Here is a 126,299-nt window from a genome sequence, read left to right on the forward strand (position 1 = left end):
ATCTCTCTTTGTTTTCCCAAATAAGTTACGTTTTACGAAGATTCACATAAATATCTATATAAATATGAAAAATCATTCAAATATGTTAACTTCTGAAATTTGACTTGGAGGTAGGCGGCAGAACAATACTATCGTTCGCAGTTCTTATATGCAAAGTTTTGTAACACAGACAATAGTGCATGTATGTAGCGTGGATTTTTTTTTTTTTTTACAAGATCGTGCTTTTTATAAATGATGGGGAATTAATCCAACATGTGTACCGTCTATTTTGTAGTAACATTGGGAAATCCACGAATTGTGAGAAATCAAACATTTTTTAAGTATAATGTATTTGTAGTTCCAACTTCAACAATGGACATTTTTATTTACCTTGTATTAATTTTGACCAGTGATAAAGACGCATCTCTGACAATTCTTAAAATCTCTTTCTTAGCTATTACATACAAAGTAAAGCAGTTATAACCTGAAGGGATCACAATCATTCATATACTAGTAGTCTTTTGGATTTTTTTCTCTTCCTGGACACACACAGTATCTCTCTGTAAGAATCCTTGTACATGTATCTACAGCCGTCATATTTAGTTTCTTCCTAAGTCATTGATTTACTTGTCTTAAAGTTACGACATAACTTAGGAATATCCTAAGATAAGACGAGGTTAGTGAAACGGATAAGTAATGAACTTAGGAAAAAGTTCTTTCCTAAGATACAACTTAGTCCTAAGTTAGCTTTGTGAAACGGGTCCCTGATATATGTTCTTGTTGATTTACTTTATGCAAGGAAGGGTCACAAATCAAGTCTTTACCATAGTTGCTCAAGAACACCCCCCACGGGCTTTGTCGGAGTCCACTTTCCCCTCTAAATTAATTCTTTATGACATATTTGTTATTTAATCCGTATTATGATTTCGGGAAAAAAAACCCATTCAACATTCAAGCCCTATAGATATTGAGTATATAGGATAGGATTTTTAAAATGTTTGATTTAGGTCATTTTCGAAATACGCAAGGTATCATTTCCAATCTAATTGAATTATATCTTTGATCCATCGTTACACACGATCTAGATAGAGCGGATCAAAGATTTAATTATTAGATTGGAACGTTTCGAAAACTTACGGAAAACAAACTTTCTTTTTTAAATAATGTAAATAACATAATTGCCTGTGTATCGAAAGGAGCCTTACTCACTCCCTGAACCGTCCCATATGGAATCCTGAGCCTTTACGACTCTTTTTCATACTTTTTTTTATGATAAGTTCATGATATTCCAAACTATCATTTCGATACGACGGCGTATTTACATGTGTAAATGTCATGACCATCTATAACTCACATCTTATATAATTTACTCCTGAAAAATATCATTAATGAATCAACACTGTAACACTTGTTTTATAATATTTTTTTTTGTAAATTTATTTCATAATTTTTAAAATTTATCAAGTCATAGTTTCCAGAAATATCTGTGTACGAGTTATCTTGAGGCACCAACATGAAGATCACGTGACCATCGGCGCGGGAAAGAAGCACATGTGAATTTGGCATCAGAAGATGGAGGTTGTAGTAAGTCAAGTTATTTATACACTTTCTTTCGACATACTTTCTTGGGTTTATAAATCTGACTGTTACCAAAGAATGTGTGCTAATTTGGTATATTTTTTATTTTAAAAAAAGTATAAATTTGCAAGGCATTCCTTGATAAAAGTTGAACATTTGCACCCTCATCTGCGGTTAAAAAGATGTTGTGTGAATCAGTTTCACTTTAGAATTTTTTCCGAAGGATTATGAAGAAAAAATAGCATGTGCAATCAGGGACTTATCAACTAATATATATATATATACGTCTCTGGTGCAATTAAAAGTTCGTGCATGTTTATTTTTTATACAATTTCTAGAAGATTGAACACTTGAAGTTTTTTCTCATTTGAGGAGTACACATATTTAGAATAACGTGATTGCAGCAGGAAGAATATGAAGCAGGCGGTTGTCTTTGTTGCAAAGTTATCTATCAAGGAATTTGATAAGATATTTTAGATATCCCTTTCCTAGCTCCGTATTTTATGCAGTAATTTTTCCCCCCAAGAGATTGATTACAAAATTGCATGATGTGTAAATTAAAATTTAAGGATATTTGTAAATACAAACATACATGCACATACACAAGCTTATAATATGATTTCAACATCTTTTGTCACACACTGGCCTTGTTTATGGAGCTCTCTAGTTTGAAGAGGTAGAAATGTATACATGTTCAATAAATAACTGCAAGTCTGTGTAATAACTGCAATAAATACACAATTAGTTTGGGCACATTCAGTGAAATGGGAGGGAGAGGACGTGGTATTTTAGGAAAAAAGGTAAAATAAAAATTCTAATTTAAAGAAGAAAAAAAAGTGATCTCACAGTTTCTTTTCTTTCTCTCATGGCCACGTACCAGGAAAATTGGAACAAAAGAGAAAATGAAAGTTTCTCACATTATATGAAAAGTCTGGTAAATGTAGAATGATTGTATTGTTTAGAAATTTGAACTGAGTTGACAGAGATCTATGTAATTAAAGAACTACATCATGCTGTCAAAATCACAGCATGACAATCATTGAGATTATGTAATAAAGTAATCCCTTGGGATTATTGTGTTGTTGCTTTGTTTACAGTCATGTCATGCTTTTACAAACATGGAAAAAGAATAGTCATAACCTCATAAATATGGTGAAAAGCCATAAAATTCCTTCTTTTTTTTTTTGATTGAATACCGTAAGTTTTGGAAGATAGGACGATACTCTTTTTCTCAGTACTGCTGGGATCGTCCTATTTAACGAATCGACCCATCTAAGGCCCAAGTTTACGAAAAATGCCCCCAAATCAGTAAAATTTACATAAATTTTAAAGCAAATCTGTGCCATTTTCGTATTTTTTAAAAATTACTTTACCGAGAAAAAAATAATAAACAATAAAGAATTAAATATTTATTCCATTGATTTCTTACAAAATAAGTTCCATTAAATATCCGTTGATGTACAAAAAAACTTATTATATCATCAATAATGTCTCAAAGTATATTTACAACATGCTGTGTCCATCTTGTGAAGTTGGAAGTTGCAATCGTTTACTAAAAATAAAACCGCAACCGTATCAAAGTTTAAAATACGGTGGAGTTTTCACAATCGCAATTGAATTTTTTTTATTACCATTTATTTGTAAGGATTAATTGAAATAGTATACCTAAATATTTTTTCATTGTCTTGTGATATTTATTTAAATGTAAAATGTGTGAAATAAACTGTTGCCGGTAAATTCCTAAAATACTGCTAGTCATAACTATTTTGTTTTATATCCAAGGGGTACACTGAATTATACAAAGATTGGCTTCTAATAGAATTTTAATTGTCTGACAGATAGAGGGATATACACTGTGTACACAAAGGTGTTAACACCTGTAGGTTTAAACACCTGCGGGGCATGATTAACAGATCCACGTGCCGTTACAGGGGTATTAGTGCTATACATCATTGAACAAACAAAACTGTGAAATTCCTGATGACTGTTAAATTGCGAATGTACTCTCAATTAAATTTATTTTTTAACAACAATATCTCGAGCAAATTATAGCATGTTAATATGATTAATTTCAATTGCTCACTGTTACATGTAATAGTCATTTGCGTGTTTTAGCAAATCCCTGAACAAGAAATATAAAAATGGTGGTCATCGCACTTAATATTGTACCCCGGTAAATAATGTTGGAATAAAAGAATGTGTCCACGATGTTCTAAAATGGAAAAGATTATTGTTTGATTTCGGGTATTTCCCTAATTATAGCTGTTGTATACTAAAGTATTTATGTGTTTAACGACGGAGTCAAACAACGACGGCGTTGAACAGGCAAGTTGGAGAAAATGCGTTATATCACAATTCAAGGAAGTTTTAACTATGTTTGTGTAAAACACTGTTAAAATGCTGTACTCATAAAAATACCAGTTTATTTTCTTCATACGTTAATATCACGGGTTAAGTTAAAGACCTTTACATGTTCTGATACATAGTTTCTACGTAAGAATCTCTAGAAAGTCGATAAACAAAGCCTCGTCCTATCTTCCAAATCGTCCTATCTAAGGATTTTTAAAAAATTATGGCTGAAAATGAGCCTTTCGACCTATATACACCATCGACATATACCCCAAAACTTACGGTACTTCCTGGGAAAAGTGTTAGAAGTATGAAGTCACGTTGTGCTATTCCTTTTATTTCACATTTATTGATATTGATCATACTTTCGACAAGTTCATGTTCATTGCTTTTACTTTGTGTGCATCTCCACAGGTAGTATCTTAACCTTTCATTCATTCATTCAACCTGTTTCTTGAAAGGCTTGTATAGTCCATAACTTCCACAAGAAGTGGTTTTATACCTCAAGTGTTTGATAAGAATTTTAAATGTATTTTCCACTTCTGAAGTTTTTAAAGGTTAAACCTATCCATGAAAAGCAGATAAAATTTTAGGGTAAATAACAACATCAGTTTAATATGAAGGAAAAAAGTGCAGTTTGAATTCATAGCCTTGCAGGCTATTAATAATATTACAGATGGTGTGCCAGTAAACACCCACTATATCTTTCTATTTATAGTATGTGTTAGACAGTTCCAACTTTACTACATTTTTTTCCTTTCAATTAAGAAAAAATCTGATTTTTGGTCATATTTTCACAAATACATGAAACTTGCATGTTTATTTAGTTTCATTGTAATTAGAAAGGGGAAACAGATTTCTTTTGATATTTTTTCTTTTTCTAAAATTTCCTTATTTGCAGAAAAGATAAAATTTTGGAGAAAAGTTTGGATATCTTAGAAGAAGGGCCACATTTTCCCCCCAAGTCAGCCAAATAATCAAATTCATCAGGGTTTTAAACTAACTTGTAATCCTTGATAGCCATGTGGGCTACTGAACCTTGCAATTCTGGGGCCCACATCAAAATTTATTCGCCCACAGATTATCACACCTTCTATTGAATATAAAAACAACAAACCCATTTTTCGTTTTTTTTATCGTGTGCTTCGTGTTTCTTTTCTATCCGTTGTAACATTATGCACGACTTATCTAAATTTGAAGTGGAACTCTTCTGTTTATGAAGATTGATATAATCATTCAATATCATATATAGAGCACATGGCACGTTTTCATTCACAATTAACAACAGTACTTTTTGGTTTCTTTGGCTCATTGACCCGTCGATGCCACATTGTGCCCGACACAATCACTTAGACGCTTTATGTATAAGTACTTCTTACGGATAATTATAAAGCACTTTACTGATTACGAAATTTTTCAAGAGAAAAATACAAAACATTCGGACAAAATTGAAAAACAAATATTTATTATCGTAAATTTTCTAATCGCCGTGTGGGCAATTTGAACGTAATTTTAAGTCGCCCACATGGAACATTAGTCGCAAATTGTGAGTGGGCGATTGTTAATTTCAAACCCTGTTCATGACAGCAGTAATATGCTTCTATAGTCCAGTCTCTGAAGTTTTGCAAATCCATTTGTTTTAGTAAATAACAAAATGGGTCACGTAAACGAATTTGTGTTTATATCCATGATTTCCCACCATTCAGATCTATTGGTAGATAAAGAATTCCCCCCCTTTTCTACATCTTCGAAATATTAAGATGTGGTAAATCAGTTGCACACTTACCATTTTAAAGGTAGGAAATGCAGAAACTATTTAGAAATCTTTTGAAGTGGGCTCATTTTAAATGAGAAAAGTAACAGCATTTTTTTCTTTCAATTTACCATTGTAAAACTTCTTCAGAAATGGCTTGTACTTGCTATCTACCCCTTCATTCACACTTCTCAAAATTGTTTTAATTAAATTTGAATACAATTTAAAATGGCAACATAAATTGAAAATTCATTTAGCTGCTTCATCAAAAGCAGGTGCTTTGTATCTTGCAGTGGATTAACTAATTTTATTTTTTATTTTCTTTACCAGAATGGCTTTGGTCGTGGTGGGTAAGTAATGCAGCCAGTTAACAATTTCATTATCTTGACATCGCAATTCTTGTAATTGTAATGCATTGTAAGCATATCTTCATTCTGAATGTTCTGCCTTTTTGTAGGTTCGGAAGAGGTGCTCCATCATCTAGTGATAGCACAGGTTAGACAAGGAATTTTTTAAATTCCGTGCAATTTGGATAGTATAAATCGGGATTCTCCACATCTAAAAATTTAACCAAATTCAACTAATTTACATGAAAGTACAATAAAGGCAATTAACTACTCAAGTAATTAGAAAGTAGGTGTCAATACTGAAATGCATTAAAGTTTTAATCATGGTGGCTGCCAATTCTGACCATGGTGCAGCTCGTTTAACCATGGCCCACATAATTTAACCTTGGCGAGCTGCCATGGTAAAATCCCTTGTGGTGAACCCTGATAATTTAGATGCTAGTACTTACAGAGTATGATGTCTAGGAGTGGATAATTTGCAATGACTGAATAATTTTCATTGAAGGTGGAGCTGGCAAGGGTTTTGGACGAGGTGTTTTACGTGCTGGCTTCACGGTAAATGGTAATGACAATGAACTCTCCAATGACATGTCGAGTCTGTCCGTCGGCAGACCAGGAGGAATGTCCAACGGATTTGGGAAGTCGGAGAACAATTCTGGTGGAAGTGGTTTTGGATCTCGAGGAGGGTTTGGTGGAGGGGGAGGAGGATTTGGAAACAAATCGGATACCAACAATAACAACAGTGGGGGAGGTTTTGGGGGTGGATCATCCGGTGGATTTGGGGGTGGATCATCTGGTGGATTTGGTGGAGGGTCCTCAGGTGGATTTGGAGCCAAGAAGGAAGGAGGCTTTGGTGGGGGTGGAGGATTCAGTGGAGGTGGAGGCTTTGGGGCCAAAAATGATGGAGAATCTTCTGGCTTTGGAGGAGGTAAGAAGTTTTAAGATAAGGTTTCTCTACAACTTGACAAAAGTGTGGAAGGTGTGTTCGTAATAGCACAAATAAAGAAGTTAGCTTGGATTTCTTTGGAGTTACAAGGTCAAAATGCTTGTTTCTTTCCAAAAAGTCTATACTGTTGCTGTATAATTACTTTGAATACAGGATTAGTTTGCAGATTGAAATAAAACCAAAGCATATTTTATTTTGAGCAGTTTTAAAGATTCATACATTACCTATACAATGAAGTGAATGTTGACATTAAAACCAGTGCAAGTGCTTAAATGCACTTAGTAGAGACACGTTTCTTGTATACTTGAGTCTTCTAATCAATGATTTTTCTAAATATATAAATGTCCTGTTTTGTAGGCTTTGGTGGTGGTGACCGACCTCCAAGGTACGTGTTCATGAATATATGTTGCATTTTGACAATTCAAATTAGAGGCAGTTTTATATGTGTGATGTATAAATGTAACAGCAAATGTTAAGTTTTAATGTTCTAATTGTGTAAATTTTCAGGGGAGGTGGATTTGGAGGTGGGGGCGGTGGCTCTGGTGAGTAGTATTCCATTACAGTTCTGTCCCATTTTTAGCTCACCTGAGCTAAATGCTCTAAAGAGCTTTTCTGATCACGTTTTGTTCAGTGTCTGTCTTTCCCTCTTCAAACTTTTCACATTTTCAGTGTCAATGTAAAGGGTTTTAGATCAATTGTAACAGGCTAGGGGTCGAGGTCTTTGAATAAAATCTCTGAGGACCTTATAACAGGTATGTTTTTAAATTTTGATTTCTAAGTGGCATTTATATAGATTGAAGTGGTCAATTTGGCCAGTAGTCTCTCTTTATAGAAAACACTGATTTCGACTTCTTCTCAAGAACCACTTGGCGAATTTCAACCGAACATACCATGAAGCATTATTTGGGTAAAGGGGGTTCAAGTTTGTTCAAATGTAGGGTCATGCCTTTTTAGCTCACCTGAGCTGAAAGCTCAAGTGAGCTTTTCTGATCACCCGTTGTCCGTCGTCCGTCCGTCTGTCCGTCTGTCTGTAAACTTTTCACATTTTCATCTTCTTCTCAAGAACCACTGGGCCAATTTTAACCAAACTTGGTACAAAGTATCCTTGGGTGAAGGGGAGTGTAAATTGTTAAAATAAAGGGTCAAGTCCCCTTACAAGGGGAGATAATCAAGAAAAGACAAAAATAGGGTGGGGTCATTAAAAAATCTTCTTCTCAAGAACCACTGGGCCAGAAAAGCTGAAACTTATGTGGAAGCATTCTGGGATAGTGTAGATTCTAAATTGTTAAAATCATGACCCCCGGGGGTAGGGCGGGGCCACAATAGGGAATCCAAGTTTTACATTGAAATACATAAGAAAAATCTTTAAAAATCTTCTTCTCAAGAACCACTGGGCCAGAAAAGCTGAAACTTATATGGAAGCATCCTGGGGTAGTGTAGAATCTAAATTGTTCAAATCATGACCCCCGGGGGTAGGGCGGGGCCACAATAGGGAATCCAAGTTTTACATTGAAATACATGAGAAAAATCTTTAAAAATCTTCTTCTCAAGAACCACTGGGCCAGAAAAGCTGAAACTTATATGGAAGCATCCTGGGGTAGTGTAGATTCTAAATTGTTCAAACCATGACCCCCGGGGGTAGGGCGGGGCCACAATAGGGAATCCAAGTTTTACATTGAAATATATAGGAAAAATCTTTAAAAATCTTCTTCTCAAGAACCACTGGGCCAGAAAAGCTGAAACTTATATGGAAGCATCCTGGGGTAGTGTAGAATCTAAATTGTTCAAATCATGATCCCCGGGGGTAGGGCGGGGCCACAATAGGGAATCCAAGTTTTACATTGAAATATATAGGAAAAATCTTTAAAAATCTTCTTCTCAAGAACCACTGGGCCAGAAATACTGAAACTTATATGGAAGCATCCTGGGGTAGTGTAGAATCTAAATTGTTCAAATCATGACCCCCGGGGGTAGGGCGGGGCCACAATAAGGAATCCAAGTTTTACATTGAAATGTATAGGAAAAATCTTTAAAAATCTTCTTCTCAAGAACCACTGTGCCAGAAATACTGAAACTTATATGAAAGCATCCTAGGGTAGTGTAGAATCTAAATTGTTCAAATCATGATCCCCGGGCGTAGGGTGGGGCCACAATAGGGAATCCAAGTTTTACATTGAAATATATAGGAAAAATCTTAAAAAATCTTCTTCTCAAGAACCACTGGGCCAGAAATACTGAAACTTATATGGAAGCATCCTGGGGTAGTGTAGATTCTAAATTGTTCAAATCATGACCCCGGGGGGTAGGGCGGGGCCACAATAGGGAATCCAAGTTTTACATTGAAATATATAGGAAAAATCTTAAAAAATCTTCTTCTCAAGAACCACTGGGCCAGAAAAGCTGAAACTTATATGGAAGCATCCTGGGGTAGTGTAGAATCTAAACTGTTCAAATCATGACCCCCGGGGGTAGGGCAGGGCCACAGTAGGGAATCCAAGTTTTACATTGAAATATATAGGAAAAATCTTTACAAATCTTCTTCTGAAGAACCTCTGGGCCAGAAAAGCTGAAACTTATATGGAAGCATCCTGGGGTAGTGTAGATTCTAAATTGTTCAAATCATGACCCCCGGGGGTAGGGCGGGGCCATAATAGGGAGTCCAAGTTTTACATTGAAATACATGAGAAAAATCTTTAAAAATCTTCTTCTCAAGAACCACTGGGCTAGAAAAGCTGAAACTTATATGGAAGCATCCTGGGGTAGTGTAGATTATAAAATGTTCAAATCTTGACCCCCGAAGGTAGGGCGGGACACAATAGGGAATCCAAGTTTTACATTGAAATATATAACTTAAAGAAAAATCTTTAAAAATCTTCTTTTCAAGAACCACTGGACCAATAAAGCTGAGACATATTTGGAAGCATCCTGAGGTAGTGTAGATTCTAAATTGTTCAAATTTTGACCCCCGGTGGTAGGGCGGGGCCACAATAGGTATATTAAAAGGGGGAAATCTGGTAAAGAACAGCATGGCCAAAGATACTCAGGTGAGCGATGTGGCCCATGGGCCTCTTGTTTCAAGGGGAGATAATTAAGAATTTGTGACAATTTGATGGCATCTTCTTCTCAAGAACCACCAGGGATCGACATTAAAGGTTGTCCGATTGCCCGGGACAAGTATATTCTCAGTTCGGGCCAGTGAAATTGTCGACGTACTTGTCCGATCGGGCAAGTGAATTGTTCTGATACATTTTAATGTACATATTGATTTAGTTTACATTATTTAATAAATAAAACAATAAATTGAACACTTGATTTCCGTCATGCACCTGACTGACAATGTTTTTGCATTCGAAATTCCCTGGAAGCGTTTCTGGATTATACTGTTCATTTAAAAATCAGGTTTGTTATTTTCTTTCGTAATAAATATGCTCTATGTCTAACAAAATTTTATTAACTTCTTATTAGGAAATTAGATTATTTATTTACGCACAGAATATATAAGTACAGTATAACACAACGTATCCTGATCAAGATAAGATGTATGTTTCGTAGCAACTATCTTCCTTAAGTGTTGCTTCACAGTTATCTCTGAAAATCACGAATCACAAAAGGATCCTACCGAAAATAATTTTTTAAAAATATGAATTTTATCAAAAGGAAATGGAGGGTTAATGCTGCATGGCAGTATGTGTTAACAGGTTAAATTTTACAAGTACAGCGGTATACATTTATGTACAAATACAGCATCGAAATTTTTTTTCAGGTAGCTCAACTTGCCAAATTGACAGTAGTGTATTTGGTCACATTTTTTCTTATCATAACGTCTACAGAAATTAATAATTTTCTTCTTAATTTCTTTCCTAATTTTGGGCAACCAAGTTTAGCATGCGGACAAGTCAAAGTCTAAGATCACTTGCCCGAAAGACAAGTGGATCTGAAACTTAATGTCTATCCCTGACCACTGGGCCAAAAAAGTTGAAACTTGCATGAAACCTTTATTACAAAGTGTAGATTCAAGTTTACCCCTGGGATTTGATTGAGGCCACAATGAGAGATCAAAGTTTTTTATAGGAATAATCTTTATAAATCGTCTTCTCAAGAACAGCAAAGCCTGTTAAGTCATATTGATATGGAAGCATCCTCATGTAGGGTACATTCAAGTTTAAATTATGACCCCTGGGGGTACGTCGGGGCTGCAATGGAGGATCAAAGTTTTACATAGGAATATATAATAAAAAAAATCTGATGAAGAACAGCAGGACCATATTGACTCGATGAGCATTGTGGCCCATGGGCCTCTTGTACACTGTGTGCTTTGGAGTTGTGTTTATATAGATTTGGTATGTTCATATTTAAGGCTGTCGGAACTGTGGTGAGGAAGGGCACTTTGCGAGGGATTGTCCGAAGCCCCGCAGTGGTGGTGGAGGTGGTGACAAGGGGTGCAGAAACTGTGGTGAAGAGGGCCACTTTGCCAGAGAGTGTCCAAATCCTAAAAGTGGAGGTAATGGTGTTTAATCACACAAGTTAACACTTCAAAATAATCATTAGGTCACCTGAGTCACTCAGGTGACCTATTGCTATCCGTTTTTGTCCGTCGTCGTGCGATGTGCGTTAACATTTTCTCTGAAACCGCTCAACAAATTTCAACCAAATTTGGCATATAGCATCTATGGGTGAAGGGGAACAAAAATTGTGAATTTCATGGTCCCTGCCCCCCTGGGGCCTGAGGGGTGGGGCTAAAACCACCAAAATTAATGCAATCTATAAAAATCTTTTTCTTTACTCCTGGACATCAAGCAGTCAAACTGTTGGCATCATTGTAATAAGCATTGAGTCCTCTACAAAAATGTGAAATTCATGGCCCCAGGGTCAGGGGTTCTGGTGCTAGGGCGGGGCTATATAGATCATATAGTGAAAGTGCATTATTTCTTTGAAAATCTTCTTCTCTGCTCCTGGGTATTAAATGAACTAACTAAGTATATAGTTATGATGAGTAAGAGTGCCTCTTCGGAAATTGTGAAAATCATGGCCCCAGGGTGTGGGATTCTGGTGTTAGGGTGGGGCTCTATTGATTATATAGTGAAAATGCATCAATTCTTTGAAAATCTTCTTCTCTTCTCCTGGGTATTAAATAAACTAAGTATATAGTTATGATGAGTAAGAGTGCCTCTTCCAAAATTGGAAAATTCATGGCCCCAGGGGCAGGGGTTCTGGTGTTAGGGTGGGGCTCTAATGATTATATAGTGAAAATGCATTAATTCATTGAAAATCTTCTTCTCTGCTCCTGGGTATTAAATTCAGTAACTAAGTACATAGTTATGATGAACAAGAGTGCCTCTTCCAAAATTGTGAATTTCATGGCCCCTGGGTCATGGGTTCTGGTGTTAGGGTGGGGCTCTATTGATTATATAGTGAAAATGCATTAATTCTTTGGAAATCTTCTTCTCTGCTCCTGGGTACTAAATTCAGTAACTAAATACATAGTTATGATAAGCAAGAGTGCCTCTTCCAAAATTGTGAATTTCATGGACCCAGGGGCAGGGGTTCTGGTGTTAGGGCGGGGCTCTATTGATTTTATAGTGAAAATGCATTAATTCATTGAAAATCTTTTTCTCTGCTACTGGGTATTAGATAAACTAACTAAGTACATAGTTATGATGAGCAAGAGTGCCTCTTCCAAAATTGTGAAATTCATGGCCCCTGGGTCATGGGTTCTGGTGTTAGGGTGGGGCTCTATTGATTATATAGTGAAAATGCATTAATTCTTCAAAAATCTTCTTCTCTACTCCTGGGTATTATTGAAACGCATTAAATACATAGTTATGATAATCAAGGATGCCTCTTCCAAAATTGTGAAATTCGTGGCCCCTGGATCAGGGGTTCTGGTGTTAGGGCGGGGCTCTATTGATTATAAAGTGAAAATGTTTTAATTCTTTAAAAATCTTTTTCTCTGCACCTGGGTATTATATAAACAAACTAAGTACATTGTTATGATAAACAAGGATGCCTCTTCCAAAATTATGAAATTCATGGCCCCGGGGATAGTGAAGGTGAATTATTTCTTTGAAAATCTTCTTCTCTGCCCCTGGGTATTGTTTAAACAGACTAAGTACATTGTTATGATACGCAAGGATGCCTCTTCCAAAATTGTGAATTTTATGACCCCAGGTTTAAGGATTCTGGGGGGGGGGGGCTTCTATTGATTATAAAGTGAAAAAGCAAAATTCCTTTGAAAATATTCTTTTCTGCTTCTGGTTAAAAAAGCAAAGAAGCTAAGTGTATAGTTATGATGAGCAAGAATGCTTCTTTCAGAGTAGTTAATTTCATGACCCCTGGGTCAGATGTACTGGTGTGAGGGTGGGGCTCTTGATAATATAGTGAAAATGCATTAATTCTATTAAATAATCCTGTTTGCTCCTTAGTGTTAAGCAGATAAATAAAGTGATTAGTTTTGATGAGCAAACTTGTGGTTCCAGGGTCAGAAGCTCTGGTGTTTTAGGGGGGGGCTCTATTGATAATATAGTGAATCTGTAGTAAAAATGCATTATTTCTTTAAAAATCTTCTCCGCACCTGGGCATATCTGAGGCAAATAGAGTAAAAATTTTTGTAAGGAAGGGAATTTTTACCAGATTTTTGAACATCTGGACCATTTGGTCAAGTGTTCTGGTCCTGGCCAGGGCTCTATTAGTTTGTATTCTACTGATAGGAGTTATTCCCCTTTGCCATTTACTTTTGATAATTTATCCCTGTAAATAATGTACTTGAAAGGTAAATAGAATAAGAGAATTATGCAAAAACTTTTATTGTATAATACAAAAAGTACTTTCATTGTTTTAATGATCAGATAGACTTGTAAGTAGTAGATAAATAAAAATAAGACAAAAATAACTTGTCTTATTATATGTTCATCAAAGACCAAGAGAGACCAATGTAAGAGATTTCAACAAGGGATTAAAGTAGTACAGAAGCATTGATAATTTGTTAATATACTGTATGGTGATAGTGATAAATGGGGAACAGATTAGAACCTAATTTATGAACTGTTAATGAGTATTAAGACCAATTATTTTGTTGATCATGATCACCCTATTTTTTTTTCTTTTGGGCAACGAAGTTTCACCTTTCAGTTCATTTTATACTCTATGCATCCTTTAAATTATTGTGTCATACTCAGGTGACCGCTAAGGCCCTTGGGCCTCTTGTTTTTTTGAATACTCTATTTTAATTATGATTTTTTAAGAAGTGACAGATTTTGAATAAAATATGTTTAGGTGTCTTTTAGTTGAAATCTGATCCAGAGGTTCAGGTGAGCATTGTGATAAGTTAGCCTAGCCTAGTGTTAACTTCTCAGGTTTTTTTACCCAATGATACCATATTACCTAGCTGAAGGTGCCTTTTTGATCAAAATTGTATTTACTGTCATTTATTGTACAGATATAATGGTCATTACAGATTCATAAGAACTCAGTTTATGGGTAATCAAAAAAGGAACACTGTAATTAACTTTCACTTTTATAGTTTAGTTAAAGAAGGGAGGAGGGGGCACTGATTCTCTTTCCAAGGGAGAGAACCATTGAACAATTTCAACCATTTTTGGCATATGACATCTATGGGAAAGGAGAACAAAAATTGTGATTTTCATGGTCCCTGGCCCCATGGGGCCTGAAGGGTGGGGCTAAAACCATCAAAATGTAACCTTTAAAAATCTTCATCTTTACTCCTAAAAATCAAGCAGTTAAATTGTTGGCAAGATTGTAATAAGCATTGAGCCCTCTTCCAAAACAGTGAAATTCATAGCCCCTGGCTCAGGTGTTCTGAAGTTGGGTGGGGCTCTATTGATAATAGTTAAAATGCATTTATTCTTTGAAAAATTTTTCTGCCTTCGGGTACAGTTGAATTTCATTATGATTATCTTGAACACCAATATCTTGAATACCAGGGATATATGGAATCAAGTTGGCAGTTTCAATCACTTTAGTGATTTTTTACCCTGGTCATCTCAATTCATAGGATATCTCGAAGTTAAATCTTGGTTGAGATAGAGATATTACACCCTGTTCTTGGAATGGACTATTTTTATGGTTTACAATTTATAGGTGGTGGAGGTGGAGGGGGGAAGTGCTTCAAATGTCAGGAGGAAGGACACATGGCAAGAGACTGTCCCAATGCTCCACCAGTTGGTTAGTATTCATCATTAGTATTCTTAGTATTTTGTATTCTTCATACCTTAATCAACACAGTATCAAGCATCAAACATGTATCTCTACATATTACTCTGTATTGCTTATGCAACCTTTGGCACCTCAGATTTAAGAATGAGGTATCTTGTATCTCTGTTAATAGGATTTTTTTGTCTATGTTTGCAATTTTAGATCCAGACAGACCTGCTCCTTATGTACCACCTGCCCCATCTGAAGACGAAGCTGAAATCTTTAAAGTCATACAGAAGGGAATCAATTTTAACAAGTATGATAAAATTCCTGTAGAGGTAACAGGGAGAGATCCCCCTCCAGCCATCAAAAGCTTTGATGAGGCTGGACTGTACGAGAAATTCCTGGAAAATGTCCGCAAAGCTCAGTATGAGAAACCAACCCCAGTACAAAAGTACTCTATTCCCATAGTAATGGCTGGCAGAGATCTGATGGCCTGTGCTCAGACAGGATCTGGCAAAACGGTATGGAAAGTGATAAATCTTAATGATTACAGATTCAAGTGATCAAGTTGTTATTGGTTCTTAGAAGTTTGATTTTATGATACGTTTGGAGTAATCAAGAAATTTATAAAATTGAGGGAGAGTTTTGTGATACAACTAATTTTGTATTGAACTGATGTTGATGCATCATTTCATCCAGGCTGCCTTCCTGCTGCCTGTCTTGACAGGAATGATGAAAAATGGAATCTCTGGAAGCAGCTTCTCTGAAGTTCAAGAGCCCCAGGCTCTCGTGGTAGCCCCCACAAGAGAGCTTGCAGTACAGATATTTATGGATGCCCGTAAGTTTGCGTACGGCACCATGTTGAGGCCAGTGGTGTTATATGGTGGGACCTCCGTGGGTTATCAGCTCCGACAGGTCGAGCAGGGGACACACATACTTGTAGGAACGCCAGGGAGGTTAATCGACATTATTGGAAAGGGGAAGGTTAGTCAGCTTGAGTAAAGGCTTTGTTATTGATCAGCACAGTTTTTGAAGCTGGAATTAAAAATTGATACATCTAACTTATCTTTTGAAAGTGTATTTTTTTAAACTCATTTTCCAACTATTGGACAGAGTGCATACTTTTCTTAAATTAAAATGCAAGGTTTATTTGGAACAGATCAGTCTTGCAAAGTTGAAGTATTTGATTTTGGATGAAGCGGACAGGATGTTGGACATGGGCTTCGGTCCAGACATTCGAAAGATTGTTGAGGAGTTGGGCACTCCCCCTAAAACAGAGAGACAGACCCTTATGTTCTCTGCCACCTTTCCTAAAGAAATTCAGGAGATGGCTGGAGACTTCCTGAATGATTACCTCTTCTTGACCGTTGGCAGAGTGGGAGGGGCCTGTACTGATGTAACACAGACAGTTTTTGAAGTTGACAGGCAGGAAAAGAGGTCAAGACTCTGTGACATACTCACAGAAACAGGTAAGAATAATTCATTAAAAGATTAACAATGCATGTATGCTTACAGTGGCAGAGCTTGTTTACAATTTTATGTTAAATGTCTGCTGTAATTCATTTTTTTTATTAGGCACAGAGAAAACCCTGGTTTTTGTGGAACAGAAACGCAACGCAGATTTCTTAGCATCCTATTTATCTCAAAATGGATTTCCTACTACTAGTATTCATGGGTATGTGTTTCAGACTCTTAAACAAGAGGTTTAAAATCATTTGTATACTTTACAATGTTGTTGCCTCATGTTTTTTTTTTTGTTCAGAAGTCTGTATATCTTTTTGCTGAATTTTACAGGGACCGTCTTCAAGCAGAGAGAGAGGAAGCTCTGCGAGACTTCAAGACGGGTAAAGCTCCCGTTTTGATTGCTACATCAGTGGCAGCACGTGGTCTGGATATCCCTCTCGTTAAACATGTCATTAATTATGATCTCCCACAATCCATTGATGAGTACGTCCACAGAATCGGTAGAACAGGTCGCTGTGGGAACCTGGGCAAGGCCATGAGTTTCTATTCTAATGATACAGATGGTGCTCTTGCCAAACCATTGGTCAGAATTTTGTCAGATGTAAGTAGATGGGATGTAGAATTGAAAAATTTCAAATCAGAATTGAATTCGTGATCATGTTTTCAAATTAGGGATGGAAATGTGAAGTGGATATTGGCTGCAGGTTTATCATACATGTGATGTACGTAGCACTTCTGAAAGTAAAAGAGGTGTTGCAATAAATTTGTTGTGAAGGTAACAGTTGCAGTAGGATTTGCATTTAGTGTTAAGAATGTGCAACTGTTATTTTAAATGGGTGGCACATACATGTATTATACATGTAAAAGCAGTTTGGACTTGTATGATAAACTGTCTTTCTTGTACTATTAATGAAATATTTGATTCATGAATGCTGGTTGTTGAGTATATTTTTGGTACTTTGTAGGCAATGCAAGAAGTCCCAGACTGGCTAGAGGAGTACTCCAAGACCAGTATGCCAGGGGCTGGTTATGCTGATGTGGGCGCCAAATTTGGAGGCCGTGACATTCGAAAAAATCAGCCAAGGGTATGTTAATCAGATTATTGAAGTATTTTGTAAATACCTGTATGACCAGCAGAGCACAGCTTTAAATTCTTATGTGCAAATTGATACAAGTGAATATAAATAGTTAAAACACATTGATAATAAATTAAAATTGATATCTAACAGGTTGTCACAAAAATAAAAGAATTGTATAAGAAAAGGTTCAGTGTAATTGTAAGTCCTTCACTAGTGTTGACTTGTTTTCAGACCAGAGAGACCCACAAGGGGGAGGGTGGCTACCCTCTGGGGGCTGGTGGTTCTGTATCCGTTGGAGCAGGTGGTGCCCAAGAAGAGGATGAAGAAAACTGGGATTAGGCCCTTTTTTTCCTCCATGTAACTAAAAGGAATGCCTCCCTGTGTAGGACAGAGAATGTTTTTTGTTTGAAGCCAGGAAGGCTGTGAACACTAGGTGCTACAGGGACTGAAGTAGTGCTCTTTGCGTGTTTTATTGTGTACATATGTTGATACGTCTTATTTGATGGGCATTACAGACATCTCTTCCTTCGAAAGCAAATTTTGGATGTTGAACCTTCAAGAAAAAATAGGGCATGAATTCAAGAAGTAATCTTTGAAGAGAAATAAAACATCAATAGAAGTCTTGCCCTAGAACTGATTTACTCATAAAATCTGTAGATTTGGACCAATCCAAATGGAATTTTTTAAACAAAACCAAGAGAGAATGTTGATCAACATAAAATTGATGGATTGAAAAATTACATGGATCCTTCAGAAATTTATTAAACCAATGCTTAACACTTGAGGAGGGATGTAGAAGGATGAATGTGATGCGAACATCGTGTTGTGAGAAACAAAGGAGAAATGATATGTGGCGGTTTGACCCAGTATCGGGTGTGCCGAGACAAACCCAAAAATGACTGTAATTCAGGGTCGCGTGGTCGAGCTCGGTGTGGGACAGTTATTGGCAGCACGGTCTGTCGCTGAGCATAACGAATGGAAAGTATGGAAGTGAATTCTAGTCTCATGTCAGACCTAGTGCAATAAATACCCATGTCTTTCAGAGAACATTTTATTGTTGTTGTGAACTTTGAATCTCATCTCATGGATCACCGCATTTCAGGGTATCCTCAGGGTAGCATCATTGCCAATCATTGCCAACCATCACACCATAGCTCTAGTCCACTACCGCTGTGATATTCCATCTGTTTTGTTTCTCATTATGATTTTTTTTTTTTTATAGTTTTCTGTTATATTTTTTTAATTAAAAAAAAAAAACATTAAAAAAAATTGTGATTTCTTTGTTACTTTGCAAACAGCTGCCAGCTTTAGAATTTGTGAAATCTGCAGGTGCTATGAAGTGAATTTTGATAAGGACAGGGACAAGATTGCAGTTAAATGATCTAAAGAGGCATATGTGGGAAAAAAACAGTTTGTATATTAGCTCTTCTAAGAGCCATTTGCATTGGCCATTTGAGCACTGTGTATAACTATTGAATGTTGGCCATATCTTGGAAACCCCTTGGCTAAAATTTATCAAAGTATTTGATGAAAGGCTTTTCTTTGTATATATAAAAAAAAAAAATAGGGATGTGATTCTCGAACTTGAGAAATATTTTAAAAGATGGTTGTTAAAAAGTTGGGGAAAAAAGTACTTGCAATATTTCCTTCTCCAAATGTTGGATGTGATGGTTGGAATTAGCTCAAGGCATCATCCTAAAGCAAGGATTATTTTCTCATGGTCACTTCAAAATTGACCTCGTACAGAATTTTCTTGGAAGTTTGAAATATGTAAAGTACTTTGAGGTAGGTTGCCAAACCTACAGAGTTGATGTATATTGTGGCCAAGGTTTCTGTCAAAATAGATTGCATTGACCTACTTATAAATTTCATCATTGCCTTGATTCCAAGATCCCAGGAGATCATCAAAACTTGTCAGCTATTTTAGCTTGGTCATGTGAGTTCTGATCACCAGTTGTCTGGCATTCATCTGCTTTTCTAATCACCCTTCATCCGTCCGTCCATCTGTAAACTTCTCACATTTTCAACTTCTTCTCAAGAACCACTAGAACAATTTTAGCCAAGTTGGTACAAAGCATCCATGGGTAAAGGGGATTCTAATTTGTTCAAATGAAGGGCTAAGCCCACTTCCACAGGAGATAATCAAAAAGAGGCAAAAGTAGGATGGAGTTGAAAAATCCTCTTGAGAACTTCAGTCCCCGAGACCATAAACTGAGAATAGACAAGTCAAATTTTTTACTCTTAATATCTTGATTATTAAGTTTTCATACGTGTTCAAGAAAAATTCCATATGATGGAATGAAGGTTTATATTCCCACCCCTCAGGCCCTAGGCAGACAGAGACCACGAAATTATTAAAGTTTTGTATCCCTTCACATAATGATGCTAATTGCCAAAATTGGTTGAAAATTGTTCAACGGTTCATGAGATTTAAGAAGCTGATGTTCAAAAGTTAACTGACGCTCAACGATTGATGGACAAAAACGGATAGCAACAGTCACTTGGACTATGACAACCTTAAAAATTACGTTGTTTTGTTAAATTTCTCCATGCAGTCTTGTGTTAGCCTAAAGCTTGGCTTGTAAAAATATATGGACAAAATTACCTGGTTTTGTAATACACGTATAACTACATACAGAGAAAATACAAACATTTGCAGCTTTATGTTTATTCATATAATATCTAATAATACTGAACAAAGCAGTGTCAAAGAACAAACCATCACAGATTTCCATCAGGTAATACTGTCCCACTCCAATACTGAATTGTGAATTATTTGCCAGTCTGAAAAATGACAAAAGTTGATTATCAACAGTTATTAAAAGCGGAAAATCTCCAATTTTCGGTACTTCAAAAAGAGATAAACTTTGGAGTCTTTTGGCATTTCGTCTCCAGAAACGAGATTCTGTGATCATCCAATTTATACATTAAGGCAGCATTAAAAGCTCAAATTTATGCCTTTTCACTTCCTTCAGTGGTGAAAATAATTGAATGTTCCATTCATTTCAAAATTGATATGTTTATGCAATTACTCAAGCAAATGGCCCGCATTACTTTAAAATGCAATCTTGCAAGAATATAAACACCTAAACCACATTTATCATTAAAAAATCCGATAATTTGTTCAAATAAAGCATGTTTTATGTCTATAATTGAAACAATCACTGTTTAACATAACTTCTGTAAGGACCACTAGCTCTTGGTTAGGACGAAGGAAGAGCAGTACTACAACTCTACGTCACCCTTCCACACACATATTGGGCAAGATTGATTGTTAAGTTTTTACGTCCCTTGCTAGATCATTTCACTCATATGAAGGGCTTCAAATTTAGACCTTTCCCCTGCACTTAAAGCAGAACACTTCTCATAAATATCCATATGCCATATTAGTTTTCCTATCTCCTATAACAGCACTAGGGTATATAAAACCCTTCACATTCATTACACCTGACTGCACACCTGAAACTCATGGCAGTAACGATGGCCATATAAGACACATCCTAACAGGTGGTTTGTACGGTTTATTCCCCGAACGTCTACTGGCTAAAACAACTACATGTATTTAATTATCACACTCAATTAAGGTAGTATGGGATACCTCCACGTTATGACGTATTTCCGTTTGAAGTATTGTTTTGATTTGCATGAGTGCTTATTATCGGGTCAAAATTTGTAGATACACCGTTGAAAAGAACACTCTGAAGCCTATTTCAATGCAAGTTCTCACAAGTCGGCATTTTAAGTAAAAACAGACAAAAAAATCGCAAGTATATAAATTTACTTATAATTGTACAACAGACATTTAAAAAAGCAAACCCCTGTAAAAGGTAGTTTCAACATTGCTGCTTTTGAACACTTTTAAGCAAAAGCTGTATTTCAATTGTTTGAGTAACTGTACAGCACCTTGTGTGCGGTGAGGCATGGATAAGTGCGATTACTTCACATTGTGCTGAATTATCACCAATCAATTATCACGTTAACCAGAGCTGGACTTTTTTGTTATTTAATTCAAGAAGTAACTGTTTGGTCACAAATCAGCTAGCTGTTGTATATAGTCCCAAAACGTACAGATGAATGCAATTGCTCTGAACAAGACACGTCCTGGAAAGCGATTGTCCATGCATTGTTTTCAAAACCGCTCAAAGTTGAAAACTACAAAGTGCGATTTTTTTATGGTTGGGAAAAAATGCTCATCATTTCTAAAATAGCACCCAGGTTTTTTCAACCCTTGGAAAATAAAGAAGGATAACTCTTCCGCTCGCATCTTTTAATTCAAAAAATTTTAAATGCATTTTATATTTTCCATTTATATATATATTTTCAATTTGTTTATTTCACTTTGCTAACATATTAAGATACATTCTTATTGTAGACTTTCATGAAATGTTATCCGTCTGTTTTCAAGAAATAAAGTTTTCCCAGTTTTTACGCTTATTTTTTGTTGAAAATTAAAAAAATACTAAGACATATTTCTTGTCATTTATGTTTTTATAAACACTTTATATTAGCAAACGCCTGCCTATAATATTAAGCTTATGAAAAAAGAATTATGCAAGAAAAAAAAATCGTTTTTGTATTTCTCATTAAAATAATAAAAAAAAAATTATTAAAATTACACTTTAATATACTGATAGGTGGGGGTATTTCAAATCCTTCTAATTTGGGTACATAAATATGTAGGAGAAGTTTCGTTTGGTATCCCATACCACCTTAAGAGGCCCTCTAAGGGGTCCAGGTAGAGTTTACCTGTGTTACCTTGATTGAACAAAGTAGTCAAAATCAAATAATTTAATATTTACTGATAAAACTGTGTACTAAAGCATAGATTTATTGATTAAATACTTGCTATAATTGAAGGCACTAAACAATTAAATATTTTTTCATGTACATGTACATGTAATAAATAATTTATTATAAATTATTTTCAATTAAGCATAACTTTTTTTTAAACTAACACTTGGCACTTAATTGAAGCATCATTTACACCACATTTTAATATTTTAAGCTACAAACAGAGAAAGTCCACCCCTTCCCACACACGAACACACAAAATAGGATTTTCAAGGTTTTTTTTTTTTAAATTTTACTTGTTAGATTTCTCTGGGGGTTGCCTCTTCTCCCACTGTTTAAACCATTGCTACCTCTTTGTTTGGAAGCAATATCTAAAGTTGGGGGGGGGGGGGGGGGTTAAAATTCAAAATGATTTTTTTTTTCAAATATAATCGTATCTTACTCTTCTTGATAGATTTTTTACCAAAATAAGTTACATGTATATTGTGATTGAGTTTTATGATACAAACTTACAAAGATTTTGAAATTATTTATTGTTATAAAATTAATGGTTTGAAATGATGATTAAAACTAAATTAAATCAAAAGTATCTAATGCAAAATTTATTTAAAATGACATATGATTGATAGATTTTTCCTGTTTAAGAAAGAATGCTACTTACATGCTCATGGAAATTTTATTTAACCGATCTTTAAGACATCTCCTCTGAAATATGGCTTAAGTATGGAAATATCAATAATAGTATAAATTAATTTTTATGAATTTTGGGGTCTTTTTTAGGAGAAAATGAAAAGATTGTTTTAATTGCAAATAAGATCATTTAGAGTTTAAAGTTTGCCCTAAATAAATGGATAATATAAATATTTAATAGAAAATGTCAAGAAAAATCAGATAAGGTTTTTTTTTTTTAATTTTTGCTAAAAAATTATTTATGAAAATAAAACACATTATTTTTAGCATTTTCAACTAGATTCTTTAACAATTTACATTTCCCCGAAAAAAAATCATGTTAAAACAATAAATATCTTTTATCAATATTTCCATGCTGAAACCATGTTTCAGAAGAGATGTCAAACATTATTGTTGCTGTAGAATTCCTCCTTCAATAAATACAGGTAAAGCTAGTTCATAAATGATTGTAGATCCTAACTGTACCCCTCAATTGAGTGTGATAATTAGATGTTGGTTTAGTCCAGTAGACGTTCGGGGAACACACCGTTTGTACAGCAAAATACTTCAAACTATTAAGAAGTCAGAGGCTTATATAGAGGCTCAAGGATAAGATGTGAATGGAGACTAATATGGCGGACAAGGAGAACTCTTCCTTTTACAAGTTGCTTCAGGTTTAAATCTTGACAAAGGTTTATTGCAGCCAGGAGAACCCAAGGTGACAATATTTTTATGATACAGCATCACTTTTATGATATAACAGACGTACCACGTATGTATACAAAGACAGAGGATGCTTATACATTGTAAGAAGATAACATGAGATTTTGCATAATATATGTACACACACACAAACAAACACACTGTGGAGCCCAGGATGTAAATGTTTAACGTGATTGAAAGAGGTGATTTTAATTTTATTGCATTGTTAATCTGAAGTACTGTGCAGTAGTGAGAACAAAATCACAGCACTGAAAGAGCAATAAAGTGTACACTCTGTGCAAAACAGACTTGATTAAATCAAAGGTTTAAAATTAATTTTATTTGTCACTGAAAATGAACAATAGTATATATAAACCTGGCAAAAAAAAATATTTCTCAAAAAGCAAAAAATATAAATTGTGTGATAAATAAATTATGTCTTAAATGTAAATATACAAAATACTTAAATCTTAATATGAAGTATGTGAATAATACTTATTAAACTATAATACTGATTTCAAACTTCAAACCATTTTTACTACATGTAATACTTTTAATTATCCTGCCAAAATTCACTAATTATTTAACACATTGCATTTTATGCAAGGAGAGATGCATACAATTAATGAGGATAAGCAAAATATAATTTGGCAGCATTTGTTAGAGACTAGGGTGACAAAACGGAGGGGGTTGTATTTCTACATGGAACATACTTCATAGTGTACACGAAACACAGGTAAAGCTCGGATAATTCTCAGTGTGCACCTCAGGAAATAATATTTATAAATACCCCCTCTAAAAGATGTATGGTAAATAATACATTCTTTCTACTACAACATGTTTTCAAAATAGAACATTTTCAGCTTTATGAATAAGTGTGCATTGAAGGGGATAATTTGTGCCCTCTCAAGAAGTAAACATTAAAAAAAACTATAAACATATCACAAACAATGCTCAGTTTGTAAACAAAATATTGGACAAATCTCAATAAATATTTCTTAAAATATCACTTGGTGGTAAAACTTTGATAATCAATCAAAACCTTCCCAAAACAATATCTGTCAAATTCATAATAAAAAGAATTTAAAATTACTTTTTGGTCAAAACATAAAGACTACTCTCAACAAAATATGTTTTCGTAGCAAATTCAATTTTTCTACAATGAAAGACTAGATCTATAATCATGGAATAAAAATTTTCTTAGAAAAAAAAATACTGCAAATTTCCGATATGAAATTATTTTCTACCTCTAGATGTCCTAAAACTTGGTGGTAAATGCAGCAATACTGCAAAATGATGCACTTAATACTGGCTAAAATCAGAGAGTAAAACTAAGCAAAAGCCATCAACAAATACTCAGGACTTAATAGACATAAACCAAAAACATGGAAAAATATATTTAAAAAAAAACCTTGGGAAAAAGTGTGAACAAACATAAATACTGTACAGCCATAGTGGAAAGCACACAATAAAACCACAGCACAAAAACAGTGAAGAGAAATTATAACAAGGGGAGGTAAATCAAAGAACTCTGATCAAGGGTGATAATCCAGTGCAACCACACCCGTGCAACACTTGGAAAGAGGAGAGGTATTATACCACGGTAAAGGCCCGCCTGGCCGCAAACTCCACCTGAGCCTTACTACGACCGACGTAGACTTCTGGGGGTTCAGGTGTCACCAAGAAGACACGATCCTCTAGCCTCACATCCTTAGCACGAACTCTTTCCCTGTAAAATGGTGCAGTATTTTCATATAAAAATGATAAAATATTTACAGTTTTCTATATACTTCTGAATTGTTAAAACAGAGTTTAAAAAAAAAACAAAAACAAAACACTACTTACATTTATGTAAATACATGATATGAAGGCAGCTAAGCTTCATAATACTGAGAAATTAATTTTGTTAAGAATTATCTACTAGTAATCACCTTTTGTATTTACTGAAAAGGTAAGTAAACAGAATGGATATAACACTTCATTGTGAACTTAAAATGTATGATCTTAAACAGTCCACTGTGAATTGCCTTGTGACCAGGTCCTGTGAACATATTTTTCTTTTACATGTATTTAATAGTATGTAAAAGTTGATTAGTGTGCAATTTTATGCTTGTACATTTCATTGAAATTTACCTTTGGTGTTGTTGAATCTTTTATGTAAAATAAAACTAGAGGTACTGTGAGCACTGAGCTCACAAAATGATATCCCCGCTCCCATATGAGTACACACATGTAAATTGTATAATGGCAAAGTCCATTTTTTGCTACGTGAAAGCCCAATTATCTGTCCGATCAAAACATAAAGTATGAGGTGCACAACAGCACTATGTAATAAAGATTCTGTGAAAGTCTCATTAAATTTTATTCAGCGGTATAGGAGGAGTTGTAGATAAGAGATTGGTATCCCTGATTTTATAAAACAGAATGGCAGTGTCCATGTTTTGCTATGGGAAACCCAAAATATGACAATGTGGCTGATCAAGAAGTAAAATAGGAGGTCACAATGGCACCATGTAATAAAGATTCTGTGAAAGTATTAAATTTTATTCAGTGGTATAGGAAGAGTTGCAGATAAGAGATAGGTACCCCCAATATTATAGAGAGAATGGCAGTGTCTCTGTTTTGCTATGGAAAAACTGAAATATATGTCTGATTAGAAAATAAAATGGAGGTGCACAATGGCACAATGTAACAAAGATTCAGTGAAAGTCTCATTAAATTTTATTCAATGGTATAAGAGGAGTTGCAGATATAAAATGGGTACCCCAAAGTTTAACAGATGTACCCCCCCCCCTTCTATACACTAACTTAACTGCCTGAATAACATTATCTGGAATAATTATTATAATTGCAAAAATTAAAATATGTGGCTTACTTGAGGAATTTCTCCATGACAGCATTAAGTTTGCCGGTCTTAGATTGGAACACACTGCCATGACCGTTCTTATGTTGAGACTCCTCCCACTTCTGGACATCATAACGACCAGCACCAACAGGGTTCTGTAAGCAGCCAGGAAAATATGTAAAAAAAATTAGCGTAAGAATGTGTCTTGCCATGAGATTCTGATACTTAGTGCATGCAAGTTCTCTCACATCTGATTCCTCGTGTATTGTAAATAGTTATAGTATGGCACGCCAAATTCACAAAAATGAGATAATCATAGTTTCACAATCGATAAACTAGGTTTATCGGTTGTAAACTATAGTTTACGAATTGTAAACTATAATTAACAACGTTAATCTATATTTCACATCTGTAAACCATAGTTAACGCGATAATCTATGTTTCACAACCGTAAACTATACTTAACACCGAAAACAATCATTTGCGATTGCAAAACATAGATTTTCTGATAAATACAGTTTCACGATTTGTAAACTATAGTTTACAAACCGTTAACTATAGTTAACGATCTGATAAATATAGTTCACGATTTGTGAAACTATGATTAACAACCGTTAACTATAGTTTACGATTGTAAACTATAGTTTACGATTGTAAACTATAGTTTACAAACGTGAATCTATGTTTATCAACAAAATCTATTGTTAAAGTGACAGTACGGCGCATCTCATCAAAAAACTGACTAGATAAAATTTTCCGACAAGATTTGGAACTTTTTTACTACTTATAAATGTATAAACTTTCAGAAAATTACAACTTTTACAATTAAATAATTTGGATTATTTCATTAAAATTAATAGTTATTTATGGGACGTAAATATATACATCGCAACGTGTTCGGGGTTCCACATTCCATGCTATGCACGCATGCGTAGTTTTCATAAACAAAACAGCATGGTTAGAGAGGGAATCCCGGTAGGCCTGCTACATTGACCAAGTCGACCAAAAAGAAAAAGAAACTGAAAATAGAACTTGAAAAAGCAACTTTCATGACTAAAATTTAGTTTGGGGATTAATAAAATCGCTGGATAAGGAAGAAACGGGAACTCGGCGACACTCACGCAGGGCTCTCGAAGGTTCTATTCGACAGGTTTGTTGATACTTGTTATCATTTCTCATTTTTCCGTCGCTTTCAAAGAAAAAAAAAATAGTGTAAACTTAACATTAAAAATACATCTTTGACTTATAAACATTGTTGCCATTTGAAATGCTAATTTTTTTAACTGTGCAGAAAAATATTTTGTTTGACGTTTGCCGCGATAACGTATGATTAGTTGGTTTTTCCTTTCTCGGACCCCAATACAAAATACGTAAACATTTGTACTTTCAATTCTGTTAAATTCGCCTGAATGCAGACTAAAATCTTTACGATTATTATTTTAGATTATTTTATCAGAAAGTAATGATAATTTGTGTTTTTGAAAATTGCTTTCACCTAATATTCATTATAACTGTAAACTCTACAGTGTAGGCACGTGCCGTTTTAGAATTCACGTGGTACAAATAAACAGATCTAAGATTGATTTTCCGGCAGATTCTAATTACGTTAATTTTGTTTGAGTAGAGAATATTTCTGTTTCTCAAACTGCTTACATCAACTTTATACCTTATTTCTTAATGACATATTGGGTAAATTTGGATGAAATAGCACACATCTTGCAGCCGTACTGTCGCTTTAACGCTTATTACAGACAGATAAACTTAGATTAGCATTCGTAAACTATAGTTAACAACCGTTAAATATAGTTTTACAGATGAAAACTATACTTAACGAATCGTTAACTATAGTTTACGATTTGTAAACTATAGTTTACAGTCGATAAACCTAGTTTATCAATTGTGAAACTAGGTTTTACTCATTTTTGTAAATTTGGCGTGCCATATTATAGAGCAATACACACAGAAGACTATACACGATTCATTTATATAAAGAACCTACAAAGTTCCTTGTGAAGAACCTCTGTGACACCCGGTCATTCCTCTGGGCTGTTGATAGAAATCCTGGCGAGTTTTTGGTCTCAGGTTTGGACAGTTGTTTGGGTTCATAGGTACCTGGTCCAGGTGTTCCCTAGTAAAGTTAAGTACATAAGTAATATATTAAGGGTGCAACGATAAACCGTTTGACGGTATATCGCGGTATATTTTTCCACGGTTCAATTCACGATACGCTAAACTGATATCGGGGTTCGGTTCAATCGGTCCAGAATTATCCGTTTTATTTCTTTCTTTACTATTTCAAAATGGCTTCCGCGCAAAACGTGAGGTCGCCGATAACGCATTTATGGCAGTTTAACTCATCTCCATCATCTTACAGACCTCAGATTTAACACCGAGAAGGACTTAATGTGATTATAAGTTATAGATGTTAAGACAAATGATAAACCCTTTAGATCTATAAACGTATTCTTTGGTAATACACGATATTCCATCACGTGTGTATTTCGATGAAAATTCGCTGTCTTGTTGACTAAAACGTATTAACACAAGAAATATGACAACTGGTTTTCTACGTAAATAAAAGGAATAAAAGAATGAATGTCTTCCTTTTCGTTCCAATTTAAGAGGAAGATTATTAGGAAAGGTCGATCCCCGTAGTTCCCTGTAAATGTTCATCATTGGTTTAGAATGTTGTCTAACCTAACAATCCAATTCAAGTTAACAAAATGTTATTTTAATTATTATTAAAAAATATGAACATTTTGTATAACCCTGTCAAGTTTAAAAAAATATGATGACAAACTTGAAAGACTTTTTAACCTTGTCATGTATCGTGATACGTATCGTATCGTGAACTGAATACCGTGATACGTATCGTATCGTGAGGTTAGTGTATCGTTGCACCCCTGTAATATATTATAACTAGTCCAACTGGATACCAACAATTCCATGAAAATTGGCCATATTAGACAGAATCCGGAGTGCACGAAAAATCCAAGAAAATATTTTTTGAAATCTATTTCTCTTTGTTTTATTCAAAAGTATGATGCATATATTGGAAAAATATCATAAAATTATTAACTATTCCATCTTAATCAAGAGTAGAGTCAAGCCTTGTTAATCTGGACTCTTGTGTTCCGAAGCAAATCATCCGGATTAATGAAGCGTCTGGATAACTAAAACATCCTTGATATATCTAAATAGACAATAAATTGTTTCCCAGAAATTTCACCTGGAAGGTGAAGTGTCTGTATTGGTGCTCCTGATTAATGAGGCATCACTGTATATACATGACCTACTGTCAATTTTTCTTCTTTGTTCATAAAGTTTGAGGCTATGTAATCTGTGAAGTGTGTTTTTTTGTACACTAAATAAGTCAAATAGCACATTCAACGTAAATATGATCATTTACGATGTGATTATCATTGAAATAACATTGAATTTTATTATCTTAACATTCACGTCTTCCCTCCAATGTTAGGACACCATTTTGAAATTAGATGTTTGAGGTTGATCGCAATTTTGATTTGTAAACAGTATATAATTTTATGAATACTGTGTGATATTATGAGCTAAAATCAAGTTTTGCATATTTTTAAAAAAAAAAAAAACTAGTTTGCTTATTGTTTAACATCCCTCTTGAGAATTTTTCACTCATATGGAGACCTCCACTTGCTGGTGGAGAGCTGCAAATTTTGACCTATACTCGGCACTCAGGGCCATTGAGCAGTGATGGATCTTTTCGTGCCAGCATCTACTGTGACACGGGACCTCGGTTTATACAGTCTCATCCAAAGGCCCGGTCTCCACGTCCCACAGTGAGATTCGAACCTGTGACATAAGGATCAACTCCTTACTCCGCGACTCTAGCGTGTATGCTCCAAACACTGCGCCATGTGGGTGACCAAAAAAAAAACAAACAAAATTAACTATAAGTATTAACTACACTTTTTGTTTATTAAAATAGGATGTGTTGCCTTTAGATTTTAATTTATGTAAATACATGTTCGGCAGGGAATGCTCACTCCTCCATGGCACCTGATCCCACCTGGTCCGTGTTTGCTCTGCTCCTGATTTGTATTGTTTAATGAACTTTTGAGCTTGAATACTGTTTGTTATTTGCATATATTTCATGCTAGCACATCTACCATGCCAGGTGTTACATATTGCAATGACATGTCTCAGGTAATATTGTATGGTCTAATTAGTGGAAATAATTAACGTTAACTATAAGCAGTTGGGACCAAAATGGCCGTACAGATTACAGAACAGACAGTTTCGCATTTTTTAACTACATTTGCTAAAGAAGTGCATGAGACTAAAATCTAAGGCTGAATTGAACAAATTTCTGAAGTACTCAGAACCCAGATTAGACAAATTATACAGTACACATTGTTTCCTCTATATTTCTCTTATATAAGCTAGAGCTCTACTAACCTCTTCTTTAGGACACTGCTGTAACGTGGAACAGAAGATTCGCTCCGTTCCTTTCTTGGGATACTGTTCCACCTTCCCAAACTTTCCTTGCCGGATTCTATGTTCTGTCCGCCAATCATCCACAAAAGACTTCAGCTCATACTGGCCTGGACCAAGATCTGCTAATTTCTGAAATAAACATTTCGTTAGATGAATGAATCTGGCTGGAATTTCTTTGTCATTTCATACATATTGGAATTCTTTTTTAATTTCTGAACAAATAAAAATCAGCTTTTCTATATAGGTAAACACTTATAAACAGAATGTAGTCAAACAAAAAGAAATGAAGCATTGATTTAATGTTCAAAAAATTCTTACATTATCACAAAATGGCATCAAATATTGAAGTGTTGTAATTTTCACACTACCAGTCAACAACTAAATCCACATCTCTAGTTACATTTACAATGTATATTATTCTGGTAATACCACAACAACAGTGGACTTACTGGAGCTGCCAGGTAGCCGTCAGAGATAGGTTTATTTCTGTCCCCAGAGAACAGGTCATATGGGCCCCGGAGACTTGTCACCTTCTCAACTGTCTCCTGGGTGAAACTCTTAAAATTGTAGGTCCCTGGTCCTAGCTCAGAGCCCTGAAATGGCAGAGAATTACTGGTTCTAACACATTCTGCCTGACATGTAATGCAAAAAATAAAAAATTGTGGGTCAGAGTAATAAATTTAGAAAATTCAAAGTTCATTAAAAATTCTTGTAAGCAAGTAACCACACTACTATTATAACTGTGAAAATATGCTGCGATTTATTAACATTTATTTTATTTCACCATGATGCATCTTCATAGGCCCATTAGGCCACAATTAAAATATTGTCTTTTTGCATTTGGGTTGGTAGGTAGGGAAAATATTTTTTTTTTAATTTAAATTTCAGAAATGGTACATGTTGTTAGTATCTGAACGTCATGGGTTTCTGATAGTTTAACAACAACCACAGTCTGAATTGATTCCCAGTTTTGTCATTGATTTTCAAACCCTATTAGTTTTAAACCTTTAATATACATAGTATTAAAAATCACCACCATTAAATTAGTGTAAAGTCGTTATCATGTGCACGAATCCAACCATGGCAGCTAGATTCATCTAGCAAATCGGACAGGACATTGTACCGTGAAATTTCTATTTCGAACTGGTATATGTTATTCATCAGTTTACTTTTAAAACCACATTACCACAGAGAGTCATGCCATCAAGTACTGTTATACCGAGTTTACATTTTACCACTTTTGACAGCCTTGCTTGGATTCGTGATGCACATTTATTCAACATCACATAGACGCTTATAAATGAAAACTGTTTGATCAATCAAGCTTTTACATGATTCTTTCCCATTCCCATTCTGTATATATTACGCAAACGTACAAACACCTAAATCTGGATGAATATAACGAAATAAAAATTATGATCAGTATCTGTTGAAAAAAATTCTTCGGACCGCACCGATTTATGTGAGTTGGCCGGCAATGCCAAACAAAGCTAATTTTATTTTTGGCCTTATATCCTTAATTCACACAAGTGTACCAGGTAACTATTTAATTTTTTTTGGATAGCATACCTTTGTAAAATATTTTCTACGAAGCTATATCATCCCAAACATTTTTTTAACCCAAATCATGCCTACATCAGGGTAAAATAAAATAGAAAAAAAGACCCTATTTTTCCACAGAAGTTGAAGTGTATTAAGAGTTTTACAGTCAGTTTATGGAACCTAAGACTGAAACTAAAAACATCAGATTAAAAAAATTTTTTTTGGTAAACTATAGTTTAAATTATATTCCCCAGTGATAAGGGTTGTGTGTACTGACTACTGTTGGTAGATTCCTGGGGGTGGAGGATCCCGCGTCCAGCATGCCGACAGTACTGGTGGATTTCTTCGCTTTCTCCTCTACTGCTGCGTGTGGCACTCCTCCCTTTCCATACGTCCCAGGGCCGGGGGTCTCATTCTGCAACAAAGAAATAATATCTCGACTGTGCATCAGCTTTTACTAGATTAGGATTGACGTGATCCTCTGAGAAGCTCAGTGATCAAACCCAAATTACTTATAAGGCTACCAAACTTACAAAACCATGATTAAACTGTAGTTACAAATCGTGTAAACCAAGTCTAGACCAACTTGGATTTAAGCAAATGCCCTCTGGCATATTTGTCAGAGTTTTTGGCAGTTGAGCTACTGAAAGCCTTAAATACTGAGATATTCTCATGGAAGTATAGACATTGACTGTTGGGCCATACATCACAGGTTGTGAAAAACAAGCTCTTATCTAGGACCCGAACCAAGGGCCTCTGGTGTACTTCAAGTCCGAGTTTATAAGACATGACTGAATTTGACACAAACTATTGCTTCAATTTACTTCTAGAAAAAAATTAGATAGTCCTTTGTCTAAAATCTCAAGTTTTCCTGATGTAACTCTGACTTACTGCAGCTACATTTTCCTTGAAGCGCTGATCCCTAGTTTGACAAATTCCACGAATACTTCTTGGTTTTTCCTCTGACACTTGGAGAAAATCTTTGATGTCGTATGAACCAGGAGCTAATTTCCTTTGCTGTATACATAAAAATTAAAAGACTGCTTTCAAACAAAATGGTACATTCATGACAATATTAGTATTTAACAAGAGTATAACACTTGTAGCCTTCCTTTCTACTCATATGTATAAATGCTAGTTGTCCAATTAATCTTGTATTCTATTACAGTTTATCTATTATTTATTATTTGCAGAGCTGGTTGTGATTTACACACTTATTGGGATATAAACCCTATACCAGTAGTTTCTTTAGCTCCCACTGGTCTTTGTGCAGAAGATGGGGAAGAGCTGCCATTCTCTCCACCTCATATGCCCGCGCCCAGCCGGGCCCAGCAGCCCGCTCATCTACGGACTTCTTGTTAAACCCACCTACATCCACTTTATATGTGCCTGGGGCTAGTCGTCGATTCTGTTAAAGAAATTCATAGTCAAATTGAAAAGTCCAGCAATTGCCACATAAAACAATTCTGTTCTTTGATATATCTAACACATATACCAACAACATTTCCAAAAAACACTTTTTTTTCAATTGTATTTTGAAAACAAATCATTCTTAGCAATTTCTTCTGTTTCTTATTTTGCCCCTTTTTTTTAACTTGAATATTAATGTACAATTACCCCAATATCAATACTTAATTAATTCCAAGTTAAGTTCACACAAATACAAACATGATTATTATTCATGGGCATAAACACTCATTCAGTAAGTTGTTGAAACATCAACTTGAAAGGCTTTCCTATATAAAGAATCATTTCACTGGTTTTTGAAAAGTAAAGAGACAATTAATTATGTAAATATCAATTAAAAGAGCAAATGTTGAGAGATTTAATTTACAATGAATTGTATATTGTAGTAATAGATAAAAAGGCATACAGTGGAGTCGCCAATTCCGGGTCGTCGCCAATTCCGGGTCACTCGTATGTATTTTATGCCGTATTATTAAAATTAAAGCGCAAAAAACTTAATAAATACACTGGTCATGAAGACTTGGTATTTCGGTCTGTAATCAATAGCAAAATTTTGAAAATCAACTTTAAGAGAGCATCCGACAAACGAAATTATGAAATGCGCGCACTGAAAACAGGGATGTTTGTGCTTCTTTGACTGCCTACTTTCGTTTTTGTTCGCTGCAGTGTGGCTGATATAAAGGTTCTAGATAAACAATAGTAGCTCGAAAGTATGGCACATGCATTCCATTCAGTTATAACTCAAAAATCAATCATAATGATTACTGCTCAAATAAAATTACACTGATTAATAAATCAAACTGTAGTAGTTTCTCCAATTGCGCTTCACGTAATCTCATGGCATGGAACATGTCAAAACTCGATGTACAAAACCTTGTGGCAACCATGTATTAACCCTGAGTTTTGAAAGTATTCTTCCTGGAAAAAATGCCTTAAAAAATAAAATTGAGTTTACCTTGCAAATACATTTTTTTTAACTTTAATTGTATAATTTTAATCTTAATATATTTTTTTTATTCTGAATCCTCATTGTTATCCGAGGCTGTATTTAAGGTCCAGAAAAATCTTTTTTCGTAATTTTTCTGTAACATGTGAGAGATTACAGCTGATACCACTGGACAACCGGTTCCAAGTCCCTCCCATACACACCCTTTCGCCATGCCTGACGCACAAAATGAGTTGATGGATGGGATAGTAATTATAAATCCTTGTAAATTACGCATTTTACAAAATTAAAGATTTCTAATTCTGAACTCTCTGAAATGAAAAAAAAAATACAGAACATTCCAGAGGACACTGACATTAAACGATATTCTCAGTACTTTTTCTTCATATTAATTCTAATGGATAACGTTACGTACATATGATATGATATAGTCATTTTTTTATCATTAATTTTTTTTTTACTACATATTGCAATTGTTTTTTTATTAATAATTTAAACTGTTATTTTCTGTGATTGTTTATGTTTTTTCTAAGCTTCATGAATTCTTTTATGCCTCAACATCATAAAAATCGTGTTCCGAAACGATCCCTTCATATTACAAGACCATGAAGTCACATGACCCGGAAATGGATAAAATGATTTGTAAGTGGGGAAACTAGACCTTGTTCAAATACGGCTGTAAATATTGTTCCTGTTTACCTGTTTTAAAAATAAAAAGACTCTTGGATGACTCACTATTTGTACTTTCAATACATATGTTGCATAAAATATAAATCGAACAACTTTGTGAAATATCATCGCAACAGTCTGACGTGTCCCGTAATTGGCGACTTCACTGTACTATAATTTTCTTTTCAATGCTGAATGACATAATCAAAATAATCATATTAATATTTACCAATTCATCTATGGATTTTTTATCGTACGGGATCTCTGTAAAGGTTCCTGGATATTTACTTTTTGGATGTACACCTGACACATCAAATCTGTTAAAATTATACAAAACAAAATGTCTTAAAACTAAAAGTTGACAATACAATATAAGGTCAAATATAATATTTATGTTTATAATATTGCACTGGCTAAATCATGAGTTAACATTCATCTACAGCTAGGGGCATAAGAATATTCCTGTAATGATGTTTACAGTTATAAAGTCTCTATCACACTTCATCTATCAATATACTATCACACGGAATTATGAAGAAATGCATTTAATTAAAAACTTTAGGCTTGATCTAGGTCATAAGTACGTGTACACGTAATGTTGTTTATGTTGGTTTAACGGTTCTTTGTGTATTGATGAAGCATACCTACCTTGCTGTTTGTGTTCCAAATGGAGCCCCGTTGAATTTTTTCTCGGCCATGATTAGTTTTCTATCCTAAACAGCTGACAAAACCCCGAAAATTTTCACTTCTACATCCTTTGCTCTGTACTTCAGCGGGAAAACGTCACATGGCAACCCATAACATGAGAGGTTGCACTAAATAGCGGAGAGGACACAGAAGCACAGAAAAATGGGATAGATGGAGTTGTGACATATTGTGAAATATTATTGAAATATATATCATTTTGATGACAAAAATGAATTCAAAGTTTGATACATATCTAAATCTTTTGTTGTTCTGTATTTTTTTCCAATATGGAGAAAATACCGGTATGGCTAGTTACCAGATGGCCCGGAGTTAGATCCAACCATTCGCATTCAAATAAAAAAAAAAATCAAACCAACTCATAATTGATTAAACTTTAGCGGAAAAGATTATTTATGATTGCAAGGGACTGTGATTAGGAAATATATATTCACTTGTTGTATATCGTTTCCATCTCGTACAACGCCTAAACGGTTTGGGGGGGGGGGGGTTCTCTTCTAATGAAAGTGCAATAATTCAAGATTTATAAAGAAAAAAAAACTGCGATCAACTGAGTATCGGTTTAAAGTGATAGAATACACAAAGGACCATGGAAGTGAAAATCTTCAATTAATACGTATAAACTTGGGGCAGTGAAAAGTATGGTGGCATTATTTCTGCCCCCTATATATGCAAGATAAATTATGTTAACGTGCAAAATAATTATGTAGACATGCGACTTATTTATGTCAACATGCAAGATAATTATGTTAACATGCAAGTTAATTATGTCAACATGTGAGATGTTGACATGCAACTCTTGCATGTTGACATAAATGTATCTTGCATGTTAAAATATAACTCGCATGTTGACATAAATAAGTCACATGTTGACATAAATAAGTTGCATGTTGACATAAATTATTTGCATGTTAACACAAATAAGTCGGATATCTACATAATTATGTTGCATGTTAACCTAAATAAGTCGCATGTCAACATAATTCTGTTTCGTCTTGCTTGTATGATGTCGTATACTGGTATACCGTTGTTAGTAAGTTTACGAACATTAAAATTAGATTCTCTAAAAAGATTGGTAACTTGCATGTTTACCTAATTATTATGCATGTAGACATAATTATCTTGTATGTTGACATACTTTTCTCACATGTTAATACCGGTATAATTTACCTTGCATGTAGGGGGCAAAAATATGCCACCATAGAAAATTACCTAAAATATTATGCAAAATCTAAATTATGGAAATTTGACCAATTTGTCAACTTGGAAATGGATTCATTTTTTATCCACAATTAGCCTGCTCTTTTGCAGGGCTAATTAATAACATTTGGCGAAGTTTTTGCTGGCAGATAGTTCTTCCTCTATTTCGTGTCAAACTTTCTTCACATCATGATTAAACACAAAATTCATACCTGAAAAGTACACACTGCTTCAAACTAATGCTATATAGATGTTGATAATTTAAAAAAATGAAATTTAGAGCAAAGCTAGGGTCATTACTCCTTACTTTATTGTTTGGGTTCCATATCCTAATAAAAACTGCTCACTGATTTTGAATTTTGACAGAATGGAGATGGGCAAACATAGCGTGCAGAAAGCCTATAGCTTCAGAAATATAAAAATCATGTATAATTTGTGAATTTAATATTTAGAGTAAAGTTCTCATTATTGAAATTTATAAAATTATGATAAACAAAACTTTTCTGAGGAAAGTTTTCTCGGCAAAATTTATTCTTTTATTAAAAAATAATGTGGTAGTCATGGGGTTCGAACCCTAGCAATAAAAATCCCGAGTGTCATTTTCTTTCGAGACTAGCACGCTAACCACTAGACTACACAAGTCCTGATGAATAGTGGCATTAAATCATGTTTGTGACGTGACCCTTGACTTAATGGACTTACCCGGTAAGTATTTCTCAAAAAGATACGAATGTTATGTCATAAAAGTATATTTTTAAGGTATAGTGGGTCTTTGCTCCATATTTTTGGTAACCAAAAATTTTTATTTTTATTCAAACTTTGAGGATTAAGTGTTAAAAAAATGGAGCGAAGACCCACTCATATCAAAAAATAGTGTTAAAGTATGAGAAAATGACTCTTTTTGCCCTCTTTAGTGTGTGTATAATATTTCATAAGCAAATAATTTCAATCTTCGTGAGATTTTTGCCAGTTGTAGAGATTTTACATAAAGTATATTTTAATATTAGATGAAATATCAAGGAAAATTTTGATATAATTGAGATTCAATTTTTCACCTTCATGTTTGTCACACTATAGGCTTTTTGCTGGTCATGTTCACCCATCTTCTTTCTGTTGAAAGGCATCATCACAATTTCTCAGTTTTTCAACATTTAGATTCTGAGGATTGACTTAGCTTCAAACAGCAAAATTAATTTGATTTTCAAAGAACAGTCTGTAGGCATTTAACCCCCCCCCCCCTTGTTTTGTTTTGGGTTTTTTTTTTGAGTCTTGAAACTCTCCTGTAAACTTGGCATCAATCATGACTTTTGTGGTCCACAGGCATGTTTTAAATAAACTCGAATTTTCATTAAGGAAGCTTTTAAAGTTGTCATTTTGATCTGGCAGCATGGTTCTCAAAGAATTTCTAGTATGTCCCACCTTATTTATCTCCCTTTAAAGTGACATGACCTTATTGATTAAAACAAACTTGAACCCCATCATTCAATGATCCTTTGTAACAAATAGGAATAAAATTGGCATAGAAATGGAGTATCCTTGTATAGTGAGTTTTTCTGTGCTTTCAGTTGGACTTCCTCATTTTGAATATGGATGTCTCAAATATCATTAAGTCAAATCACTTGAAAGTCCCAACTACTCCTTATGTATTTTAAACTGGTTATCTCGAATCCTTGGATATCTCATTTTTTTTTTCTCAGTTCAAAGTCTGAGATACAAAGTTTGACTGTATTTGCATATATTTATCTGATATTTTTTAAATTTACTCTACATTTCCTTGGTTTGTTGCACATTTTCTGCCTACCTTTCAAGTACAATGTACCAATCACTTGTAAATACTAATCTCTTGATAAGTAATGACTTCCAAACGTAAATCAATTTAAAATGATTAATGAATGACAGCTTGGTCTCAATGCAGTCATTTGCAAAAAGGATAGTCAACAGAACATGTATACTTGATGCAAAAATAAAAAGACAGTGAAAATGTCAAGTTTTCAAAAATTTAATTCTGCAAAATTTATATTTTTTCAATTTGTAGTTTTTATGAAAAATAAGATGACATGGAACAGATGACTATCAACAGATGAACAAAGAAAATAAATATCTGAGAAGAAAGACGTAAAATTAGCTGACATAGTAAAAGTTCTGGTAAAATACAGCAGTGCTTGGCTTAAAACTTCATAGTAAAATCTCCCACACAGTCACTCAAGTAGTGAAACTCAGCTCCTCAATTTCAGTAAAAGTTTCAATCTAAAACGTACGTTAACCGTAATGCTTAAAAAAAATTCAAGTATTCCATAATAAATATTCAGAACAAGTTATTTCATCAGAAGATGTTTCTATTTGATGACATCAATAATATTTGATTTGGTCTCAGCTCAAACACAGTTCCAAGTTTTATTATGCTTATCTACACATGTATAACCTCCCTTGTTTAAAACAGAATCATGCACCGTACATTGAAACTTATGTTTCATCTGCCATTCAAAATGCCATTGAATTTTATTGGTTAATTCGTGTACTAATATTAACTCATTCTATCATTAACTATCATACGTATCTTGCTGAAGAAAAAGCAATTACTTAAATAATTATTATCTTCAAAAGAATTTGTTCATAACCACTTTTAGTATTAAATATTCCTATTAGCATTTTTCTCTTTACAAGCCTGAAAGTTCATCTTACATTAGGAAAGGGGGTGCTGGTACACATTTTTAACCCTACGCATTTGCTCCAACTAAGAATACCGAGAGATGTTTTGCTTCTGATGATCATTTCCTCAATATCAGGATTATAAGGAAGTACATTTGATGAAATTTAATTCACGTCACAATTCATTAAAAGCTGATATTGCACTAGGAAAATGTCACAACCAATCATGCTGTCATGTGAGTTTGGCATGAGCCTAAGAGTTTGGCTCTTGGGAGCAAAAAGATTTGTTGTTTTCCCTTGTGGGATGCCTCAGTGACAAAGGACCTTAGAAGTGGATTGCAATGCCAACACGCTGTATTACCACACTGTGTCAGCACCAACGACACGTCAGCAATAACACACAGAATCAGCACCGACAGACACACCTGTTATGACACAATTACAATTTTGCTATCAACACTGACACACTAGTTATAACACAAAGTCGCTATCAGCACTGTCATCCTCACTATCGCTGCCGTAACGTTTCCGTCGCTTCTTTGGTTTCTTTTTACTGGATAACGACTTGGAAAATGATTTTGATAAGTTTTTGGAAGAAGAGGATGATGATGAGTGAACTGGAATTTTCTTTTTGTCTGGAGCAAAAAGGTGGTGATGGCGGGAGGATTTGGGTGTATGGTGACTATGAGGTGTTGCTCTCTGTAAAACAAATACATATACCATACAATAATGATCTAAAAATAGACTAGTTTCAAATGGTGAACTACTGTCACCTTGAAATGCATTTTTTGCTTTTACTTTAAACATTTAATAAAGTACACAAAGCATTGTTGAATACATTCAATAAAAACAAAACAGAGGATAATCAATGTTTTATAGTTGTATATGAAATTTATTTCATGAGCAGGAAAGGACATTTTTTTAAAAAATTTTTTGCAAGTGTGAAGCATGAATGAAAATACATACAAAAGAAATCCTAACTAAAAGTAAATTTAATACCATTTCCATAAAATCTTGCATTTTCTGTTTATTACATTTTCTTTGTTTTTTCCCCCTTTTGCTCTCTACTAGATGTCTTTTCAAAAGTTGTGAGATGTCATGCCTAAGCATTTGTGAGATTCAAAACTGTAAACATGGATCTAACAATTGGAGGAACTTTGGCAGTTTTAGTCAGTGTCAGGTTTATTTACTCTCGCTATAAGAAGTATTCAACACTTCTCATGAGTGGAAGAAAAGAAGAGTTCTGTTACAGCTTTGTTAATTCCACAGTAATAAAAGTTTTGTTATTTTCACAGTGAAAATAACACTTCTTTTATTTTCATAGCGAAAATACATGTGTGAAAATGTCACTTTTATTCAACTGATAAAATACAGTTTTTCACTGATGAAAAGTTTAATATACATGTATTACACTCAGGAAAGTATGCTGATCATACATTCATCCTCTATGTATTTAAAATTTGTACACATCTGTGTTTATGTTTGTCTTCAACATCAGTTAATTAATAATATACAATCTGTTTCCAGGGACCACCTATATGTACTGGCCACTATATATGGACCTACTAAAGTGCCCTCTGAACAGTTGCAACTGTAAGCCAAATTAATTTCCAGTGAAAAATAAAATCCTTGGCATTTTCAAAAATAAGTTACTATATCCTCTAAAAAAATCAAACTCTTGGTAAGTAATTTTGAATAATATATATAGGCACTGGAGTGACTTACAATGGTGATTGGAGGGACTCTTTTTTCCGACGTCTCCTCATGGACTTCTACTGTCATTTCCATAGACTCCTCCCCCGTGCAGTCGGGATTTGGTAGTCGTGGTGATTTGCTGCCTGGAGTGGTCTGCCCGTGGGCGGGGTTGGGGGTCTGACGACCTGTGCTGCGATTTTCCTCTCCCTCTTCTTCCTCATCAGGAGGGTCTATACTCAACATTAAATCTTTAAACTACAAAACAAAATGTATGTTAAAGCTTTTACCAAAATATAACAACCCTGAAATTTACAACTTCATCTCTGCTCAATATTCACCAAAATGATGTTCAAGATTGAACACGTATTGTAATTTGGAATGGTAAACTTGGCTCTGTGACCGCGCTTAAACATCAATCTTCAGAAAATATACAGAATACATGTAAGTGTAGCACATAACAAAAGACATTTTTAATATGCCTGAAGCCTAGTTATGATCCTCACCTCAAGATAATCATCGACGAGTTTCCGTCTTTGTTCCCTGTCATCTATATTTTGTTCTTCTTCCTCCTCCTCCTCACTAGACACACTACTGTCACTAGTTCCCTCCCCTGAATCATGTCGATTCCGTTTACGTGATCTCCTAGATCTTTTCTTCATTGTCCTATTTCTTGTTTTATTGTTTAATATATCTATCACAGTTTCGGGATTAAACGTCACTATAAATTTCCTCTGCACTGGTTTATCATACGTTTTTGCATCCGTTTGTGAGTAGTTATGAATTTTGCTGTAAAAAAATTATATTACATGTAATTGCCCCATATTCTCTTTCTCAACTTTAACATTTTGAATGACAATACATACATCAATCAATTCGTTTTGTAGGCTTACCTATCAGAAAATCCATAGGTCTCTTTTAAATGGTGTTTCAGATGTAGTAGTAAAATACACCCTTGTGCAAGATAACATATATCTAACAAAGGTCTGATATCTTCAGGAAGTTTGGCTAAAAATGAAAATGTAATACATCTCAACATATTATTTTCTAGTAAAATGAAATTACACACTGCATAAATAATATTAGAGTGTATCAATTTAAATCCTTATCTTATGTGTAAGAGGAAGAGTTTACTGCTATTTTCTTTAACCTATTTCTTTTGAAAGAGTTCTTCATTTAAGAGTAAATCTATTTCAGATAGATAGATTGATTGATTATATGTTGTTTTATGTCCCATTCAAGAATTTTTCACTCATATAGAGACGTCACCATATACCGGTGAAGGGCTTTAAATTTAGACCTTTACTTGGCACTCAGGGCCATTGAACAGTGTGGGTTCTTTATCAAGCCAACGCCTACAGTGACACGGGGCCTGGGTTTTTAAGGTCTCATCCGAAAGACCCGCAACTTTCACCTCAAAGCGCTGAGCACTTGGTGAAGGAACAGTTGCAACCTATTTTTTATCAACTTAGGTCAGTTGCAGCCGTGATTCGAACACACGACCTGCCGATCACGGAGCAAGCGCTCTATCAACTGAGCTACCGTGATGGTATATTTCATACAGAAGAAGCTTCCTTACTCATGAGTTTGTCTGGATCATCTTCATCCTCATCATCTATAACAGGGCGCGGTAAAACTCCATTTTCTGTTCTATTTTCACCTGCAGCATTGACAACCATGTTCTGGAACCAAAACAAATAAATATTGTTAGAACATCCTTTCTATTTCAAGTGGAGGAAAATTACTTTTGGGGAGAAAAAAAAAATCAAAATAATGATAGAGAAATAAAGAAGAAAAAAATAAAACAACCAAACTTAAATTCACATGTATATAAATGTACAGAAAACAGTAAAAAAAAAAAGAAAAGGGTACCATGCTTGGGGCTTCTTGCTTAGACAAATGTAATCTCTAAAAAGAAGAAAGCAAAAAAACTTATTACACTATGACAGTAATACATTTTCAAGTAAGAAAATATCACAAGCAAATAAAAACACCAAAGCAGACATCGTTACCAAGATAAGAAAATGAACATGATCAAAATATCATATCTTATTTACAATTGCTTTACACATGTTCCGTTTTTACATTTCTATCATCAATATCAATTTGGTTTTGTTTCAATTTTAAACACTAAGGAAAGCTCTACCTCTCTGAAAGATTGGAGAATATTGGATCCAGACACTGACACGATGATATCAATCTGATTGATTATAAATAATGGCTCGTCCTGAGTTTGATAAGGGAAGAAGGCCAAATTGTCAGCTATATACAGTTGTTCAGCCAATGAGATTTTCTGTAAAAGAAATTATAGATAAGAGAAGAAGGCCAAATTGTCAGCTATATACAGTTGTTCAGCCAATGAGATTTTCTGTAAAAGAAATTATAGAGATCAACAGATTTAAATGCATCCCAACCAGATCTGAGCAACTATGTTTGCTTCTAATGACACTTTTACTTTAAGTCTATCTTTGATTTATATTCTATTGATATTATTCCTAACGGCAACAGACAGATACAGGTATGACTGCACTGAATTATTTTGTTGCATTTACAGAAGCAAACAGTTACACATGAATGCAATGAATTTTTTTTTTTTTGGCAAAAAGTCAAATTCACAGAGGAAATGATGTCTTTAAGTTGTACTTACTGCAGAATCATCAAAGAGGTTTAGTAGGGAGAGCAGTATGGCACGTCGATGAGAGCGATTCCCCCGTAACACAGTGTACAGGAAATTATTGAGACTGATCATGTTGCCCTCATTGTCCCGTACACCTCGGATCACACAGCCTTTACTGTTAGATTGTAACAACTGCTGTAGTTTGTAGGACATTTTCAGACCCTGTAAAGCTTTCATCTGCAAAATAATAAACAAAATGTGCCAATTCATATGGAAGTTGCCTCTGTTTCTGGTTTCATTTCTTGAATAAGGTTATTTTTTTCTTTAAGCTGGAAACAGTACAGTATACAGTAAATATACACAATTCTTGTGTTCACTTAATACTCACATGAATGAATCCTGGATACTTTTTGTCTATTTCTTGAAGCTGTTGATCTGCCTTCACTCTTATTGCTTTTTCTACATCAGTACACATACTGATCAAATATGGAACACACTGAAAGAAAAAAACAATTTCAGAGTTAAAAGATTAAACAAAAACTGTGATATGTACGGGATATTGCTTCCTCCTCAAATTTTTAAATATTCTGGGCTTGGCAGAGCAGGAAGCCATGCATGATTTTTCAACTCAATAAATATGTGAAGGACCATTGTCAATACCAAAAATCATGGGAATATATTTTTGTCTACTTTATCATCTCTGCATTACAAGTGAATAAATGCCTACATGACCAAATGTTACCAAATGTTGATAGGGCACAAGAGGCAGAACATCTTTCATCTTATGAATGCAGACATGACCATACACAGGTATAGTTTATGGTACCTCTGTTTTAATGATTACCAGGTGTTAGTTGTTCATACCTGTACAGGGTGAACCAGGCCCTGCTGTAGAACAAGAACCACCACCTGTAGAGCTGCCAGCCTGACCTGGGAGTGGGAATGGAAGAACGAGTCCAGGACATGCTTCAGGTAAACCTGCATAATGGTACTGGCCATTCTACAACACAAAGCAGTCACAAGTCAATACTCAGCAGAGGGGTCACTTGACCTCATCAAATTACAGGCATAACATGCCAAATAGCCACTTCATATAGAAAAGACAGGTGACTACTAAATTATTTAAATATTCAACAAAACAAATATCCTGTCTTGTTTGTTTTAATCATATTTCTTTGATTGTGTAATTGAAGAATAATTAGAAAGTCACATTCTCTTACCCTGATTGAATATCTCCCATTTCTTTTAAATCCTCTTCTTTTGCATGTTTTCTCCCTTTTTTGTGTAAGTAAATTCCAGTTATAAAATATATCGTAAAATTTATCAGATTATCGCATTTACTTAAAGTAATCAAGTATTCATTTGCAAAATAACAGGTGAAAAATGTATGTAACCATTCAATGCTTACACTGAGACATGGAACAGTTAAATTAATACCTTTTACATGTACATGTATATTAGTTAAAGTTTGACAAGTCTAGTGTGTTAATCTGGTTTACAAATTTTTTTTTTTTTTTTTTTTTTTTTTTTTTTTTTTTTTAAAAATCTTCTTGAAGGATTAAACGCAAGATAAAATACATCTATGCATTTTTTCGTGAATTTAAGTGACAGTTACTGTATATCAGTAATGAAATTTAAAATCTAGCAATGATTCCAGCATTTCTTTCAAATGAGCTAAATAACTGTGCCACACCATTGTGTGTTTAAACAACAGTTACGCAGGGTTCTCACTAGGATTTTGCTAACTTGAGTCCCAGGACTCAAGATTTCTGAGAAGGTTGCGTCCCAGCTAAATTTGATGCGTCCCAGAAAAAATATGTTGAGTCCCAACTAAATTATTGAAGTATCCTTCCATCCAAACATCAATAAAAATCTTTATCATTTTATCAGTTTGTTTACGCAATATTAACATATTCAAGTATATAAACTGGTAATGCATTCAAGCTATATTCTAAAATACACGCGTAATCAATTGCCATAAAAATAAGTTGGTGTTTATAAAGCTAAAATTAACTGTTACATAATCATCTAGTACCCAGAAGTTGACTGTATACAATCACAGGTGTCATGTGCAATGAGGCGTAACTAATCCTCTCGGTCGTCTGCATTGGGTGAAATTCACGAGATAAACAAGCCACATTGTGTATACAAGCAGTAATTATGGTTTCTACATGTAGATAACACTCAAGATTCAAAAGTGTTTGGTTTTTTGTTTTTTTTTTTTAAAGCTGCAGTGTGTTTACAGCTGTCGGAGATTGGCATGTGACACTATTATGACTATGGACTAATAAACATGAAATAGCTTATGATCAATCCCTGTTTAAAAAAAGAGAAATAAGTACAAGAAAAGTTGTTTCTTGGATAAACTTTATGATAGTTACAGGAAGGTTTCGATTAAATATTTTTTTTTAACAAATCCTAACATCTAAATTCCCCGTTTTCGAAATCACCCGAATTTTCTCGCTGACGAGGACGCGTCCGATCATGAGTCCGCGGACGCATCGTTTTTAAGAACCTTGCGTCCCAAGTAATTTTGCTGCGTCTAGGACGCAGATTCTTGCGTTAATGAGAACCCTGAGTTACGATGCAATTTTTGCACAGATTCAACTTTAAATGGGGCATATACTGTACACATACATGTAGTCTAAATATTTTTCTTTTGCTACATGTATGTGCTTTCCTTGCGATGCTACACAGTACATGAAATTGTTTCAATAAATCTTACACTCTGCATCAGCTTTGTGCATCCTAATTTCTTCCTCCAGTAAGTAGTTCTGCAGGTTCTTTAGCACCTACAACAGCAAACTCAGTCATTTCTCAAAATGTTAACTTTTGATGCAGTTCTTGCAAGATTTACATGTATAAATAGTTCACTGCAAAGTAAATCACAATGAAACAATAAATATTTATTTTACAATATACAAATATAATTATATATACATGTATTAAAGCCTACTTGTCCTGAGTTTTACCTGTATCCTGAGTTTATCTGGAGCAGTACTATCATCAAGATATTCATAGTACAGGTCCCTCATCTCTTTACCTAACATTAAGTCATAGTGCCGAATCACCATATAACCTACAAACACGACACATCTCATGAGGAATATTGTCATAGCTGATGATACACTCTGTGAAGTTTACATCAGTTATTCATAGAATATGAATTGTTGACTCTTACCTAGCCCACAGAGTGCCTTCTCTTTTACAATCTCATCTTCATGGTTAATAAAGTACATCAACACTTGAAATACCCTCTCCCTGATTGTCTCCTATAATAGCAAGTTAATCAGATCAGTCCACCTTCATGTAAATATCTGAGTCTATTGTACAACAGTATAGACTACAACACAAAATAATATACCCTATAATCCCTATTAACCGCCCCTGCCCCTATAAGCGCCCCCTAGGTATTATTCAATTGTCGGGAAATAAGGGCCGCCTGTACAGTGATTAAAATCATGTAGAATCGTATCGAAAGTCTGCCATATTTTGAAGAAAGTGAAAATGAAACTTGGTTATTGGGTAACTCGTACATAAAGTATTCCTGAAAGTGAAAGATTTTTAGAATGACCTAATCATTATGTATTTCTGAAAGTGAAAGTTATCTACAAAATTTGTTCTCCTTGTGTACTCTTTAATTTCTCGGTGGAAAAATGAATCATTTAGCATGATTTGGATGGATTATCTGAACTTAAAGGAAAGTTAGACAATCTTTCAGTGGTTCTCTGAATTTATTTTTTTTTTCAAAAGATTTCTTGAAGTTAAAATATGACATTAAATATTATAATGAGAATTCAAAAATAACCGCCCCCTTCTCGCAATTTTCTAAGCGCCCAGGGCGGTTAATAGGGATTATACAGTACAGATCATAGTACTTAAAACTCTTTCAGTAAGTTTTCAAATCAAATAGGACACTTTTTTGGAAAAAAAAATAATGCCATGTTCTGAAATAAAGATTCTGAATCTTAGTTTAAATAATCTTCATATATCTACAAGGTACAAAGTGTGAGATACATTCCCAATTTCAAAAAGAAGTTGACCCCCTAAAACAGGATAGAGGGTAAAGCTCAGGATCTGATAATCAGATTAACTGGAACTCAACCAATCAGAGCTACCTAGACCAAGGACCATAAACCAATCAAATGATGGGTATAAGCTTAAGGTAGTACCCCTAGGGAGTAAATTCAGGTCAAAATAAGGAAACTAAAAATTCTGAATCTCAGTAATACATACATCAGGTGCTATATCTGGTATCTCCTTGTCCAAGTCAAAGTATTTGCAGAGGAGACCGACTGTAAAGAGAGATCGTAGCAGTGTGGGTTTACGGGACTTCAGCTGGGGGTTATCGGGGTTTTCTTTATGGTCAGAACACAGCTTCACTAAAACACCTGCAAAATACACGTACATGGGTATAAATAGACCCACAATTTTTAACATCAAAGCACAAACAGCACATGAAAAGAGAAAGATACATTGTAGATTACAGCTGATACATACATTGTACATATACCATCATTTTGCTTTAAAAAAAAAAAAACAACTCAAATGTAAGAAAAGTCCTCTTTTACACATCTCTGAATGATTCTCGATCCATATTTTATTATTTATATACCAAAAAACTTCTCGAAACAGTCCTTGACCAGAGGAAAGTTGTGACTGACCAAGTTGACAACAGCACCAAGACAACTTATACAGCTCTCCACAACCTACAAAAGAAAAAGTTATTGGATGACAGAAGAAAACTTGTTCAAACTGAAGTTCTCTTTACAAATTGCATATGGTAGAGCAAAACTGCTTAACAATACAACAGCCAATTTTTATTACCATCATGCCATGTTTCAGGATGAGTTTCATCATGTCCTCTTCTAACTGGGCCAGGAATGTTTCACTTGGATGGTCCATTAGAGGAACCACCATCTCCAGGATGCGGGCCACATAGTGTAGAACAAAATGATCACCCTGAGTCTGTTAAAAAAATCAACAAAATACATGAAGTAGTATGTAGTAAGAGTAACGAGATAATGGTTACCTTATTTTTATTAACATGAATCTCTTCCAGAAGACTTTCTTGTATATAGGAGACTTACACTACACTTGATGTCTAGGTATGGCTGTAATGTTGTAGCATGCTTCACCATGAGGTCAGGTTTTATTTTGCTGAAGAGATGAAGGGTAGATAAACAAGCCACAAGTCTCTGACTGCATCCCTTCCCGGTCTCTGTGTCTGAAATGGTAAACATAAGATCAGTCATAACTTGATATTTACCTTACATTCCTTGTCTTTATTGTGTACCATAGGAGGTCATAGATTGAACACATGAATATTGACAAACATCATTATTACACAATACATATACCGTGTTCCTTACCCACACTCTTTTCTTCTAATCTCAATACATTCTCCACCAGACAGTCTACTATCTGACGACATGCCGTTAAAGCATTCTTGTTAATGTTCCCATCCTCATCTTTTTTAAGTAGCTGAAATTCAAAAGGACACGCTTGAAGAAAATCAAGTAAGATGATTATTATTATTAAGAAATTCCACTAAACAATAATTTAGCCATTTAATATAACTTGAACATACACCATGCACTCACATTTTCTAACATTTGTTCAAAGAATTCAAATCCTGTATCCCTACAGGCTGCCACCTGTAAAATAAAGCAGTATTTCCATTTAGGTGCAGAAAATAAACACAAATAGGAGAAGAATATTCAAAATACATGTATAAAAGTGGAACTCTATCACAAGAACTTACAACGTCGGTTATATTGAGCACCCTGGTCAGCAGTTTGCTGGTGTCTTTTTCTCTACTGTTGATTGGTGTAAACCACATCGTTTGAAAAACTTCATTTACCAGTTTCTGTAAAGAAGATTTTGAGGAATACTCAAGTATTTTACCACACAGAAAATCTGGAGACACTAAAAATTAAACAGAACTCAATACAAGTAATTTAACTTTTATACATCACACCTTGATTCCTTCTTCGTCATTGACTCGACGAATCATTTTCACACACATTTCTGGTATTTTTTGGAAGTCTGAGTGCTCCAAACAAATATCACGAAAAATTTTGATGACCCGCTTTCTTACACTAATACCAGTGTCCTGAAAATATATCAATAATAAATTTTCTCTTGAGTTGACCAATCTTATAAATAGTTCTTTCTGACTGTTGGTCTTTCCGTAGACTCACCAGTATTCGGACAGAGAGCATATCATAGTACTGAGATATAAGTTCTGGACGGATAAGTATAAATCTTCCCACTAACTCCACCGCTGCCTCACGCACTGAGGTGGACGAATCAAGGAAACGATAATGTACACCTTTCTGCATGTCAGCCTGTTGAGAAAGATTACATGATGTTATAGCTTCAAAATTTACTTCTTTACTATCATCATCTTCAATAGATTTGTATCATGTGCTAATCTTATAACAAGCATATTGACACTGTAGCTATTTTTAAAGGCTTTGACTTGTTTTCCCCCCTGAAATCTGGTCTTTTTTCCCCCTTTAATTCTGATAACAAGCTATTTGTATACCCTGGCTAGGATCCCTGGGTCAGCCTCCACCACTGCTGTCAAACACTTCATTGCTTTGGTTCTCACAGCTACAGCTGACTCGTTCAACACCCTCAATATCTACAAATCAAAAGCAGAGTGATCAACCTGTATCTATGTGTAAATTAAGCTGTAATAACATACCTACGCAACACTATACTGACCTGAGTCAAGTATACATCAAAGCTCTGGGCAAATGGCCTTTTGGATGAGAGATACCTTGCTACAAGACATGCAGCTTCATAATCCAATTTGGATACCGGTGGCCTAAAAATAAACAAACTTTTAAGGCATAAAGCAACACATTTTAACAAAAGATCCATAGTTCTCACTGCTCACAGAGGTTACCTGTTTCCTTCTCAAACCAACCCTGAAACCATGACATTTAGCAAATTCTGGTTACTTCAATATTAGTTTGATCATATTCATATATAGCTTTGTTTTCTAGTAATAAAAAAAATTTTGAATTCAATTATAAATTAAATTAAGTAAACTTTTGATTCCCCCTCCCCCAATTATTTAGCTTCACCAAAACCCAATTTGAATCCATATAACCTGAGGTATGCAGCATGTTAATCTAACAGCATGGGCATTCAAAATTAAAAGAAACCTAATTAATATTTTAACTGGAAGTTTGCACTTCAGATCTGTCATTCATGTAGCACATTGATTCTTTTAAAGAACAATTTATTACAGCCCACTAAAAGGAGACATGACCCTCATTTGTACATGTATACTCTATATCCAAAGACGCTTTGTGCCAATTTTCATCAAAAGAACTTGCTCACTTTAAATAACAAGTAAGAACAAGAGGCCCATGGGCCTTGAATCGCTCTTCTGATAACCTGTGCAACCTATCACTTCTATTTGAACCCTCGAAGTATCCTGTATATTTAGATAAACCCTTGAAATTCCAATTCACACTCTGAGAACCCAAGATGATTCTAAGCCAATTAGTACCTGAGAGTTGGTCATGGTGACCTACTTATCACTTGTCATTCTCTAAAGACCCATCAACTAAGTTTGATGATTCTCAGCCAATTAATACCTAAAATATTTCTTAAAATTATAACCATAAAATTTTATAAGTAGGTCAAAGTGACCTACTTTTCAATTGTTGTACTCCAAGGACCCAAGATACATCAATTGACAAAGTTTGATGATTTTAAGCCAATTAGTACCTGAAATATTTAATTAAAGCCATAAATTTTCAAAAGTAGGTCACGGTGACCTACTTTTCAGTTGCTGTACTCCGAGGACCAAAGATACATCGACTAACAAAGTTTGATGATTCTAAGCCAATAAATACCCAAAATATTTAATTAAAGCCATAAATTTTCAAAAGTAGGTCACAGTGACCTACTTTTCAGTCAATCTACTCCCAAAGATGCATCAACTGACAAATTTTGATGATTCTAAGGCAAATAATTCCTGAAAATATTAAATACAGCCATAAAATTTCAAAAGTAGGTCACCGTGACCTACTTTTCAGTTGTCGTACTCCAAGGACCCAAGATGCATCAACTGACAAAGTTTGATGATTCTAAGCCAACAAGTACCCGAAATATTTAATTAAAGCCATAAATTTTCAAAAGTAGGTCACAGTGACCTACTTTTCAGTTGTTGCACTCCAAGGATTCAAGACACATGAACTGACAAAGTTTTATGATTCTAAGCCAATTAGTACCCGAAATATTTAATTAAAGCCATAAATTTTTGCAAGTAGGTCACGGTGACCTACTTTTAGTCAACCTTCTCCGAAGACCCAAAAGTCATCAACTGACAAAGTTTGATGATTCTAAGCCAATTAGTACCCCATATATTTAATTAAAGCTAAAAATTTTCAAAAGTAGGTCATGGTGACCTACTTTTTTAGTCGACCTACTCCGAAGACCCAAGATGCATCAACTGACAAAGTTTGATGATTCTAAGCCAATTAATACCTGAAATATTAAATTATAGTCATATAAATTGAAAAGTAGGTCACGATGACCTACTTTTCAGTTGACCTTTTTGAGGACCCAAGATGCATCATCTTACAAAGTTTTATGATCATAGAACTTAAAATGTCCAAATTATGCCTCTAAAACGCTTTGAAATCAAATGCCTGCAAAGTTCAAAAAGTAGGTCACTGTGACCTACTTTTTAATAAATATGTTTTATGGCCCCAAGATGCATCGTCTTACAAGATTTAATGATTCTAAACCTCTCGGTATTCAAATTAATGACCTTAATTGTTTTGAAAAAGATAAGCCATAAAATTCAAAAAGTAGGTCAAGGTGACCTACTTTTTAGTTGACGTACTTCGAGGACCCAAGATACATCAACTGACAAAGTTTGATGATCATAGGCCTTAAATTGTTCAAAATATGCCTCTAAATCATTTTGAAAAAGAATGGCCGCAAAATTTAAAAAGTAGGTCACCGTGACCTACTTTTGAGTCAACATGATATGAGGTCCTTAGATACATCAACTGACAAGATTTGATGATCCTAGTCCTTATAGTAAGCAAAATATCAACATTTTAATAAAATGTAATTTTTGGTCAACTTTGAAGTGACCTTGAGACCACTCCCTTTGCCCCAGGGTAAATCCCCGTGCAAATTTTAATCTACAACATATCCTCATCCTTTTTTGTAAGTTTGGTTATAATCTGCCCAGTGGTTCTTGAGAAGAAGATTTTTTAGCAACCAGTACTTTTGTTTCTATTTTCCTAATTATCTCCCCTTGTCAAAGGGTCACAACCCCCGTTTTAGTATAAAAGAGAGCCCTTGGGCCAAGGATACCTTGTGACAAATTTGACAATAATTGGCCAAGGGGTTCAGGAGTTATGGCCCATATTCTAAAAAGTTTACGCACACCGCACAAATGGCCATAGCATTAGCTCTTTGAGCCTTTGGCTCAGAAGAGCTAATAATAAAGATTAATATTCCAAAGATCAGAGAGATGAAGATATGGCAAACAAACTTTGATCAGAAAGGAACACTGATATCCAGCAAGTGATTTATGTATTCATAATCTGCATTAATTGAAATGATCCAGATATACTGGATGAGGACTTTGTATTCATTTAGTGATTAACATACTCTTTTGTACTTGAGAATCACTTCGTTAACTTTTTTAATTTTTTTTTTTTGAACACAAGAATGTGGGGATTCTACACACATTCAAAATTTAAGTTGCCAATACCTGTAAGAGGCATTCTTGTTAATGGACTCAAACTGGGCCAACAGAAATGTTTTTTTCTGTTCTGCTTTCTGGATAGCCTCTGTTGCTTTATCTTCCTCTTCCTCTGTCCTATGTTTAGAATTTTTGGCCAAACTTTCAGCCTCTACAGTAATATCCCTGTACCACTGAGCTATGTAGAATAGATGGGCATACTGAAAATCAGAGAAAATTTAGTAAACATTAGCAACCTGGAGACTCAAGGACTTATCTTCATGTACAATGTATGTGGAAACTGTACTCTTAGCCAGTGTTAATTATTTTCTCTGAACTCATTCAGTAACACTGATCTTTTCCTTTTGACATTACTGTGGTTTAGTAGCTTGATATTTCTCACCCAGTAGGCTGGTTCACTTTGGCTGTTGTAGGCCAAGTAATCCAACATAGATTTCTGTAGAATCTGTGTCTGGTCCTCAGCCTCTGACTACAAGTACAAAGTTACAATTTAATGAAATGTCAAATTTTAGACTAAACAAAGTATAAAATGAATTCAACCTTTTTGAAAACTCACCCCTGACACTGAAGTCTCAGCAGTGTCGTGACCCTCTTCATCATCACTGTCTTTTGAGGTTACCTGATATAAAAATGTATCTATTTCAGAAAACAGTTTCTTGCCTCACAGAATCATTAAACAGAAACAGGAAATACATGTGCACTACAAAATTAGACAGACATGTAGGTACTATTACGTGTATGTAATAAAGACACAGGATTCATCAGATCTCTTTATAAAACTGTACCTTTGTAACAATTTCATCAATAGACTCTTGGTTATCATGACTAGACACAGCATCCTTTCTTAACCTGGATGCTACAATGCCGAGATAATCCAGTGAGGCTACCCTGAGAGACATATCCACTGACTTATTACTGAACTGTTTCACCTGTAAATAAAAACATACAATATCTGGATAAAATATACTTAATGCAGTAAAATGCATAATAAATTAAAGTATTTTAATCATGTATGTGCACAATTAAACTATATACAAATGTACATGTATAATCAGGATCTGCCTACTAAAATCACATTGTTATCAGTAGTTTTCTACCAATCTGTCTGTAAGATTTGACTTTTATGCAGATTTCATACATGCACTTTCAATGCAGAATACTTGCAGAAGTTACGCTTAAATATGATACTCATCAAAGACATGATGACACACAAAAAGTACGTGCAAAAATTATATACTTATTTCCATAACTAAAATGCACTCTGCTTGTCAATCTAAGTCATGAACGTTATTGAGCATCTCTTTGGGCAGTGTTGATACTCATAATTATTTAAATGCTTGAAAACTGCATGACAATTTGCCATCTCTGAAGCATCAGTATTTCTCCAGATTTATTAGTAATAATTTTAGACCCTCCCCCCCCAAAAAAATTTGTGCCAAAATAAAAGCAGTTACATTTGGCACTGAAATCCTAGATCATACAGGTAACTCTCGAAACCTCGAAGTCCGCGGGACCGAGGAAAAACTTCGAGAGATCAAGAGTTCGAGTTTTCAAGAGTCCGGAATTTTCCGGGTTTGTTGACAGGTTTTAAAATTAGTCTTACCGGATGTAATGATTTTCATGCAGTGGTAACCTTTTACACGTGGTTTTTATTAAACAACGATATTTTTTCATAATTTAGATGAATATTTCATTAAACTGAGTAAAGCAAAAAATGTATATCGTCATTTCATGTTTATTTATTTATTCTTTGTAATACGGACATAATACTATGCAGTTGTTACACGAAAACATTTTACAGCATCGTACACAGCATCGACTTTTTCCAAACATGATCATTGAACGCAGTTCTGTAAGTATTTGTCCAATAATAATCGTCATATTGAAATCGAGGCTGTTTCTGCTTTTTTATATTTCGTTTAACTTTGACATTGACTCGAAATAAAAATTATATAAAATTAGTGTATCGTCTTTTAATCAACTACTCTTTTCACTGACACTGCGTCTCTAAATTATCGTAGTACAGTCGATGATAATTATTTTAATAGCATATAGGCAAAATATGATTGATTACTTAGGTCAATTATCACCTTGTAGCATAAGTGTCACCTAACAAACATCCCGTTCCTCGAGACCCGCGTCTTCTGCCTGGGGCCATTTAAATGTCCAGGTAAAGGTGCTAATTATATAACCTTGTATACACATAGTCACTTCGAGGTATCGAGGGTAAATTCTAATAGAATATGCATAGCGGGACTGCATTTTGACTTCGAGAGATCAAGGGTTTCGAGAGATCAAGAGTTCGAGAAATCAAGAGTAATTTTGCTTAGTTATGTAGGGGAAAAATTCGGGACTGGAGACTCACTTCGAGCGATCAAGAACTTCGAGAGATCGAAGTTCGAGCCATCAAGAGTTACCTGTATATAAGAGGTCAAAAATTAAAAAAAAAAAAAATTGGTATATTTGGAGAGTAGGCAGGTCTCATAATGATTTCTGATCCAAAAAAAAAGGCTGCTGAATTCATGCAGAAACTTTTCAGGAGATGTATAATTTACTTATCACTGTACAGTCAAACCTTGTTATCTTGAACTCAATGGCCGAGAAAAAATTTCAAGATACCCAAGGATTTGAGATATATAGGGTAAAATACTTAAAGAATAAGTGGTTTGGACTTCCACCTCACTTCAACATATCCATAGTATTTGAGATATTGGTGTTCGAGACACCAAAGTTCAACTGTAAATATTTTAATTTTAGATACTGTAGGTTAATCTTCAGCGTGTGTTACCAGAATCTTTCCCAGCAAACTAAGGAGCAGTTCTGAAGATGGCCACTCTGGTTTGTTGACTGTTGACAAGAGATCCTGTACAAAGTTTTCGAACATAGGGCGATAATCCTCTTCACTTTTCACGGTACACCTAAAAATGCAATTCATTTTTTCCTCAATTAAAATTTCTTAAGAATAAACTTAGACAATGCAAACGAAATTAAGAGGTAAAGGTCTCAGGGAAGTTCAAAGAAATTTTCATTATAAATATATATATATATATTTAAATCTTTTTAATGTGTAACAGTATACAAGTCTTGACAAGATGAATGCCCCGAGGCTGGCTATTTCTAATGAGAGACTTAGTAATAACAAGCAATGTCCAAGTGGAAAGGCCTACATGCTGTGGTTAGGCTGTTTTCCTGATATCTAGCAGAAACATAACACATCTTGTAGGAAATATACAGCCTACTCCACTTACATTGAAAGTGATTATTTTGAAATAAAACTAAATCTTTTCCCCTTTTCTCACTATCTTTAAAATGAAATATCCTTTCTCTGACTGCCTAGGGCTAATGAATATTTCTGATGGAAATGTTTATCTTTATCTTTCTTTAGTTTATACATGAAATTATGAATTAAGCCCTTGATTTCAGCCAGGAAAATGACAAAGCTCATTTAAGTAAAGGCTCATGTGAGCTAAAAGGGAAACAAGTAACAGCTTACTTTTGTAGAAATACTGTGAGAAAGTTGTACCCTGTCCTTAAGGCATTCTCAAAGGAGGTAACTATCACTACATCATTGGAATTCTACCAAAATAAGACCATCTTGAATAAATCCATATAAATACATGTACAACATGCAAGAACTTCATGAGGCAAAATATTACACAAACACTGGTACAAAAAAATGTACAAGACATTGAGAAAAACTGACCTGTCCAGTTTTTGATCTTTTTTTCGTAGATGATGAGGTTGAAGCTATTTCTTCCTCGTCAGGTTGGGAAGAAACACTGGGGAGTTTGATGACACACTGAATAAGTTGTAGAGCTAGAGCAGTTACCATCTGAATGGACTCCTCCGAGTTCAACCTGTATAACAATAAGCAAGGGACTGTAGAATCTTGATCAATGATCTGTCAAAGACCTCATAAATCAAAGGCCTGTTCCATGTTTACTGATGAAGGATAAATAACACATTTTTTTCTTCCAATATTCAAATATATTTGCTTAAATAAGTGTCTCTCTCACTAAAGAAATGATATTTGTTTAGATAAACAACTTCAAACAACTTGTTTGTCAAGCCACATAATTTGGTAAAATATGAAATATAACAATGTAACTTTACAGTTCAATTTCAAGATAATATTTGAAAAGTTTTAGAAATATTATGAAGTTTTATCACTACAAAGTTTCTGAAAACACTTTAAAGAAATATTAAAAAAAAAAAATAGCAATATACTATCCTGCATAGGTGATAAGAAAATTTCTTTGCGGTATGTACATGTATCTTTGAGAAATAGTTTTATGATCAGAAATGTTCACCTGTAATTCCTTAAATTCCTTTTACTAGATGGAAGTCTAGCTAAACTGGCAAAAATATCTTCTAGGATTAATTGGCAATGTTTTTCATATTTTGAAAAGATCTATAAGAAAAGATGCATGCATATAATGAAAGGTTGAAACTTCAGTCTATAAAAAGTTTTCATCACCAAATATCTCGTAGGAGCTAGTGTTTTTATACTGTACATTTATTGACATAAGATTATCATAATGTAAATGTAATTAAATCAATCTTTTATTTTTTGAAAATTTTCTTACTGTTGTGACAAGTTTCATTGAATTCAGCTGCATTTCACTGATGTTTTCCACAAAGAAAGGTGATACTCCTAAAGTTGATAACTGAAAAGATAAATTATAACATTTATCACAGGATAAGTAGAGATCTTGAAATACACAGACTAGAGGCAAGGCAATATACATGTATACATAAGTAAAAAAACAAAACCAAAAAAAAAAACCACTTCAAACAAAATATCCGACATCTTCCTACTTGAAGTATTGTTGTATCTGTGAGTTCCTGTACATCCACAAGTTCTGACAGGTTCTCTATCATGTCCGAGATCTTGTTAAACAGATTGATGGTGGACTTATGTTTCACTTGTGTTGCTCGGGCTCTCTTAGCTTTCAGACTGCCATGATAACCATCTACAAAATGATAAAACAAGGGAATTAATTAACATTCTAGTATCATGTGCATTAATTGTAAGATACAACACCATTATACTACATGTGATTTATTTGAATTAATGTTTTAACTTAGGATTCATTGCATTTTTGTTTCATACACCCAAACCCTGCTAAACAAATGCAAATCACATACATGTATTGAATATACAAACAAGCCACCACCATCAAACTTTCTCATGTGACTTTCTCACCTTTAGCTTTAGGGTCAATTTTGTAAACAGGATCAAATTCTGGGAAAATTGTATTCTGCAGCTGGAATTTCCCAAACAGAATGATCCTCTCTATAACATCCTCCAAGTAGACCTGTTTGGGCATGTCTGGAGAGGTCATGATATGTAGGGCAATGAGGGCCGAGTTCATGCTCCTCATGACACGTTCCATGATCAGACTCCTCCACAGTTTCTGCTCCTCCTCATCTTCATCCTGTAAATGAGGACATCAACTTTATCTACATACATGTAGATTATGGTGTTAATATTAGTTTCTTATATCATTGTACTATTAATTATTAGCCACGTTAGTCACCAATCTGCATCAAATCTGCGTTGTTAACAAACTGGAACTAAAGGTCTATTTATACATGCATGTTTTCACTTGTCATTTCCTAATATTTTTTAAATAATTTACAAAGATAAATAAATCTGAACCAAAATTCAGAACCTAACCACCATCTGAGCAGTCAAAAAAGCTATCTAGACATCTAGCCTCTACAATCTTGAACAAAGACATGGGTATAAAACCTCATTTTGCGGTTTAACACCTTTTTTCCCTACCTGGCCTTGGTTTGCAATAGGTGTGACTTTGGTTCCATCTCGTATATTCCACTGTAATATTGTCAGCAGCTTGACCAACCTGTCAGCTGGAACCTGCGATGAAATATATAATATACTCATGTAAACAGTAATCTCTATTTCAGGACAAATATTACAAATTTGTTTTGTAACCTAGCATATGCCATATGCTCATAGTTACATGGGCAGGTACGTGTACTTTCTCTCTACACCTCCTTAACAGAGGAGCTCATGTTAATAAAACTGCCATTTAGTTTGCACAAAGATACATGTACATACAATTGATAGTTCTATTTGAATTATTCTTTGCAAGAATTTTCACTGTGATGACTTTCAGCAGGGCAAAATTAAACATACATGTATTAACTTTTAGTCAATAAGAAAAATCTTCCAGAAAATTGGAAGAAATTTACCAGAATTTAATACTGGAAGAACCTGTAATTAGTTGAAATTTCAAAGAGTGGAAAAAAAAGTAATGCTATTGCTAATGATTTTCTGTGATCTCATTACCCGATTCATCACTCCTAAGGACTTGAGTTTGGCAGTTTCTCCACTAAGTTCAGTGAGTAAGTTGTTGGCAATAAGACTTTCTGTTGGACACTCAACTTCATCATCATCTGAAAAGCACCAAGATTTCTTATTACTATGTACATGTACTTCAATGGAATACATGCATTTTATTTACATACCAGTAACTCTTTCACATACAGATTCACAAATGCAAAAATTTGTATGTAAATCTGAATATCTACTTAAGGAAATCTAATCAGACTCTAATTGTTTTATATTCTGTTGTCATTGACATTTGACAACATCTTTAACATTGTCCAATAAATTACTTCTACTCACTCGGGTCTAGAGATCCAAAATTTGTATCCTCTGATGCCTCCAGAATGTACTCCATGGAGCTGCTGAATTTCTTAAAGGTAGGACTCTCCAAAAGTTCCTCCACAGACAAAGCCTGCTGGTTAACACGGCGATGTCGCTTATCCTTCTTCTTCTTTCTAGCCACTGAAAATTAGACAACAATAATCTAAAACTTCCAATAACAAATCAAAGCCATTTCCTCCGCTAATACAAATATCTGCTCCTAGTCTGAGAATTTAAGTTTTCAACTAGTACTTTTTTTTCTAGCCACTGAAAATTAGAAATTATAATCTGAATTTTTCATTGAAAAAGGAATCACAGTCATTTACTTTACTGGTACAAATAACTGCTCCCACATGTAGTTCTGAGAATTGAAGTTTTGAGCTAACCTTGAGATGAAGAATCGTCACTGTCACTGTTATATCGTCTACGTTTTCCATGTCTATCATTGTAATCATCATCACTGTCATATATTCTCCTTCCTGATAAATAAAAGTATTCTAATAATAAAATCTGTCTCATCCCTGATAAACAAAAGTATTCTATTCATAAATATTGAATTTTTTGTGTGAGGAAAAAGTGCCCAGTAAAATTATACATGGTACCCACCTCTCTTTTTGTCTTTAGCTTTTACTGAGCCTGCATGCTGTATGGACTTCAGAGTCTGCAATAAAGGACATTATACATGTACTTTTACAATAGTTCCTACTCCAATAGCGCACTTCTTGAAAGTCAAGAAAAATTAACATATTCAATTTTTTTCCTTGTAATTTAAATCAGTGTCAAAATGTCTTAAAAATTTCAAAAAAATATCTTCTCCCAAACAAGCAAGGAAATGAACATTGAATAATACAAAATAAAACAGCCTAAAAGTCCTCCAGGACACCAAACCCATCATAAAGTCTTCTTAGATAAACATGCCAACCATTATATATGTGGGTGGATTTTAAAATGAACAAAATAAACAGTAAAATAAAAATGGTACAAAAATTGTATCAATAGAGTGTAACATTGCCTGATACCTGGCTTCTGGTTTGTCTAAGGACAACCTACAAATTAATCTAAGCATAATCAAATGAAATGTGCAAAAATTACATAAATGTACATACATGTATGTATATCTGTGTAGTGTGATATTTCTATTACAAGTTAATCATTACCAAAATTGTAATGAACATTTGTAACACTTGATACTAACCTGCTCATCTAAGGGTTCTAATAAGACCACTGGATGTGAACTCTTGATTTTCTTTTTCTGCAACATACACATAAATGAATTACCAAATGAATTTAAAGTAGTGACTCAATTACCCTTTTCTCTTAGCTGTACAATGAGTTACGTGTACGTGATTTTACCTCCCCTCCATGCGAGTCTGCCGAGGTTGTGCTTGATGCATCACCAGATGCACGTGGTGGTAAGTTCTACAACACAACACAATTTTGAAAAAAAAAAACATGATATAAATGATCAAGACATGAGAAACCACAGATAATGAGGGAAGAAAGACTGCTTACAGGTAACTGCTCTAACAGAACTACAGGTTCAGAATTGAGTTTTTTCCTGTGATAAGAACTGTTCACTCCACTGTGGTTCTCTGCTTCATTATGGTAAGAATTTTCTGCCAAGCTTCCAGGAGCTGGTGAAGAAACTGTAGTTGAAGAATCATACTAAAATATATCTTTTCCACAAGAAATTCAAAGATGCATGATGCTTCAATAAATATAAATTTTTGTAAAAATAAATACATAAAAAATTTAATAATATTTCGATCAGTTTTGGTCTTTTTCATTGCATTGACTAGTCACTAGATTTTCTGAGACTTGATTAACTGACTTACTGGTTCCCAGACTTTTACCAGCCCCTTGTCCCTGATACCCTGGATATTGATTGGTTAACTCTGGATGTTCTCCATTCACAATGCCTAAGGTTTTAAAACCTCAAATTACACTTTGTATTTAGGATTTTGAAAGTGAGAAGTAATGACAAGTGAAGATTTCGCAGAAAAACAATTCCTGACTTACCTGGTGTATAGTTGCCATATGGATTTTGGAACTTGGAGGGATCTCCACCAAGCAAATTATTTTGGTAATGTGGACTCCCTCTACACAAATTGAAAGCAACACTGATTTTTTGTAAAAGTCTGTTCAGTTCAACTTTTACGCAAAATTTTTATTTTTTTTAAAACATACATTTTGTACATTTATAACAAGAGTCCCATGGGTCACAACACTCAACATTGAGTAACTATGGCCCTGCTGTTCTTCATCATCAGATTTCCCCCCTATATATTCCTTTGTAAAACTGTGATCTCTATTGTGGCCCGATCCTTGCCTTGAGGGTCATTATTTGAACAAACTTGTATTTTACACTACCTAAGGATGCTTCTAATTAAGTATGAATAAACATGGCTTTGCCTTTCCTGAGAGGAAGAATCTTAAAAGACATCACATGCTCTTAAAAATTTAGTACTTTTATTAAAAATATTATCTACAACCTTGTTTATTAAAATACAATTCAATTAACATTGTTGTAAGCAAATTTAAGCGTGTCTCCCTCGATATCTTCGCTGCTATTTTACAATGTTGACAGATTTTGAGAATTTTTTCTTGCTCACAGTTCAAAACTATAAAGTTGGATATCCAACTTCACATCGATAAAACCAGTGATTTGGTCATCAAGCATAATTAAGATTAACATGACGAGCTGGTCAGCCATTGTCGTCTTTTGACTTCACACAGTCGTGTGGATTTTTCATTCAAGGGTAAACTCTGTAATGAAACTTTCACATAAGTTTCATCTTTTCTGACCCATTCATTCTTGAGAAGATGATTTTTGAAAAGCTGCCATAAAACTTATACCAATTTTCAATTTTTTCCCCTTGAAGAAGGGTGTGGTATTTCAAGGATGCTCTAAGCCAACTTTGTTGAAATTGGCTCAGTGGTTCTGGAGAAGAAGATGAAAATTGTGAAAAGTTTATGACAACTACAACACCATGGACAACAACAGACAATGGACAAATTTTTGTCAGAAAAGCTCACAGGTTATCTAATAAAATGTCTTATTTTAACTGTCATTATGAAATTTATTTAATGTGCTCTTGTTGGTAGTTTACTTACAAATTGTATCCATCTTTTTGTGACCCATTCCCATAGTACTGTCGCCCTATATAAAAAAGAAACAAATTTCTTTCACTATGACACAAACATTGTGTAAAGGATAATTTTTCAGCAAGTTGCAGAAAGTTTTTCAATAATGATCTTAACAATATTTGTAAATAAATAAACATCTAAAAGACACGTTCATTTTTTAACACCTTTACCCTGAAATATGGCAGGATCCTGACTTAATATTGACTTTAATAACTCTGGAGGATTCCCATCTATTCCCCCATCACTTGTGGAATCCTTGAAATCTCTTAAAAAGACAGACCAAATAAATTAATGAAACAAATTTTCATGCATAGATAGAAAGCTTTTCTAAGTTTTAACAAAATAACAATCAATATCTCATTCAGTAACCCATTTTTAATCAAGGTAAGCATTTTAATAGACAATTTTTTATCTTTATCATAAAATGTAACAAGCCAAAGAAACAAAGGAATTGAATACAAAGTTCATGCTAAGGGAAAATGTTGATTTCAAATATGAAAATTACTCAAAATGCGCAACATTTTCATTTCCTTAATACTACTGGAACATTTTGATTCTTGCTACATAACCAAAAAATGAAAATGTATTTGTTCTTAACATTTTTGAAAGAGATGAACATGGACATTTGGTGGAAAGTAATAACTGTATTTTTGCTTTAATACTTTCCACCAAACTTTTTTTTTTAAATATTGTGAAAAATTATTTGTTATTTCAACTTATCAAATCAATTGTATTTGTGCAATGTTATATGGAATGTTTCCCCCTCTACCACCTTATGTACATGTACCTTTCATGGATTACTTTTACAGAGTCATGTTCCAAAGAAGGGTTTATTGTGAAAATAGCCCATTTCAATTATGAATAGTTACGTCTTTCACATCTTACAACAAAATTACAACAGGAAACCACTAAACTTACATGCAGCATACTATGCATTTATTGACTGGGTTCGAGGGCAACATGCGTTTTGTAGGACCCAAGAACCAAACTGTTAGGCCGAAGACAAACAGTTTGGTTCGAGGGGTCGACAAAACACATTTTGCCCAACAACGCAGTCAATGAATGTTTTGTTATACCTTTTATTTATTTATTTTATCATTATTATTTTTTTGACATACATGTATGTCGAACACCAAAGAATGCAAATGAGATTTAGCTGACCTCGCCCATTATGTGACGTAAGCGGTCCAACATCTCATCTACAGGTCCAATGTCTCACTCCGCGGTCAAACATTGATTTTTTATGCCCGCTCAGAAAAACATTAGAAATGTTAGACTTTTTTTTAGTATTGATTAACATAGGAACAAATTTTTATAGGTATAACAATATATATTATTCTCCTCATTAACAAATATTTATGGGACATCTGTTCCAGGTTCTTTTAATATACGCTTTTATTTTGTACCGACATACAAGTGAACAAGTCATAAAATAAATTATGGTAAGATTTTCCTTCTAAATCAAACTTACAAATTTTCAGTTGATGTTTTCCTAAGCACAGTCGTTAACTGTTGTGTCAGCCCTGCATCTTGACTTGCTAGCAAGCGTTTTGATGTCTCTTTAAGCTTGGCATTGTGAAGCAACGTCTTATTATGTGAAGTTGATGTTGTTGGTGTTGGCAATGGTAGCTCAGGTAAAACTAAAAGCAAAACAATGCCAAAAAATAAATATACTTCAATGATTGCAGGATACAATTTATATTACTTGTCCTTATGTGTTTCAAATCTTAATTCAATACAGAGATTCAAGTGTAGACTATTATTACAGGGTTGGCGAAAAACTGGGAAATACTCATATTTCCCAGGAAGGTGGGAAATACTGGTAATTACCGGGAATTACTGGTATTTCCCGGGAAATACTGGGAAATAAGAAATAGCTACATATTTCATTCATATTGACATGTAGTACACCTTATTGGCTCTAAGATATCTACCTGGTATCACTGTCCCTGATTTAAAAATTTCTGGTTTCCAAGTAATTCATTTTATATAATCATAACACAGCATACTCATATACAAGTCATGAGTGTCATTTGTTTCATGCTAGAGTCAGATTTAAACTGAACCCAAAGATCCCAGTTGGGTTTTTTATGTAACTAAAGAAGGATCTAAGAAAATTCTTAAATGTAGAGTATGGTATAAATATCAAACCTAAGAAGAAGCCTTTCAGTTCTACTCAAGGTAATTATCTTTCAAAACAGGAGCACAAAACTGTCCAGAGCAATTTGATAAAACAACATGATTGTTTGTAATAACTATAGTGTTTATAGAAAAGGATTAAGACAAGTTTTTTTGTTCTTGGATTTATAATTAATAAAATTAATAATTTTTATAAAACTGAAAAGAAACTTGAATTGGAAAACTTCAATTTTATACAGCCAGGGAAATGTTTCAGAATGTTTGTGGGTATGGAACCTGGAGTAGTGATACATTCTGAATATGTTAAATTGCAATTTGAGACATATTCCATATTATTCATCTTCCGTTTTTATGTTTATTTTATTTTTGAATTTCGTATAAGTTGAATGAATTAAAGAAATGAAAACAAAAAACTTTAACTTGTATTTCCCAGTTTAGAGAAAATTAGTAGTATTTCCTGGGACATGAAATACTGGTATTTACCACTCGTAATTCCACTGGTATTTCCCGGCCAACCCTGAGACTATGAAAACATCATATTTTGGTTTAAAGTGAAGATGCATCCTTTAAATTGAGTATAATGGGGATTAAGTAAAAAACTCATCAAACAAGTAGAATTCTGTATCCCTTACGTTCAGTTAGACTGTGAATGCCTGCTAGTGTTGTTATAGGAACACTGGGCACATCACTATTCATGGTTACCGGAGTTGCATTATTAAATCTGCAAAACATGAAAAAAAATGTGAAAGTTAGCAATACAAAAAAAAAAAAAAAATAAGTTATAAGTTATGGAACATACAGAATTTTTATCAGTTGAGTCTGATAACTATAACAAACTACAGACACCAAGTAGCAGCATTTAACAGGTTAGAATACTTCCCATTGTGTCAACTGTATCAACCACTCAACAAACTCAACTTCCAGTAAAAATTTAGAACAAAAAATGACTCTTGATTTTTGCATGTATATGAGATAAGAATGTGTTAAAACAAGTGTATCAATGACTTGCGGAATTGCTTTTGTTCACGATGTTCAATAATACTGAGTTGACGAAAAAAGAGATGCTTACATGATGAAGATGTCAGGATGCTAAGTAGATACTGGGTTAAGTTGCAAAGTCTATTGCCATTAATGCTTTGCAAACCCGGGAATGTTGTCTAATGAACTGTCTAGAGATTTCAATATGATTTTATAAACTATCAAATTTGTCTCCGAAACTAAATTTGTTTATGGCTTTTCCTTACCTGTTCAACCCTATAATTTAAAACGGGTATTTTGCCAGTTTGACCTAGTTTATAGTATTTAAATAACGTTAGAAAGTTTCTAATAATTCTAATCCATCATAAAAGCTCAAATATTGATCAATATTATACTATCGGACGACCACTTCTGATCATAACAATGACCCGCGCCAAAAAAATTACGACAGCCAAATAACACAGCCTCCATTACATACGCTATAAAAATAAGTTCTTAATCAATGTTTAGGATACAAAAAGAGTGTTTTGTCGTATGATTCTTTACTCATGATTCATTAAAAACACATTTATCCTAATCTTACCTTTATTTAATAAGAATTCGGCAAGACAATTCGATTTCACTTTAAAAAGCGTATGTATAACTTAACGAGGTCACAAATGAAAATAGTCCTATCCGGGCACTTACAAATCAAAATGGCTTCTCTCGAGCGTAAACAAGGCACGATTTGCTTTGTCCATTTGTCTTAAACAGAAGTATATGGATAGAGATTGCTATTTTTTCTGTTTGTTTTGGTAGTTGTTGTGATGAAATATACATATTAAATGGAGGAAAATAAAATTATTTAGAAACGAATAGACATGTGGCCTTGACCTTAACCTGACCTTATAAATCACTCTTCAGGTCACATTACTCAGCATTTTGCATTTTGTGAGCTGTTTTGTAGGCCTAGAATTCGGAAGTTCACATTTCACGATTTCCAACCGTAAGACGAGCTCAGAATATACAATATTTATATATGTTGATTAATTAGCTCCTATGCATTAGAGAACAAGCATTTGATTCTGATTGAGGGGGGAGGGGGGTTATCTTTTAAATTCCTCATGCCAATGAAGGGCAGATGATTATTTATTTACAGGATGATTATTTATTTCCTTCTCCACTGAAAAAGATCTCGTTAAGAAAAAAAAATCATATTAAAGCCCGAATCGAGGGATTTTTTCTATATTGTTCTTTCGGGCAGTATGGAAAAGGTGACGATAATGCAGTGATCGATCTAAAAAAAAAAATATATGTACAAACAATGCAAATATATGAATATGAAATTTCAAGAAAGATGGGATCAGGTGCCTAGGAAGAGTAAGCATCCCCTGTTGACTGGTCACACCCCGTTGTGAGCCCTATGTATATATACTGAATATTTAGTATAAAAAACAATTTAAAGGCCATGCTGCCTACCAATTTGATAAAAAAAAAAGTCAGCCAAAATACGACCCAATGATAGTTAGGTTATGTTTGATGACAGGATTATTAAAACGATCATAGAATCAATACTGACTTTAAACGAGGTTGTCGAAATCCCTGGAACATCAACTTATATATCAGTAGCCTGCCTCGTGTAAAAATTGATAGTACTCAGAACATGCTTGAGTATTGTTGAGTATCGAATAAGCTGGGAGACGCAAACCCCATATGCAGAAGATAGCAGAACATTACCACATAAATAAGGAAAGTTGACGATGGAAAAATTGAAATCTCGTTTGTTATACAGTTTAGTTGTAAGTTGGCCCTTATTGTCTATATATAGTCAGTAAAACATTCAAATATGAAACAGATGTAGCAGACTCTGTAGTGTCTTTTATTTCGAGTTCACTAGGATATATCGAATCTACATATGAATGGAAATATAACTTGTTAATTGATAAACCGTCGTCAATATATCTTAATGTCGAGTTGAAGGCCACAGCCTTTTTTGCTCGTGTAGAAGTTTTTTTTAAAATAAATTCTGCTTCATAGAAATATAAAAACAGGTTGGCTAATAACAAAGAGCACAACTTGATAAGTGCAACCAGGCTGTTTCACGATAACTGCATCTGCGTTACTGCTCTTTTGCAGGGCAACTTGATAAAAGCAATTTGTTTAATAAACGTCATATAATTACTAATTATCTGCTAGCAAAAACTTCGTCGAAAGTTATTAATTTGCCCTGCACATACCCGTAGCAATGGTTTTCAAAAACGTAAACTGTCCAAATTTTGACATTCTATTTCATGAGGGGGGGGGGGGGTTCTCTAACTTTAACCGTACAGCAACAAAAAGTGGGGGGAAGGGGGGGGGGGCAGCAGCCATATCAACAAATTTTACAAATTAAATCTACAGTAAAAGACTATTATCAGAAAAAAGTGCCCCCCTGACCCTCCCTCGCACGACGGGCCTGCCGCAAAAAAGCAGTACCAAACTTATTGTGAAAGGTAATTACAGACTGGGACCTTTTCTCGTAATCACGGAATAATTTTGTCGAAATTACAAAATAATTTTCTTTTTTTTCGGGATCTTTACTCGTAATAACTATATCTTTTAACTTGGACAAGTTGTTGCCCAAACATGAAAATCCTATAAGGGTGGGGGTTGGGGGAGAGACAATAATTCCTAAGTCAGTTTCCTTCAGATAATAAATGACTCTCCTTACCGTTTTAAGATGGATCAGTGTTTTCTTTTGGGGTTGGATGGGGTCCGAGGTCAGTTTTTCCTTAATTGTCCATAGAAATTTAATAACTGAAAATTCCAGGAGGGCCCGGACCCCCCCCCCCCACCCCCCACCCCTCTAGATCGACCCATGACACCACTATTTAAGCAAATTGACCTGAATTGAGCCTGAGCTTATTGTATATTATTATATGTCTAATTCACGCCCATAGCATCTTTCTCGAAGTGAACGTGGGGCAGCCAGAAAAAAAGACAAGCAAAAATCAAAACAAACAGAAAAAGGGAAGGAGGGGGGGGGGGTGTGTGTGAGATAATTGAAATTTCCATCTTATTTTCAGTATAATTTCTCTTGGTATACAATATAGTGGCAGACAGGATCAAACAACTAATAGAGGGGAGACTTTGAATGAAAACTTCCATTACTTTATCAACAAAAAAACCATTCTCAGGAAAAGACTTGCAGGAAGTAATTTAATTTCAGTGTGGGCTGGGGGCGGACGGGTGGGGTCTAACATTAATTCTCGACAAGCAACAATAAAAAAAAAAGTCATCAGACCCCCCCCCCCCCCCGACCCCTTTAGACCTGCTCCTGTGATTAAGGTAATGTTCTTCTTAGAAGAGGATTTGTTTCAAAAGATACTTCCCGTATATCAATCTGATTAAAATTAGAACCTTCGATCCGCTCAAATACGATCGTTACACAAAGGGATCCTTTGTGTAGCGATCGTATGTGCCTTAAGCATGCGTCAAAATTTAATTCGAATTAGCTTCGCTTAGCGTTCACACGAAGCTAATGCAAAGTAATTTAATGTAAATTAATTCGAATTAAGGACATGCGCAACATACTTTGAACTTTATTGTCTTTTCCAATGGAGTTGAAGAGTTCCAATACTTAAAAGAACTGTGACTGCTACATTTTAATGTCTAGATATGCTGTTGTACACTTCTTCTAAAACAAGTTTGGATAAACAAAACATGTAGAATATATGTTTAGTAATTTTAATATATTTTTTATGAATTATACAAGAATTTTCATCAATTGATATCTTTTCAAAACCCCTGGTAATGCATGCTGGTTTTTTGTCTACGAACATCTGATGACACTATAATCTTAAATTAAGAATATCTAGAAAAATTATCAGTAGGTAAGGTACGTTGCGTATGTCCTTAAACTAATTCGCATTAAATTCCCCATGTGAACACGGTTCAAATTAATTCGCAGAAACTTAAACACTATTACTAAAAAGTGCTTTTTGGGCTTGGAGAAAAATATATCATACAAAGGTGTGCATATTGAGACTATTTAGTTCATTTTCAACACGGGATACCTGCCTTATTTCCGAAGAAAAATGTTCAAAGACAATGGACTATTCATGAACAGAAATCACTGTTGTTTACTGACAGTGGGAAAATCAATGGAGATAATGAATTTAATTACTTATTCTTGTTCTAATATAATGCTAAGAATATTCTAATCTATTATAAATTGTGTAATTAACAGCATTTTTCTATCTTACTTCTACGGGCAGATCACTCTAACTGCATAAAACTACCTACAAGTAGAACTCTTTAGTGCGCAGTGTTTGGAGCTTCCTTAATTCGAATTTAACTCTCGTGTGAACAGGGCATAAGAGGCGTTCTGACGAAACGTAGGAAAGTGTTATTTTGCCCCAAAATAGCCTCCTCTATGAAAACTCTGATTAAACCTTATTGCACATTGACAGTGCAAGGCCAATAACTTTCCAATGGATGATTTGGCTACTGCATAACATGTAAAAGAAGTTCCAGGACTTTTTTACCAAATATCTTACGAATAAGACAAAAAATTTCCGATTCTCCATAAAGTAGATCAGCTATATAGTAGGTCTCAAAATTAAAAAAAATTGTTACATTGGAAAATATTAAAAATAATTTTTTATAAAAAATTAATAAATTCATTAAACAAAGAAATTACACAATACACAGTTGTCAAATTTTAATCTTATTTGTCGTAATATTTTTTGCGGAAAAAGACTGCAGATTTTCGTAGGACCCCCCCCCCTCCCAATGGCCCCAATGGTGAATTTGAAAATCTTAACCTCGGGATAGGTGCATGGAGGGCGGAGCTATGATGGAGACTAGTAGAGATCAAAGTTTTACATAGATATATGGGACAAATCCCCGTTTGAAGAACATCAGAGTACAGTTACTTATCTTAAATCCCAAAATTGCTAGCATTTACGATGAAGAAGTCGATTCACTTTTGTCATCTTCATTTAAGTCATCACCCTCCCCTGGGGGAGGGGGATAGAGATCGAGGACTATATTTGATGGTCCAAAGTCTTAAACAGAAATATTTACATGTATGCATTATTTGGAAACTTGATTTTTAATTCTTAATTATGTACTCAAAATTACGATGGCCGATATCAGCCTGTACATATTCCGACTACTATTGAAAATTGTACTTTTAAAATGGACATTGACATGTACATTTTGCACTGACAGTGCACACTTCGTGCTCTTAACTTTTGTCTGTACATGTACAAAATGGCAAAAAGGCAAATGTCAAAAACATATATTCTTTTAATTAAAATTCCTGGTCGGCGAAGACCATTAAATATGAATAAAATTGTACAATGGCATTGGAAAGATTTGGACAATAAAACAAGAGACTGATAAATATTAGAGGAAAATGTTCTAAACCTTTGATTTAAAAGAAAACTCCAAACACTGCTCACTGAAGAGTTCTAATTCCATGATAATTTTACACAGTTGGAATGATCTGATAGAAGTACTCGTAACACGAAAAATGTTATTCCGTATATACGTATACTATGTATTTATAATATGAATGATTTTTCTATAAAATGTGAAAGTTGAAATAAACATATCAGTGAAAAGAAATAGTCATTTTAAAATCACTATGTAAATGAAATTCAAAGAAAATATTGATTTTTGAACTTCAAAGGTCATTATTTAATCTTACATAATATTTCGGCATGTCTCTTACTTATATGGAAACCAGTTTTGTGGCCCTTTCAGCTTTTCTTTACTTTTGATCAAAAAAGGGGTGCATGCATATATGTATTTTCCATATACTAGTCGTCATCATTTTCTGGGGTGGTGGGGACAGTTTATTGATATGGATGTGAAATGTCTGTGGAAGGCAATTTTAATCAAGAGAAATTTCATTCTTCTTTTAAAGAAGATCGATTAATTTTAACTTACAGGTGGACAGAATTTTTTTTAACATTTTCTTTTAATATTTTTCAGCCTTTTTACTGCAAAACTCTTCCCAGTGCCTTGTACATTTTTATTTATATTTAATGGTTTTCACCAACCAGAAATTTTAATTAAAAGAATACGTGTTTCAATCGTTCACATTTTGACATTTGACTTTTTGCCATTTTGTACATGTACAGACAAAAGTTAAGGTATGTCACTCGTCAGCTTTTTAGAAAAGTACAGTCAGAACCTTTAACTTCAAAACTATTTATTACAATTCAATTTTTATAACATATTTAAATTAAACAATGCAAATTATTCAACTTTCAATGAAAAAACTGCTCACAAATTCATAAAGAAGCAAAATTTATGAGGGACTATTTCTTGTGGTGGAAGAATATTTAGAAGAAAATTCTTCAAATCTACACATTTGTCAAATTTGATATCTTGGTACTTTAGCCCCACATATTTTTACTTAGAGAATATTTTCCGTTATGATATGCTAGGCATATTAAATATAGGTCCCAATTTATATTTTTAGAATAAATTTTATACATTCACTCAACAGACTTTGCCAAGAAATGAAGATATATTAGAGAAGTCAAGATAAAATTTACACCGTTTTTTGCCTGAAAATCGCACATTTTGACCAATATCTCAAAATTTACATCACTGACCCCAACTTTTTCTTTCATTATTTTAAATAACACGATACTTCAAACCGATCTGCACTTAGGTCATAAAAAGTTTGATACAAGAAAATATTTTATTGCCTATTTAGAGTTTTTATACCCAAATATGATACTTTTTAGTGCAAAAAGGTCACACAATAATTTATGCACATTAATTTGCATGATTTGTCCAATGATAAAGATTATTCAAACTATTTTACGTAAAATAAGATAATATTTATTGCCACAATTACATCTGATAAAATATGATAAAGATTAAAGTTATTAACCAAAGAGTTACAATTTAAGTGCAAAAATGTCAATTTAATTGTACCGTAGTTCAGGAAGATGCACACTGACCCCCCATTTTCTTTGAAATTTTGAGTACTTATCTAAAATATACTTTTCAAAAAATCCTTGATACAACAAATTTCACGAGTGACATACCTTAAGAGCACGAAGTGTGCACTGTCAGTGCAAAATGTACATGTCAATGTACATTTTAAATGTACGAATTTCAATAGCAGTCGGAATATGCACAGGCTGATATCGGCCATCGTACAAAATCGTTGACTCCAAGACTGCAATATTCGAGGTTACGCTTTGTGATTCAGATGAGCATTGCGGTCCATGGGCATCGAGTTCAAACACAAGTGACGCACGGATAGCGGTTTGGGTTTTATCTCCCTCTTCACTTCCTGTAGTTGATCAAGCAACATGGCTGCCTCCAGCAAGACGCCAAGCAGACGAGTGTTTGTGGTAGGGGTAGGCATGACAAAGGTAAAATCGTCTTCAACATCATAAGATGATTTTGAAAAAGCGTTTCCAAACATTTTTAGCAATATGATTTAACAAGACACGCTTACTGATTCGAGTAACGATGGAGTTGGACTTTGTCCTCTGATCAGTCATAGGACTAGTCCCTGTCACTATGCAAATGTGAATAAATCTACAGCTGCTCGCAGTGTAAATACATCAAAATAAAATGTTTATTTCATTTAATGATTTTTTTGGGGGTATTTTATGCCAATTATTGAAACACGAATAACATGTTGACTATTTTTAAACTTGCATAATTTGCTAAAACATGTACTGATGTAGTTGTAATATGTGGGTGTTGTTTGCTAAACGATTTTAAAAAAAAAATGCATGGAAAAAAAACCCTGGAAGAGCTATACATTCAATTCTGTCATACTTATCCTAGAAATATTTTATTTCATATGGGAATTATTTACATTTTAGAAAATACCCAGTATTCATGTTTACATATTACTTATTGTGCAGTTTGAGAAGCCAGGCCGGAGGGATGACTTTGACTACCCCCAAATGGCTAAAGAAGCAGGTTTGTTTTGTTCTGAAAAGTGTTTATCAGAAATGACATCCAGTAAAATAGCTGTGAACAGTGAAGGTCCAATACTAATATGTTAGATAAGTATTGTGATAACCCCAAATGTAGAGCTACACACATATATTTATGTATGTACTATGAGTGACAGTTTATCTCAGATAGATTTAAATGTGATAAATGTTTATATCTCTCTGTATGTGTTGTTATTTTATCAACTTTGTTTGATTAGACATAAAAAAGTTTGCATAATGATCTGTGAGAGTATTGCAAACCTTTGTCATTCCTGTAGGTACAAAGGCCCTTGAGGATGCTGGTATAACATATGATGAGGTGCAGCAGGCTTGTGTTGGATATGTTTACGGTAATATCATTTATGTAAACAAGTTTATTGGAACAAGTAAAAGTAGAGTAATAAACTTTTCTGCATTTCATAATATTTTCATGGATATGTAGACTCAAATAAACAAGCAGTTTGAATGAGAAGAAAATATAATTTTATTCTGTCATATTCTCAGGTGACACAACAAGTGGACAGAGAGCTCTGTATCAACTTGGAATGAGTGGAATCCCCATCTATAATGTAAGTGGATGCAGTTTTTACTGTTGTAAATAACAGATCAAATTAACCTCTAGACATGGTAAAAACTTTACAGCCACTAATATATTATATTTATTATTATATATATAATTTGAGTTTGTCATTTCAGTTTTGAGGAAATGAATGTAACTTTATTCCAAATTTAGATTTGCAATCTAACATTATTGTTTGATGTTTTAAGTGAATGATTAGAAAAGGTACAAAGCAATTTTAAATTAGGTTGAAGATGAATTACTGTTTCCTTGTATCATCGACAGGTGAACAATGCTTGTGCTACTGGCTCCACTGCTTTGTATATGGCAAGAAACCTCATTTTGGGAGGTGAGTTCAGAGTGTGAGGGGTGGATCTCTCATCGGGTTTTACAAGGATTGGGATCACTCGTCCAAGATGGAGTATTGTATTTCTCTTTTACATACCCAGTACATGTATCAAAATAAGGATTTTGAGAATTGTGTATCTTCAAAATCACAATGATCAATGTGTAAAAGTGATCTGTGTGGCTTATTCCAACCAGTGGTGACCAAATTTTAAACTACAAGGAGGATGAGAAAAGTCTCTCTTATTTTGGCCTTGCAAAATCTTATAAAGACCTGAGAGCAATTCTTACTTACAGGTTATGAAATGGTAATTGTTTTTTCGAAAAGTTGCCTTCTCATTATCTCCATTTCTAGGGCTGGCTGACTGTGTGTTGGCTCTTGGTTTTGAGAAGATGGAGCGAGGATCATTGAAGAAGAAGGTAACCGATTACTTGGATTGTTTATAATGTTGTCTTATTTTACAGGCATGGCTGATTGTGTGATGGCCTTAGGATTTGAAAAGATGCAGCGTGGCTCATTAGGATCAACTGTAAGATATATATGTGTGGTGTGGTTTACTAAGTTAACATTAACAATTTCTTGAGTTGCTTTCTTTATTCTTTTACATTTAACCCATCAAAATTTAATCTACATGTAGAAATTGATATGAGTGTTTGGAGTTCAATTCAGTATTGCTTGGAATGTAATTTTTTTTACATTGCTCACATTTTTTAATGCATATTCTATGTGTGTGAATTAGCTAGAGAAGTTAAAACTGTTTAATGGCTTCTTCTGCTGTTTTCACCTTACTCTCTGTGGAAATGGATTTTTCTTGATTGACTTTACTTATAGTTGAATTGATTATTTGGTAAATATTGTAAACCAGCTTTTATTCAAGTTTGTGAAATTTTTGAAGATTTTCTGCTTTAATACTCAACCTGTGAATATCCTAACAAACAAAATAGTTCTGTATTAAGAGTGGTAATATTCATGAAAAGGTTTTCCATCAGCTGTTCATAAATAAAACACATCCCAAGTCATTTGCATTTTGTGATTTGTTTCAGTTTACTGACAGAACAAATCCAATGGACAAACACATGGAGGTGATGATGAATGCCCATGGTCTGGAGAGAGGCCCAGTCACAGCTCAGATGTTTGGAAACGCGGGCAAGGAGCACATGCAGAAATATGGTAAACAATAATCAATACAACAAAGACACAGAAGAGATTCCCTCACTTGAAACAAACCAAATTTTATAAATCAATTTATTTGTAAATTGAAAAAAATTCAATATTAAATGATATGACTTACTTGTGTACATGAATAATGATGACAATGCATTGACTTTGAGTAAAATGGGAAATTTTTCTTCTAGGAACAAAACCTGAACATTTTGCCAAAATTGCCTGGAAAAATCACAAACATTCCACTAATAATCCGTAAGTAATTATCAGTGATAAGATGCCCTTTTTTCTAAAGTTTCTTGAGGATCATTTATGCTGATTTGATGGTTGCAAAGTGAATTTTACCGGTAAAACAGATGTTTGCGACCATTAAATCAGCATTAACTGTGGCAAATAACAAATGAGAAGATAGTTATTCTAATTCTAATGCATTTTTTGCACCCTGTTTGATGTTAATGTCTAATTTTATTGAGTTTTTGTATGTGAAATATGTAACGCTTTGTGTTTTTGCGTTCTCTTAGTAATGTTCATTTAACTGCCTCAAACTCTATCATTGCTTTAGCCAATCTAAAAATAGTTGCATTAGAATAATATTTTAAGAATTATATGTAATCAATGATTTGTTTTTATGCTTACTCAGAAGAACTGCTCTCATTATTTAATCATCAGTTTCTTTAAACTCTACTATTTCTCATCTTAATGATACAATCAATTTTCAAACAGCTACTCTCAATTCCAAGATGAGTATTCCCTGGAACAGATCATGGCATCCCCAAAAATCCATGATCCACTCACCAAATTACAATGCTGGTAAGGAGCACAGTTTGATGGAAAAAAAATTCAGAGTGAAATGTACTGTTCACTTTGTGAATAAAGACAAACAATGATTTTATGTTTAGTTCCATCACAAGAGTAATTCTGAAGTCCTTATTTTATTATAAAAGTTTAACACCTAAAGATTTATAGTGTTACTACCTGTATTTTATTTTTAGTCCAACCTCAGATGGAGCAGGAGCAGCCATTTTGTGCAGTGAGGAATTTGTCAAAAAACACAATCTACAAAACCAAGCTGTTGAAATTGTTGCCATGGAAATGGGCACTGACTTCCCCAGCACATTTAAGGAGAACTCATGCATGAAAATGGTAATGGGGCTCAGACTTAGTTTACATGTATATCAGAATGTACAGGAACAGGAAGGTGTTTGTAGTCAGAGGCATATCTGTGTCTGCAGGGGGTGGGGGTGGGATGGGGGGTAAATTTCCTGACCCGGGTCCTTGTGTAATCTGTTTATTACCAACTATGTGTTACATTGACAGGTATATATACAAGTAAATCTAATCCACAAGTTATTTACATGTAGGTATGCATATATACATGTACATGTAAATTTAATCCACTATTTTGTTTATTAGGTTGGATATGACATGGCTAAAGCTGCAGCTGACAGGGCATTTGAGAAAGCAGGTAAGATAATGTAATATACAGTCAAACCTTGTTATCATGAACTCGATGGGACCCAAAAAATTCAAGATATCCAGGAATTCCAGATATCAAGGTTAGAATACCTAAAGAAAGAGTGGTTTGGACTGCCAAATTATTTAGATACATGTATTTCCATGGCATTTGAGATAACAATGTTTAATAACTTTATAGATGTACATGTGTGTGTTTATCTTGTTCCAAAAGGGGAGAGTTTAAATTCCTACATCTCAAAGTCTAATGTACAATGGAAAGTTTAAAGGAATGAGTATTTCTGACAGATACTGGAGATCAAGTTCTTCTATTGTCCTGGCTAAATATTGACTGAACTTTTGATTGATACGTACATATATGTATAAATTTAAACTTTTTTTCATATGAGCCGGAGTCAAAAATCTGTTATATTCCTAACAAAAAAAAATCCCTATGTTGAGATTCACATGGGCATCTATTTTTCTTTGAAATGTCACAACCAAAAAGTGATAAGAATCATGTGAAGTATAATCTGATGCAGTTTGCTTGATCAACTTATTCTGAGTGAACAATAAGCCTACACAAATAAGACTGAGTTCTACTTAATATTGTTTTGTTTGTTTCAGGTTTGAGTAGAGATGCAGTACAGGTTATAGAACTCCATGACTGCTTCTCCTGTAATGAACTGATCACATATGAGGCTCTGGGTCTGTGTGCTGAAGGTAAGGTACCTTCTGGTAAAGTCGTAGGGAGATGGAATAGTTAGAGCCTTATTAGAAGGTTCAATTATCATAATAATTGCTATGAGCTAATCATATGACTAGGAAACTCCTTGCATTCTTATTTAAAATGTATCAACAATTTTACAATAGACATGTACATGTATACAACCATGTCAAAGAAAAAAAAAAAAACAAACTTATGGTGTTTGATTGCAACAGGGAAGGCTAAGGATTTAGTTGACTCTGGGAACAACACATATGGTGGGAAGTATGTCATTAATCCAAGTGGTGGACTCATTTCCAAGGGTCATCCTCTAGGTGCTACTGGTAATACTTTACCATTAATACTAGATTCACTTTCACGATTACTTCCCATTAAGAAAGATACAGGAATACCAAACATATTCTCTAAATCATTAAGATAAACCAAGAATCATTAATACTATCTGCAGTGCATTTATTTTTCTTTTCAGATGATTTGACTTTTAAAACTTGTACATGTCAAAGAAAAGTACATTTCTTTCCAAATGTTTAAAATGTGTATAATTCTACATCTTCGCTAGCCAAGTGTTTCTTATCAGCTAAACTTCTTACAAGCCCATGGCCTATCATGCTATTGAAATTGAAGATGGTTTATATCATGTGATCTTGAGTCTTACCTTATACACATAGCTTGTGTCATTGACAGAAATAAAGAGCATTTTAAAAAAGAATATTTTACAAGCAGGTATCAGGTGATGATTATTTGTTCCTAGATTGCCAGTCTATATTTACAATAGAGATTCAAGATTACTTTATGTGCACATCAATTTAAATTTGGATGATGCCATAACTATTTTTAGAGTAGCTTTTTATCTTACCAGTCAGGAATGTAGCAGATCAGAAACACTTGGCTAGTTAAGATATAATCCTTGTAGAATTACCATTTCACTTACATGTGATATATATCCCCAGACCTGGCTCAATGCGACTAATACATGATTTATATCCCTCAACCTGGCTTAGTGTGACTTACATGTGAATTATATCCCTAGACCTGGTTAGTTTAAAATATATGTTATTCATGTAAATAAGATAGATTGGCTCAATGTAACTAATGTGTGATTTATATCCCCAGACCTGGCTCAGTGTGACTAACAGGTGATTTATATCCCCAGACCTGGCTCAGAGTGACAAACATGCGATCTATATCCCCAGACCTGGCTCTGTGTGACTTACATGTGACTTATATTCCCAGACCTGGCTCAGTGTGACTAACAGGTGATTTATATCCCCAGACCTGGCTCAATGTGACTAACTTGTGATATATATCCCCAGACCTGGCTCAGTGTGACTAACATGTAATCTATATCCCAGGACCTGGCTCAGTGTGACTAACATGTAATCTATATCCCCAGACCTGGCTCAGTGTGACTAACAGGTGATTGATATCCCCAGACCTGGCTCAGTGTGACTAACATGTGATTTATATCCCCAGACCTGGCTCAGAGTGACTAACAGGTGATTGATATCCCCAGGCTTGGCTCAGTGTGACTAACATGTGATTTATATCCCCAGACCTGGCTCAGTGTGACTAACATGTAATCTATATCCCCAGACCTGGCTCAGTGTGACTAACAGGTGATTGATATCCCCAGACCTGGCTCAGTGTGACTAACATGTGATTTATATCCCCAGACCTGGCTCAGAGTGAGTAACATGTGATTGATATCCCCAGACCTGGCTCAGTGTGACTAACAGGTGATTTATATTCCCAGATCTGGCTCAGTGTGACTAACATGTGATTTATATCCCCAGACCTGGCTCAGAGTGACTAACAGGTGATTGATATCCCCAGGCTTGGCTCAGTGTGACTAACATGTGATTTATATCCCTAGACCTGGCTCAGAGTGACTAACAGGTGGTTTATATTCCCAGACCTGGCTCAGTGTGACTAACATGTGATTTATATCCCCAGACCTGGCTCAGTGTGACTAATGTGATTTGTTTCCCCAGACCAGGCTCTATGTGACTCACAGGTGATTTATATCCCCAGGCATGGCTCAGTGTGAGTAACATGTGATTTATATCCCTAGGTCTGGCTCTGTGTGACTAACATGTGATTTATATCCCCAGACCTGGCTCAGTGTGACTAACATGTGATTTATATCCCCACACCTGACTCGGTGTGACTAACATACAATGTTTATCCCCAGGCCTGGCCCAGTGTGCAGAGCTCTGTTGGCAGCTGAGGGGAATGGCTGGAAAAAGACAAGTTAAAGAAGCTAAGGTGGCTCTACAACACAATCTGGGACTAGGGGGAGCTGTGGTTATTACTATTTATAGACTGGGATTTCCTTATGCTCAGTAAGTATGTAAGGTTTATAACTAGGTTCTCCCACACACTTGTTAAAGCAGTCTTTCACTTAGAGAAAGAGATGAAAACATGCTGAGAGTGTTTCAGGATTTAAATGATATTTTGTAGTAAGTTTAGGTAAGTAAAGTGACATTCTACTTGTATGTTGTGTTTAATTGAAGTAGTATATTGTACATGCATGTTCTATAGAACTGGAAGACAAATTCAGGCAGCTCCTGCCAGCAGCTCAGCAGAGAAGGACTTCAAATGTCGTGTCATCTTCGATGAAATCAAGGAAAATCTTGACAAGGTATGAAAGATTTGTACCATAACTTATGGAAGTTAAAAGTGAAATTTAGAGATGATTAGATTTAATAAAGTCTTTGTATTTTAACTAGGATGGTCAAGCCTGGGTGAAGAAGATGAAAGGAGTTTTCTGTTTTAAAGTGAAAGGTTCTGGTGGAAAGGAGGGAGTGTGGGTAGTGGATGCCAAAAATGGCAGTGGATCTGTCAAGTTTGGAGTCGAGCGTATGTGTCAATCAATCTGAAAACGGAATTTTAATGGAGTGGATCAGTATTGTCTGTTATATAGGATAAATTTCTTAAATAGAACTGTTTCTGGTAGGTGATGAATTATTTCTTTTCTTTTTAGCAAAAGGAGATGTAACAATCATAATGACAGATGATGATATGGTTAACCTGATGACAGGAAAATTAAATCCTCAGCAGGTAGGTTCCTGTATAGATACAGAGAAACACTATGGGACTATATAAAAGATCTCAATTGTTCTCCTCGGCTAATTATAACCTGCTAATCAGTATTTATTATAAATTTATTAGAAGCCTGCCTCCATCATGATGTTTGATGTATGATGTATCTTTCATTGATGTAAGGAGAGCACACAAGCATTTCAATTACATTATTGTCTCATTTTTCAGGCATTCTTCCAAGGAAAGCTAAAAATCCAGGGAAACATGGGGCTGGCCATGAAACTGAGAGAATTCCAGAACAGAACCAAGTCAAAGTTGTGAAGGAGCAAGATAAAGGAATCACCATCAGCAAAGAGACAATTACTCAGATAACATTGTGCTATTCAGAGAGACCATGTGACACTTGCAATTCACCCACCCACCTTATAATTTGATCATGTGACCATACCAACTGTTGATCAATAGTAGTGATTTATGATTATCGAGATTTTATGATGTGATTTGTGATTGTTGAGATTTTATGATCTCTCTGTAGTTAGACTGACTATCAGAACAAAATTTAATTTATTAAATCCTGTTTTTGTAGCCATTGATTTTGTACTCTCTTCCATTTTTAAATTGAAAAATCTTGTTTATGAAACTTTTATAATGATATTCTATGAATAATTATTATAAATTGACAGGTCTGTGTAAATCATTGTATTAATATTTATGTGCTAAACAATATTATTACATGTATAAACAATATTATTATTAATATAAACAGTATTATTTCTTAATGATGATATACATTTATGTAGGAATTTCTTGAATACATATCAAATATATTGTTTAATTATGACATACCTTTAACCTCTACATTGAACGTATTGGATTATGTAAGAAATATTTGTATACAGTTTACATTCTGTATGGGTGTAAAAAGTTTGAACTGTAGTTGAGTAAAGTTTCATGTAGAAGGACAAAATAGATTTATAGTTTATTGGCACACATTTTAAAACTGTTTTCATATTCCATTTGATGTTAACAGTAAAATACAAAAGGCATTTCAACATTCTTTGATGATAAAAAAAAAGTTTTGCGGCAAACACGAGAGAGAAATTCCAAGTACATGTATACCATACATTTTTAGTTTGAAATTTAGCTAAATAGTAGTCCTGTTCTAAATGGGACAATCATGAATGGGAGTGTTGTGTTTAAAGCATGAATATAATATTTCTAGAAAAGTAAGTTCAAATTAAAAAGCTGTGTCAAAATTTTGTGTATAACTTTTCAGACATAACCTTTTACTGTTTAAAATGAAAGGCTGTTTTTGGTCCCCCCCCCCCCCTTTTGTTGAGGTATAGTCAAATCAGGGTAATTTGGTAATGTATGAATAAAATTTGGTTGTGGAAGAATTTGGTAGCTAGTTAGAAGACTACTGAAACAACATTAGACACACAAGCCCATTGTTTATAAAGGAAGTCCACATTATGTGTAAAATTTTTGTAAAGTGTTCTCTGTTATCTTGTATGACAATTCCTTGAGGGAGATACAGATTTACAAAGCAATGACTTAATACTTGAAATATTGCTCCTGCCTGGATGGTTGTTAGGGCACCTATCTTGTGACTAAACCGAGGGCCAATGCCATTAGGTTACAATTCAAAAAAACATGCAGAACTTATTTTTATTTTAAGAAATAGACCATTCAAGATCTGTCTATTGAAGTACTGGTATAAATATTAATACCCAACTGAAGTGGCCATTTTTTTATACCATGATTTTCTAAAAAAATATAATATCAATAAGTCCCAATATTGACTTCATGTACACGTGTTCAAAATCATTTATTTCATCCAAATAGATATTAATGTGTTATTAACAGTGAACGTGATTTATTACACATGACATAAAAGATCTGCTTCAAAAATATAAATGTACAAAATCAGTATTGCATTCCCTAAGCTCTTAGAACTCTCATCTGTGATTAATACGATATAATTATACATTATATTGGCGAATATAAATAGTTTTGTTCTCTTAGACACACACAGTGTTCATCATCTGGATTTATAAGATGGGATGTGTAATAAATGTGTCTAATAAATAGAACATATAAAAAACAAAGATTTACATGATATGTTTAGTACAAATATATCACAATTCATTGAAATATATAACTTGTCAAGAACTAAATATTGTGAACTTGCAACTACTACTAACTGGTATATAATAAACTATTCTAAATCACATTAAATCACTAACCTTTTCAATATTTCACACTATAAATGGAATGACATGTAGATTATAATACTAAACAAAACTTTAAAAAAAAATATCTGACTCATATCGGTAAAGTATAAATATAAAATATAAAATGTAACTCTCCCCAATTATATTTTTTCTGCTTCCCCCTTCAAGAAAGTAGGGAGCTGCACTATTGCAGCTATGTGAGGTATAATTCAAAATAACAGTAAAAGATAATAACTTGAATATTTCCACATGCACACATAGAAAAACAAGGAAAAATTCTGGCAATCTTGACTATAAATATGTACAAGAAAATGAAAGGATCCTTACACGTGTACATGTACAGTCAATTAAATTACTTATTTTCATGGGGTCAAATTTTTGTGGTTTGAAGAAATATCACTGGTTCAAAGGAATTACATTTCATGGTTAAAGGAGAAATATCATACATGTACATCAGTATGAAATATGTATTTTGTAGAAGATAAAAATTCATAGGACACTTCATTCCTCAAATACAATGAAAATTAAACCCCCACGAAAATGAGTGATTTCACAGTACATGAATTTGAAATCACTGTGTTAAGTGGTTTATATTTACATTGAATGGAAGAACAATAATAATGAGATGTACTAGTTAGACTAGAGATAGTACAATATACAACTGTATATGGTACTGAGGAAGAAACAAATGGAATGCCCTAATTCAAGGGTGTTACTATTTTTAAGCATAAATATTTCAATCAAGCTTTGGAATGAGAAGTCATGACTGTTGTCATGAGATTTACAATGATTACATGTATATTATAAATGGAGTACAAAAATAGTCCCATACTTGTAATAAATCTCACTTGGGCCCTAAATGTTCTGAACTGTGATGGATCGTGTTGAATTCAGGGCTCTGTTTGTATGCATTTACAGGAAAAGAAGCACCTGTTTGATTTAAATTGTAGAAAATACTGACATCTATATCATGTCAGCATATGTTATAAGTAGCCACCATGTTTAACATGGAGTTCATCAAAAACAGCGACACGATTGCTATCCTCTAACTTAACAATGAACGGGTTCATTTCATTTCCAATTGTCCGTGGGACCTCAAGCTTGAGCTCGGCCTTCGCAGCATTCATAGGCATCACACTCTCCAGTGTATGGCAATCATGAAGAATCATCACTCGGAAAACAATTGCTGTCTGAGTGTCAACCACAGAGAACCGGAAACAATTAGACGTCCCTGGGGTAAATCTCATACTCTTCTGGAATTCTGTATTCAGGTGACTAGACATAATCTTCATCTGACCGTCCAACCCAAGAAAACACTGAATACCAACAATGTTTTCAAAATCAGTGTAGGCAGTAGAACGCACATATATACTCAGTCCTGTCTCATTAGGAACCACATCTCGTTTTTTTCTGTTTAAGAATTGGACCCGACCATTGAGGGAGGTTAGATCCGATGGTTTATACTTTGTTTTAGTGATTACATACACGGCACGGCTCTGTAAAACCAAAGCTTCTTCACTAGGTAGCACTGAGTGGTGTTCCATGTATAGACCCATCTTCAACCAAGCCTCCGGACGGAAGAGAACAGTGTCCCTTTTTTTGGCATAAGGGCTTAGATTTGAACTGGACTTGTTTCTATTCTTTTTGAGGTGAGCCTTTAAATTTTTGTCATGGATATCCCAGTAAGATTTCTCTGGAGCAAATCTGTAGGCAATGTGCATCAGATTCTCAGGTGCAGTTCTCTCCCCTTCCTCTTGCCATATAAACACACTGGCCTTAGTGTTATCTGTCAACCATTTTATCTGAGGGACGGAGTTTCGAATCAGTGAGGATCTGACAGAGATGACGATAGGTTGTTCCAGTTCTGCATCCATGATAGCATGGTACATGTCCAGTACACCATCCCAGGAATACCCACTCAGACTCAGATCAGTATGGGTTCCCGTTGTCCATCCAAGGGACATGGTGCACTCTGGGAACAACCGCTTGACATGTTTGAAATATCTAATCATGTCAACTCTTGGTTTGGATCCATGAGGTCCCTGTAGGATGTCAGCATGCAGCCAAACTGGCCTCATAAGCTGCAAACAAATACAAGAACAATCAAACAATATGGCCTTTGGGTAAAAAGAATTTTCCTAATAAATTTTATTGTCATTCATTTTCTTTTTTTAATTCTATAAAATTTCCACCTATTCACCTAGTCAGTAATATAGATATTTAAATAAATCACCCCTCTCTTTGAATCCTTTAACTTCTGTAGAGTTATCTCCACAGCATCGTTGGACTGGAATGAGATTTTGATTCCTTTATGATAAGCTAGCATAATCTCCTGTAGCCAAAGGTCAAGGGTTAGATCACTTTTACTGTCTGGTAAGCGGCCCATCAATGGAGTGAGGTACTGATGGTCAGTGTCCTGTCCCTTCAGCAAAACATCACCCTGTATCATGTCTACATCACCTGGTGGGGATATAAGACAGAAATATAGACACATTGTCAAGGTAAATATCACCCTGTATCATGTCAACATCACCTGGTGGGGATATAAGACAGAAATATAGACACATTGTCAAGGTAAATATCGCCCTGTATCATGTCAACATCACCTGGTGGGGATATAAGACAGAAATGTAGACACATTGTCAAGGTAAATATCACCCTGTATCATGTCTACATCACCTGGTGGGGATATAAAACAGAAATATAGACACATTGTCAAGGTAAATATCACCCTGTATCATGTCTACATCACCTGGTGGGGATATAAGGCAGATATATAGACACAATATCCATGGCAGTCATAATCAATGAAAGCACAGACACTGTATTATACAATATTACATTGAAAACAATTATGTAGAATAAATATGAATAATTCAAGTCTGTGTCTTTGGGTAAAAAAAAGTAACACAATTCCTTTCTTAATTCTTATCTGCTTGTTTTGGTATAACTTGTGACTGAAAATATCTACCTGCAATGGCATCCTGCAATGCCTGTTTACTATTCACATGTCTGGCCCATTCAATGTTGTTTCCATCTTCATTTGCATGTGGAAAGTAGACCATGGGGCTGACATCTGATCCAACATGCAGCACTGGGATCTTTCTCAGAAACCAGGGAGTAAAACCTTCAAAATCAAAAACATAAAATCAAATTTACCATTCTCCCTATTCCTCCATTTGTTGCAAGTTATTTTTGTACAGAATCTTCCCTTTCAATGGTTTCAATTGGCCCTCTTTGGCCTGGGAATGTCGGCTTCAGAAAACTTGCATTCTGACATTCATACTGGGGTTGTGCTGAAATATGCATGTCAACAAAAATATATCTGTTGAGTAAATTTAATTAAAACTTGGAGGTTGGGGGATGGGTTGTCAAATATAATGTATACATGTACATTAAACATAAAAAAAGAAAGATAAATAAAACAACAGGCATGTAAGTTTTCTTTTCAATACAACCCCAGTATGCATATTTCAACACAACCATAATATGGAGGTCAAAATGCGAAATTTTAAACTGACATTCCAAGCCCAATAAGGGTCATTTGGAACCACTGAAAGATAAATATAGTAACAAGAGTACTATCCAGATATGGAATGGTAATGAGGAAAATAGCAAATTTATGGTTCCCCAAGAACCAATGGTGGAAACTATTTCCCGAGGCGGCGAAGCCACCACGGGAAGTAATTTTCTACCGAGGCGAACCATCAACTTGCTATTTCCTGAGTACCCATTCCATAACTGTTTTTATTGTACCAAAACAATCTAAGGAGATTTATTAAACCAGATACTCAGACATTTTTAGACAATATAGAAGAATTCAAATAAACAAATACATTATATATAACTAAAATTTTACTAGATATCTAATGCACCAATACGGAGAAAATAATGACACATTTAAAAAATAAAATAATTTCTCAGAAATTTTAAAGAATTATTGTGCTCATCATTTTGCTATACATGTAATTCCAATATGATTTAGACATCACATGTCGAAAAAGTTACATTCAATTTGCTAATAACATTATGTCACTGACTTGAGATTCCTTGAATGCTCCACCCACTGAGCATATTGATTACATTAAAAATATTTATGAATATTAATGAGGGAGTAGTCCCAGGGAGTAGCTCTGATATTTTTACAGGTAGCGGTCTTTGCCAAATCTTTTTTTCAGCACAAGCCCTTCGGGCAGGTGTACCCACTAATTACACTAGCTTGAACAAATATTTACATGCCCAGAATTTTATCAAGTAATCTTGTTCTTATTTGCCTTTTTGCACCAAGAAAATTATCTGAAATTTATTTTCATTGATCTATTTCCAGGCCATAATATAACAGCTGATTAATTGTTTTCAACAATTACTCTTTTTGTGTCTCCAATGCAAAAATTTTTTTTAGAATAAAATGTTGTTAAAATTTTAGTTTGCACTTCACTTTAGATGAATAATTCAACCACTTTTAAATATATTTAATGTTATTGATGTTATTCAATTTGATATTTACTTCATGAATGAAAATGAAACATCTGGTCAATGAATTGATCACTCAAAACAAAAGTGAAAGTACATCGTTTTAAACAATATGGAGGATTAAGCCTGCAAATATACATGCCCTTCGGGCTTGTAAGTCACTAAGTATGCAATTTCCACAAGCCCACTTCCAACTTTACCAGGTCCTGGGCATTGGACTCCTGGGATTTGTTGAAGACTGGGTAGTAGTCTTCAGATGGGGGAAGTAGTGCCTTAATTCTCAGGGAAACAGACAGACTTATGGCGTTCATTTTATAGCGAGTGCAGCTAGCTGCGCAAAGCGCCTCTCACGAAGTGAGCTCAATAGACCAACGACAAAGAGGAAATTCAAAATGAAATTTGTATATTCGTAATGCAAATTTTCCTGTGCAACCTTCCCAAAATTCCTTCGCTACCAGAATTCCACGCGATAATGCCAAATATAACAGTCCCTTAGTTTTGTAAAGCAGGGAGCTTAAAAGAAAAAAAAAAACAGTTGTGCCTACTCTATAATGCCTTTTGTTAAAATATTGCACTTGGCCTATTTAGACTCTGTTACAGACATGCAACTTACATACGATATCAAAGTTTAGATTGTGTCTCAGTTTGAAGTTTAGAGTTGGATCAAAGTTGCAAGTGTAACTTAGCTGTGTGAATCTGCGTTTGCCCAAATGGTCGAAACGTAAACATATTATACAGTTATTACAGTAGGGTAAACCTTACAGTAGAGGTATTATGATAAAATATATGTTTATACGTTGTCACAGAAGATACAACACTGTACAAAGCTTTAGCCTGAGTCTAGGTGGGGGTGGGTGGGGGATATCATGTTGGAAATAATACACGAAGCCTGAGACCAAAAATTGATACCATAAGTCTTTTTTTTACAATGGGTGGATCTGAAGCTCTCTGGTTTGTCTGTCCGAATTTTCTGTCCCAGAGAGCTATAATTCTGCAGCTAGAGGTGCCTTATTTCTGACAATTACAAAGACGAAAGATGACTCCGAAGTACTGACCTTCATTAAAACTGTACCAGAAATATATAACTACAGCAGTCACCGCAATTTGACAAAGTACGAATTTACGGTGAGGAGCGGGTGCTTTTAACATTCGCTTTAATCGTTCAAAATCACGATCGTAGGATGCCATAGTTGCTTAACATCTGAGTTCGCAGAGCGTTCTTTTAACCCACCCTACTGTGAATATTTTTCAAGCGCTTTATCAACCCAGGTCTCCGAACCCGACTTAATTATAGTACCATTTCCCACAAAAAATTACGTCCTAACCTGTCACAGCTGTTTAACGAATTTTACAGGTGTTTGACTAGCAATCTGGTTTGTATAATTTTAAGAGAATATTTTTGGGTCTCAGATTCAACAATAATCAATACAGCAGTTTGTTTAAAGAAGAACAAAAGTTTAGTTGTCATTGATGAATTTGCTATTTATACTTAAATAATGAGCATTGTGTTATTTCACTGTGCAAATTATAATGTTACAGATAAAAAAATGAAAGAATTACAAATTAAAAAAATATATTTTGATTTGATGATCATATCATTTTATCTGGTATAATTTTGAAAAGTACCTGCTGTTAGACTGTCCGCCTTCTACGATGAAAATGATCTTTTAATTATGTAGAAATATATTTTGCTTACAGTTACATGAAATAAAATTCTATACTGTTATTGTATTACTTCTACCTTGTAGTTATAATCAGATGATTTGAGTTTGTCAACCAGTAATGAGATGACTTCTGAATTGTCAGCCTCCTGTGTTGAACAGGTAAATATTGGCCAGACTGCAAAGCAGATACTGTTGTGTGCCCTTCAGACGGCTCTGTGCAAAATTGGCCAGATAACTCAGTTAACAGAGTACCTGTTTAGAGTTCAGGGGTCCTGGGTTTGTGTCCTGGTCTGGTCCGTCAAATTTTCTCCCTGTTACATTTGGTGCTGTGACCACCATTGGACTGCACGTGACTTCTTGCCAGGGGCAAAAGAATCTGGGTTGGTGTCTTGGGGTGAAGTTAATGGAACGCAGGTTCAAATTGCAGTCTGTTCTGTAAAATTTTCTCCCTTCCTGCAACATAAGAATTAATGGTTCTTCCATGTATTTGTTTGTCCAACTTTGCATTGTGTGAATTTTCAATTATTTGTTTTAAAATTTGAAAATTGACTGATCTTGAGTAAAACTGTAGTTGTTATTTTTGTTTAAATTATTCATTCAAGACATGTTTCACAGAATACATGTAACACTGAAATGACAGATACTGCAGGTATCCTTTATTAAAGAGGAATTTCTTCAACTGAACTAATCTGAATAACTAATTTAACACTGATTTTCCCATGTAGGCTGTGCACCAGTTTTATCAGAATGCAGGCAGTCAGCAGCAACAACAGATCCAGCAATGGCTGACTCTAACCCAGATTTCCCCAGAGGCCTGGAGCTTCTGCTGGGAGCTTCTCTCCCCTGAAAAGGTAGTGCAAATGTATTACCCATATAAGGATCTCCTTTATGTATGTCCAGAGAAAATTATCTTAAAGAATTGTTAAATTTCTAAATCATTTGTATCAAAGTAACTTTCAAATTTTCAAGCCAGGCTGGTGTAGATTTCCATGAATCCAGTATAATTATCATGACACTTTCTGGTATCTGATGTAAATTATTTAGACTTTCAGATAAATAAAGCTTTAAATTTTTAGATTTTGCCTTCTCATGTCCTCATTATTTAAACATAATTTTTGTCATATACATGTAGCAGTACATGAATCACTTTTTCAGACTGTGGAAGTAAAATTCTATGGAGCAAATACTCTTTATGCAAAAATCTCCAGATACTGGTAATATTTCCTTTTATCTATTGTGCTTGGAATCTTAGTGAAATTCTGTCTTACACGTGATTCAGAGGTTTATTTGTCCTTGATTTTTTGTATAACATTTTAGGGCCGAGGTACCTCCGGAACAATATGACAATCTCCGTAGTAGATTACTACAGAAAATCATGGAGCTGTGTAGTGGAGATAAAATTGTCACAACACGCCTTTGTATCTCTGTAAGCTTATAATCCTGATACAGTTCATTGTCAGTTCATGTTTGTAAATCTATGGATACTTCCTCTGTACATTTAAAGTAAATTGTGCATTGTATATAACCATTCATAAAATTGCAAGCTACATATATTTGATGATAGATCTATAATGCATTTCATGGAGATTAAAAGAGAAAATTGAGAGAAATTGACATAAAAATGGAAATAAAAGGAAAAATTGGAAAATATTTACATGATGTACTATTTTAAACAGTTGGCATGTCTGATCCTACACATGACCCCTGAGGAGTGGCCTGACCCCGTCCCTCAACTTATCTCTACCTTCCAGTCCCTCCAGAATGTCACAGTGAGTAGAAATAGTACATCTGTACTGGTTTTATCAGTGGGAATGTTTGAGATAGCCATTAAGGTATTTAGTAATAATTTGATTTATATTTTACAGGAAGTTCAGAGATGCCAAGTATTGTTAGAGATTCTCCGTGTGCTTCCAGAAGAAGTGAGTTTTTGTTATTTGTGTATTGTTTAGTCCCTCTTATTTCTTGTTTATTATACTTTATTATACATGTATGTGAACATTGATGAATAACTCTGGATTTAAATTTTATGTACAATACACAGATTTTATGTTTTACTGATATTCAGTTTTTCAGTGCCAATTTAAGCCAAAGCAGGAGATTGGTTCTGAAAAATGAGCTTCTCAAAAGTCTTTCACATGGTTTGTAAAAGTTTAATTTATCTTGCTGATCTATTTAGTATCATATTTCTCCATAAATTGCACTTTGATGAATTTGTATCCTCTTACTGTGTGATTCACAGACCTTTTGACTGGTCTCAGCATATGATACATGTATTTATCTCTGTTTCCTATCCTGCTTGTCTTATTTTGAATTTTTAAAGTATCTTCCATAGTGTTTGAATAATAACTTCATAATTTTGTACACAAGTAACAAAAATGTTGTGAAGTTCGGGACCGCGCAGTGCCGATTTCGTTACCTGTTTCTCAGAATTTCAGAAGATACCTTCCATTTTACACATATTTATAAATGTGAAGGTGTAGAAAACAATTATTTTAGGGCCTAATAGAATTTTTAATAGAATTTGATCATTCAAGCAAACAAAAACGTTCAGAAATCAAGTTTTATCAGCCAAGTCTGAAAATTTGTCGGCGAGATTGACATTGAAGTAGCACTACAATTTATTGATTTCTGAGGAATTAAACTTATAAAATTGATAATTATAATTTAACCATCAATTATATCATCACACATAATTTTTATTATTTATACAGACAATTTTGGCTTATTAAAGCCGTTATACATGTTGAAAATATCTATTTTACAATTTACACCTGCTTTCACCTGAATTATTTATTTACAGAAAATTCCGATCAAAATTATGCTAAAAGATTTGAAAAATTTAATTTATTACGAATCCAGTGATATATAATACATAGCATAAATGAAATATTTTGACCCCCATTAGTTCAGTTTTAAACTGCACTCCAATTCATCTAAAACGGTCCAAGGGGCAGCCAGGCAAACACTCTAAGGATATGGCCAGTGCGTCAAATCGTGGCATTAAGTGGTAAAGAGTTAATGGCTGGCTGCATAATTTTTACTATTTGTATAACTGTTTTCTTTATGATTCTGTGTTGGACTTATGTTCATGAATTTTCCTTTGGTTGTATTATTTAGTAATTCCCCTGCTACAAAGCCTATTGTTGCCCGGTGCCCCGTCAGAAATACAGAAGTCTGTGTTACAGTGTTTCTCCAGCTGGTTAGATTTAGGCTCCTTGTTCAGAGAGGCAGAGAGCATCATTTTACAGACATTCCAGTGTCTCCACAATCCAGATCTGTTTGACACGGCTGTAGAGACCCTTGTGAACATCTTCACTCACCCCAGCTGTGAAAGGTATCTTGGAAAAATTTATATTGCAAATTAATGCCATTTTGTATTTCCAATTTTGATAAAAAGCGAGGCATAACTTGACAATTAAACAATATTTTAGGTATCAAAACACAATGAAGAAATATCTGTCATGTGTTTTGGGGTTACAGGACACATTCATGAAGGCTCGGGACTCTATGGATATGGTATGCCTATTCAAGAATTATATTTCATTGTTAATAGATAAGGAAAATGTATCTAGTATTATTTTGTACTGTAACTTGAAAATAGATGGGGAATTCAAAAATAGAATGAGTAAATCAATAGAATTTTTGACACTGCAGTGACTAGGATTTTTTAAAATACTGTGACAATGAAGGATTTTTGACAATACAGTGTTATATCATTGTACATGTATTTTGGTTAATGTATGATGTGTAACTTGAATTTTTCTGTAATATTTCTAGGATGTTTGTCAGAGGGTGGGACAGATCATTATTTCCTATGCTGAAAACAACATCTCCCTCTTACTTGAGTGGGCAATTAGTCCCGAAACAAGGGAGACAACAACCAACTTCATAAATCTAGTCCTGGTAATACATATACACACAACTTTATTCGTCTATAAAAAATATAAGTAATTTGATTAATGACACCATAGAATTACAGAGTTATTGCTGTTCTTTATACAGACCTGCACTGCAATTCCTGGCCATTTTCCAGTGGATGAGAATTTCAGCAACATGTTTTTCACGTTTTGGTATCTCTTACAAGTAAGTTTTTTAACCATGTCAAAGCTTTTACATTTTTTTAACACTACACCCATTTCAGTCACAGATATAATATACTTGCATATCAAAAATATACATGTATTTTTAATCTGTGTGTTGACCAGAATTTAGGTACTTTTTCACATGCATATCTAGTCAGAGCTCGGGATTTATTAGTAAGACAAAAATTGAGTATTAGTAACCTATATTTAGGCAAATAAGATCACAGCAGATTATATCTAAATGAATGTGTTCAAAGAACAAAAGTAAACTGATGCCTTCCTCCCATGACTAGCTGATGGATATTTCATTATACACATATCCCATTTTAACAGTGTGTTTGACTTTTTCTTTGTTAACGGAATGCCTTCTGTCTATGACTAGATCTGAACACCTCATTATATCCCACTTTTACAGTGTGTCAGACTTTTGTTTGTTAACAGAATGCCTTCTGTCTATGACTTGTTCTGAACACCTCATTATATCCCACTTTTACAGTGTGTCTGACTTTTGTTTGTTAACTGAATGCCTTCTGTCTGTGACTAGTTCAGGACCCCTCATTATGTCCCACTTTAACAGTGTGTTTACCTTTTGTTTGTTAAATGAATGCCTTTCACCTATGACTAGTTCTTGACACCTCATTTTATCCCACTATTACAATGTGCCTTTTGTTTGTAGGATGGTATACAGGACTCCCCTACTGACCGATCTAAAGTCCTACACCAGATGTTTTGTCCAGTGTTTCTGTCCCTCATCCAGACTCTCCTGGTGAAAGTCCAGTACCCAGAGGAAGAGGAATACAACTCGTGGACAAAAGGTGACATGTTACAGCCATGTAAAGTGTTGAGGCAATGTTTTACCTATATATAAGTTACATATATTCTATTCAGATATTTTGTTAACTAGCATTTATTTTTATAGTTACAGATCTGTAAGTCACTGTTTTGAAAAAAAATGACCCCAATCCCAATTTTTTCAGATAGTGAACTACAGATCTGCAGGTATACCTTTTGTAAAATCATATAATTAAGAAATCAAAAAGATGACCATTTAAACAAGAACAATTATTTTTTAGATGAAAAAGAACAATTTCGGTGCTACAGACAGGATATTGGGGATACAATGGTAGGAAACCTCAGATGATGATGATAAATTAACATTGAAGGCTTTTACATAACTTGGCATTTAAATGATATACCTGTATATATGTAAATATGTATTTCAAGGTATAATTTTACTTTTTTATAAAGCAGAAGTCCTCATATATAACAATAGTATCACAAGTGCATTGTGTATCAGATTATCACATACTGTAAATCAACTATTTGAACAAAATTTTTATTTGGGATTCATCAGTCTGAGACCTATCCATGACTGTCTAGTGTTATTTTTGTCACCAAAGATAAGTTTTAGATAAATATGCAAATAAATGGTTCCCATTGAGAATTATTGGCAAATGAAAGTTCCAAAACTGCTGGATATGTCTTGCAAGTGAATTAAAGTTGGTTTATGGAAAACTGTGTCACATTTACTAAACACATGAAACACATGAGTTACATATTAGGCAGTGTGTATTAACAAACTAAAACAAAGGTGAGGATTGTGTCTATATATTTTATGGGCTCTGTGTTGTAGATGTGTGTCTATATACAGTGTACATTGTGTGCTCTATGTTTTAGATGTATTCCTACAGTATACTAAGAGAACCATTACTTTTGTAGATGTGTGTCTATATACAGTGTACATTGTGTCCTCTATGTTGTAGATGTATTCCTACAGTATACTGAGAGAACCCTTACTAGGCTTCATGTGTAACACACTCAACAGTGCTGCTGAAAACCCAAAGGAGGCACAATGGCAGGTCAGTTAAATCATTGTCAAGTAAAAAATCTAAACTTGTCATTTAAATTGGAACATCTCTAGTCAAAGTTTTGTTCATCCATCTTCAGTCTCTTTTTTTGTACACTTTAATTATTTTTTCATTTAAAAATGTAATGTACTGTATTGTGATTAAAATATATTCATTTTTGAAATTACATGTATATTCATGAGGTACACTTGAATATAAACAATTTTTATTATGTTAGTTTTAAAATCCATCGGCTTTCGGGCCAGTGTGTTACTTTTATCAAATGTTGAGATGTAATTATTTTTCTTTTTGCAAGAGCAAGATGAAATGGATGAGCATTGTAGCCCATGGGCCTATTGTGACAATTCATTTTAAAACAGGCATTTTAACAGTCTTATTTAAATGTAGATTCATACTTGATTTTACACTCAGTCTGGTTTCCAGATTTATAGAGTTCGAATTTTTTTTCTTTGTGTAGTTGATAGAGGCCATTTTTTTCCTGTTTTCCTCGGTGGCGGAGAATGTTGACCTGGAAGAGGAAGTTCATATACCGAGCATGCTCAGTGTGCTTCCCAAACTTCCCTTCAACAACATTAAGTACATCTCAGGAGCATTAAAAATGATCGGTAGGTCCACTTTGTACATGTGTGAGAGTGAAGGGACTACATGTACCCTCACTTGGAAAGTGGGAGGGGGTGGGGTATAGTGTATGCTTTTGGGTACCCATCTCTTATCTGCACTCCTCCTATACCACTGAATAAAATTTCACAGAATCTTTATTACATAGTGCCATTGTGCACCTCTTATTTTACTTTGATCAGACAAATTTAATTTTGTATTTAATTCAGAACTTTTAATAGTGTTTTCCATGTTCGACACCATTGAAGCCTTTCAAGCTCTAGATTTTATACACAGAATATCACATTGCTGATTCAATCTCAGCCCTGATATCAGCCCGAGTGGTTGGTATCAACACAAGCCCAAAGGGGACTTTGAAATCTGAGGGTGATACACCCCCTTAGTAACAGGGCACGACAGAGTAATCTCACCCTCAGGGCAGTTAGTCAATGCTCCAACCAGCTGTCTCAGCAAGTCAAAAGCCTCTCTATCAGAGTTGATACACTAATGGATATATGATATAATTGTGTATCAGTTTTGTTACTATTTGTGTATCTAGTGTTACCCTTAGCTGTATCAGTATTGATATAGTTGTATCAGTAGGGTTACCCTTAGTTACAGTTGTATCAGCAGTGTTACTTTTATTGCAAGTGATTTTATATTGTTACAGTGTTTATTAATGTTGTTGCCTAGAATTACAGTTGTATAGGCATTGTTATCCATTGACTGTACATGTGGGTTTTTTTACAGGTTCTTTCAGTGAGTGGATTAACTGTCACCCTGAGTCTCTAAACTCTGTGATCCCCCTTATTCTCCAGGGACTGCAGGGGCTTCAGAATGGGGAGATAGCAGAGTCAGCCACCATGTCATTAAAAGATGTCACAGCAGAGAATCTCGACCACATACAACCATATGCTCCACAAATCCTGGGGTCATGTCAGGTACTTATCAATAGCATACAACATATGCTGCATAAATCATGGGGTTGTGTCAGGTAATTATCAATCATCTGGGGTTGTATCAGGTAAAAGATTAATTTTCAATACCTGTAGAAGTTAAATTTTGCTATTTAACAAAAGTATCTTTATGTCTATTCATAGAAATAAAATGTAAATTGTTTTTTTCTTGATTTCAGCATGCCTTTCAGAGTGGATTGTTGAAGGTAATTATTTTGAAAAGAATATGAATACTAGCTATTTTCAACATTTCATAATTAAAACAGTTTAGTGATAATATCAACATTACTTTTATGATACTTTGCATCACTTGTTTTCATGTTAGAGACAAGAAAGCTACATTCATTTTAAAAACACTTCTTTTGGATTTTACATGTACATGTATATCCACACTATGTGTAGAGTTACATCATGTAATTATGTAATATAGACAAGGAATTGAAACAATTCACAAAATTGCAAATCATGTAAATGTTTATATAAGCAAAATGTGATGAAGAATATTAAAAGAAATCAAGTGGGTATCATTATTGTTCTTTTAATTGCTCTAAAGAAGACCCCAGAAGAAAAGAATATAAATTTACAGGGTTTATTGATTCTGTGTAAGATTTGTTGTGTATAATACTTGTTTTTCCTCCCTAGACTCGTGACAGTATGAGGCTGATGCACTCCGTGGGGCAGGTCCTATCTGTGATGAAGTATGAGGAGATTATGCAATACCTCACAGACCTACTGTCTCCTCTGATTCAACAGCTCCAGAATCTAGTCACACAAGAGGTCAGTCTGAGACCTATATCTTGTTCTTAGTTCCTAGTACCAGACATTGACTTATCCATTTTATATTGACTTGTTTCAGCCCTCTACACCTGTTAAAGCCAGTATCCTGTCCCGGTTGGCCATACTTGGCTCATTATTTTCCTCACTGGACACTGATCGAGACAGGGAGGAAGGACCTCAAAAGGTCAAGGTCAAACCTAAATCAACATCCCCCAAACCAGTAAGTGTTGGTGGTGAGGGTCGGTCAGTAATTCTCCGCCTCACCAAGGATTACATGTTGGATAATTTATGCAGTTAAGTCCACATAAAAACTCAGTAAAACTTTATGATTTTTGTATCCGTACTTCTGATCCTCTGTTTATAGGTGGCAGTGCTCCTCCAGCAGTTAGCCCCCATTATACAGAGTCTGCTAGCAAACTGGATCAATGATCCAGGAATCATAGAGGTAGTAGATCACAAAATCATAAAAAAAAATTGAAACAGTGTTCGGAAATTTTTGGCTATTGTGACGGTTAAAATAAAAAGAATATGTATTGTTTCATATATTATTTTATGATGTGGTTAATGATTCTAAGTATAGTATATTTTTGTAGGGAGTCTGTGATATGTTTAAACATGCCCTGCGGACACTATTGGATGATTTTGCTCTGCTGTCTAAGGATGTAGCCGAGATGTTGGTACAGATGTACCAGGTCAATCCAAGTCCAGCCATCTTAGATTTAGCTAAACAGGTATATATGTACTGTGGAATAAACATTTAATTTCCTTCAGAGTCCTGCTTAAATCTTGCATTCATTCAAGCTTTTTTAAGTAAGAAAACTAAATTTTGATAACAATAAGTGTATCTTTTTTTAAAATAATAAAAAAAACTCCTCTTTTTTTAAATGAGTGCTTTTACAAACCTAACTAACATTTAACACTCTGGTTGATTGTATGTTGGCAGTTGATTATTATGCATCATGAAGATCCACAGTTAAATACAGTGGTTACAGCTCTGTTAGGGAATATTTGCACAGTGACGCTGGAGCTTTTCACTAAAGGTTGGTCAATCAATGTTAATGTTCCTACTCAGAGAAACTTTATGTAAACAAACCTTCTGCAGCTGAACTCGTTTCTTTCCATTACAGGACCTCAGGACTACACTGACGTGATTGAAGCTTTCATGAATCTCTTATCTCAAGTAAGTCACACATTGTATATACAAAGCTAAAATCATGTAGTAAATAAACCTAATACAGTATATTCACTCCTGTATATAATAAATGTATAGGGACTGTTCAGTGTTTTAAGAAAAGGATTATTTATTCAAAAGTATATGTAAAACAGCAAAGTGATTGAAATAGTGCTTAAGTGTACTAAAGGATACTAGAAAATGTGACTCTCCATCAACCTAGGAAATCTAAGTATCCAGACTACATGTTTCTGATGTTACAATGATGCCTAATTTAATGCAGAATTACAGAAAAAAAATTTTGCATTTGCATTTCACAGATGCTGCAGTTAGAGATCATTTTTGCTTGTCCAAAAGCACATTTTTCTTTGAATACAGTAAACCATCAGAAATTATTTATAACTTTTTAAAAATACATGTACCATATATACTGCAAATACATGTACTGTGAAGGCATGAATGCAAAAAAAAAATCTGAATCCTCCTCAAATCTGTATAATTCTCAATTCAAGCTACACTTTTCACTTAACACCATTGAAATCCATTTTTATGTCCCACCATGAATATGGCCGGGACATATAGTGTTTGTTATGTCTGTCTTCTGTCCTTCCCTCTGTCTTTCCATCATGCTTTGCGTTTAGCTCTGTTCAAAGCTCAGTTTCAAAGAAACTATCCAAGATATTTTTATCAAACTTCATATGCTGATAGATATTGATGAGAGCTATGCAACTGCTTCAACATATATTGACCTTGACCTTTCCTTTGACCTTGACCTCACTTTTCTTAAATTAGTGTTTAGCTCAGTTTTAAAGATACCATTCAAGGTAGTGTAATCAAACTTCACATGTTCATATATACTGATATAAGCTATTCAACTGCATCAACATTTTTTGACCTTGACCTTTCCTTTGACCTCATTTTTCTTAAATTAGTGTTTAGCTCAGTTTTAAAGATAGCATTCAATACAGTGTTATCAAACTTCACATGTTGATACATACTGATGAGAGCTATTCAACTGCATCAACATTTTTTACCTTGACCATTTCTTTGACCTTGACTTCACTTTTCTCAATTTGTGATTAACTCAGTTTTAAAGAGAACATTCATAATATTTTTATCAAACTTCATATGCTAATACATACTGATGTAACCTTTTCAACTGCATCAACATTTTTTGACCTTGACCTTTCCCTTGACCTTAACTTCATTTATTTTAAATTAGTGTTTAGCTAAGTTTTAAATAAACTCTTCAAAATATTTTGTCAAACTTTAATATGCTGATATGTATTTGTGAGAAGTATTCAACTGCATCAAAAACATTGACCTTGAACTTTCCTGTGACCTTGACCTCACTTTTCTTAGATTTGCATTTTGCTTAATTTGAAAGAAACCATTTAAGATATATTTATGTAAGTTTATGCACTTATACATAATTTGATGAGAATTTATCATCTATATCCAACATTTTAGATTTCAATTTTAAAGGAACTTTTTAAGATATTCTCATCAAATTTCATACACTAATACAAATTTTCATGTTGCATTACTAATATACCCTCATCAGGACATTCATGTCCTATGGACATATTTCTAGTTTGAGATATATCTACCAAACAAATTGACAAATATAAGTGATGCCCTTCCAACGTTATTGGTGGCTATTATGATTGAAAATGTGCCAAAATTTTAAAACATAATAAATGAGAAATACTGCAGTAAGCTCTTTCATGAGAGATGATTACTATTGAAATGTTTTCTTTTGATCATGGATCTGAAGTCTGTATTGTGTAGCCAGTATTGTACTTTGTAGGTTCTCAAGAAAAGCAAGAGTGTACTGACAACAGAACAATGTGTGTTACAAATCTCCAGTCTTTTTCACTCAGGTATTTTTTTAAATGGTATTTTGTCTCCATTTTCTAAAGAAAAAAAAATACTGAAATTTTACTTTTTTTCAATGAATGCCCAATATTTGATTTCAGCTCTGCAGGCCTTGTCCTTACCAGAACACCAAACAGTCAAAGCCACGTGTTCGTTTCTGGCAAGTCAACTTTTTCTTGTATCATTTAAGATCAATTTATATAAACTTGTATCCGTTGATCCACTCCTTTAGGTCACTATACTAAGGATGTAACCAGGTTCTGTTTGAGTTTATCTTAGATTTACCTATTTATATATAACAGCCAATGGACATTATCAATGACTTCATAGATTAGGAATTAGATAATGATATTGAACTGTGACTTTTTGACCGATTTTTAGCAGGGAGAAAAATCTTAAACATATTAGAAATCACTTCTGCTTAGCTTACTGATGAGATAAATTTAAGGGATATACATGTAATTATTTGATTGCAGGGAGAATTCCTGTCAGCAGGGGAAACCACTCCTGTTATAAAGGCTCTTGTTCAGGAGGAAGGAAGTCTTTTACTGGATAAAATACTGAGAGTAAGTGCCCCATATACATTCACTGTTCTGCAAAATCAATTCTATGAAAAAATCTGATATTAATAATCTCCTGCAGAACTGTAAAGGGAGATGATTTGAGTTGATTACAGATTTTTAATGGCTAGCTGTATTACTATGTATGCACAGGGCTTTTAACATGTACAGCAGATTCATGCAAGTCTCAATTTCAGGTCTTAATACACATTAACATTTTTAGAGCTTTTATAATATATAAACATTTTGCAGGCAGTAGGTGGTGAGGCTGCGAGGGGGTTGGTTGAAAACCTGTCTGATGTTTTCTTAATGATTAATAAACATTACCCAGAAAACATGCCAGTGTGGATGAACCAACTCATGAAGCAGGAGGGTTACCCCTCCCCCAAGGTCAGCCAAGAGGACAAAGAGGTCTTTATCAAGGGTATCCTCAGGTAAATAATAATCAGATGATTACGTAAACTACAGCCTCTGTTCTAACAAAGCACAGATTAAATCTGGCTTACAAGTTAAATGTCCAACTGCTGATCGCAATTTCCAAATTTATTTCAATGTCTTCATTTAAGAACATTTTCATTTTGTATCACTTTTTTCAAAGGGAGAAAATCAACAAAAGGAAAATACGTGAAGTATCCAAGGAGTTTTCACTAAAGTGTCGTGGATTATTTGGAACTGAATATGCTGCAAATACAGGGTTTTAGTGACCGAAAAAAATGTTTTTTTTTGTTTTTTTTTTTAAGTGTGCAATTCCATCCAAGACAGTGTCAGTGACTTGCTTCTGTGATAAGCTTATTTTGACTCATTTACCCCCATTAAAATATATACAAACATCAACTCGATTTGTTGTATTTGCATGGTAGCCAAACATTTCAGCTAATCAGAAATTCTCTCTGATTGTCAGGGTTCTCACTAGGGTTTTGTTGAGTTCTAGGACTCAAGGTTTTTGAGAAATTCAAGCTTCAGCTAACATTTGATATGTCCAAGAAAAATTAGGTTGAGTCCTGATTGGGTTTTTGCAGTATCCTTCCATCCAAACAACAAGAAAAATCTTCAATTGCTCAGCAGTTATATTTATTTTGAAGATTGTTAGGGTTTTAATCCAGTTTTATATCAACTGTACATATGTATTATTTGAAACGGTGCTGATTATTTGTTCAAAATCTTGCATCACATTCCCCTGGAAGGAAGGGGGTAACAGTATACCTGAGTAATGGAAGAGTTATTACAATAGATTCTCAGAAATGCTATATGTTCAATGTTTCAAGTAATTAAGTTTTTCATAATGATATATAAATATTTTCAGTATTGATCAGAAAATTTTTCAGTAAAGCAATATCATTTTTTCTGTAATGCAAAAATGTGGAAATACAAGATTCCTAGGTGTAAAAAAAAAATGCTATTAATCAAAGTTTGGCATGAAACACTATGGATTAATACTTGTAAAATATCTTGATATCAAGCACATCCCTGTTGAAAAAAGGAATAGGTACAACAAAAAGTGTTTACTGGAATAGAACATTTATATTTTAAACTTTATACAGTTTTTACATTCAATTTGCTTCAGACAAATCCTGAGATCTAAAATCTTCAATTTTCAAAACCGTTTTTCTCATTAACAACAAGGACGCATCCACTAACGAGTCACAGATGCAGTTTTTAACAAAGTTGCGTCCAACATGATTTTGCTTGTCCATTAAGCAGATTCTTGCATTAATGAGAACTCTGGATTGAGAAGATAAATTGTGCAATTTAACATTCCAAAGCCAATTTACCAATAGCTTTTGTATGACATTCTGATGGCATAATAAAGCAGTATATGAAGAATAAGACTTTTTTCAGCCATTTTTCTATGAAATTTAAAAAAAGTGCATAAAAATTCCAACACTGCATAAGAAATAATATAATAGGTAATTACAGTACACTTCAATTTAAATAATAAATGACCATATTGTATTACATTTACCAGGTAATGAAGAAAACACTATTTATAGGTGAAAAGGAACAAGTTTGATCTTTGCATTATTGTCTGGATGTCTTGTTACAATTTGACACCTCAACAAAAGCTCCACATAAGGAGGCCATATACTGTCATCTACATCAATGTATGGATCATTAGGATCTTCCATGCATTTATTCACTAAATCTTCCAGAATTGATTTCAGGGAGACTAAGTTTTCTTCTGATTTTCTGTCTGAAGATCTCAGTTTTTTACGAGCTTCACTCACAACTTCCTTAGTTGGCATAGGAAAGTGCTTATTAATAAATGCACCTAGACTGCCTCTAAGTTCCTTCCCCTGCTTCTTGGCATTCTTTACTCTCTCCTCTAGCTGTAATCTGTAGCTGTCCTTGGGTTCTTTCTTTGTACTCTGCTCCTGGATCTTGTTGGCTAGAGCTGTTTGGACTTTACTCAGCTGTTCTCTCACGTCTTTCTCTTTAGATATATCAGCTGCTAAAACTTTACGCTGTGATCGTGTTGCTGACAAGGTCAGTTGAAGCTCCTCTATACTCTTTTCGTATTCCTGGATTAGTATCTCCATGTGGACATGTTCACTGGTTGGTTTATTTAGACTCGAATCTGAAGAAGTGGCAGCTGTCAGATACTCGAATTGGGTTTTCTCAATAGTGTTTTCACCATCTTTGTATGTTTTGGGTTTCACTGCAGATTTGCAGTCACTGAACACATGTTCAAATGTTCTATACAAATCGCGACCCATCCCATTATCCATTTGAATTCCTCTCAATCTCTCTTGTTGTTTTAGCTCAATATTTACAATTTACCCGCTTTATAAAATGGACATCTTGATCCCGACTTTTGATGGTGCCTCCTTTTTGATCCCGACTAGGAAGAACTATAATTTGTGTCAATATTGCACAGATTAAATGTGTATCCTTAACATTTATTTCTATTTTATAAAAAAAATGTATCAAATATAAGTAGATTATTTACTCATTTAATTCGTCTCGATAAATTCTTCATTTTCAATTTTATGGAGTGTGGGTAAAACGAGTACCAAGAATAAACTGGTGTTCTTTCTAGGGTTGTGAAGGACTTCAAAAGAGAGTACACAAAAGAGAACACGTGTACCACTTCATATTGATTGAAATTAAAAACTTTATTATAAAAATCAAGCATCTTTTGTTGAGTAAATTACAAGAGTTGATAATTCGTTCCTAATGCATGGTAAAATAGACATATTTAATATTTAATATAGTTTATTTCCAATCAAGGGAATACAGAGAGGCATGAGATACAAACTTGTAGACAAAGTCAGTAATCATTAATGAGATAAAATAAAAATGAATAAAATAAAATATATATAGAGGAAGTTGTTGGACTTTAAAATGTTACATTTCGTTTCCCACTACATTTTTCTTTTTTTCTTTCTTTCTTTTTTTTTAATGGAAGATATTCTTAATCTGGTTATGCTCATTCTAAAGTAAAACTTATTCAGTAATGTTAAATATTCTTCATATTCGAAATTACTTTTAACATAAAAATCCAGTTTTTCAGAAGAGTTATTCTTTAGTGTTGAGCCTGGAGCAAAGAAACTTGCGGATTTTATTATTGATGATAAGTTTGAATTTAGATAGACTCAAAGAGGACGCATTTTCAGATATTTCTAAAATATTCGAAAATTCAGGTATGCAAGAGAACCATGAGTCTACTCATGCTTAGTGCATGAGTAAAGAATTAATAAAAGAATTGTAAGAGAAATAAGACATTTTCTATGACAATATAACAACATTGATTTTATGATATCGATATAAAATGGAAATCTTCCAAGTTCTGACATTACCGCAGGAATTTTCTTATGAATTATGAATACAGATTAAACTTCAAATGCAACATGTCAGGTTCTGAAAATTTATACACATTGCCATTTCTGAATCGTGGTAAATGAATTGAGGTTAAACATACCCCGTATTTCGCTGCCATATAACAATATTGGCTTAATTGTATGGTAAATTGTAGACTATTTTAAAAGAAGGATGAAATATCTTTAAATAACTTAAAATAACATTTTAAACAAAACCTTTTTTGGAACAGTGGATCTTAAATTGCTGCAAAAAGGTACCCGATGTAGTGAAATAAACACCAATTGATATTCTCATAATTGAGAAAATTTTCAAGTATACTAGCTATTATTCAATAAAATTTATTCTTCAATTTTTGATAGTTTTTAAAAAAAAAAACAAAAAAAACTACCACTTTGTTTTTACACAGTTACACTTTAACACCTAAAATTGGTACAATCAATGCCTCTAGAATGCAACTTATAATGACTTTAAATTATTAAATTAGTATAAAAAAAAGGGGGGGGATTTAATGCGAAGTAAAAGTATTATTAAACTAAATTGATAATAATTTTAAAAAATGGACAATATTAATGAAGGGAAACAACCATGAATAACCGAATTAACATTGATTATATGGTATGAAAGACATGTATATGTTGGAAGTCATTATTATTTTTTAAGTAATAGAAAATAAACTAAAATGCCAAGTTTTTGTCCAAATTATGCAAAACAGAATGAATAACATCGATAACCTATACTTTTAAATAATTTCACAAATACATATTTTTGTATTTTAATCTGCAAAAACAGAAGGATGTCATGCATGTCAATATATAGCGTCTTCGGTACATATTTTACCGAAACTCATACTTGCATCAGAACCGATTCAGCGATTGCAAAGAAGTAAGTTGAAAATCTTAAAGAACCAGACTATTTCATGAATTTATGGGTTATTTACACAAGTTCATTGAAAAGTAAAAACTTTTCCACATTGGTATATCCACAGGTAAGATCATATTCTTATTGAAACGGGAAAACCGGGGTGTTGAACCTTACTTGTGCCCACGTGAAAAGACAGCTGTTAGTCCATTTTTATACGTATGTTTAAAAATATACCGGTCTTTGAGTTACATATAAGTATTGAGAACCAATGAAACAATACATTGTTAACTTTAGAGTCAGATTCGACCATAATGTACATGAAAGTAGAAAAATAGCCAGAGGAAATTCGAACTATTAAAAGAATTGATCCTTTCAGACAAACTGGGATTTTAAGGTATCTTTGTTCATAATTTATTGGAAAACATCCTAAATAGCTGAAGATTTTTTTGCAGTTGGATGAATATAACTTCAGAATTCATAGATATGTATGTGACAAAATGAGTCTTTGAATTTTAAAACACTTTCTTGTAAGAATTTTCTTTTCCTTTCTGTAAAAAAAGAAAGAAAGGAAATCACCCCCCCCCCCCCCCCCCCCAGTTTATCAGATTTATATTTTGAATGAGATAACAAAAAAATATGAGAATATCAATTTTTTATATGTGAAGTACCATCTTTGCTAGCCAAGGGTTTATGATCAGCTTCCCTCCTCTCCAAGGGTTGAAGAGGGGAGCAGATTGTAAATCTTTTGGCGAGCAAAGATGGTAAAGTACAGTAAAAGTTCATTATGACATCACATTGCATCTAATTTCTTTTCTAGAGTTACACATAGCAGAGTGCCATCATGGTGTTGTCGTGTAGGTTCTACAAGAACAAATACCCGGAGGTGGAGGATGTTGTCATGGTTAATGTCCGATCCATCGCTGAGATGGGAGCCTACGTACACTTACTGGAGTACAATAATATCGAGGGCATGATTCTCCTGTCTGAGCTGTCTAGACGTCGTATCAGATCCATCAACAAACTCATCCGTATTGGACGTAGTGAATGTGTGGTCGTGATCAGAGTAGACAAAGATAAAGGTTTACAAATTCGCAGATTTAACGTGAAATATTTGATTTTATTTTTGTATCTATCTGCAGTAACTGTTATAAATTTTAGTTCTCATTTCTTCATACTTTAAATTTCTTCAAGATTAATAATGGACTCATTTACAGTAAACACACTAATAACAAAGTGCAAGGGATTGACTATTTTGCTTTGTTATAAACATAATTAGTTATGTATGTTAAGTTAACTATATATTTTAGAGCCCTGGGGAATGAAAATCACTTCACTGTTGGTGTCAATTTGTCTTAAGCGTGTTTGCTATAATTGTGTTTTACTGTATAATTTTTATGAATCTTTCAAGAGCCAACTGTATTTATTATGCTATAGAATGGAACACAAAGTAGTGCTAAAGTATTAACTGAGTTTTTTATTACAGTTTTATTGTGTTTGTTTTATTTGTGTTTCTTTGGTTAATATATATTTTGTCTACCTAGGATACATTGATTTATCAAAAAGAAGAGTCTCCCCAGAGGAGGTCACAAAATGTGAAGAAAAGTTTGCCAAAGCCAAGGCTGTAAGTCATTGACTGCAAACATAGGGAGAAGTTGTCTAGCTAAAAACTGTAAATTATCATAAATAGTTTCTCATTATTTAAAACTACAAAGTTATCATGAGCACAAAAGGAATTGTAATTTTACAGGTGAACAGTATTCTACGTCATGTGGGAGAGCTGATGAAGTACACAAGTGATGAACAGATGGAAGAGTTGTACACAAAAACAGCCTGGTTCTTTGATGATAAATACAAGAAGCCGGGGGCATCATATGAAGCATTTAAACATGCTGTGACGTAAGGATGTTTTGATAATTCGGGAATTACAACAGTGTATTATTAATTCTATCACCTTTTTCACTGACATAGTTGTCCCAATTAATAGAGAAATCGTTACATTAATTACTTATTAGGTTTGTTTACTGACTGTCCACAGAAATATGGAGGGTTGTTAAAGCCCATGGAAGGTGAGGCAATTTCTGTGGACAGTCAGTAATAAACCTAACAAGTGTTTGCATTGTCGAGGACCAATAATTAGCAAACCTACCGAGATCAATTACAATTAAGCAATTTTCTCTCCTCTGCAAATCTCCTCACTTGTCATCTTGTTGCTTATTGATTACGTCACTCAAAAAGGGGCACTACTTTAAATTTAATCGCAGAATTTCCAAATGGGTAGGAACCTAATGAATTTATTTTTTCTTTTAAAAGTCAATATAGCACTGGCATGATTTTTCTCTTTAAATTTGGATGTCATTTTATCTACCATGGTGCCGTCCAAATTTTGCTACTCACCGTCCAAAGAAAAATATTTAAAGGCCGAGGTTTTCAACCGGTCGGTTTTCATCAGGTAAATTCAGTGTGGGGTGGAGCTTAATTGAAATGGCTGAGAAGTCCTGAGGGAACCAAGCTGGCTTGTGTATACCTACCTATATATACGGGATGTTAGTCATGTTACCTGTATATTACCTGTAAATGTTTTCCTAAGGCATTGTTTAACTTCGCGTGTTGGTCAATCGAAATGCTGATCGTCAAATTTATGAAATAAAACATGCTAATTTTTTTATGTAGACTGATTCCTTTAGTTCAATTCTTTTTTAAAAATATGTCTGAATAAAGGAGACAATTTTAGTTTAATTTTGTGCGTTAATAAATTTCAAATCTTTGGTTGTAAGCTGGCGACAACGAGGGAAATAGTCATTCGCAAAACGAAAGTAGAGAAAAGCGCAGTCCTGAATAACTATTTAAAACTTAGAAATCCTGTTTGAAGTCTAAATTTTGTAGAAAATATATAAAATAAATTAGATAAATATTTTTAATATAATTCCTATATGATTAACCCATGACGCATGGTTCGTAAAAATGGTCATGGCATCTGCGTATTGTTTCTCCGACAGGTAGATGAAACGGGAATATAATCACTTTATCCTACTTTTTTCCTTGGGATCCACAATTCTAAACATAACTTGTATATGCAATGACAGCTTTTATAATACTGCTTATTTCTCTTTAAAACTGGTTATTTTACCGTAACTTTCATCATCAGGTCTCCAAGAAATAGTACACGTCTTAAAATTTTTAACTTGGACAATATGACTATCTCATAATTATAAAAAAAGGAATTATTATTTTATTAAATTACACGATGCTTCCAATGCAGTTCAGTATTTTCTGTTTTAAGTAAAATTGATGTACGTGTAAATTTGGATAATCTATACCGCATTATAGATTGTATAGTGAAATGAACCCCCCTTTCTTAATTACAATTTAAATAGATACATGACTGATTTTCTTTTTCATTTACTTAATTATTTGACAGACTGATTAAATATAAATTATATATGGCTAATTACTTTATCTTAAAGTAAAAAAAAAAATAATATCAGCTCTGTCTGCTTCTGTATCACAATGTATGCGATAGGCATCAAAGACTGAATGTTGATTCAATGATCGGTACGATCCCCAGCCAAGGTATACAAGATATACACAACGGCAGGTAACAAAATGTCAATCAATTTTCAGTATCCAATCTCGGGCTTAATTTCATCTGATTGACAGGGGTTCACAGACCAGGTAAAATTGAGGGCGGTGCTTATTTCCTCCCCCTTTAAGGCAGACACGTGATGTCCATTTAATACCCAATGACAGTGTCATTCTAGTCCGAGGTAAAACAAAATGATTTGATAGGTTTAGAATTGAGGGGTCTAGAGATACAAATACAGTACCTATAAAAAATAGCATTAAAATATTAAGGATGAAAGCTTGCATGTTTGTAATTACTGTTAATAGACTAACACTGTCTGTAATGCTAATGCATTTATTTTTATCAAAGGAACCCTGAAATTTTGGATGAGTTGGAGATTGATGAAGAGACAAAAAATGTACTCCTACAAAATATAAAAAGGAGATTAACACCACAAGCTGTAAAAATTAGAGCAGGTAGGTTTCCATTAAAAAGATAAAGTTTTCCTATTTACACTGTTGGAGCATTTCTGTGGGAAGTGTGAGTATATTTGCTTTCTTTTTCTTTAATCAGATCTTGAAGTTGCCTGTACAAATTATGAAGGAGTGGATGCTGTGAAGAGAGCGCTAAAGAAAGGTCTGGAATTATCCACAGAAGCTATGCCTATCAAGGTACATAACTCCTAAAAACTAATATCTCTGTATTAAAATGTTTTAGCTATATGGACCCTGCAAGCATTTGAATGTGCCCTATAGTAATTACTAGTGTTGTAAGATTAGTCACTGACTATCAACAAGAGGCCCAAGGGCCTTAACGGTCACCTGAGTACAACAATTTAGAGGATCCATAAACGGATAAATGAAGCTTTAATTGTTAACCAATAGCAAGAAAATTAGTATGATTAAGATCAACAAAATAATTGGTCTAGTATCTTTCTATCTGCCCCCCATTTATCACTATTACCATGCAGACTTTCAAAAAATGTCTACATTATTACCCCTCACATTGGCCTTACTTGGCCTTTGAAGAACATTTAAGAAGATAAGTTATTTTTGTCTCATTTTTATTTATCTATTATTTCCAAGTCTACCTGATTATTAAAACTATGAAAGTACTTTTTATATTATACAATAAATGTTCTTGCATAATTCTCTTATTCTATTAACCTTTCAAATACATTATCTACAGTGATTAATTATCAAAAGTGAATGGCAAAGGGGAATAACTTCACTCAATAGAATACAAATTAATAGAGCCCTGGCCAGGACCAGAACACTTGACTAAATGGTCCAGATGTTGAAAATTTACAAATTTGGAAGAGGTACCCTCATCATCATAACTATGCAATTAGTTGAAGATTTTCAAAGAATTCACACATTTTCACTATATTATCAGTAGAGCCCCCCTCGCCCCCCTCAGAGAAACAACAGAACCCCTGGGACCACAAGTTTTAAAAAATTTGTAAAAGCATCCTTGCTCATCATAACTATACACTTGTTTCTTTGCTTTATAACCAGGAGAAGAAAAAAATATTTTGAAAGAAATTATGAATTTTCACTATATAATCAATAGAGCCCCCCCCCCCCCCCTTCACCAGAACCCCTGACCCAGGGGCCATGAAATTCACAATTTTGGACGAGGCAGCCATGCTCATTATAACTATGTACTAAGTTACTTTATTTCATACCCAGGAGCAGAGGAGAAGATTTTCAAAGATTTAATGCATTTTCACTATATAATCAATGGAGCCCCACCCTAAAGCCAGAACCCCTGCCCCAGGGGCCATAAAATTCACAATTTTGGAAGAAGCAGCTATGTTCATCATAACAATGTACTTAGTTAATTTATTTAATACTCATGAGCAGAGAAGAAGATTTTCAAAGATATAATGCATTTTCACTATATAATCAATAAAGCCCCTCCCTAACAATAGAACCCCTGACCCAGGGGCCATAAAATTCACAATTCTGGAAGAGGCAGCCATGCTCATTGTAACTATATACTTAGTTAATTTATTTAATACTCCTGAGCATAGAAGAAGATTTTCAAAGATATATTGCATTTTCACTATATAATCAATAGAGCCCCGCCCTAACACTAGAACCCCTGACCCAGGGGCCATAAAATTCACAATTTTGGAAGAGGAAGCCATGCTCATTATAACTATGTACTTAGTTACTCTATGTCACGCCCAGGAGCAGAGGAGAAGATTTTCAAAGATTTAATGCATTTTTCACTATACAGGTGACTCTCGATCTCTCGAAGTTCAAGGGACCGCAAGAAAAGTTCGAGAGATCGAAGGGTTCGAGAGATAGAAAGTGAATAAAATTCGGAATTTTCAGTTTCGATCATCATTGTTCTACTATTATGATACCGGAAGTATATGTCGATAATATCATAGCACGTTTTCATTCGTATTTTACAGGTAATTCACTTGATTTCAACAGCAATGATCGTATTTTGAATAAATAAAACGATCTCTTTAAGTATCACTATTTATTTGTTCTCATTTCATGATTACATGAAACCTGAATAGCAATCGTCGGTGTGGCTACCCCATGGCCCCGGGCTTGATCGGGTCCTTCACTAGAATTCTCGTATTAAATCGGTAATCAATTCTTGTGCAATGTTTGTCATACTAGGATTATTTAGACTCTAATAAAGCTTCATAATCTATGGAAAATTATTGACGTCTCTTAAATCATTTTCTAAAAATGATCGTCTCGCTTTCAAGTCAAAATATGTTGCGAAACAATTCTTTTATAATTTAGCAATTATAACCAATAAAGAATTAATTATATCAACACTCAGATCCTTACAGGTAAAGTGTCATTTATGTAAATACCCAATTAACACCTCCATGCCAGCCCCAGGCGTTCACTGTTATCCAGGTAGGTCCAAGCTGCATTAATTTTACACTTGATTGGCGTGTACACAGGTGCAATCAGAACTTCGAGAGATAGAGAGTAAAAAACAATGAAATGTGTGTAACGGGACCCAGGTCTTGGTTCGAGAGATAGAGAACTTCGAGAGATCGGAAGTAAATTTGCTTAGTTATATAGAGGAAAAAAACGGGACCGGAGGTTCACTTCGAGAGATCGAGAACTTCGAGAGATCGGAGTTCGAGCCATCGAGAGTCACCTGTATAATCAAAAGAGCCCCGCCCTAACACCAGAACCCCTGACTCAGGGGCCTTGAAATTCACAATTTTGGAAGGGGCAGTCTTGCTCTACATAACTATCTACTAAGTTAGTTTATCTAATACCCAGGAGCAGAGAAGAAGATTTTCAAAGAAATAATGCACTTTCACTATATGATCTATATAGCCCCACCCTAGCACCAGAACCCCTGACCCTGGGGCCATGAATTTCACAATTTTGGTAGAGGGCTCAATGCTTATTACAATCATGCCAATAAGGGTGAAACGTTTACTGAATTTTGTAAACGTTTAAACGAACAGCAGTAAACGAAACGTTACCGTTTAAACGGGAGAATATTTTGTGTTGAATTACTCATTAAACACTAATTTAATACTCTATTCTTTCACTATAATGTAAGTATGAGTTGTTATAACTATTTATTTGTTGGTTTTTATGACAAAAGAATATGAAGCGCATAAAACTCATTCACTTTTTACACTGCATTTATAGTTTGTTTGGCTACATACCGGACGTAGAAAAAGCATTGTCAAATTAAACTTGCAAAGATGGCTCTTTTAATCCTGAATTAAGTATACCGCGATTTGCTGACTGTGTTGAAACACTTTTCAAAGACTGGTGAAAACGTATTATATTTAAATTTAATCAACGTAAATCAAGTTTTATACTTGGAAAAATAAAATAAAATCATAATAAATCTTTAGTATTCGCTACTCGGAAATCAGAATCAAATATGTTAGACGCAATTGGGTTTTAGATATTTTAGTTTAATAACATGTTTCCGGTATTGATTTAAACAGAAAACAATTGTTTTCTTTGGTAAATATGAAATTAAACAACTTGTTTGTATTTATCTTTACTTCTGATAGACATTGATAATGACCTTCGTGTAAACGTTTACACAATTCGTAAACGTTTAGAGCATTTAATCGAAACGTCGCCGCTTACACGTGTAATCGTTTCGCCCTTACATGCCAACAGTTTGACTGCTTGATGTCCAGGAGTAAAGAAGAAGATTTTTAAAGATTGCATTAATTTTGGTGGTTTTAGCCCCACCCCTCAGGCCCCAGAGGGGCAGGGACCATGAAATTCACAATTTTTGTCCCCCTTCACCCATAGATGCTATTTGCCAAAATTGGTTGAAATTGGTTGAGCGGTTTCAGAGAAGAAGCTGAAAATGTTTAAATGTTAACGCATGACGGACGACGCACGCCGACGGACAAAAACGGAAAGCAATAGGTCACCTGAGTGACTCAGGTGACCTAAAAAATTATCACTGAAGGCAGCATGTCAGCAACAATTGATAGAAAATATTTAACATTGATAGTTGCTACCGGTTAACCAAACTGGTGTAACTTTCAACATTATGAAGGGCAAGTGCCAACATATTTACTTTATAAATCTATATTTTTACTGGAGATCTCTGTTTGTTGCTGTTTTTAGCTTTTTATCTTAGCTGCAGCTGTTTTCACATGTTTTCTTTGAGCATAAGCAACTCTTGAGTGACTTTAAATAACTTTTAATCTTGAATAATTAGCATGACACATCTGAGTCATTGCAAACTATTTGTAAATGCTTGTTTTTCAGTCAGACTACAGTTTACTATATGAAATTATTCTTTTTATTGATGAAATTCTTTTTTTTTCTCATAGATAAATTTAATTGCTCCACCTTTGTATGTTATGACCACATCCACATTGGAGAGAACAGAGGGTTTAGCCACACTTAACAAAGCCATCGCTAGCATTAAACTCACAATAGAGGAAGCAGGGGGAATCTTCAACATCCACAAACAGGTAGATAAAGATGGAACACAGACATGTTCAGATTTACAATCCTTTTGTAGTTAGCTTGTTACTGCCTCAGCTAGGAAAGCAAGAGGCCCATGGGCCACAACACAATAAATAGTGTGGCTATTTATTCCCCTTCAGTCAAGGATGCTTTGTGAAACTTTATGGCAAGTTTGGTTGGAATTGGTCTTGTAGTTTTACAATTGGCACACAACAGACACTAGATCTTTTTTTCAATCTGAAAAGGTTTACTTAAAATCTATGGCTCAGATGAGCTAAAAGTGCAACTCTAAGTGCTTCCTAAATTTGCTAGAAAAAAATGACATTCACCTTTAGTGTAAAGCAGTCACTTTATACAACAGATCAGGAGTCCATTTTAATTTTTCAGCCCCGCGTCGTGTCAGACATTGACGAGATCGAGCTAGAAAAACAGCTTAAACAGTTGGAGGAAAAAAATCGTGAGGTGGCGGGTGACTCTGATGAGGAAGATGACGTGGAGGGCATGGGGGAGATAGACGGAGAAGAACCAGAGGAGGGGGATGAAGGGGGAGAAGATTGAGGGGTGGATCTTACTGTAACTACATTTAGTGGTGGACAGATTTTGATTATATATGTACCTACAGCAAATTGACACCAGCTGTTTCCTCTGTGTAATTCACTGGCTTAAAAAGTGAAGTTTATGTAAAGTTTTCATTTTGTATGTCAGGGAAAAGACTTGGACAGACTTATACACAAATATCTTTCATGCTTCTTTGTTTTGCCAGTTTTAAAATATTAAATATCTTTGTATTTGATCAGTTTTCAAATACCAATAACACCTCTCTTATTTATCTAAATGAAACTCTCGTTTTTGTATAAATACATTTGTATCCTGCATGTACTTTTGTAAGGGCTTAAAAACGATTTTTCTAGAATACATTTATTTAAAATTCTGTATTTTATTATTCATAAAAATGACTCATCAGGAGAGCATGCAATAGAATATAAATTCTGTCCATGACTTCAATCAGGGGTGGGAAACATATGAGAATGTTATTTAACTATATCATTGTAAATTTAAAAAAATTCATGTTCATCTGTAAATCAAATCTGTGAAAATAAAACATAAAATCTCTGTACAGTGTTATGATTTTCATTGTCTTCTATATACAGTTAAATGGTTTCTTTATTTTAAAAGATCTTCAAAGTCATTTAATGAAATATTGACAACATCTGATTAGCATTCTAGCATTTTACTAATTCCTACAATTATGTAAATGAAGATATGTGTTCAGGATATATAAATAAATAACAGGTAATCTTTTGAGAACTCTTTTTACATATCAATAGGTATACACATTTATAAACCAAGTACCTGTGAGTTCAGGAAGTGAATGATAAATATCAAGGAAGAACCAACATTTTATGAGACGATTTCTAGAGTTTGAATCATAGTTCTGTTTTTTGCCTGTTAAACATGCGATTATATCTCAACAGCATTTTTATTTAGTGAAAGTTAAGTGATCTGGTTTAGAAAACAGAGAGAACCTGTTCTATAAATATTAATTAGGTTACATTCCATACTTCAATTACAGAATATCAGTATCTGTAAAAGACCTTTAATATATGTTCATTGTTTAGTTGTTGTTGTTTTTTTTTACAATGAAAAAGATGTTGCAAATGATACTGCTGGAAATATTTTCTAATTTTACACAATAAGAAACAACCTAGTTAGGCAAATATAGTTTCCCTTTTACTTGTCCGTGTAATGGCATAATGTCCAGTGTTCCTCTGTTTGTCCGACTGACTAAACTTGTCACATTTTCAAGAACCACTGAGCCAATTTTGACCAAAGTTTGCAGAAACCATCCTTGGATAAGGGGATTATAAATTTTTCAACACAAGGGCTAAGTCCTTTTCCAAGGGGAGGTTATCAAGAAAAGGCAAAAATAGGATGGGTCATTAAAAAATCTCATGAACCACTGTATCAGAAAATGTGAAACATGTGAAAGCTTTTTAAGAAAGTGTAAATTTCAAATTGTTCAAATCGTGCTCTCAGGGGTAGGGTGGGGCCACAAGAGAGGATCAAAGTTTTACATGTGTATATATAGGGGGGGGGGGATCTTCTCAAGAACCATATCAGAAAACACTTGATTTGAAAAAAAAACAAACCCAAGTTGTTTGGAATAATTTTTTTATTTTGAAATTATTGACCCTGGATTAGTGAGCTAAAATCGGAATCAAATTTTACATAATGCATGTATACATGTACTTCTCCATAACTGTAAGTCTTATATTGATATTGAGGCATCCCCATGATGTGTGGATTCAGAGCCCCCCTGGAGTAAGGTAGCTCATAATATAGGGTCAGAATTTTTAATGGGATATTACGAAATCCGGATAGGCTCATTTTTGACAAGACAAAAAAACATTTAACTTGTTATAACAAGATAATTATCTCATAATAACGAGTTAGTATCTCGTTATAACGAGTTAGTATTTCGTTATAACGAGTAAGTATCTCGTTATAACGATATACTAACTCGTTATAACGAAATACTAACTCGTTATTACGAGATAATTATCTCGTTATAATGAGTTATAGTTATCTCGTTATAACGAGTAGGTTATCTCGTAATAACGAGTTGGTTATCTCGTTATAACGAGATTAATAGAATCATTCGTTACTACGAGTGTGGGATAGTGACATTCCACCGAGGGGACAAGATTCACGGTCTAGGACGAGGTTTTGCCGAGTCCTAGACAGTGAATCTTGGCCCCAAGGTGGAATTTCACTATCCCACACGAGTATGTAATGAATGATTATTTTTCTCGCATTATTTTATCCAAAGTAACAGCATGCCATCACCATTGAAAAATTTATATTTTTAATTTAGCATCCAATTAAAAATCTGAATACACCATCAAAGAAATCGTACCTGAAAATGGTTTACACATCATGTGTAAACTCAGAAAATGAATTTCAGTCAACGTAAATCATTCTGAATTAAATAAACTGGATTTAAAAACAAGAGGCCCAAGGGTCTTAACGGTCACCTGAGTATGATACAACAATTTAGAGGATGCATAGAGTATAAAATGAACTGAAAGGTGAAGCTTTGTTGCCTAAAAGCAAGAAAAATAGGGTGATCATTATCAACAAAATAATAGGTCGTTATATTCATTAACAGTTCATAAATTAGGTTCTAATCTGTTCCCCATTTATCACTATCACCATACAGTATATTTACAAATTATCACTGTTTCTGTACTATTTTTAGACCTTGCTGAAATCTCTTGGTCTTTGAGGAACATTTAATAAGACATGTTATTTTTGTCTCATTTTTATTTATCTACTACTTACAAGTCTATCTGATTATTAAAACTATGAATGTACTTTCTGTATTATACAATAAAAGTTTTTGCATAATTCTCTTATTCTATTTACCTTTCAAGTACATTATTTACAGTGATAAATTATCAAAAGTAAATGGGAAAGGGGAATAACTCCTCTCAGTAGAATACAAACTAATAGGGCCCTGGCCAGGACCAGAACACTTGACCAAATGGTCCAGATGTTCAAAAATCTGGTAAAAATTCCCTTCCTTATAAAAACTTGTACTCTGTTTGCCTCAGATATGCCCAGGTGCGAAGAAGATTTTTAAAGAAATAATGCATTTAAATACTACAGATTCACTATATTATCAATAGACCCCCCCCCCCCCGGAAATACCAGAGCTTCTGACTCTGGGACCATAAGTTTGCTCATCCAAACTAATCACTTTGTTTATCTGCTTAACACTAAGAAGCAAACAGGATTATTTGATAGAATTAATGCATTTTCACGCATATTTAATGCATTATCAAGAGCCCCACCCTCACACCAGCACATCTGAGGCAGGGGTCATGAAATTCACTACTCTGGAAGAAGCACTCTTGCTCATCATAACTATACACTTAGCTTCTTTGCTTTTTTAACCAGAAGCGGAATAAAAAGAATATTTTCAAAGAAATTTTGCTTTTTCACTTTATAATCAATAGAAGCCCCCCCCCCCCCTCCCCTTCTCACCAGAACCCTTAAACCTGGGGTCATAAAATTCACAATTTTGGAAGAGGCATCCTTTCGTATCATAACAATGTACTTGGTTTGTTTAAACAATACCCAGGGGCAGAGAAGAAGATTTTCAAAGAAATAATTTACCTTCACTATAGGATCTATATAGCCCCGCCCTAGCACCAGAACTTCTGTCCACAGGGCCATGAATTTCACAATTTTGGAAGAGGCATCCTTGCTTATCATAACAATATACTTAGTTTGTTTAAATAATATCCAGGTGCAGAGAAAAAGATTTTTAAAGAATTAAAACATTTTCACTTTATAATCAATAGAGCTTAGCCCAAACACCAGAACCCCTGATCCAGGGGCCACGAATTTCACAATTTTGGAAGAGACATCCTTGCTTATCATAACTATGTATTTAATTTGTTTCAATAATACCCAGGAGTAGAGAAGAAGATTTTCAAAGAATTAATGCATTTTCACAATATAATCAATAGAGGTCCGCCCTAACACCAGAACCCCTGCCCCTGGGGCCATGAAATTCACAATTTTGAAAGAGGCACTCTTGCTCATCCTAACTATGTACTTGGTTAGTTTATTTAATACCCAGGAGCAGAGAAGAAGATTTTCAAAGAATTAATGCATTTTCACTATATAATCAATAGAGTCCCGCCCTAACACCAGAACCCCTGACCCAGGGGCCATGAAATTCACAATTTTGGAAGAGGCACTCTTGCTCATCCTAACTATGTACTTGGTTAGTTTATTTAATACCCAGGAGCAGAGAAGAAGATTTTCAAAGAACTAATGCATTTTCACTATATATATATAATCAATAAAGTCCCTCCCTAACACCAGAACCCCTGACCCTGGGGCCATGAATTTCACAATTTTGGAAGAGGCACTCTTACTCATCATAACTATATACTTAGTTAGTTTATTTAAAACCCGGAGCAGAGAAGAAGATTTTCAAAGAAATAATGCACTTTCACTATATGATCTATATAGCCCCGCCCTAGCACCAGAACCCCTGACCCTGGGGCCATGAATTTCACAATTTTGGTAGAGGGCTCAATGCTTATTACAATCATGCCAACAGTTTGACTGCTTGATGTCCAGGAGTAAAGAAGAAGATTTTTAAAGATTGCATTAATTTTGGTGGTTTTAGCCCCACCCCTCAGGCCCCAGGGGGGCAGGGACCATGAAATTTTTGTTTCCCTTTACCCATAGATGCTATATGCCAAATTTGGTTAAAATTGGTTGAGCGGTTTCAGAGAAGAAGCTAAAAATGTTCAAATGTTAACGCACATCGCACGACGACGGACAAAAACGGATAGCAATAGGTCACCTGAGTGACTCGGGTGACCTAAAAAAACGATAGCGTAACATTTCAGAAGAATCCTTCCGCGACCTACAAATAGTGCCATTTAGAAAGTGAAAATACGACAATCTTTTGAACGAAAATAAATTTGATTAAATAAATAAAACAACAACATTTTAAGAATATGTGATTTTTTTAAGACATTGTTACAAGTATTATATAAGAAGGAATGTTTACGTTAACGTTCGCACCGTAGTAATACACAGTGTAAGACAGAAAAATCTGACATTGCTGTCTTACACTGGACAGGTCTATCTAACACTGGTAATAATGCGAAAAAATTATCTCGTTATAACGAGTTAGTTATCTCGTTAAAACGAGTCAGTTATCTCGTTATAACGAGTTAGTTATCTCATTATAACGTTATAACGAGATAAAAATTGATGTGAAGAGTTGATATATCTAAGTAAAGAATAGATCATTATTTATAGGAAGCGAGTCGATCAAATTTGATTGAAGAGTGAGAGATAAAGATTTTATGGATCAACAGCAGTTTTTTGTGTTAGGCCTTTGATTAGTATTGTTTATTGAAAAGACCGAAGACAAATATACGGAAACTTATGACCACCTCATGTTGTTGTGTTATACCTTAAAATTGCAAAATAGAATTAGTGTCATCTTCAAATGGAATGTATATAACGTCAAAATTTTGTCAACTTGTACAAAGAGATCAGAAAAAATTATATACTCTGGCTGATTTAACTGCCCTGTTCAAGCTTTCTTGACTTTGTTAAAATTATAATTTTTGCGCAATATTTGTCGCAATAAAAAATGCATAGAAATAATCCCATTATTTTATATATTCCGAATCAATAATGTCGATCTGATACCATTTGTTAGGCTTTAACGTCCATATTTTGATAATTCCTTGCCTGTAACAAGGAATATCAGTTCAATTTTATCGTCTTAAAGGGGAAGATCAAAATTCAATGTCTGACAAAAAACTAAATTCACGTTGTTTTTATCATCAATCCCTCCTTCCCCTCAATAATAAATATGATGAATTTCAAGAACTAATACTGTACTTATCACTTAATAATTTATATATTTCTTTTGTTTATTAAAAGAAAGAAACATTTTAATTTACCAATTTGGCATGAAATCTCATGTACAATATGTATTTTTTGCGTTATTATCAATGTGATAGAATAAAAAAAACTTTTGGGGCTCTTTATTCTACGGAAGCCACAATAAAAAGGTGAAGGTCAGTAAGCTGAAATGTAGCAAAAATATGAACAGTGATCCATGACAGAATATTAGATAAAATATCAATATCAGCAGATCAGATCTAACGTCTTATTACTAAGAAGGATTTAATATCATTTTTGCTTTATCATTCCTAATATAATCATCGTGGACAATCTACATAAGCTTAGTCACAAAGTTCAAGGGGGGGGGGGGTTAAACCAAGTAAAATACCTGACAAGCAAAAAGAAAACAAAAGAGATTTGATATTCCAACTACGAGTATTCGCCATTATTTTCGGGAGATATTTACTCAGGTAAAAAAAATCTGGAGCAAGGGGCACAAAGATACTCTTGACCGCCCCCTTTTCAAAAGTGGTGGTGGGGACATAAAAATTTTTGCGATTAAACGCAATAGTATTGCGATAAAACGCAATACTTTTGCGATTAAACGCAATAGTATTGCGATTAAACGCAATGATTTTTGCGATAAAACGCAATAATCTTTGCGTTTAAACGCAATAATCCTTCCTTATAAGGATTTGTTTTGCATTTAAACACAATGATACTGTAGTTTCAAAATCAAACATGAATTAGTCAAAGCTTATAATTACATGTACATGTACTAGGATCCGACACTTCAACTTTAAGAAGATCCGATTTGCTCTGTGTCTTTTTGCAAATGTTTCCAGTTTTTGAAAATTGTAGTAAAACAATGACATCCTAACAACCTGAATGTCTTAAATGTATTAGAATCCAAAACTCTTAATGAAGTCTCTGATCAATTGCTTACGTATATCACAACTTATAGAGAATGTTTCAGTGATATTAATAGCACTTGTCAATTTGATACATGTAATACACATCGATCATTATGTTTTCATTTGATTTTGATTTTGATCTCATATAAATCCATCACATATGTTCTTGTGTTTACTGTATGCAACCATAGGAAGGGTTATGAATGTACATTTAAGTCTAAATACTTCATCATGTTGTACGTAATTCCAACATTTCCTCAGTCCTTTCCAAAAATCCCATTATACATGTGTTAAACTTGTGTCCGCAACGTAGAGGACAGTTTTTTAATAGAGCAACTGACCAAAACTTCATTAAGAATGTAGAGAATAATAAGCTTAAGACATGTCTCGTTCTTAGGTTGCCTTCGTTTTTACAACCCGACATTTTTTCTCCTCTATAAATTCTTATTAGTGATTTAGCCTTTCAGAGAGCGTTTGCTCGGAGAAATCTGATTCTATAAAGCTAAACAATACACAATTTCCTCATAAGTAAAAAGAGAAAGAAATAAAAGATATAAGTATGCGTGGGTCCATTGTACTCTGCAAGGTTTGATACAAATGACTGCCTTTAAACACAAAGATTATTGCCTTTGAACTCAAAGATTATTGCGTTTAAACGCAAAGATTATTGCGTTTAATCGCAAAGTTATTGCGTTTAATCGCAAATAGATATAATCTATATTGTATCCTGAAATCTATATTGTATTTGCTGCAGTATAATGTTTAGAAAACTCTTCATATCAGTCAAATGATGCAAAATAATAGAATAATCTGAAATGTTCATCAAGAAATATCAAATTTGCATCCTTATGTATTGTTGCCAGATAATGTTAACGTGTTCATGTATTTCTAGCACGAATTGCGTGGAGGGAAACGAGAAACAGTTAAGCAGGGATATCACTTTGTTTTGTCGTATGTTAGTATAGGACTAGTTTTATCTTAATCGCTGTAGCAAGCTAATTATGTCAACTTATCTTGCTATTGACGCTTCAAAATCCACAGCCCGATGGTCACTATTCCGCACTCCCAAATGTGGGGTTATACGCGGTGTATATACTTCCGAATAATTTACCTGTTCCATTAAATTCACGGTCTCGTTGAAGTCTCAATGAAGTGTCGCCACAGCTACTGAGGACTTCTTGGGTTTTACAGTTTGCTAAACATCGAAAAATAAAATGCTTTGTTCAAAAGTTATGAGCAATGCTAAGTTGCAGATAGATAGATCAATTCCAACCATGTCATCTTCACTTAAAATGTGGAATTTCTTTGAGTGCATTGAGAAAGTGACCACAAAATAAAGTATTTCTAATTCCAACTTGACTAACATGATACGTGTAATACAGGCACGTAGTATCGGGGGGGGGGTGGGGGGGTGGGGGGGTGGAGGGGGGTTTGCCCCCTCCTTTTCCCAAACATTACTTTTTACTACTCAAAATATTCATTGAATGGCTGGTTCCCCCCCCCCCCCCTTTTTGTTGTAGTATAGTCAAATCAGGGTAATGTGTGAATAAAATTTGGTTATGAAAAAAGTTGCACATACTACACTTATAGACATGTCAGATTTCACCAAGGACTATAAGTCAAACAAACACAAAACTGGGATTAGGGTGGGGCTGAAATCAGGACCAAATTTTTACGTAATTTAATTATATAGGCAAAAATAAACCCTATTCTTCCCAAAAACATTAAGGTCATATTAGTCAAATAATATGAAAGCCCATTTTTGGATGCATTTAAGTTCGGTCTAATCATGACCATTTGGGCCAAGGTTGGGTTCCAAATACGGTCAAAATATTACATGGGAAGAATGAGGGAAAAAACAACATATAAAAACCTTCAAATGTCTGAAGAAAAACAGACCCAAGGTGACTCGGGTGTGCGTTCTGACCCATGGCCCATTTTAAAAAAAAACTTTTATTTTATTGTGTTTTCTTAGTATGAACTTGATGTTCTGTGTCACTAGTATACAAAGATTTCCTGGATTTAATAGTATAATACACTTAGTATCGGGGGGGGGGGGGGTCCCATTTTTTTGCAAACATAATATTTTACAATTAATTCAGCTTGCAAATATGTATTGATAGGCCTCCCCCCACTTCTTCTTTTGCAGCACAGTGAAAGTTTCCGATGGCGGTGTATTTTCTTGAAAAAGTTGTAACAAATCCCCCCTCCCCTGCACTTTCATATCTTTACCGGTCAAAGATTTTTCAGGTAAGTTATCAATAACTTCAACCCCCCCACCACACACACACACACACACACACACACACTTACAAGAGCTATTCTACGTGCCTTTTTATAGTATCTTGTTTATTTATACATATATTAATATGCATAAAGGATGTTGTTGTTGAATGGATTCTGGAAAATGTATATTATATCTCCACATCGTTTCCGTATGTTCATTCAGTCTCTCGACGTTCTTAGCGCTTTCCGTCACCACATCAATGCTGAAATATAGAAAAGTCAAACATGCTTAATCCTTTTTATAGCCAAGGCCATTTGCTCTTAACAGGTGCACGGGAATGACTAATGTATTCTTTCACTGGACCGAATACTGAAGTTGACAAGATCGGTCCGAGTTTAGGCATGAAAATTTCAAATACTCTGTATAAGACGATATTAATTATATTTACCGATTTCTAAAACAAACGTTATCAAATCCATGTTTTTCCTCGTATGCTAAATACAAACTGAAACAGGAAGTATTTCCGAACTTCCCTATGCTTTTCAATACTATCAATAGCGTTCCTTCCTTTAATTTGACAAATGACCAAATTAGTTAATATATGCAAGTTAAATAAATATGGAGGGTAGGCCGAAAGCCGCTTGGTCTATGGAGAACTACACCATCCATGATGTGGTGTATAAGATGGGTCTCCCGCGCACAGTGCGGGTTACTGAGGGG

The 126,299-nt window shown here is 34.2% G+C and overlaps 9 protein-coding genes across 13 annotated transcripts in view; 5 read left to right on the plus strand and 4 right to left on the minus strand.

Moving 5' to 3' along the window:
* Nucleotides 1-1,536: 1,536 nt before the first annotated feature.
* Nucleotides 1,537-18,918, plus strand: LOC133200734 (ATP-dependent RNA helicase DDX4-like). Of its 2 annotated transcripts, none has more exons than XM_061336514.1 (15): nucleotides 1,537-1,563; nucleotides 5,990-6,009; nucleotides 6,117-6,154; nucleotides 6,512-6,934; nucleotides 7,310-7,337; nucleotides 7,460-7,494; nucleotides 11,310-11,453; nucleotides 15,050-15,133; nucleotides 15,326-15,627; nucleotides 15,806-16,090; nucleotides 16,266-16,575; nucleotides 16,682-16,781; nucleotides 16,901-17,171; nucleotides 17,536-17,655; nucleotides 17,881-18,918. In XM_061336514.1, exons 1-15 carry the CDS (start codon nucleotides 1,552-1,554, stop codon nucleotides 17,986-17,988), a joined length of 2,280 nt encoding a protein of 759 aa, XP_061192498.1. In that variant the 5' UTR covers nucleotides 1,537-1,551; the 3' UTR covers nucleotides 17,989-18,918. The 2 variants fall into 2 exon arrangements, with proteins under 2 accessions (XP_061192498.1, XP_061192497.1); XM_061336513.1 differs by lacking the exon at nucleotides 1,537-1,563 and adding an exon at nucleotides 2,301-2,357.
* Nucleotides 18,919-20,342: 1,424 nt separating this feature from the next.
* Nucleotides 20,343-36,567, minus strand: LOC133200731 (ciliary microtubule-associated protein 2-like). The gene is made up of 11 exons (XM_061336510.1): nucleotides 36,402-36,567; nucleotides 35,983-36,070; nucleotides 33,909-34,079; nucleotides 33,563-33,688; nucleotides 32,949-33,086; nucleotides 31,579-31,722; nucleotides 31,091-31,258; nucleotides 28,656-28,784; nucleotides 26,687-26,811; nucleotides 25,411-25,540; nucleotides 20,343-20,433 (listed from the first exon to the last, which is right to left on the minus strand). The coding sequence occupies exons 1-11, from the start codon at nucleotides 36,449-36,451 to the stop codon at nucleotides 20,422-20,424; spliced, it is 1,281 nt and encodes a 426-aa protein (XP_061192494.1). The 5' UTR covers nucleotides 36,452-36,567; the 3' UTR covers nucleotides 20,343-20,421.
* Nucleotides 36,568-39,641: 3,074 nt separating this feature from the next.
* Nucleotides 39,642-67,768, minus strand: LOC133200732 (nipped-B-like protein). 2 transcript variants are annotated; one of them, XM_061336512.1, is made up of 51 exons: nucleotides 67,571-67,768; nucleotides 66,959-67,047; nucleotides 65,659-65,827; nucleotides 64,358-64,452; nucleotides 64,155-64,200; nucleotides 63,060-63,139; nucleotides 62,876-62,959; nucleotides 62,553-62,674; nucleotides 62,394-62,459; nucleotides 62,236-62,292; nucleotides 61,647-61,701; nucleotides 61,427-61,519; nucleotides 61,020-61,181; nucleotides 60,681-60,787; nucleotides 60,153-60,245; nucleotides 59,571-59,802; nucleotides 59,183-59,337; nucleotides 58,951-59,031; nucleotides 58,675-58,775; nucleotides 58,068-58,221; nucleotides 57,858-57,940; nucleotides 57,153-57,282; nucleotides 55,150-55,293; nucleotides 54,921-54,983; nucleotides 54,747-54,833; nucleotides 54,374-54,564; nucleotides 51,349-51,451; nucleotides 51,167-51,265; nucleotides 50,820-50,966; nucleotides 50,597-50,731; nucleotides 50,381-50,485; nucleotides 50,220-50,273; nucleotides 49,989-50,100; nucleotides 49,707-49,843; nucleotides 49,444-49,584; nucleotides 49,232-49,325; nucleotides 48,853-49,007; nucleotides 47,798-47,888; nucleotides 47,589-47,695; nucleotides 47,342-47,408; nucleotides 45,837-45,891; nucleotides 45,481-45,616; nucleotides 45,005-45,112; nucleotides 44,647-44,853; nucleotides 44,146-44,292; nucleotides 43,872-43,907; nucleotides 43,579-43,681; nucleotides 42,893-43,007; nucleotides 42,506-42,788; nucleotides 42,033-42,257; nucleotides 39,642-41,006 (listed from the first exon to the last, which is right to left on the minus strand). In XM_061336512.1, the coding sequence occupies exons 2-51, from the start codon at nucleotides 67,020-67,022 to the stop codon at nucleotides 40,779-40,781; spliced, it is 5,904 nt and encodes a 1,967-aa protein (XP_061192496.1). In that variant the 5' UTR covers nucleotides 67,023-67,047; nucleotides 67,571-67,768; the 3' UTR covers nucleotides 39,642-40,778. The 2 variants fall into 2 exon arrangements, with proteins under 2 accessions (XP_061192496.1, XP_061192495.1); XM_061336511.1 differs by having other exon boundaries at nucleotides 62,553-62,686.
* Nucleotides 67,769-74,585: 6,817 nt separating this feature from the next.
* On the plus strand, nucleotides 74,586-83,127 carry LOC133200735 (sterol carrier protein 2-like). Of its 2 annotated transcripts, none has more exons than XM_061336517.1 (18): nucleotides 74,586-74,668; nucleotides 75,173-75,230; nucleotides 75,526-75,597; nucleotides 75,752-75,816; nucleotides 76,092-76,155; nucleotides 76,507-76,571; nucleotides 77,196-77,322; nucleotides 77,508-77,571; nucleotides 78,040-78,126; nucleotides 78,309-78,459; nucleotides 78,730-78,781; nucleotides 79,396-79,491; nucleotides 79,711-79,818; nucleotides 81,687-81,837; nucleotides 82,037-82,136; nucleotides 82,225-82,354; nucleotides 82,479-82,555; nucleotides 82,766-83,127. In XM_061336517.1, the coding sequence occupies exons 1-18, from the start codon at nucleotides 74,606-74,608 to the stop codon at nucleotides 82,856-82,858; spliced, it is 1,623 nt and encodes a 540-aa protein (XP_061192501.1). In that variant the 5' UTR covers nucleotides 74,586-74,605; the 3' UTR covers nucleotides 82,859-83,127. The 2 variants fall into 2 exon arrangements, with proteins under 2 accessions (XP_061192501.1, XP_061192500.1); XM_061336516.1 differs by lacking the exon at nucleotides 76,507-76,571 and adding an exon at nucleotides 76,617-76,681.
* A 1,990-nt stretch (nucleotides 83,128-85,117) lies between these two features.
* On the minus strand, nucleotides 85,118-90,461 carry LOC133200736 (uncharacterized). The gene is made up of 4 exons (XM_061336518.1): nucleotides 90,300-90,461; nucleotides 87,743-87,898; nucleotides 87,005-87,231; nucleotides 85,118-86,852 (listed from the first exon to the last, which is right to left on the minus strand). The coding sequence occupies exons 1-4, from the start codon at nucleotides 90,430-90,432 to the stop codon at nucleotides 85,755-85,757; spliced, it is 1,614 nt and encodes a 537-aa protein (XP_061192502.1). The 5' UTR covers nucleotides 90,433-90,461; the 3' UTR covers nucleotides 85,118-85,754.
* Nucleotides 90,462-90,514: 53 nt separating this feature from the next.
* Nucleotides 90,515-103,631, plus strand: LOC133200738 (importin-13-like). 2 transcript variants are annotated; one of them, XM_061336520.1, is made up of 29 exons: nucleotides 90,515-90,617; nucleotides 90,993-91,067; nucleotides 91,634-91,759; nucleotides 92,064-92,122; nucleotides 92,226-92,334; nucleotides 92,585-92,677; nucleotides 92,774-92,827; nucleotides 92,974-93,046; nucleotides 94,026-94,242; nucleotides 94,340-94,424; nucleotides 94,686-94,811; nucleotides 94,911-94,991; nucleotides 95,667-95,805; nucleotides 96,064-96,113; nucleotides 96,754-96,849; nucleotides 97,316-97,463; nucleotides 98,206-98,396; nucleotides 98,591-98,617; nucleotides 99,054-99,188; nucleotides 99,268-99,408; nucleotides 99,553-99,633; nucleotides 99,782-99,919; nucleotides 100,132-100,228; nucleotides 100,316-100,368; nucleotides 102,170-102,242; nucleotides 102,339-102,401; nucleotides 102,718-102,803; nucleotides 103,050-103,231; nucleotides 103,396-103,631. In XM_061336520.1, exons 2-29 carry the CDS (start codon nucleotides 91,032-91,034, stop codon nucleotides 103,496-103,498), a joined length of 2,862 nt encoding a protein of 953 aa, XP_061192504.1. In that variant the 5' UTR covers nucleotides 90,515-90,617; nucleotides 90,993-91,031; the 3' UTR covers nucleotides 103,499-103,631. The 2 variants fall into 2 exon arrangements, with proteins under 2 accessions (XP_061192504.1, XP_061192505.1); XM_061336521.1 differs by having other exon boundaries at nucleotides 90,521-90,598.
* Nucleotides 103,632-103,846: 215 nt separating this feature from the next.
* On the minus strand, nucleotides 103,847-105,524 carry LOC133200921 (centromere protein K-like). Its single transcript, XM_061336735.1, has one exon. The coding sequence runs from the start codon at nucleotides 105,521-105,523 to the stop codon at nucleotides 104,783-104,785; it is 741 nt and encodes a 246-aa protein (XP_061192719.1). The 5' UTR covers nucleotide 105,524; the 3' UTR covers nucleotides 103,847-104,782.
* A 2,762-nt stretch (nucleotides 105,525-108,286) lies between these two features.
* On the plus strand, nucleotides 108,287-117,101 carry LOC133200922 (eukaryotic translation initiation factor 2 subunit 1-like). Its single transcript, XM_061336736.1, has 7 exons — nucleotides 108,287-108,556; nucleotides 109,019-109,098; nucleotides 109,225-109,373; nucleotides 111,409-111,515; nucleotides 111,613-111,710; nucleotides 115,850-115,993; nucleotides 116,376-117,101. The coding sequence occupies exons 1-7, from the start codon at nucleotides 108,319-108,321 to the stop codon at nucleotides 116,544-116,546; spliced, it is 987 nt and encodes a 328-aa protein (XP_061192720.1). The 5' UTR covers nucleotides 108,287-108,318; the 3' UTR covers nucleotides 116,547-117,101.
* Nucleotides 117,102-126,119: 9,018 nt separating this feature from the next.
* The window catches only part of LOC133200737 (uncharacterized), an 8,690-nt gene continuing 8,510 nt past the window's right edge, over nucleotides 126,120-126,299 (plus strand). Inside the window, exon 1 of the mRNA XM_061336519.1 lies at nucleotides 126,120-126,299. This exon is cut by the window's right edge and continues 1,123 nt beyond it. Coding sequence (XP_061192503.1) covers nucleotides 126,198-126,299 — 102 coding nt within the window. The 5' untranslated portion in view covers nucleotides 126,120-126,197.

This window comes from Saccostrea echinata, unplaced genomic scaffold (assembly GCF_033153115.1).
Source record: "Saccostrea echinata isolate AGI-Se365-2 ecotype Australia unplaced genomic scaffold, CSIRO_AGI_Sech_v1 ptg000041l, whole genome shotgun sequence".
In the NCBI taxonomy this organism is placed as follows: domain Eukaryota; kingdom Metazoa; phylum Mollusca; class Bivalvia; order Ostreida; family Ostreidae; genus Saccostrea; species Saccostrea echinata.

Bases quoted from the DNA above. Each gene is read 5' to 3' on its own strand.
- LOC133200734 (XM_061336513.1), top strand. From the start codon at position 2,322: ATGGGAGGGAGAGGACGTGGTATTTTAGGAAAAAAG. The intron at 16,091-16,265 runs GTTAGTCAGCTT...TATTTGGAACAG, and splicing joins ACATTATTGGAAAGGGGAAG to ATCAGTCTTGCAAAGTTGAA. The intron at 17,172-17,535 runs GTAAGTAGATGG...GGTACTTTGTAG, and splicing joins TGGTCAGAATTTTGTCAGAT to GCAATGCAAGAAGTCCCAGA.
- LOC133200731 (XM_061336510.1), bottom strand. From the start codon at position 36,451: ATGGCCGAGAAAAAATTCAACGGGGCTCCATTTGGAACACAAACAGCA. The intron at 33,689-33,908 runs GTATAGGGTTTA...TTATGTATACAG, and splicing joins GGGAGCTAAAGAAACTACTG to CAAAGGAAATTAGCTCCTGG. The intron at 31,259-31,578 runs GTAAGTCCACTG...TGTTTATTTCAG, and splicing joins ACGGCTACCTGGCAGCTCCA to AAATTAGCAGATCTTGGTCC.
- LOC133200732 (XM_061336511.1), bottom strand. From the start codon at position 67,022: ATGAATAGTGATGTGCCCAGTGTTCCTATAACAACACTAGCAGGCATT. The intron at 62,960-63,059 runs GTAAGTCAGGAA...TTAAAACCTTAG, and splicing joins ATATGGCAACTATACACCAG to GCATTGTGAATGGAGAACAT. The intron at 58,222-58,674 runs GTGAACATTTCT...ATTGTTATACAG, and splicing joins AGGAATTTAAGGAATTACAG to GTTGAACTCGGAGGAGTCCA.
- LOC133200735 (XM_061336517.1), top strand. From the start codon at position 74,606: ATGGCTGCCTCCAGCAAGACGCCAAGCAGACGAGTGTTTGTGGTAGGG. The intron at 75,817-76,091 runs GTAAGTGGATGC...TATCATCGACAG, and splicing joins GTGGAATCCCCATCTATAAT to GTGAACAATGCTTGTGCTAC. The intron at 76,156-76,506 runs GTGAGTTCAGAG...CTCCATTTCTAG, and splicing joins AAGAAACCTCATTTTGGGAG to GGCTGGCTGACTGTGTGTTG.
- LOC133200736 (XM_061336518.1), bottom strand. From the start codon at position 90,432: ATGGCATCCTACGATCGTGATTTTGAACGATTAAAGCGAATGTTAAAA. The intron at 87,899-90,299 runs GTCAGTACTTCG...TTGATTTTGAAG, and splicing joins CTGGTACAGTTTTAATGAAG to GTTTTACTCCCTGGTTTCTG. The intron at 86,853-87,004 runs GTGATTTATTTA...ATTTGTTTGCAG, and splicing joins TAAAGGATTCAAAGAGAGGG to CTTATGAGGCCAGTTTGGCT.
- LOC133200738 (XM_061336520.1), top strand. From the start codon at position 91,032: ATGACTTCTGAATTGTCAGCCTCCTGTGTTGAACAG. The intron at 97,464-98,205 runs GTAGGTCCACTT...GTTTTTTTACAG, and splicing joins AGGAGCATTAAAAATGATCG to GTTCTTTCAGTGAGTGGATT. The intron at 102,402-102,717 runs GTCAACTTTTTC...GATTGCAGGGAG, and splicing joins CACGTGTTCGTTTCTGGCAA to AATTCCTGTCAGCAGGGGAA.
- LOC133200921 (XM_061336735.1), bottom strand. From the start codon at position 105,523: ATGGATAATGGGATGGGTCGCGATTTGTATAGAACATTTGAACATGTG.
- LOC133200922 (XM_061336736.1), top strand. From the start codon at position 108,319: ATGGTGTTGTCGTGTAGGTTCTACAAGAACAAATACCCGGAGGTGGAG. The intron at 111,516-111,612 runs GTAGGTTTCCAT...TTCTTTAATCAG, and splicing joins AGCTGTAAAAATTAGAGCAG to ATCTTGAAGTTGCCTGTACA. The intron at 111,711-115,849 runs GTACATAACTCC...TTTTTCTCATAG, and splicing joins CAGAAGCTATGCCTATCAAG to ATAAATTTAATTGCTCCACC.